Here is a 116,955-nt window from a genome sequence, read left to right on the forward strand (position 1 = left end):
AATTAGATGCAATTAATCTACATTTCACTTAGCTGAGACCTTACAATAAGAAGCAAAACCATCTAGAACAGTAAAGAACGAAAATGTTCATGTCAAGAATCAAGCAGGAAGGCACAAGAACATAGGTATAAAAATATTTTGTTTAATTTTTAAAAAAATAAATATCTCAGACATCTAGAAAAAAAAGAAAGGTCCCAAAAATAAATGGCAACTCAGACATAAATACTACCAAATATGTGAATTGTTTTAATCCAATATATCATGTGCTGGTGTGAAAAAGATATAACTAAATAAATAGTAACACTGAGAAATGGCTGGAGGAACGTCAGAGTGTAAGCCTCTGCTAAGACATGTGGGCGTTGAGTTTTTTTAAGACCACAAGCAGCCCATCCTCCCTCTAAATATGAGCAACACGAGAACCAAACCTGTTAAACAACAAACTGCAAGACAATCAAAAGGCATTGATTTAAAAAGAAAATCAGTTAAAAGGCCTTATGTTGGGTTGCACAGTTTAGGTTAGATTTAAAAAATAATTAAAATGTGACCTAATCAGGAGAGTTGCTTTTTTTTCCCAGCAGCTCATCCGTATAGACACCTATTTCATAAAGTAATTAAGGATTGCCTTTGTTACAGCGTAAAGAATAAAAAGTGGAGCCTAATTCATACAAGCTCGCAGTAATATGTTCCAATTTCTTCTTCCCATTCCACCTATTTTCCTTGTCCCCATGTGTTTTCCGCACTGTTGGATAAATTGAAAAATATTCATGAAAAGACATCTAAGCAGTCATATCGTGCACAGTCACTCCACATATCCCAGCTCTGAACTCAGACTCATCATCTCTCAGAACAAGAATTCAACAGAGAAAACAGAGATGAATGGAACTGAACATTTATCAGAAGGGAAAATACACGAGCAGCGCTGCATGATCAACAGCTGAACCAATCAGCTATCAGAAAGCGACATAAAAAAAATCTAATATCATTATTGTTAAGGTGACTGTCCTGCTTTTGACCTTTTCCTCCAAAAATATTTTTTTGTATAAATCCAAGCATCTGTCACATTGTGTCTGTCTTGATGTGTTACTTTAACTTTCCTTTTGGGTGGCAACCAAGGATATTGGTGAAAAGATGGTTCAGAAAAGGTTTTTACGATTATCAAGAGCACCATGGCAACAAAATCAAAATAGTACATCCTGTACACTTACCCATTTACATACTTAAAACATTTATAGTTCCTCTTCTGGGGTTCAAGATAAAAAAACAATTTTACACCAAACAATTACAAGCTGATGTGAATGAAATGTTTTTCACTCAAAGTTTGTGAACCTCTAAGCTACTTGTACATGCACAATACAGCAGAAATATAATTTTTTTCCTTTACCTCTAATAAAAAAAAATCTATATTTCTTTACAAATGGGGTTTTGTGCTTGCAATTAGACCACTAGTTTAAGCCTACATGTTCTTTACTTCAGTGACACACCAAGGCACTTTTAATCAAATTTTTCATTTAATATTTTGTTTTCTATCGCTTACCCTTCTCAGCTTTATTTTTCTTTTACTCTTAAGTATAATATTATCAAAAACAGATAACTATTACTTTTTTCGCTGAAAGTTTGCACTACTGTACAGGATTTTATTTTCTGATTTTATATCCAGTACATACAGTAGTTCCCACAAGTCTGAACTGGAAGTGATCCATGCTGTGTTGGTCGGTAAACGCAGCACAAATCATAGATGAACCATGGCTTCGAGACCAACAAAAAGAAAGTATGTGGACACTCTCGACTGACGTCCGAGAGAAATGTATATATACAAAATCGCTGCTGTCAGGATCAACCTGAAAGAGAAACATCTCAAACAACGAGGAAAAATTTGCTTTCAGTCTATGACATAATTCACTACTTAGTGAACACAAAAAGTCTGTACACTTTCTTTATCATCAACAACAAATCATTTAGCATTTCTTGCTCGTTAGTAAGCAGAACTACAAAAGCTGCTACTTCTGTTCCTTTGTTAAGGTTTTAGGCTCACCGATCTTTGTTGTGCACATTGAGAAAAATAAGTGAAACCTTTGCATTCTACACAGTAAAAAACGAAGTGTCATTTCAACACCTATAGAGTTGAATTTAACTCTGTTTCAGATAATATTTGGTCCCACTCGAAAATAGTGTAAAATGTACTCTATAGCCAGTGTCAAATTTTCAGAGTTAATTTTACTCATTTTAGTGTCAAAATCAACAAGTTAATGAGTCAAATTATTTAACACTATTGTTTGTTTACACTCTTCAGAGTAATATTGTTATTTTTATGGAGTTAATTTTACACTGAATTTACTTAAAAATGTACACTTTATCGTGTTGTTTTTTTTCTTCCTTTCTCCAGTTTTTTTTAAATAATGCTAAAAATTTAGCATTGTTTAGCATATAATGCTAAATTTTAGCATTATATGGGTTTTATAAAATCTACCAATCACAATAATCACAAAGTTTTAAGTTCACAGTCACAACATTTATTCAACTTTATGATCCAGTGACATAATTACTGTAACAGTGTCAGTTTAACCATCTTCAAAACAATGTTCACCAAAGATAGCAATATGGGACAACAAAAAGAGCAGTGTCATTTGCTCCATATGACATTTGTATGCTTAACAAGGCTGTTTGGTGCATCACTGTCACATTTGCAGATGAAACACTTCATTGTTTGATGTCACACTAATGGAGCATTCTTGCTCTCAACTCTGCAACTCTGGGAGTTTCCTTTGTTTCTCCAACATCTATGTTGTAAACAGTTGTTTGGAGAAAGGTGAAGAAGTTGGTCAAGGGAGCACTGTACGACGTACCAAACACATAATGGGCCTTAAAGAGCTCATCAAGAGCTCCAACTGAACATGTTGCCTTACATGGAATAGCATAGTTGTCGATCACAATGAAGAATGTGTGAATACTGCTTTGGATGGATCCCTGGGCAAGGAGGTAAGGCTGGGTACGTTGTGTGATTTTGTCAAGATGCAGCGGTACACTGGTTCCAACCTACATTAAAAAAATAAATAAAAACATGACAAAAGTATTTAGTGACAAATTTCTGAATGAAGATCAGACAGAATAACATTTTCAAATGTAAAAATAAAGAGACTGAATTATGCTTTTGTTTTATCTATCAACAACTGTTTAGCAGTACCTTTAGAAATCTGATGAGGTGATCCACTGCTTGAGATGCAGACATCTTACCCGGCCTCTTTCGTCCTTGTGCAGATGGTGGTAGCAGATGCAGCAGAAGCAAAATAGCAGACATGTCACTATCCCAACCTACAGACCAACAGCTTCAGGTTACCATCATCCCACTAACATATGAATTTGTCACAATTATCTAGAGGACCAACATACCATTCTCAGCTTCAGCAGCCAACTCGGCATTCCGCAATAAATCCAAGAGCTCAGTGGTAGGTACCAGGCCTTGGCTTTCCTTTATAACCTTGGATTTGAGACTGGTGGGCCACTTCTCCAAAAATTTGTTGGCAGTGCCTTCGCCAAACAGGAGTCTGAAATCTTGTTCTATCTAAAATGCATAAATAAAAGCATTTCACACAGTGATAAGATGGTAAATGGCCTGTACTTGTACAGTGCTTTATGATGTCCAGAGAACCCCAAAGTGATTTACACCACATTTAGTCATTCACACACTGATGCTGGTGAACTACATTGTAGCCACAGTTGCACAAGGGAAGACTGACATAAGCAATGCTGCCCGGTGCTTGTGCAACCAGGCCTTCTGAACACCACCAGCAGGCAAGGCAGGTGAAGTGTCTTTCCCAAGGACATAATTTAGAAAGAGTTGTGGTTCAAACTGGTAATACACAGGTTACAGGACAAACTCCTATGACTGTTGCCACTGAATATTTTAGTAGTGTAAGAGATAAAGCTGTCTTACCAGTCCTGGTGTGTCCAGAAACCGTGGAAAGACAGAGAAGACACTTGCTGCTTTCTTTTCATCATTGACCATTGAATGACGGTAATGGAAGGTAGCCTTCATCTTCTCACGGACAGTGTCATCATCAGCAGAGTGTTTCAAAACAGCAATAGCTGCTTCCACTTCCTCATCTGACAGCACTTTGTCAGCAGTGAAAACCCTGGATTGACCATAGCCTGGTCCACCACCTTAAAAAAAAAGAGTTTCTAACTCCCAGCCACAGATTTTACATTACTTTACATATACTCACTATTGAGAAAACTTACTTTTGGGAGATTTGCTACCTGAGGCACCCCTTTCCTCTGCAGTTTTTCTTTGAATGGTCTTTAAACGCCATGCAAGGTATCCTGAACCGCTCTCTGGATCATAGTAATGTTCCTATGTCAATAAATACAAGCAGACTTACCATTCCATAAACACCTTTGAAGGTAAATATATATGCTTAATGCTGCTAAGACCCTTTTACTTACATATCCATGTTTTGAAAACGGGTCCTCCAGATAAGGAAATAGGGCAACGATCCCCTGAGCATACATCACTCTGACACTTTTAGGAGGGGATGATCTAATATATGATCAAACAATGAGTCACTAAACTGATGTTTGAAAAAATAATGAAAAACAATTCAAAGTCAAAATGTTTCCTTATAGTTTAAGTGTATGATTCTTACCCATGTGCTTCTGTCATTGCAGCTGTAAGGATGTTTATCATCTGTCTTCTGGTTGCATCTGTCAAGCATTTAGTTCTTGCATACTCTTGCATGATATGCTCACCACCAGGCTTTGTTGTCAAGATTTTTTCAATCAACTTCAATTTCAAAGAAAAAAAAAATTTTAAACTCTTGAACCACTAAACCTAGAAAGTACATAAATAATGTTAAATTAAATGTAATAACTTACCGCTTGCGCCTCATAATTGATGTGACGTGGCCTTTTAGGTTGACTTCCTTCAGCAGTGGTTTCTTCTTCTGATGGGTCACACATTGTGAAATTCAGAATGATAGTATCATCAGATGCGACAGAAGATGAAGATGATGATGATAGAACAGCACCTGCAAAAAGTAAAACAACAGCCTGTTTAGGAGAACTCTAATGCTCCCAAACCAGCTTCTAAAATAATTATAAATACATCAGTGAATTGTTAGTGATTACCAGGATCTTCTTTGTTGCTCAACATAACTCGAAAGGTTCCAGGTGACTGATTCACTATTTCTTCAAAAACATCTACATCAACTTCTGTATCAGACTGGTCATACACCTTCAGATCTTGCTGTCTGCCTTCTGGAATGTTGAATTTCAGGCACACTAAAGTAGAAAGAAATATTAAAGAAGTGGAAAATTAAAACATTTACTGCTGACAAACAAAGGGTGAAATAAGTAGAGTAACCCAACTAATTTTACAAAATGCCAATGAGTTCAATCCAGTACAACATTTTAATACATGTTAAAGCAAAGAAAAAAATTACTTAATGCACGATGGGTTTCTTATGCAAGAAAAAGTAGTGAGATTATTTTACTAACGTACTAACCTTCTCTCAGGAATGCATCAAATGTTAGGTCAGAGAGTTTCACGTACTTCTGCTCCCCACCAAACAAAACACGCAGTAGCATGGTCTGTTAAAAAAAGAACAAAAATAAACAACCATGACATTTTAATAGTTAATAAATGTGCTTCAAAGTAAATGCCATTTGAAAACTGAGTTTATATTCCCGATACACTTGAACATAATCTGTACAAGCAATATGGCGTCACGTTAGCATGGTGCTAACCATGCTAACGTGACTCGGTGGGTGCTACGACCCGACGTACCCACGGAATCTGGGCCTATGGCATAAGGCACAGTGATTAATACTATTACAATTTATAACAGTTACGTATTCTTACCTTGACAGCCTTCAGCAAAAAACAGCAAATATTGTGAGGTGGACAACGTGTCTAGCATAGGGCTAACCCTCGGCTCTCGCCCTAACACAATACAACTTTCTCCCGCTGCCCTAAATAACAACGGAATAAAACAGATACAAAAATGAGGAGACATGAAGGTTTGTTTTTTTCACCACTAACAAACTAAACCATGGTGCCAAAATCATTTGCTACGCTAGTATTCACGCATAATAGTTGCGAACATATTTAACGGATAACAACAGAAGCTATAATATAATTCTTCATCACAATTAATATTAAAATAAGTTACCAACACCGGATTGTTAAAAGTTACTTGCCTTTTCTGTAGCACAACTCCGTTCAGAATCCAAAATGGAAATAGCCTCACGAACTTCAGAAAACTGGTGCTTCGTCTTCTTTCTTCCTCCTCCTCCTCTTGGTGGTTGCCAAAAATCTTTACTGGCGCGTTATTGACACTTGACAGAGTCAAAAGTTTCACTGCGTGAATGTAGCATTTTACTCTGGCTTTTAACTCCGATGTCAGAGCCGATTTACACTCTATATAGTTATAAATACTCTATTTAGATTAAATTAGGTTAACACTGAAATATGAACACCGCATTTTTTACTGTGTAAGAAATGCTGCAAAAACAAAAAAAGATGGAGGACCTGCAAAGCATCCTGTAACCAGCTTAAGCATAAAAAACAGTCAATAAAATTACACTGTAAGTTTGTTTTAGTAATTAATATTTTCTCTAGCATTAACATGCAACATCTCAATGTAGGCTGAAATGAAAAGCAAAGTAGGTTGGAAGCAGTGTGCATCTTTCTGCTCTTTTTGTTTTATAACCAGCCCAATCTGATAGCAGCTAATGAGTGTGATAACTTTAGAAGCCGCTAATAGCTGTTGCTAATCTCCTCTCTTCCCCCTTTTATTTCATCTCGCTCTGCTCCTGCATCGCTCTAAACATCTCTCCACTCTCTGACTCTGTGTGCCGTCATTATGAGATGTGCACTCTGAATTTCCTCCCTTCTCATCAGCCATTATCCATCACTAATGACAGGAGGCATTGTTGTAGATGTTTTATTTAAAAGGAATTAGCTGTGATGGATGATGCAACGGGGAGGTATGTTAAAGTCCTGCTGGTTGGTTTGACCCAATAAAAACAGGAGACACTGCCCTTCTATCATAAAGCTGAAAATGGCTTTTATGGTTGATCTGTTTTTCACATCACATCAACTGGTTTTCTACAGCTCAAGATTTCATCAAGAGTTAAATATTAATGTCTAAAGCCTTTGATAAAAGGTATCTGAAAAATAAAAATCAACACTGAAAATATCAAAGGGAGGAAAAACTGATTACCAAGAACCAACTGGTAATCCCATCTCTTTGAATCAACAAGGACTTCTGTCTCCTTCTCATCCTCTTTTTTTAAATAAATATTTAATTTAATGGTTAATTCTTGGAAACAAACAGTTTTGAGAGAGAGATTTTGATGTGAACATCATTGTTGTAAGGCAATGTGGGTTGAATATGCAAGAAATTTGTGAAGAATATATAAACATTAATAACAACTAGAGAAATATCTTCTCTGGGCAACTAATCCTAAATTTAAACATGATGTGCTCTTTCTTTAAACACTACATGTGCGTTGGGACTAAGGTTGGGGAACTCACACTGCATCAGGACAGGTTACATTAATGTTGTGTCATTATAGAGTTGTATTTTTTCCATATCTAAGTATAATAAGTAGGTTGTGCCATCAGTGTCACTTGCAAGATTAAGCATCCAGCATCCTGAGGTGAGTGAATCCTTACCAATTCCTCATTATTGGGTTAGAGCTGCCATATTTGAGTAGCACTTGTGTAAATGCTGTGGCGCACAACTGCAGTCAAAGCTGCTAAATACTGGATAATTTTTCATCATGTGTGAAAAAAGCATCAATTGCACTCTGGCTGAACTGGTGATTAAATTATATATGCCACAGTGTTAAATGCAGTGGAAAGTCAATACTAGCACAAAATTTGACCAAAGTGACACATCTTCTTCACTTCTTCACTACTGAAACGCAATCCAGATATTTAATAGTAAACAGACTTACATTTAAGATCGCATTTTTAAAAACAGCTATAAGAATGCAAATGTAATGTGATCTAAATCCCTAAAATTTATAGCAGTTCTGTCAGGATTAAAGCATTTTTTTACAATATGAAGGCAACACACTGACAAGTAGAACATACATTAAAATAATATTGTTTTTTTCCTCTAGAAAAGGTGGATTTTAGCATATCCAGGAAAAGAAAATATTCACAGCTGACCAGGAAATGTTCTCGGAAGGTTAGGGATATAATTTGTGTTGCTTGGAGCAACACAAAAAAGATATATGGAGACCAATGGATTTGATTTCACTTGGGCTATATACGTTCAGAGGAGTGAATAATCACAGTGGCTGAGGCTGAAGGTGGACAAATAGGTTAACGTAAGCAATATATTTGTTTTTTGCATAGAGTTGTCGTAAACAAGAGACGGGAGGCTGGTGGGTCTTGGAAGCACAAAGAGAGGAGAGACCAGTGTGATGACAGGAATTACAGGTAAATATTGCAGTAAAAGTCACACTCAGAAAGTACAAGGAGGCAGAAAGTGGGTAACAGATAAGTGTTTAACACAAGTGGTGTTGGAAGGAAAAAACAAAACAACCAACCCAGGTGAACTTCAGCAGTCAATCGCTATTTTCTATTTCATTATTTTTTGTTCACATAGTTAATCAGCCTGGTCCTACTTTGCCTTACATGTTTTAAATGAATACTACTATGTACCAACTCTGTTTGCTGTGTAAATGACAACTTGTCAAAATAACAAATGTAAAGGTTTATAAAATAGAATTAGCATATTCTGCAATGGATTCTTTTAATCTTTGGAGTTGTTTTATGATGCTAATAATCCATATTAGAACAGTTGCCACAATCGCTAGCTGTTAGCTAAGGCTTCATTTGAAAACTTTTTTCTGTTCTTCTCAACTGAGGTGAGTCTTAAGAATACACACTTGAAGACTCGTTAATTTCCAGGCATCAGTTGGTGCTTTTAAAGCAATCTGGGAACATCTTTTCCATGTAAGTTGATGCATTAGAGCAGTGGTTCCCAAAGTGTGGGGCGCGCCCCCTAGGGGCCTCGGGAAGCGGTATGGATTTTTTTATGAATTTGTTTTTTAAAATGAACAGTTGAACAAAAGTGTTTCACTGTAAAGATGGTTTGTAGTGTGTTTTGTTGCAACCTGAAGTGTGAAATAAACTTCAGTGGAGTTTGAAAACAAAATATGTGTATAGGTTTATGGTTTAACGATGTGTGTGCCCAGTTGGTTTTATTTTCTGTTTTGGGGGGAATTTTATTGTAATCCATAGGGGGGCCCAGAAAATCTTTGGGAACCACTGTGGGGGTCCAGAAGAAAATAGAAAATCTTTGGGAACCACTGCATTAGAGATTGGAGGACTTCAGTTGTGGCTTCAGAAGTGTCAATACTTCTAAAGAGAGCACATTTGAAAAAGATCGCATCATATTTGGTGCTCACCAGGTCCTGCTAATGTGAATAGCGTTATAGGGAAATAATATGACAGACGTCCAGTGTGTTTTGCCCTTCAGCCCTGGCTGCTGATGGTAAAACGACCGCTGAGGAAAACTCAAATTGGAGCTTTTCTATAGACTCGACCATCTAACAAGAAATTTATAAACACACTGTGCTGCTTGTAAAATGTATTTAATGAGTTTGCAGTTAAATAAAATACCAGAGATTAAGATTCTTTTTTTTCTCCTGGTTTTATTTTAATAATGTAAATGTTTGTGTTTGAAATTTGTTGCTTTTATACAAAAAATGTTGCTCAATAATTGTAATTAAAATGGCATTTTGGAAATATGATTAACTGCTACATCATCTCAGATTTATTTATTTATGTAACGTCTGGAATATAAAGTGACTTCAGCTCTAATGCAAGAGAAGTCTGCGTTGAGTCATTGCTGCAAAAATCCATTAGCGAGATCCCTACCTTTACATTATGGGAAACACATTATATGCATTAAAACATCCTGGTGTTTATGTATGTGGGAGCACAATAAGCATAGACAAGCACAAAAGATAAACTACTTATAGAGTTGGTAACTGTTGTAGATCAGGAACATAATGCATTTTCTCTAAGGCTTGTGTCCATCTACAGTTGTGTTAGAGTTACCCTATCAGTGTTGCCTTTTGTGTGTTTCACCCCCCTGTCTGACCCGTATGTCTTAGATCCACACAAACACAATGCTCACACACACTTTTAACCTTCTTCTCAGCTTCCCTGTTGTTCCCCTTTTCTGTGATTTGCAGCAGCAATATTATAATATTTCTGTTCCTCATAAATCACCGTGACACCAAAAGGCCACATCACACCTGAGCATAGGAACTCCCCGGCTTTGGCTTTTTATCTCTCCTCTTCTTATTTTGTCTCTCCCTTTCTCCTCAGGGAGAGACACATGGCTCTTCATCAGTGCAGGAGAACGTCAACAGCAGTCTTGTCCCCTGGGTGGCTTTTTTAACTCTCTCTAATTGGCATGTGCATCATGACACAAGAGTTCCCGTGTTTTTGCTCTCACAGCAACAGAAGACCTTTAGTGTGTCTAACTAACTAGCACAGTCAGAACGTGACAGCTATTTAAAACCAGCACAAAATAGGAAGGAATATGTTAATAAGCTGGTACAAGACACTGGAAACGCTCATTTAGAAGCAGTCTTGCCTTGAAGCAATTCCAGAAACCCCACATATTAAACCAAATGTGTCACCTTGGTAGCGGGTCCCAGCTGGCTGATCACTAACCTGTGTAAAACCCTCACAAGGCTCTGGATGCCTGCAGGGACAGATGTCTGCCCGGTGATCTCTTCTTTTACACTTACAAGCCAAAACTATCCGTTCTGACCACTTGAAGCCTGCAGACGAGGAACCAATCTGATATTTATGGAGCACAATGAATGACTTCCTGAAATCTCCTCAGTGGTCACACACCCATGTTCTTAACTTTTTTCAAAAAATAAATGTTGTAGCCTCTTCTTGTTTGAAATATTTTAATTTTCATTCTCCATTTAACGTCTCTTTTTTGTCACATATGCTATAGTATTCAGACCCAACATTCACTGCATGACATTGAATGCTTAGGCAAAAACCACACACAGGAACACATCAGTCTGAAGTGAAAGGAAATGCTACATGGTTATAAACATTTTTAAGAATAACAATCAGGCAAGTAAGTTGTGCTTTCACCCCTTATTTTTCTGATAGCCCTAAATAAAATCCAGAAGTTACAAAATGATTCCATGTCAGTCCGGGTTGTGCAATTTAATCTCAGTATAATCCAGCTGTTCTGTGGAAGCTTTAAATGTTTATTAGAGAACATTAGAAAACAAAGACAAAGTAATACAGCAGAAAAGGTCAGAGATATATTTGTGAAAAGGTTTGACGCAGAGTGAAAATAGAAAATAATATCACAACTTGGTACACCTCATAGAGGTGTACCACCTCTATGAGGTGTACACCTGATAGAGGTGTACACCTCTATCAGGTGATGGACCTAACGGTCCATCACCTGAAAATAAGCAAAGACCATCTGACCCTGGTCAGCTGTGACAAAAGTTAAACGTTTTCCTTATATACAAAAAATTGACACTAGAAATGACCCTGAAGACACCATCCCCACCACATAGCATAGTGGTGGCACATTATGCTGTGGGGATGTGTTTCTTCAGCAGAGATAGGGAAGGTGTGTGAGAGACAGAATATCAACCCTAAACAATTTCACAATGACTCTTTTGTTACTTCTTTACTGAAAAATAAAGGTTACTAATGCCTCACTCTATTCAATCCAGTAAAGATGGTTGGCCTCTCTTCATATAACCACCTCACACTGCTGTACAGGAGACGCTGAGTAGACCACTACATGTTGCATCTCATTTTATATTTTTTTCTTTTTGCCTCTAGTTTGTTTTCTGTTGTGTTTCGTCATGTTTTCCACCTATTTTCACTCACAAACGCTTAATGTCAGCAGGTAAAACAAATAAATCATGCTGTCATTTCAGCATTTCTAAATGTAAACATTGATTATTTTTCTTTTTGATTTAGTTGCAATTTGCTAAATGTCGTTTATTTTGTTCCTGCATGGCTAGCAGTTTAAATATCTCAGTTTTGCCAAAAAAAACTGTTTTGTGGTTTATTCTAAGGTGTCCTATCATAAGCTATTTGATTATGAAAAAACTGTGATACCAGAACTTTTTCAATTCCACAGAAGCATTTCCTTGTTGCTGTGCTTCTCAACCAGTCAGCGTGGTAAGGAGGAGAAATTTAGGGGTCAATACACCAGCAGGCTTTGCAGAAATTGTACTGATTATACCTCAGTGCACCACTTCTACTATTCTGACTTTATGGACACTTTGCACACTTCACATTGCTGCTGCAAACTTGTAAGCTCAAACTGAGGTTCTCAGTACTATTAAAAAGGATTTGGGGTTGGTGGTGTTAGCGCTGATAAAGGTGCTGGAACAGCATAAAGGCATGTCACAATAAATACCTGTGAAGCATATGACATGGATGATGAGGTGAAGAAGACGCTTTCATCTTTCCTACTATTACCACTAAATTTATTCTGCCAATGTGGCTCTTTTGATTGATATGTTCAAGAAACACATGACCAAAAGCACAAAGAGACTGCCTGTTACTTACATAAGATCTTTCAGCTCAGCAGCTGCAGTGACTGGATTACACAGCTGAATCATGACGCATAAGTAAATTTTTTACAACCCAACCAAAAGCAGAGGGTGGTATTCTTTAAAGAAAATTATTTCCCTAGCTAGTACAGATTTTCCTCTCCCACATCTTAAAGAGTGAAACATAAAGCGCATGTTAAAGGTGAGAACAAGAATAAGAATACTGTAGTGAGAAATCTTTTTTAAAATATTTGGGATTATTAACAGATAACCACCTGTGAAGTTATTCACAGGCTGGTTACTAACATCAAGGTTCAGAAAAGTTTTGCAAAGTAACAATTATCCATTCATCCATTGTTAGATCTTCTTGCAGTGCTACAAACTGCACCACTGTTCAACCCTCAATTCCAAATCAAATTATCACAAGAGGCCAATTATTAAATAAAACCATGCTTTTCCGATGGTTTAAAGTTTTTTATTGAGTGCCAGAGAATGTTTTTAGAGTGACCGTTTTTCTACAACTGTATGGAGCACACATTACAATAGTAACAAACAAGGATTAAGATGTTTTAATATTTTAGAAATAGGATTTTAAACATTCTTTCTGAAGCTAATTGCACTTATGATTTAAAGAAAAGCAATTTAATGAAGCTGTACATTTTTGTTTTAAATCCTTGTGTATGTTTTTATACCCATGTATTTTAGAATAGCAAAAAAAAAAAGATCTTTTCATGTAGACATGCTGTCACGTTTTAACAGTTATCTCTTAAAAGGCACTTCAAAAATACTGAATGATGCATCCAGTCACAAATAAATGAACTGATTTTTTTGTTTTGTTTTGTTTTGTTTTGTTTTTGGTACCTGTCATCCTGGCAGAGTATTTCTATGAATCAAGCAAGCAAAAATAAAATGTTAACTGTTTTTTCTGTTTATTTTTTTCCCATGCACATGACTGATGGGAAGGTTTTCATACCTATATATCTTGTTGGTAAAGTGTTGACAAACACCAACAGCTGGGTTCACGAAGAGTCGCGTCTGTATGAGTCAGTCTGAATTGTCTGCTTAAACTAGCTCTCAGATTTCCAGGCAGGTAAGAGGAAAAGGTGAGAGGGTAGGTAGATTCAAACACTGCATGGCAGGAACATTATCTGAGCTGAAACTCACTCAAGACATTTTATTGCATGTTTGTGCAGGTTAGTCTGCAGCTGACAGATTTTACTGAAATATTCTAATTAGCCTAAAGTAGAAACACCACAATCTGTCTTTTCATTTACTACATGTTAGTAATAATCCAAACAGGGTATTCTTGTTATTTTAATAAAAATAGAGACAATACGATTTCTGGAGCCAGGATTTTCTCACAGATAACAGCTACTGAATATTCCAAATGATGGAGGAAATGTCTTTTTGTTCAGAGAACGAGTGACTGCAGAATCAAGAAGGTGCCTGAGACGATACTCAGCTGAAGAATGATAATAGTGTCAAAAATGGAGGAGCTGACATTTCCAGCTATGAGAATTGACAGGTCTGCAACTTCTGCAGCCTCATCTGTCACCTGTGTCCAACCCCATGATAGCATCTGTCAGCTGTCAACATTACAGCAACAAAACAGTCTTATCACTGTGTTTTTGCCCTATAAGCCTGTCTGGATAAGAACAGTGGTGTCTCCCTGAATGGAAGGCTACAATTGACTATAAACACATTGAATAGACACAGAGATCCCCCCCCCCATTCCCCTATTCCATTATCCATCTTTATTTTCCATGCCCTACATTGCCAGTCCCAGTGAGTGACAGGAGATTCGTCATACTTTCCTTGTCCTCCTTTAAGTGCCCTCAGACTTGAAGAATCACACTGCAGGATGGCAGTGTCTCTAATAATCTTGCTGCAGATGACTCTGGGACAGTTCGTCAGCTGGAGGACTCAACCTGGAGGTTAATTTGACCTCCCTAAACATGACTTGCTCTTTTTGTTCCAGCAGTGCTATTTTCCTGAATGTGTAATATTCACTCTCTAATATTCACTAATTTTCGTTACTTTGAAATGAATTTCTTTTATAATTTATTTGACTCAACTTTGGATCATTTTTCCACAAATACACTTGCTAAGGGTTTGTGTTTTAGCATGACACTCGGCTTTCCGGCCTGGAATATTTTATCAAAGATACAATACTGCCCCCTTGTGGACAGTTATGAAGGAGAATTATTGAGGTTGCTTTTTTGTCATTTTTTTAACCTTACAAGTTTGATCTAGGTGAAAAATATTGTAGCCAGAGGTTCTGTGTCCAGTTAACATGGGACAATTTTGTTTGGTCAAACAAAATTGTTTGGCTTGGTGATAATAATCAAATGAGTGTGGAGAAAAATAGAAAACAATTTTTCTGCAGATAACTATATTGCAACTAGATGAACAAGGCCATTGATTTAATCTCTTAACAGCCATAATATTATTGATGATCAGTTTTTATCATGCATTGTTTCTTTTTTAGGGGCATATTGGCATGTTGAGTTATTTGTGAACTCAGATGGATAATGACTGTATGGTATTTATACCCATACCAGTGCTTAGCAGCATTAGTTTGGTTTTTTGGTTTGGTTTCCTGCATGATTTGTGGAATCTGACTTCCACTCAACAATAGCTTTCTTCTTGCTTCTCTGGAATAAAGGCCAGATTTGAAGAGTGCACAACTACTTGCAGTCCTGCCAACACATTCCTCCATCTGAGCTGTGCTTCTCTGCAGCCGAGTCGCATCTATGCCAATTCTCAAATTAATGCCTCTTATAAAGGTTATTATTTACTTTTACTTGACTGCATTAAACATTTCTATTGTCCCACCCACATATCTATTAAATATCTAGTCTAGGCAATTTCAGATAGAATACTGTGTACATTCAAAACACAGTATACATAGGTCTCTACCACATCTTTAGGAAACAGAAGGTTAAAGTTGAGGTTGGAACTGCAGTTGTTACATAAAGGAATGAAAGTATACTGAAATAGGGAATCTGTTTGTTTAATCGGGGAGGATCTCCTCTCCCCTTCACCAGTTTCCCCCCTGTGGTATCAGCACTCGGCTCTTCTGCACCAGCACTGCAGGAGAACAACAGCAGCCTTATCCCTCTGGGTTTGAGAGTGTGCGTGCGTGTGTGTGAGACAGTGAGGGTGTTTTTCATTCTTCCTAATTATCATGTGCGTCACAGCAAGGCAACACCTGTGCTTCCCCTGCAACAAAGCACATTTAACAAATCTAATTGTCAGAGGAGGTATAAAGGGCCAATCCAAATACGGAAATGCCATCAAGATCAAATAGGACAATCTCTCATCATCATGGATCATGAGAATCAATAGTAGTTGAAAAACACATATTATAAATGAGGAAATGGAGACTCAAGGTCACAACTACTTTAACAATGACAATCAAACATAACACACAATATGTTTTCTTTTAATTAAATCTAGATTTACACCTATAGCACCCTTCACAATAACTGGCACCTTTAAAAATAATTTCCTCCTTTATTACAGGAGCTATATGACACAGGAATCAGTAGTCCTTAAGTGGATACAAAATATTTCAAATTAAGATTTTTTTTGTGTGCGTGCATTTGTCAATGACTTTCTTGCTATATTTAGCAACATTTCAGACAAGAAAATTGGTATCTGTCGAAAACATGATCAGCAAGTCAGGCTTTGCAAAGATCAGTAATCAGCGATAGGCCAGAAAATGGCAATTGGTGCACCCCGTTGAAATCACCTAGAAATCACCGTAGTCAGTAGGTAACAAGGAATCTTCACAGCTATCACCCAGAGTGTTTGGAGGACAGAATACAATTTATTACATTTCCAAAACCCAAACAGAGTCTGGAATAACACAATAAATGGATCAGGCCCTACAGCCGACCTCTGGAATCAAACTGTGATCAACAACAACTACCACAGGATGGTAACTGGTAGTAAACTATCCCATTTTTTTTGCCAAAACAAAAAATGTTATGGCATTCAATAGGTGAAGGTAGATGCTTGATTTTATGTGTATAAATTCCAATTTTAGCTGTATGGCAGCATAAAAACATTTACACTTAGGCACTTTTCTATGCTACTGTTTATTTTTATGAATTTTTCTTAAGGCATATTTTCACAAACTGGTATAATTTAAGTCATTACTCACCCGCTTTGTAAGTGCAAAATGCGTCTGACAGCTTTCATACTCACTCATTGAGACTTTGTGCCCCTCATTCTTCCTCTGGCTGCGAAATACTTGGGCTTTACCTTTGATTTCTCTGGAAATAACCTTACAGACTCATTGGAGAAGATTCTTGTCCAATGACAAGAAACTTCTTTGGCTCAGTGTTGATTTTTGAGGGGAAACATGTCTGTGGTAAGACTTGAGTTCCACCAACACCGTTTGTTTGTCGAAGAGTTGCTCTACTTCTTCTTCTTCTTCTTTTTTTATGGCGGTTGATAAGCAACTTAGAACTTACTGATGTGCATTACCGCCATCTACTGGAATGGAGTGTGGATCGGGACGCTACATGTATATTGTCCCACAAAAAATAATAATAATTAAATAAATAAATAAAACTTAGATCCTTTCTATCAATTTAGTTTTCTTAAGGTAATTTATTAAATAACAAAATATTCAGAAGTAGAAATTTTGTCCAAAATATCTTGTATATTTAACTGTAATTTATTTTCTTGTAATTGACATACTAATTCCCTTCTCTCAACAGAATATTTAGAACAGAACAACAAAACATGTTTTACTGTCTCTTCTTGAAGACAAAAATCACAATTTCCTGTTGGATGTTTTCCCATTTTAATTAATGTACTATTTAACCCTTTATGACCAAAACGTAATCTGGACATTATGTTTTCCTTTTTTCTGTTTCGTCCTGTTCTCCTCATTGCACCAACTTTTCTTTGAATGCTGTAAAGCCACCTACCAGTTCTATCTTCTTCCCACTGCTTCTGCCATCTTTCCTTAACCTTTTGTTTAATAATGGATTTGATTTCTTCTTTACTGAACGGTACCAATATATCAATATAACTATTTTTTGTTTGATCTACTTCTGCATGTGGGCGGAGCCGGTTATGTCAATTAGAGCCCACACGTTGGCTTAAACGTTGGTTGAATTTAAGACAACTTTTAAATAATATGCAAATTATTACCAAATTATTCGGTCAAAAATTTTTGGCAATACAGTACGTGTTTTCAAGAATACAGGCTGGGAAAAAAAAGATATTTTACTCTGAAAATTCCAAACGGAAGCACTTGCTGTTTCCGGTTGATGTCCTGTAAGTTTCAGTTCCCCGTAGTTCCTAAGTTTTATTAAATTCAGGAATTTAAGTACTGCTTCGTTGCTTTTGTTTATTATTCTGTGCATTAAATTGATCAGTTAAGGTTGTGCCTGTAATTTGTAATTGTTAAGTGTTGGGTTAATATCCCTCCGCGGATAGGAGAGCCGAAACCAAGGTGCAGAAAGCGGCTTTTCATGGCTCCTCTCCGGGTCCTGTGCATTCACGGTTACCGTCAGAACGGGAGCTCGTTCCGGGAGAAAACCGGAGCTCTGCGGAAGCTGCTGAAGAAGCAGCTGGAGCTGGTTTACATCACCGCACCGCTCACCGTGCGGACAGCTGCTACAGAAGGTGGGTCATTTTATTACAGAACAAGAAACTCAACATGCCAACTGAACCACTCTATTCCAAATACTTCTCGTGTTGTTACGTTACAACCACAAACTTCACTCTATTTTCTTGCGATTTTATGTGACAGACCAACACACAGTATGTGATGAATGAAAATAATCGTGTAGAAGAAGGTGGTCTAAGTGAATGAAACCAAAACAGAACTTTTTGGCCCATATGCAGGTTCTTATGGCAGAGAGGAATCCTACGCACTGCAGAAAACTAACGCTGCAACATTACCGTGAACTCACCATACCCACAGTAAACCATGATGGAGGCAGCATCTGTTTTTATCATCAGTGAAAGTTGTTAAAAATATGGACAGAGGTTCACTTTACTGTAGGAAAGAAACCCTAAACATGCAGCCAAAGCTACAATAGAATGATTGAGCACAATGGAGTCCAAACTTTTCTCACCTCAGGCCAAAACTGCTTAAACATTTGATATTTTAATAAAGTAAAGTACAAAAAACTACTCTGACACTTGGCTTAATAAAAGAAAAGTGTATGGTTTCCTAACATTGTGAATAATATTTTTCACATTATTGATGTAGAAAGTGTTTTGACTTTATTTACAGCAATAAAAACAAGAGTGTTCTTCGAAAATCTGTCCTGTATTTATCAGTTTAATTGATAAATACAGGATGTTTGTGGTAATAAAACCTATGAAGTTAAACTGAAAGTGAAATAAAAACGAATACTTTGTCTTGTACCTAACATTTTCCATCTAGAAATATCTACATTTTTCATTGATAATTCGTCCTAAAGAATAACAAACAGTCCCTTCGCTTCTTTTAAAGAAGTTAATTTAACCCTCTCCCACGTCAGATAGGAGCCAAACAACTTTTCCATGTGTAAAAATGGGTCAGTCAAATCCAATTGAGAATCTGTTGAATGCTCACAGAAGATTTCCATCCACTTCAGCTGAGCTTGAGTTATTTTGCAAAAAGAGGGGGCAAAGATTTACTTCTCCAGAGGAGGAAAGCTGGTAGATATACCCCAAAAGACTTGTAGCTGCTGCAGAGAAAGTTTGAATTGGGCTGAATAAAAAAACATGTCACACATAACATTTTCAATATGTAATGGATTATTTTGTGTTGATCTGTCACATAAAATAGCCAAAGTGGCACGTGCATTTGTAAAATCCACTCAACACTATTATGTGGCTATCAGTGTAAGGCAAAAATATGTCAGTTATCAAATAGTTTGGAAATTAAGTAAAGATGTGAAATAAATTTAAATAAAATGTTTGGTTTTTTTCTTGTTTGGAAATTAAGTAAAGATGTGAAATAAATTTAAATAAAATGGGTTTTTTTTTTTCTTAAATGCAGCAACGCATATTAATTTAATACATAAAAAGATTTAGTTGCAAATAAAGTAGTTGTAGCACTACTGATACATGTTTGTTTTCGTACAGAAGTCAAAGCTTTAAAATTAATAAATTTTTAAAGATGTTTTCTTGCTTTTTTACTATAAATCAAAGAAAACTGTCTCATTATTTATTACTTTTCTGTGGACTGTTACAGTAATGTGAATTTCTTCTTTTTCTTTTCTTTTTTTAAGAGGTTTCTAACCTGGAGAATAATTCAGTTCCAGCAGCAGGGGGCGACGAAGAGCCCAGGGGCTGGTGGTTTTCTGACATTCAGGCTCGGAGCTTCAGCGCTCAGCAGCAATGTGAGAAAAGCTCGGGCCTCGACGACAGCATATCGGCAGTGAGAGAAGCCGTGAAGACCCAGGGCCCGTTTGATGGCGTCCTGGGATTCAGTCAGGGAGCAGCTTTTGTTGCCATGCTGTGTTCACTCCAGGAGCAAAAACTGGAGCTGGAATTCAACTTCCGCTTTGCCATCCTTGTTGCCGGTTTTCGCAGCGCTTGTGAGGAGCATCAGAAGTTTTACGAGGTGCCGCTCCAAATCCCGTCTCTGCATGTGTTCGGACTGGAGGACAGGGTCATTCCTGACAGCATGAGCAGGGATCTTCTCCCCTGCTTCCAGGACCCTCAGGTCCTCATACATCCTGGAGGCCATTTTGTTCCTGCTGCAGCTGCTCACAGGCAAATGTATCAGGACTTTCTGAAGAGGTTCCAGTAAGACAACATAATCACTGATTTTCTGTCAGAAGCTGCAACAGAATAAAAACTGAATCACTGGTAGAACTAGGTCCAGACACAGATTGGATCTGGATCTGGACCTTTTTACATTCTTTTGTCTTATAAATCTAAAAGAATAAGATCAGCTGTTACACTGAGAGGTGTAACATCAATGTAAACTTGCTCAGGGAAAATCTAATATAAAGGGCAATAAAAAAGATTATTTAAGATTATTAAGGTCTGCTTGTGTGAGGATTTTCAATCGTTTCTATTAATATAAATACATGCATACCTAAAGCATATGAAATTAAATTGAAATGGTGTTTAAATGTATGGGAACTTTAAGGTATTCAACTGTATTTCTGTAGTTTGTGGTAAAAAGATTAATATGATGACACATAATTATAAAAAATACTTAACAAAAGCTAAACAAAAAAGTATGCTTCACTAATTAACCTGAACCCTAGTAAATGGTGAACATAGTGGAGGTAGTATCATGCTGTGGGAATGCTTTGCGTCAGCAGGAAGCTGGTCAAAGTTGGTGAGAAACTGGATGGAGATAAATCTAGTTGTTACAAGATGTTGAAGACTTGACTGGGTCAGAGACTCACCATCCGATGAAACATAATTTAAAGCAGAGAAAGTCTGGCAAGATTTGAAAACACTCTCCATCAAATTGTTTGATCTGTCTTGTAAATGACAGGTAAAAATTAATAGTCTGAACATTTTTTCTAAAGCATTTTGGTTTTTCTATATATTGATGGTTTCAAAGTTATTTGTTTTATTTATTTTTACATTTCAAGGATTATTTTAGGGATTATTGTGGAATTGACTAGAAAACAATAATCCCTAAAATGATCCGTTTCAAACATCCACTCAGCCTTTTCAGCAGCAGAGTTACTCTGGAATCATAAGTGGGTTTTTTTTCCTTTAAGCTTTTAGTCACATCTTCTGTTGTTTATAAAAACCACATGACACCCCCTGAATTTTTTATTTTATTTTATTTTTTGCTAACAGTTGCAGCACAATTGTTGAAAAGTGCTGACGGATCTTTATCACAACCAAAGTCGAAACCCTGGTTTATTAGGTTTGACTCTACACAACCTGACTTTGGCACACATCCTGAGAATTACAGGAATGATTCTGTGACTTTAGTTGATGAATGAAGAGGTTACACACACACACACACACAGACAGGTTTGTGCAGAGGCAGAAACTACACAGGGTTCAAGTACGTGTTGTTCTTTTGTAGCTGAAGCATGTGCACGTCAGGCTCCTCTCTTTCAATTGTTTCCAGATGTGTGCTTTCTGTCTCTCCCTCCTCTCGACCTCGCTCTCCTTTTCTTTCATCTCATCTCAGATTCTTCCTCAGCATCATTCTCTGTCTTGTGCTGTACACATTTAACTGAAGCATACGTTTCCTACATTTCTAACACCAGCTCCGGTTTGTCGTCAGGTTTCTTCATTATGTCCCACCAGATGTCTTCTCAGAATGAGTTCTTATTTACAGCAGGTGGCATTCTCAAAAATCTCCATAAAACGAGGAAGCCACAAGCTTGCTTGTTGTATGGCACACTCTGTTTAAAGTTGTCAACAAATGTGAAAGGTTCTGTCTGAGACGAGACAAAAGTTTTGAGTTTAGATTAGTGATGTGATTTTGCTTATTGCTTTTGACGAATTTACGACTATGATTGTTAAAAACTCATTATGCACCAGAACTGAAATCCTGTGTACTTCTTAGTGATAATTCTGGTTGTTTTAAACACCTTGTCCAGCCAAGAAATTGGTAGTCGTGAGTGACAACTTAATCTAGATCTTTGTAAGGTGTTGAATTGTTTCTTTAGTGGCAGATCTGGTGTGGAGAGATGATTAGGAATGCCTCTTTTTTGCCTTCTGTTCCATCTCAGATTGTAAAGAATGTTAAAATCAAAACCTGTTTGATTAAATTCATCAAACACTGATAAACTCCTCATAAATATTAGATCTTTACTCAGTGCGGATCTATTGTCACAAAACTTACCTTTAATCTGTAGTCGTCCAGTAGAATTTGAGAAGTAGTTTGGGGTTGTTTTTGCTTCTCTTTCTTTAATCAATAATTAGTTTAATTATTCAGTCAGTGATTATTGAATATTCAGCAATTCATCCTTGGTTTTATCTTAGGAAATAAAGGGTAAGAATTCATCATCCAGATGGATTGAAAAACTATAAAGCATTTTTTTAAAAGCTTGTGAGACTGATTTGTGATAAACTGTGTTTATGATACAGTTATAAACCAAAATTGCTCTGTTAACATAAAATTCAACCATAAATACTCCACATTAGCTCTTGTCTTTCACAAACCTGTAGTGACTCACTTAACTTTTCATTGTTTTTTTTTTTGTTTGTTTTGTTTATTTTTGCATTTAATTTGCTGTGCACCTCTGGGGATTTTTTCAGCTTTTCAGACACTCATATTCACTCTCTCCAGAGTTCCCTTGTGGCCCTTGTGTCCCTCCAAGACCTTATAAGACACATGCACACACACTCGTACACATGGTTTTGATAACAAGTGGAGTGCAATGGAGAGAGTGAGTGAGGGAAGGGGAAACAGTAAAAGAAAAACACAGAGGGTCACCATTGCCAGTAAGTTTTACAACAGAGCCGTGACTCTCTTCTCAGGAATCCGTTCCTCCTGTTGCACAACAGACGGGAAATAATGGAATGAGACAGAGACGGATGAGGGTGGAGTTACCCAGCCTCTCTCTTCCACTCTCTGCAGCTGAAACAGGGGAGAGCGAGGACACGCTTTAAGTTTTCTCCACCACCAAGCTATCACTTTTTCCCCCATTCTTCAGCCTCGGGGGAGTTGAAGCAGGGAGCCAGAGGGGTGTGTCGGGGCACAGATGGGCTCTATTTTGATTTTGGAGCGTTTGTTGTTATGGGAGATGGAAGCGAGGGGAGGGGCGATTTGGAGGCGTGCGTGTCTATAAAAGAGTTGAACTTAAACTCCAAAGAGCCTGGTCATCCCACGGGCCAGGACACGGAGATGAGACCAAAGCTGACCATTCTACCTGGGATAAAACCTTTGATCCATTCAGCTGAGGACTTTATTTTTTAATCTACTGGCCAAACAACTTTTGGATTTAAATTCATTTTTTAATCTGCTCATCTGTATTATTGTCCTTTACTATTACAACAATCAGCAAGAGGATGCTGATAAGCGTAAAGCTTTTAGTTTAAGTGACTACTTACCCACTTGAATTTGTGCGCTGCTGCAGAGGATGGGACATTGCAGAGCTAGGGCCTGTGTCCAGTCTTAACATGGGATTAAAACCATGCCGCTTTATTTTCTGTCTGTTTCTGTGGGTGACTGGGCTTCGCTGTGAACAGGCCTGCCTGCCTGCACAGTTTACCGCAGAAGAGGAAAAGATGCCTCACACTGTGAGGTCGTGCTGGAAGGATCTGCCGTGTGTCTGGCACATGTGGCGCGCGCTGACAAATAAAGAGCAGGAACAGATGGGAGCCTATTTAAAGATGTCAGTTGAATTTCTATTTAAAGAAAAGAAACAGCAGCATTAGTCAACTGATGTAAATTATTGGCATGAAATTGGTTTAGAAATCAACATTGTATGATACATACAGAGTATTTGTGCGTGTGTGTGGATGTGGGTGGGTGACTGCTCATGTTTTTCCCTTCTGTACTGGTGAACGTTGGTCTTCTTATAGTTCTCACATAGTTTTGGTTTCCCTCTGTGGTTTTCTTGTTTTTGTGGACGCTGAACTTTCCTTTACTTTAGTCCATTCTCTTTACCTCACATGTTGACAGTTTCAGAGGTTTGTGTTAGATACCTGCAGCCACATAAATGATAGATGTTTGAATTTTTGCATGTTTTTCTGCATTTATTGAATACCTATAAATTCCTACAGGCTTGACCTTCTTTATTTAAAGGAGCTCTGATTCCCCAATTCTCAAACAAGAGCATTTAGGTCTCACAACTAAATTCTCTTGGATTAAAACAGGGGAGACCACACTTCACTTGAAGTATATTCTATGATTGCTTCTATTCCTATTGTTAACTTTTATCAGCTTTTTTTAAATAAAGTAACATTGACAGAGATAATACCCTGGAAAAACTGCCTGTAACGGTTAAAAGTGGATCTGATCTCCTGGTGTCGTTCGTCACTCAGTGTGAGTGTTTCTGTCCCTTTAACACATGCAATCGTTCCTTTGGGTTTGTGTTGATTTGGTGCCAAAAAGGGGAGATGAGGTGAATTCAGGACATAGATTAGGTCGTTCCCATGTCTGGTGTAGAAAATCCTTTGCAGTCATTTGTGTGCTTGCCTCCTCAGTTGGACTTGTTTTTGAACATGGTCAGGGTCCTTGGCATGGATAGCTGTGGTTTGGCTGTCCTGCTGGTGCGTGACTGACAATACCAGGGTAAATATTAGTCATCGTGACTGCAGGCTGTGGTGGAAACAAGTAAGGCATGCTTTGGCTCATGCTAAACACAAAAATATGAGTGCAATTTTGGTTGGTTTCAGACAGTTGTGAGGAGATAAGAGAGGTGAGAAACTTTCCTTCCACTTGCATGGCTCGGTGTTATTTGTAGATAAATCAATGGTGGATTTTTGACCTGAGCAGTATGGCTGTCTGCCCATCGTGGTACAGTGTGGGATGCTGTAATACGTGAAACCGTTTTCAGTTCCTCGTTTTGATGTCTGGTAATGAGAATGGGTTTTCCCCCATGAAATGTGCACAGTGTTAGGAATCATTGCCCTCCTGGGTTGGATTTAGTATCTAATTTGCAGCTTTTGATTCAATGCCTTAGTGGTTTTTGATTTAGGTAATATATAGCAAATGCTAAAAAAAAAAAAAAAAAAAGAAAGTGAACATATTTTTGTTGATTGTTCACTTTGCCATTTAAGGGAGTGATTCCTCCTCTGTGTTTTGCAAAGTGTAATCACTGTTTGACTTTATGGCTATGGATTTCAGATTGATATTGATAATGCCAATTGGTAATACCAATGAAGATACCTCAACTCTCTAAAAAAAGAGAGATTTAAGCTGAAAGATTTGTTTTTAAGGACAATCAGATCTAGTTTAAAATCTGAAACATTTCAACTTGAAAGTTTGTTCAACGGTGAACAGCCATATGGAGGGCAGCACTGGGTTTATGAGATAGCAAGGACCAGCAGGTAAGTAATTTGTTTGGTTGGTTTTTAGAAGGATTGCCCTGGAACTAAATACTTCTTTGCCCTGAACAGTAAGAGTTTATGTGCTGTTGTTCACTGATCAGCACATGAGCTTTTACAGTGCAGGGGGAGGAGGACAAACGACAAATCCAAACTTCTGATCATCAGTTTTTATTTACTTTACAGCACCTCAGAAAATCAATGCACATTAAATATGTTGGTTTAAGCAAAAAGACAGTGATTATGGTCAAATTACAATACATATGCGAAAGACTATATCATATTATTATTATAATAACCCATCATACCCAGAGGATTGATTGATTCAATAATCCATCTCATAATTTAGATGATTCTCTACATTTGTATTGGGAATGGGTGAGAAGGATGGTTAATGGTAACCTGGTGCATTTTACCATTAACCTGAGATTGTTAAATATTTGATATTCATTCATCTTTGATAAGAATGTACTGCTGACTTTTAAAGAAAGTAAGTGTATTACTTTTTAAAAATTCTTTGGATGAATTGATGAATTAATCCAAAGAAATATTTGGTTGAATTCATACTTATAAGTTATATATTTACTAAAAATAAAATCAACTGGTTCAATGTAAAAATTGTGACTTTTTGGTAACTGACAGATTTCAATCTAAATCTCTCATGATTTAAAAATATCCTTAGGTCATTTTAATTATTTAGCATTCTTTTTTATTAATTAGATAACTTTGGAGACAATCCATTGACATTTTATCTTCTATCTGTTAAACAATAATTGCTTTGAAAAACATTTTTTGAAAAACAAAAGCATTGATAATGTAATGACATTTTATAGATAGATAGATAGATAGATAGATAGATAGATAGATAGATAGATAGATAGATAGATAGATAGATAGATAGATAGATAGATAGATAGATAGATAGATAGATAGATAGATAGATAGATAGATAGATAGATAGATAGATAGATAGATAGATATTTTGTATGAAGGTGCATAAACATCTCTTTCTACATCCCAAAGAGAGATCATATCTTGTCTTATCTGTCACAGAAGTCATCTATTCTAATAAATCAGACTCAAAATGAATTCAAAAGAGCTTTATAAATTTATTTTTAAGATGTTTAATAGAATAAATTACATCTCAGAACACTGACATAATCTGCCCGCCAGAGGGCAGGCTAACTCTGGATATTGCAGCGTTTGAGTGCTTGGATCTATTTTATTTCTGAGTATATGTGTTTGTTGCATGCTGATGCCAAGTATATATGTTTCTGTGTGTGCATTTCTATACGTATGTGTTATTCCACCGGTGTAGCAGCCAGAATGTGCTTGAATCTGCCTGCAGATATCAGAGCTGATGCCCAAAGGGGATTCCTGGCTTTGCTGCTCTCAAGTAGAGCCGCTCTGGTCTGGTAAACAGAGAGCAGAACAGGTGCTGGAGCCAGCTGACTCATCTGTGCAGCACATACTGGTTGCATTCATCACTGTACTGTAATGAATAAACAACATGCTATACATAATAAAGAAAAAGTAAAAAAGGAGCAAAGTGTGTGCACATGTGTCCTAAATGACTGAAGGTACAAAGAAATGCTCTGGATTTTGGATAATAATGAAAAAGTGAAGATTAATTTTGTAGGTGAAAATTCTGTGAAACATAAAAACTTTTTTGTTGTTATTATCCCTGCTGGTTTAAATGTAGGCCTGACTTTGGATTTTATCTTAATCTTCAATAATCAATACGTAGCGCATCCAAAGGCTCATTTCATCAAAGCTGGACCATCTAAAGTCAAATTCCTTTTAATGAAACTTGACATGAGAAAATTAATTCATGCTTGACTGCACAACTACATAGGATTAGTATAATGTTCTACAAAATAAAACTATTGATAAACTGATTAATAAAATAAACTTAAACCCTTTCCAATTGTTTCCTCTTAAATAATTGATTCCATCTGTTGGAGCATATGATAGAAATTCAAACTATTTATTATTAATAATTCCTGATTGTGTATGTATTTAGATAGATAGATAGATAGATAGATAGATAGATAGACAGACAGACAGACAGACAGATAGATGACATTGCTATTTAAAAAGAATTTTCAATGTTTTTCTTTAACAAACACATAAAACTTATTGACCTCAAATTTTCTGTTCCTGATGACATCTGCCCCTAACGACCATGGCTGTAGACTGTTACCATGGTGCTGTTGCTAGAGTAACAATCTAAAGCCACGGTCACCATGGAGACAGCCAGGTTGAGGTGGAGCTGGAGTTGGCATGGTAACTGGAAACTGCAACGTCTCATTGGTTTTAGTGTGAACGTTACGCACTTGCAGGGTGTAGGACTCCCCCAATGCAAGCCCACACAGGTTTCCTCTCTTAGCAGGAGGGAAAAAACAGACACAGCGGGAGAGAAGGAAAGAGAGAGAGAGAGAGAAAAAGAGAGACGGAGCGAGATCACTGACTCACACGTTGACACTCTGCTATCAGGTCGGCCATTTTAAAAGCACTGCGCACTGTCATTGGGCTGTTTTCCACATCTACACTCCCCTCGCAGAGGTGTCTGATGAATCGCCAGGCTTCAGTAGCCATGACTGTAGACTGTTACTGTACTGTGACACTGTATAAGCAGTAAGCAGTCTAAAGCCAAGGTGCTGATGCGCTGGCAGGATGAGGAAAAGAAGGGAGCAAAGTCCTCTTCCATGTGGAAATCTGCAGCAACAAGCAGAGAGAGAGAGAAAAAAGAAAGATTTACTATCGGTAAAATAAAACTACTTACCAAGAAAGGAGGCAGTTGAAATCTAATCAGACAGGGAGGGAAGTAGCGGATAAAAAAATAAAAATATAATACTTTTTTTTGGAATCTTCTGTTTGCTTATGGCTTAAGCACCAGTTGGAACATTATTATTTAAATGCAGTAAGTTAATTTAGAGTTTAGCAAGTTCATTTTTAAGTTATGAAATAGTTTACAGGGATTGCTACAAAGTTATTCACTTAATGCAAGAGGGCGGGTTTCCTGTTTAGATGAATGCATCTGAATGTAACTGTATCTATATGACTGAGCTGATATGATGTGTATTTTTGTAGATTAATATTTCTATATAAAATTATATCAATTCAAAACTGTGTTGTAAAATTCCTTGAGTTGAGATTTGTTGTGAATTGGCAGTATTTAACTAGTATTGAATTCAGTTCAATTACATTTTGATATTCCTAAATGTTTTTCTGTCACAGCTAGATGTTTGAGAATATAATTAATTATGAAAGTGAAGAGACCAAATTGCAATTTCAGCCCTGAAGCATCACCCACCCCCAGTTTTCCTGTCCCTGACCCAGTTAGTGCTTAAATGTGTCCATGTGATGGAGATATTCTGAGAAACAGGAGAGAAGCATTCAATAACGACTGAACTGGGTTTGACCATCCTGGTCTCATGAAGCATAGGAGCAGCTCCTGCCAAACCTGTTAACAGTTTTTAGCTAGCTAGGTAGAAAACCTTTGAATTAATTAATTAACACATTGAAAAGGCCAGAAAAGAATGAAAACTATAAAATGTTGTTTAGGTATTGCTCACATCTTTCTAAACATGGAAATAATGGAAACAAAGTGAGGAAAACGTATTTTTTCTAGACTGCATTCCCTTTTTTATCCATCCTTCCCAATTTTCTTCCCCCCTTTCTCACATCATTCTTTTTCATTTTTCTTTCCTCCCTTCCTTTTGTGTCATCCTTTCATTCTGTCTTCTATAATATATCTCCATTTTTCTTTTTCACCTTTTTATCCACTTTCTTTCTTCCAGACTTCCATCATTGCCTTCTTCCTCCAGTTTTTTGCAGGCTGTGTGTTCATGTTTAACTTAACTTGAATAATCTCCATAACTACATTGAAAACTACACTCAATTTTAGAAAAGTATAATTTTTCTCCCCATCCATTCTGCTTCAAAAATAATTTTGAAAACCACCACCAGTCAGATGGTTAAGTTAAACTCAAACTCACTCATCAGGCCTATTGTTTTATCCATTTCCTGCAAATTATCTACAGACTCTTCAAAGGTTCACAGTTGTTTTCGTTTCAGCACCAAAGCCTGGACAGCGACAAAGCTGAGCGTCACATCGGTGCTGTCCAAGGTGCTGAATTAGCTGCCCCAGCAACTGAAAGGGGGTAAATTTTAGTCCTGTTTGCCCCCACTGCTACAGCTATGCTGTGACCTTTAACCTGAGATTACAATTAGTCTGAAGGCACTTTCACCTCATCGCATATGTAACCTCACATCTGTCACAACCACGTCTAATTCCCTAATAGACGGTGCTGATGTGACGACTGCCGTCACGTGGTCGAAAGCCCCCGAGGGGTTCGCGCGTCGCGTGTGACGACACCTCACCGGCGCACCAATCGGCTCTCGCTTCATTCTGCCGCGTCTTATCAGAGCGCGTGGGCAGTGACTAGGTCTAGCTCGGTTTCCATGGCACTGGGGAGAAACCGCGAGGAGATGCGCGTGCTTACATGAGGAAGGGCGCGAATGCTGGACTCCGAGTGCGTTGTTGGGCATCACCGGTCGTAAATCTACACGTCACCGGTTCGGTTCGCTCTAGAAATGGCATGATAAATGTTAAAAACGCTGTTTATTCCTCAATATTGAACAACACGTGCCCTAGTTCTTTTGTTATAATTTAATTTAAAAATGTTACGAAACAGTTTTATGATTTTTCTTTCTCAACACTTTACTACCGCCACGACCAAAGTCAGAGCTACTGTATGCATTAACAAAGACTTGTGAATGAACAAGGGGGTTTCATTGACTCGTACCACCCACTCCCACCCTCGTGCTGTAAATGCACTGCCAGCCGCGCGCACATCTCCCAGAAGATCACACTGCGGTGCGCGCGTGCGTGCGTGAGCGAGCGGGCGAGCGAGCACAATGCCTTTAAAAGGGTTATAGTAGGTGACTGCGTATCATCTGCAAAGTGCGCAAGAATGACGCAGGAATGACTTCACCAGTTGACGACGTCACAAAATTAGATCTCAGAGAAAAAAAGATGAAGGAAACGCCGACCGGAAATGCACAAGGGGGGGTTGGGGGAGAGAGTTGAGGAGAAAAGGGGATGAGAGAGAGAGAGAGAGAGAGCAGTTTAGCGCGCCACCGGAAGAAAGGGATGGAAATAATGTCATCACTATCACCGGAAACCTCCCGGTGCCTCAAGAGATTTTAAAGGAGTCGCTCATCCGCCCAACCCACCAACCCACCCCACTCACTTTCTGAGCACATCTCTGTACACTACACTGTGACATTTCCACATCTTTCCATCCCGATAAAGCTAAAGTAGTAATTAGACACATCAATTAACCAGCTTCCAGGTACCACCCAACTATATATATATATATATATATATAGTTGGGTGGTTTAAAGAAATAAAAGAGACAGCATACATTTTTTGCCCCTGGTTTCCATCAGAGATAATCTACTTCAGGTGTGGGAGAGAAAATGACTCACACTGCACCAACTTCCAACCAGCGGCTCTCCACGAGAAAACTAGTTCAAGCATCTTTTACTCTAAAAAAGGAAAATCCTTAAACGCTTCATTTTTAGATGTATTAATTACACTAAGTTTTACGTACATTTTCCTCCCGAGTAAATAGGACTTCAACTTACCTCAGTTAAAGTTTCCTGACTGGCCGCGCTTTGCATAGAAACATCTCTCCCTCTCTGGTCTCTTCATCCCCGCCAAACTGCCGTCCGTCTTCTCCAAAGTCGCTCTCCCAATACAGACCGGGCTCTCCCATCAAACCGTAGGCTTTTTATAGAGATCCCGTAGTATCTAGTAGAGGGGGGGGGTGGGGGCGTAGGAGGGAGGAGGAGCGGAGGGAGGTGGAAGAGGAGGGAGGGAGGCTCATTCAAAGATTCACCTACACATGTACGTGCGTATCCCACGTCACTGAAACGGAGTGCAGCTATTTATAAAGCGGAGGAAAAGTATAGCTCGAATCACTGTGCAGGACTTAAAAAAGGATATTTAAAATAGTATGTTTTGTTGCGTTCTAGAGGGTGAAATTTTACACAATAAAGTTTTGTTGTTGTATTTTAAGGAAGGAGTATGAAATCCATCCCTGTCTGAAGGCAGGTCAGGTATAACATCAAACCCAATCAGCTGATCAGAATAAGATCCCAGAAGCACTTGCAGCTTGTGAGTGTGTAGGTTTTGCAAAAGCTTGTAAAATATACATTTGCAATCTTGCGTTTCGGGGTTAAAACATCAGATTTAGGGGAAAACGATCATCCCTCTTCTCAATTATCATTTGCGGGACGATGAGTGTGAAAGATGTCAGCTGACACCTGTAGTCGGATTAAAACGTGGCCAGCAGTTTGAGCGATTAGTGGATCGTGATGTTCAGACGAGGTGATGCATCACTGCAGCTGCCTGCATTAAAACGGCAGAAATATTGAATGCAGCGCACGTTTTTCCCTCTCTTTTTTTTGCACCGTATTGTGATTTTAAAGCTAAAACGCTACCAAATAGATCAAAGAACGATCGCATCTTAGTACGGAACCAAAAAAAAGAGGTTTAAAAAGAGTCGTGCGTAACTGCGCCCCAGAACAAGGTTGTATTCAAGTCACATATTTGGGGGAGATTTTTAGGGAGATCCTCGTGCGTAAAAGAAGTGTGTCAGACTTACGTAGGCGGGCGGATCTAGAGGCTCCTATAATTTACACGCACTTTGGATACAAATCTCAGGAGGACATAAAAGAAATGTTTCGTGGAGTTGAGAGAAAGAAAGAGAAAAAAGGAATCACGTCACGCAAGTAGTTGAGAGAAAAGTTAAGAGCCACACACGCCTCCAACCTGGAGCAGGTGTAGGTGATAACCTGTCCCCGTCCGGCGCCACTCACCTCCACCTCCGCCGCCGCAGCCGCACGCCTCCTTTAAAATAAAAGATTTATTAGCTTAAATTGGTTAGGAATTTTAAATTAAGAGGTTCTGAAGTGATCTTTTAGTTGTAAACTTCAGTTCAGGACAAAATTATGCAATTTTAAAATAATCAATTTGTCTACAGAAAACTTTGTATTCACTAAGCGCTGCCTTATAAAGTTTTGATAAATCTTTAACTGCTCATCAGGCGCAACCAAGGACAGGCCTGGAAATGTGCAAGTTGTGCACACACTACGAAAACCTTTCATAACTTTAAAATTATATAAAAGTATTCATGCTGCTTGAACTTAAACACATTTTGTCGCATTGCAGCCAAATATGTCAACGTATTTTTACTGGGATTTTCTGTTATAGCACATACAATGAATCCTTTCTAAATGGAATATGGACAGGTTTGTCAGTGAGAGCTTCACTCAGAAAGCATCCAACAGGCTCATGACGCTGGAGGAGCTGCAGAGAGCCACAGCTCAGGTGGAAGATTATGTTGGCAGTACAGCTCCTAGTTGCGCAATTATGTGTTTCAGAATGAAGGTCAATAGGAAACCCATTGTTTCTACTACAATATTCATTAAAAGTTTACAACAAAGACTGTAGGAGATAAGCACATCCCAAAGAAGGTGTTGTGACGTAATGTAACCTAATTTATGCTTTGAAGCAAAATAAAAAAAACTCTACTGAAGAAAAAAATATATATTACTGCACATCACCCTGAATCCACCATCATCATAGTGACACATGATGGTATCAGGGTCATGCTGAGGGATGTTATCTTTAAGAAAGTCACAGCCAAAGTCTAAACCTGAATCCTACTGAGAATTGGCGGCAAGATTCGAAAAATTATATTTGTCCAATTTTTCTTCATGTTGTGCAAAGTCAGTAGGAAGAATTAAACCTTAAAACATAATTTTAATGACTGATTTGAGAAGGAGACCATCATATTCAATTTAGGTAATCTTTGGCTCATTAGTTAACTGTTAGCTGAAAAACATAAATGTGGAATACCAGCACTGTGACTTTGATGAATATTCAGTCTATTGTCCACACAGTTAGCTTTGTATCTTTTACAAGATACAAAAATCACCAAAGATTCAAATACTACTTATTTGAGCCCAAACCTTCATCCAGTTAGAGACATTTATGTTTCTAAAGGCAAATAATTCACAGCTTCCTATGTAAGTGATTAACATTTAATCTTCTGTGTTTTCCAATGCTTTGAAATAAATGTCGTGTTTCCTGCATGAAGAAGTTATCCTGCTCTTGAGCTACAAGATGAAGATCAGTTTACCTGATTTTCTGTCCGAGTCATTCTTGTGTCAGATGTTTCCTTTCCTAGCCGCTTCTGTTATATTCAATATGAGAACCATCTATCTCCCCCTTTTTCAGTTTCACAAATATAGTAAAAGTGTTAACAATCACAAAAAGAAGATTTTAAAGAACATGTAATAAGTGTAATACATTTCAGTTCAGATCAAATTAGTTCACTTACTGTGGTTTTTATGCTTGACTCATTCCAATGAATCTACAAGGCAAAAAAAATCATAAAGCTTTGTGTGTCTTGTTCATATCCCAGTTTCTTCATTTTTGTGTTGAGTAGCCAATTTATGTCCCGTCACGGCTGCATGCATCTCTGCTGACTGGTCTCACCTGGTCCTTGTCTTCATAATCATCTGCCAAGCAGTTATGAGCCTTTCAGTTTTATTATCTCCCTGTCAGATTTGTCCATTGACCACCACTGCCTGTTTACCTGTTGTCCTGTGCTTTACCTTTTCGCCAGGTTGTTTTGCTGTTTGTTGTTCTCATCAAATGCTTTCTGCTGCCTCTTGAAGTTGCTCCTCATTTTTCTTCAATTAAATTTCCCCCTTTAACACGACACTCCATCTCTCCTGCCTACGTGGTCCAACTCCACCACAACACACAATAAACACTAATTATTAGAAGAAAAGTAATTGGTACTTGATCTTTTTACCCGTTTGATAAATATCATCCAAATGTTTTGTCCATCTGCATCAGTCCCTTATTATTTTCTTGTTCATTTTAACTTGCTTCAACATTAATTGCAGAAGAAGTGATAAAGGTCTTGCATCAAAATTGTAGAAGCTGAATTTACATTATGAATTTGGTGATGCTTGAAGACAGTAACACAGTTTCTTGGGTTATTCATATGCAGACCATAGACAGTAGTCAGTAGGTGAATGATTGGAACACCTTTCCTATTTCTGACCCACAGCGCCATCTTATCCGAGTTTTATTTCAGCTTAATGATTCAGAATCTTGCTTTGAATGATATCTCTAGTTTCTCATTGTTGATCCATCAGTTCATTTTCTGAGACCAAGCAATCAGTCCACAGGCGGTCCAGCTTTTAACTTTCTTTCTGTCATGAGGCCTGATTCATAAACTGGGATGCATGTGATTTTCTGTTCAGATCTCCTAAGTGTTTGTCATGCCCAGCCGTTGGCTCTGTCTCTGTGTCCTCATCTGTATTCCAAACAGAAAATGCAGTCAAATAAGTGAGGAGGAAAAAAATCCCTCCCATACGCTCTTCTCTCCTCACAGCCGCCTACCTTACCTTCCCACCTCCCCTTCTCCCGTTCTGACTCATACTGAAATCCCAGCGAGCATCTTCTCTGTAAACCCCCAACCCATCCCACCCCTCCTTCTCCGTTCTCATTCGTGTTTTCTCTCCCTTTGATTGCCGAGTTGGCTCGAACGCAATGAGCAAGCCAGGAGAGAATGAGCAAATGAAAAAGAGAAACGGGAGAGGAGAGGAAAGGAGAAGAGGAGGAGAAGGAAGAGTTTGTGCTGCCAAACATGCCCGTAATGAGGAATGTGTCAAAGGAGAGCTGGAGAAGAGCAGAAAGAGAGAGAGAGAGAGAGTGTGTGTGTGTGTGTGTAGGGGAGGTGCGGGGGTGGGGGTGGGGGGGGGGGGGGGGGGGGGGGGGGGGGGGGGCAGAAAGTTAGGGCCCCATGAGAAGAAGTTCTGTTTTTGGGGTTAGGTTTAGGACTAAGGTGTGACCTGATTTCAGGTTAGGTTTAAGGTGAGACATGTACTAATACTAGTTAGATTTAGAGAAGCTACCAGGGTTAGGTTATAGAAATTAATGAAAAATGAATAGAAGTCAATGCAAAGTCCTTGAGAAAATAGAAAGACTATGTCTGTGTGTGAGAGAGAGAAAGAGAGGGAGATTTGGAAGGAGTGGGTGTTTCTTAGTGAAACCCCTCTCACCCTCATATCCTTCACTCTGCTGCGTCTGTGCTCTTCTTGCCTACATTTTCACACACAGTGGCATCTCCACTTCCACCCACTTACACACATTCACCTGAGCAGACATACTTATTACAAAACCAGACTTACAAACTTTCAGAGCCTTAGTGTGATAAAAGCAGAGGAAGAGCTGTGTGAGGACACATTTTAATTGGGATGCAAAGTTGTAAAATTAAAATAATCGGAAGTAAAAATAGAAGTTTTATAGAGTAAAGGGAGCTGAATACATCTGGATCCACACTTTTCAGTGTGTCTGTTTCCAGCAGTCATTTGGCAAGAGGCGGGTACACTCTGAACAGGTCGCAAGTCCATTATAATACATTTTTTTAAATCATGTATCTTTTTTTAATCCACTTCACACACACATAAATATATTGAAGACTAATAAAATAAAAAACTTCATTCCTGCATCATCTGACCTTTCTAGAATTTATTATGAAATTGTTTAGTGTTTGAAACAGAATATTTTAATGGTTTCTTCTTTAAAAAAAAAAACACGTCTTTCTTCAAATACTACAAAGGATTTGTTTAAGTTGACGAAAATCTCTTTGGCTACGTACAAATTAACAACCCTGATTTTTTTGGGTAGCGATTCCAAAAGTTTCAAATGCTTTATTCTCTTCCTAATTTCGTGGAATTTTAAGAAAATAAAAACATATTTTAGACATAAAATCCTGTCTATTGATCTGATCTAAGTTATTTTGTTCATTATAATTTGGTAAAGATGGGATGATTAAAACCAATTTTTTCCTGCCTGGAGTCACAGGACAGGATCAATCTCATGATCTGATAACACATAGAGACTTGAAGTGATCAGTCTATAAAATCCTGTACCAACACTTCTGTTATATCTGTATTTGTATCTGTTGTAACTGCAATGGTGACTCAGTCAAAACTTTACAACATTATGCCAAGACATATGGTGAATGTAATTAACATGCAATGCCAGTTCTGTGTGTAGAAGCGTGGGAGACGGTTGGTGAATGTACATGTGTGTTTGGGGTTGTCACTCAGATTTAGTGTGTCTGCTTGCTTGTTTTCAGCAGGAAGTTCATTGAGATTGTTTTGTTCAGATTTCTATGAGGCATAGACCGATTTATAGAACTGCATAAACCAGACTGCTCTGTTATTTGCTGTTTATTTGTTTTTGCTTAAATGTTATTTTATTTGTTCATTGTGCAACTGGTGGAAGGATGTGATATAAATAGTTTTGGTTCTGTATTTAAATATTGTGTCTTGTAGAATCATTTATATTCTTCAGGAAGCCATTGTTGAAGGAAAAACTAAAAGATGTTTCTTGTTCAGTTTTTCACAAGTTATTTGGCAGATGGTGCTCTGATGAAATGAAACCAAACTTCTAATGTTCCTACTCTAAAACATGGTGGTGGCAGCATAGTGGTTTGGGAAAGACTGTCTTGAGCTGGCTTGGGAAGAAAAGTGAGGTAATTTACTGGGCAACAGCAGAAAACCAGTTTCAAACTGGGTGAAGAACAATGGGTGCTGTTCAGAAAAGCCCAAAACTATTCAAACTAAAACTACACCATGTTCCAAATGATTATGCAAGTGACATTTTCTCAGATTTTCTTAAATGGTCAATGCAAATGACGGTCAGTATAATTTTCAAGTCATGAACTATTACAGTATAAATCAAATTTTACTGAACAAAGCTCCCCATGAAAACAGTTTTTTTTCAAAAATCAAAAACTCAAAATGCACTTTTCCAAATTATTATGCACAGCAGATTTTCTAAACATTTTATGGATTATAAAGAACTGCAAACGGTCATTCTTTGAATGTGCAGCATTAAGTGGTCACATGTACTAAAATCTAAAGCTATTTCAATCAAAAACATCTTAACAGACCAAGTTACATGTTAACATAGGACCTTTTTTGATATCACCTGATAGCACAATTCTTGCATCCATTGAACTTGTGAGTTTGTTGAAAGTTTCTGCTTGAATTTCTTTGCAGGATGTCAGAATTCCTTTCCAGAGCTGCTGTTTTGATATGAACTGCATTTCACCCTCAGATCTTCTGCTTGAGGAAACTTCAAAGGTTCTCAATAGGGTTGAGGTCAGAGGTCAGAGGAGGATGGTGACCACACCATGAGTTTCTCCCCTTTTATGCCCATAGCAGCCAATGACACAGTGGTATTCCTTGCAGCATGAGATGGTGCATTGTCATGCATGAAGATGATTTTGCTGCTGAAGGTTCGGCTCTTCTTTTTGAACCATGAAAGAAAGTGATCAGTCAGAAAGTCCAGATACTTTGCTGAGGTCATTTTCACACCTTCAGGGACTTTGAATTGGCCAACCAAATGATTCTCTCCCCATGATTTCGGCCCAAAGCATAACTCCACCACCTCCTTACTGACGTCACAGCCGTGTTGGGATGTGGTGACCATCCACCACCAATCCACTACTGCATCCATCTGGATCATCCAGGGTTGCACACCAGTCATCAGTAAACAAGTCTGTTTGAAAATGAATCTTCATGTACAGCTGGGCCCACTGCGACCGTTTCTGCTTGTGAGCTCTGGTTAGAGGTGGCCCAATAGTAGGCTCATGCACCGCAAGCCTCTGGAGGATCCTCCACCTTGAGGTTCCAGAGACACCAGCAGCTTCAAATAACTGTTTGCTGCTTTGTAAGGGCATTTTAACAGCTGCTCTCTTAATCCAATGAATTTGTCTAACAGAAACCTTCCTCATTATGCCTTTATCTGTACAAACCCATCTTTGTTCTGAATCAGCCACAAATCTCTTCACAGTACAATGTTTTCATGCCTTGTCATACGGCACTACACTATCTGATGATTTTGGTCAGCAGAGAGATCCTTTCTCTTTCCCATATTGCTTGAAACCTGTGGCCTGTTTAATAATGTGGAACATCCTTCTTCAGTAGATTTCCTTTAATTGAGCTCACCAGACAAACTAATCAACCCAGCTCTCTAAAATTAATTAGTGATTCAAAGACCCTGACACACAATATCATCTATAAATTTAATAGCACAACAAAAAATTTAATCTTTATGATAATTAAATCCAATTTGCATAATAATTTGTAACACAGTGTATTCAATCCCCTGGCAGATTTAAATGTAAAATTATTTTTCATTCAATCAAGAAGTTTCAGCTATAAGAACAGCAAAAGAGGATACAAGTACACACCACATTTTTTTCATCTCATAGAAGCCCAATAAAATACTGCAAAGTTTTTGGTTGTGACGAAATATAAAGAAGTACTTTTTTATATTCTGATCCATGTTTTTGTGCCTCTAAGTTACTGTTACCCAATAGCAGCACCATAACACAGGATGATGCGCTGCTACAAAAAAGCCTGTTCTAAATAACTAGCAGAAATTTACAGCAAACCTACAAAAAAAACCTGACCTACAATTTGTTTAATGTACGTCATTAATACAGTGTGAAGTTTAGGAGTAGAAAGAATAAGGTAATGTGTGGTAAAATTAGATTGATAACATTATTGAAACTTTGGATAAGAGAAATCATTGGACTCAGACTCTGAAACTTAAACTTCCCCAATCTCTGTTACATTCTGCCTCGGATCTTTGTTTAAAATTCTCTGTTTTCTGTTCCACCGCACTATTGACTCATCACTCCATGTGGTCCATGTCATATTGTCTCTAGATTCATTCCTCCACTGTTGCTCCCTCTCCATCTTTTTCTGTGAATTATACATACTCCAACCGTCTTGTGCCAGAGTTTATGCGTCACACCAGCCTCTGGCCCCTGCCTGTCTTCCTCTTTGGTTTTTCTTCCTGTTCTGTCTTTCACAAAACATGAGATGCTGAATCGATAGCAGTCCTCTCACCTCTCTGCCATTTCTTTACACTTTTAATTGTAACTCGGTAGCAGCATTTTCATTCAGCTCCAGCCTTTACTCCCACTGGTTGTATCCCCCCATCTGTCCTTCTCCTTCCTCCTCTGCTCCAATCATCTCTGAAAAGTCATCTCCTCCCACCTGCCGGTGTCCCACATGGGGGGAGACAAGGAGAGAGAGGGACAGAAAAGAGTGAAGTGAGATGGGGGGCAGGAGAAATGGAGACATGATTGGACTGGAGATCCCCCCCACCCTCCAAAATGTCTGAGATTCACCTGCACAAACTCCCTTCTTCTTCTTCCCCCGCTTTTCTCATCTGTATTCATGGTCTTCCCTCCTCCTACTCCTCCTCATCCTTCTCCTCTCGCATCATGTCTTCTCACCTCTCTCCCCCCACCAGCTCCCTGCCTCCTCTTCTCTGTCCTTCCATGGCTTTTCATCCTGCATTGCTCCACCTGCACTGTGGTGCAGCGCTGACAATTCCTACCCTCCACACACACACACACACACACCCTCATACACACACATGCACAGAGGGAGACACACGCCCACCACTTCCGGCACCCCCCTCTTTTATCCCCCTCCTTTTCAAATCTCTCCACTGCAGACACGAAACATTCTACAACCCCTGGCATGCCAGGCTTCATCAGGACCCACTGCTTGCAGTATCGGAGCAGTTATGCATTCACACACAATGTGACTTCTTGTTCTATGCAGAAATAATTCATTTATAGTGTGCGGTAAAACCAAAAATGGTAAGGAAGTGTGGTAATAATATCAGTGATTAAACATTGTAAGAATCCTGAGCATATTATTTTAATCATAATTTCTGTTAGTTATCCTTTGTGTGGCTTAAATCAGAGTGACTTACAGTACCTGAATATTAATACTGAGCCAAAGTACATCCTGTGCACTTAAAATAAACCTTTTAAAGAAATAGATCAGAGGTTTTGAAGTGAGGTTATAAGCAGTTATCTCACCTGCAGTGGCTAACTGTCTTGGCATCTTCATTTACCATAGTTAGTTTCTGGATTTATGACTGAAACTATAGGCCAGTCTGAGAAGAGGTTGAGACTGAAATGTACCTCTGCCATACTTCATTAACTCCATCTCAAAAACATTGAAGAAGGTCACACAAGTGCTATTTCTTTGAACCGCTCAATATTGTCACATGTCAGTTTGGTGGGTAAATTAGTATTTCCATGGAAAAGCAGAAATAAGAGGCAATATGGCACTAAAAATGCTCCTTATTCCTGGCAGTATTGCTGGAGGATTGATTGTGGGTCTAACTTCCAGGAAGATTTTGCAATAAAGCCAATATTTCTTTTCCTATTAGTGTTTTAATTTTCACCCACACACTATATGTCCTTTGAGATGTTTTTGCTAAGGTTATTCTGTTAATATAATATTTTAGGAATGGGGTCATATTGAAACCAGAACATGTAAAATATTCCTGTCATATAAAGTACCTAATAGAAAAGATTTCAATTTATAATGATTACAGACGATGACTGAAGGGTTCATTGGCTTCTTCAGACATAAATGAATTTAAAAGTGGTAGCAATCTGAATGTTTATGACATTGCTTTTTTATAAACTAGTATCATCATTTTTGAAAATAAAAGTTTTTGACTAGTTTCTTTCTTGGATTGGTCATCTTCAATCAATTAGTTGGGGTCCAACTAATTTAGATTTATATTAAATTAACAGAACAACAGAGTTATATATTCTGCAGGTTTTAATATTACCATAAAATCTTGAAATATCCCTTGAATAAAAGTTTACATGTGATAACTGAATCAGTTGTTGTATAGGGCAATTATGTTTTTAACTAAGAGGGACTATTATAGCATCAAGATCATTTGATTACCACACAAAATAAGTGAGCCAAATACTGTGAATTTATCATGATGGAGTAACATTTAAGAAGAATGAAACATTCGGTGTGGTAGACTAAAGTAAGGACGGGATGGGAGAGTCTGACTCCTTTAATGTGGTGTTGCTAGGGAAATAAAGCTGGAGAAATAAAGAGAGCATCAGCCACAGAGTTGATTCCTGAATAAACTCTACTTTCTGGGGAGAACATTAAAATATACTCTCTCAAACAGATGCAGAGCTTCTGTGTTGCAGGTATGTTTAAATCGAAGTGATGAGAATAAAACAAGACAGAGAAAGTGTGGTAGAAAACCCTGAGAGTAGAGGGGAGAAAGTTTGTTGCTGGGCTGATCTTCAGGATACAGGAAAAGAACAGATTGGGAAAATATCACACCATGTAATCAATCCTGACATCTAGTGGACAGTGTGTGGAATACAGTACAAAGTCTTCACTTTGTACTGTATATTAACACTTTCAGTCAGTGTGTTTATGTAATGTGGAGCCATAGACCCCTTCCCCCAGGCTTCACATATGTAGGTCAAAGCCTACGTAATAATTATGTAATTCTATTTTTTTTTATTTACGCTTATATTTCTTGAAATATTAATCATGAGTTAAAAAACAATAAATAAGTAACATAAAATAACTGAACCAGAGGTCTCGGGTCTCACCATAGTATAGATTCAAACTAATGTTGCTCAGTATTGAAGTGGTGGTTCTGAAACTATTGCTGAGACAAAAATGCAGGTTTAAGATCTTATTTTTCTTACTGAGGAACATGTGTTACAGACAGTTCTTTTTAGTCTTTTATTGTTGGAATTATTGTCTTTCTATATCTGTGATTGTATAAGTTTCGGGGTACTGCCTGCAGCTAAAAATGTGTGGTGAATCAATTGATTTAAGAAAAAGTTATACTGTCATTGTGGTTGGGTATGTTATTTATATCATTTGTTACATTTGTTACATTTTACTGTTTATTTTACTGTTACTTTATAATACTACAAGTCTTATTCTACCGTTAGTTTTATGTGTTTCATTTCATTTTCAAGGTAATGGTCGACTTCTAAAAGACTAACCAGGGAACAGGCCTGCATTAGCCTTTGGCTAGAGACCCTGTAGACAGGACAATGTCTTCTTTCTTTTAAATTGTTTAATGTCCTACTTAAATGAATTTGAAATAAAATAAACATCTACTGACTTGTATTATGTATGGTTGCTATGAGTTGTTTTATGACTTGTGTCTTGCTTCTGTTCACATTTCTTGTAAACCCCTGCTCCTGTTTTTGGTCATTTATGTTATTAGATTCATTTAAATACGATCTTTATGGTTCGACTGGCCCTCCAGGGGACATGGGAAATTTTATTTATTTATTTGCGTTCCCTCGCAAATGGTTTTCCGTTCTCTCGCAATAATGTACTCATCAGTTCATGCGGCATAACTGAATACTGTAAGCGCAAAAGAGAGAATATCGAGGGAACTCAAAAGAAAAAAAATCCCATGTCCCCTGGAGGGCTCCGTAGACTGGAAGCCTACCCATCTGTTTAGAATACAAAATTCCCTGCGCTTGAACATTTGACCCATTCGGGCCACCATACTTGTTATGTTTGTTTGCTAGCGAAGATGGCGAACGAACTGGATAGAGTACGAATCTCAGCTGCGGAACTTCGCGCAGAAACTACAAATTCATTGCAAATGACCGATCGTTTGAACGGTAAGAGACAGTGAGCCTCTTTCTAGGAGTGCCAGCGCTGGTTAAAGGCTCAGTAAACTGTAGTAAAACAGTAGGTGACTGTCTTAAGTTAGCAGGAAGTGGCCCGCGGTGCTGCTAAGTTTGTATGTAGCTAATGTTATTAGCTGCAGAGCACTGGGCTTATCTGTGCGTTACTTTTTTGGAAGCTGCGCTTCAAACCAGGCCGAATCTTTCGTTGCTAAATATATGTTTGAATATGGTTTCTATTCTTTCTGTCTTTTAAAAATTCGTATATTTAAATATTTGAGGTTTGTGTGCTTGCATAAATCATGTGTTATTTAAACGGAAAGTTTGTAAAGTAAACGTTCATTAACGGTATGCTACTAGGGAACGTTACCTAATAATTGTAGCTACTTTGTCACCGAAGATAACAAATGTTTGTTATTTGAAAACTCTTTATTAAGGTGGCCGATGGTGTTGTCAGTTATCAGTCATTTTTTTTACGTTTTTATGTAACAGTTTGTAGTGTTAAATGTCAAATCTGTACATTTTCATATGTTTTATATGTTTACTGTTACTTCATTGGTTATTAACAATGACATAACAGTTGTTTCATTTTTAAAATACAGGTCTTGCTTGTTATTTGTACTTATAGATATAGATTTACTTCTCATTTGCTTATTAAGCACAAATACTTTATTTAGGATTATGTTGCCAAACTCTGGTAAACATTACATTCTACTTCATTCTGATTCTCTAACTGCTTGCCCCATATGTATGTCAGAAGAAATCACAGATCGCTCCTAAATAAAGCAATCAAAGCTGGGGAAAAGTAGAAATGGGCCAATAATTATTTTCTTGTGAGTCTTACAGTATCACGGTGTCAATCAATGTATATTAATGATGGCATATATATGTATATATTTGTATTGTTTTGACTCTGTGTCAATTTAGAGAAAATCCACAATAAATTCAAAGTTTCTGACACACTTCTTGTGTGAAAATAACTAATAGGCATTGGATTTTAAGGTGTTTTGAAATAGTTTACACATACAATGTTAGTGCTGCATTCCTCAGGGCAAGTAGATAACATAACTCATTGCAATAAATGCATAAAGTAATACTAGTAATTATGTATTAAGTAATATACATTTAATTAATGTGTTTTTAACTGATGCTGCTCTTTAATTTTCACATTCAGCATTTTTTTTTTGTCTTGATGACTGATGTTTACCTTATCTTCCTACCTTCTGCAGAGGAGCAACAGGAACGCAAAAAACACAAGCAGCATAAGCGGCGTGAAGCGAAACGTCCTGATCTGCAGCGTTACCAACCAGCGGCTGGACACGGACGCTGTCATCAGGACAGCGAGGAAGGAGAAACTGGTCAGAGGGATTCTCTAGACGCCAAAGCGCAACAGAGTGATCAGTCATCGATGAGTGGGAAAAACAGAGTCTCTGAAGACGTTTTAGATAGAAAAGAGTACGCAGATCTCTCAGGTACCAAAAACAAGGATGAGGACAGAATGAGAGGTGACGGCAGTATCAGCCTGAACTGTAAACAAGGCACCCAGTCTCTGGGTAAAATCGATGCAAACAGTGAAAATGACAAAGAACAACAAGATGCTTCAGGAGCTCCTAAACCTGCAAAGAAAGTCCGCAAGCCTGACAGAGAGTTCTATCAACCAGGGAGCCGCAGGAATGTGCAGGGAAAGGACTGCGGTGTTGGAAGAGAGCTGGATAAATCTTCCCCCAACAAACAAGGGCTAACCCCGGAGCCAGAGTCTCAGTTGAGTACAGGCGAAGGGAACAGTAAAAAATCAATACCCAAGCATAGAGGGAAAGATAAGGTAACATTTTCTGACTCTATTGAAGAAACTACAGAGCAAGGAAGACAAACTGTGGACCAAACAGTGGAGAAAATTATGAGCAAAGTAGAAAGACTCAACATAAAAGAGAAGGGGGAGGTAGGGGGCCCAAGTAATAATGTTGGAGATGTAGCTTGCACAAGAAGAGAAAAAGAAAGTAGTGCTCAAGGTGGAGAAACCAAATGCCAGGAAGAAAAGACAGATAGAAAGGAGAAAGGTAACCGTCGGAGAAGAGGAGGAGAGAAGGAGAAAAAAGAAGAAAATGAGACACATCTGGAATCCAAACGAGAAGAGGAAGCTAACCAAAGTAGAAAGCACAATCAGCGGAAACTTGAGAAGGAAAAAGACAAGAGAGCTCCTAATACTGACAGGAGAAAATCTGAAAAACCAGGAGAGCCACACCACAGCAAACGAAATGATAATCCCAGAGAAAATCATAAAATAAAGGACAACAACAGCAACTTTAAAGACACTGAAAAAGCTGCTAAAACAGGGAGCCACCGAGACAGGGTTGTAGAAGAGCGTGATAGACACAGATCTAATTTAAATGCCACTACACCAAACTCCAAGCGATATTCCAAATCAAACATTCGACACTCCCGAAACAGAACTTACAGCAGCAGTTCAGCAAGCAGCGTAACCAGCCAAGATGGCCCCAGACGGCACATGGGCATGGAGGGCGTCAAGTGGCCACGCCTCCCTGGGCAAAACAACAAGGAGTTGGGGGATAAATGTGAGGGGCCAAGGAGACACTCTTCAACAGAATCACTGGATAGGAGTGAGGTGTGTGACAGAGAGGAAGCAGGTAGGAGGAGAAGGAGGAGAAAAAGTGTGGGGAAGGAAGAAGTTAGTGCAGTAAAACGAGGGGAGGAGTGGAAGACGTCAAACAAAAGTGGAGGGCGAGGAATCCTTCGGGTTTCTTTAGATAATCAGGCACCTGTCGCAAAGGACAGCCCAGTCCCTCGTGGGAGGGGCCGGGGTATCTTGGTGCTGCCAGCCCGCACAGACATCTCCAACTCACCCGAGGTGGGGCAGAGGCTTTTTTCTACCGGAACCCGGGGAGGAGCAGCTGGCAGGACTAGAGGAGGCCGAGGAGGAGGGGTGAGACGCCTCTGGGACCCCAACAACCCTGACCAGAAACCTGCTCTCACCAACACCCAGTCGTCCAAACATGCAGCACTTAAACAGCCGCTGTATCTTCAGAGTGGGACGGGATATGGGCAGCTTCACTTTCTGGACACGGATGACGAGCTTTCCGGCAGCCCTCCGGTGGCGCAAGGGGATCACTTCCAGTCCCAGCAGGCCGCTGCTATGGCATACTATAAATTCCAAAACTCTGACAACCCTTACTGCTACCCTATCGCCACCAACAGCCCGAACTCCACCACCGCCCAGCGCTATCCTTACCCGTATAACATGGGTCCGTACCAAATGGCTCACCCTAACGGTATGTACCCGAGTCCGGGTACAAGTCCATTCAGCGGGAGTTACAGGGGAGCAGGGTATAGCCAGCCACGCGTAGCAGGCGGGTTGACGTTTGAAGAGGATCTGGGCAGAATGCTGAAGGCTGCAGATGCTCATGAACTTCAGCTCAGTAACTTGATCTCCAGGGACAGAGTGAGTGCAGATGGCTTGGATCGCATGTCCCAGCTCAGGTGAGAGTTTTGGGGGCTGCGGAGGATGTGTATTTAATGATTTAGGCTTGTATTGGTTGTTTAGCTCGTCTGGACTTACTAAGATAATAATAATATTGGAAATCTATGTTGTTTTTTGAAGAGCCGACCTTTTGGGGCTGTACGAGCGGACCATTCTGACAGACATCGAGTTCTCCGACTCTCAGAATGTGGATCAGGCTCTGTGGAAGAACGTGTTCTACCAGGTGATCGAACGCTTCCGGCAGCTGCTCAAAGATCCCAGCTGTGACAACACGCATGACATCAGGAACATGCTGCTCACGCTTCTAGATGAGGTAAGAAACTTTGGAAAAGGGCAAGTCAAGAACCAACTTTGCAGTCTCACTCATCATTGGGGTGTAAAGTGTTACATTGCTATTAATTTTAATGATTGTGATTTACAGCTAATCAAAACCAAAAATTCAATTTCTCAGAACAATTTAAAAATACATAATTTATTGACATTAACCTTGGTGGGCAATGAGCCCTCAGTTGTTGAAAACCACTACATTAGGTGTTGGTGATAAGCTTGCTTAAAACTTTTACAGCACACATGTAGTGTGTTCATGCTTTGTGAGACCATCTAATCATGAAAAACGTGTTTTATTTTGAGGTTAATAAGGCTACGTTCACACAGCAGGCAGGGAATCGTCTAAAACATGCTGGTCGTCTGGAGTTTAACAAGACATGGACCTAAGTATTCATTGTCAGAAATGTTCTCAGGATGTAGAACTTGAATTTAAATGAGCAGAATAAACATACTGGTTGAATTAGATGTTTAGTTGCCATGACTACTGTTTTTAGAGGAAGATAAAACCTATTTTTACGCTTTACTCTTAAATAGCTTCTTGTAAAATTGTATCCATCCAAATGTCCAGCTGTCAACAACAGTAAAAGTTGTTTAGGAAGAAAATCTGTTGAAATCAGAACCATATATGAATGAATCCTATATCAAAAATATCCCCATTTTAATTTTCTTTATTTCACAGGGAGCACTTTTCTTTGACGCGCTGCTTCAGAAGCTGCAAGCGGTGTACCAGTTCACATTAGAAGACTACATGGATGGCATGGCTATCAGGACCCGTCCATTACGCAAAACGGTATGTAATTCCTGCTTTGTGTATGAAACCTGTTGTTAATTATACTCCTGTCTCTGCCTATACCAAGACAATAAACTTAAAGGAAGCAACTTACTTACAATCAGACTGTTTTCTAAATGTATTTGTTTGGTTTTAAACTTACTTTTTCTCTATATTTTTTAATTTGTAGGTAAAGTATGCACTCATCAGTGCTCAGCGATGCATGATTTGTCAGGGCGATATTGCACGGTACCGGGAACAGGCCACTAACTCTGCCAACTATGGCAAGGCTCGCAGGTAGGCAGTTATTTCAGGAGAGTTTCTACAAATCCTTAAAAAAACACTCAATTCATGTTCAAATTTTTTTTGTTTTATAAGTACATTTTTATTTAGTTAATTTAAAAAATGGTCTGAAGTTTATTTCTGACATAAAAAGTAAGTCATTAAGAATATCTTAAATTCACTTTTACTCAACTGGCAGAAATTGTTATGCTATCCTTAAGCTTAATTTTGTTTTACAAATCCTTAGAAAGATTTAATAAATCAGAAATAGATCAATAAATATGTATTTTCATAGAGGCATTCATTTTTACTGTTAAACTCATATAACGTTTTAGTCCAAGAAAAAGATTTTGAACCATCCTTTTTAGGATATTGTGATGTGCAATATCCTAATTGTAAATCACAGCACCTGTTTAAAGTTATAATGTTCTGCAAATGTTGTTGCTCTAATGTTTTCATATTTTTTTTCCTCTTAGCTGGTACCTGAAAGCCCAGCAGATTGCGCCTAAAAATGGACGCCCCTACAACCAGCTGGCTTTGTTGGCAGTTTATACAGTAAGTGATGTCAAGATTGTTAAATTAAATATTTAATCAGCTAGTAATTTTTTATTTCATTTATTTTTATTGCACCAGATTACAGCTTTTTCCCTGCTAATTACAGAAAAGATTGATTAAAAAAAAAAAATTACACAACACACAAACCACTAAAGTTTAACTTTATTTATAAGTGTTACTCTGAAATTTTGATATTGTTCTATTTGACCTTAAGTTTTCTTAAGTTGTACTGAACTCAGTCGTTACTATAGAGGCCTGCCAAGAATCTTATGATTTAACTTGCACGTGCTGAAGCAGAGACGTATCTAAACGCTGCAGGACACCAGCTCTGAAGGACTGAATATGAGATTCCTGTTAGGGTAATCCAGACACTTTCAAGGTTTTGAAATTGAGCTGATCAAAATTTGTCCAGAGATCAAAAAAGTGAAATAGCACTTTGTCATGATGTAGGATCCAGCAGCTGTTGCGTTAGGTTATGAACAAACTGAGAATGACATCTGACAAGGTAGACGTGTTGTCCCTAAAAGTCCAGAAGTCAAATATATTTTTTATGTTAATGATGACAGAAAGGGTTGCATTGCTTTTTTCCAGCTGTTGGTGTGTGATGGTTTACAGTCACACTATGTGGATATAATCCGTCAGTAATTTCTTTGATTACATCTACCCTTTAGTAAATAAAAAGAGTTAAAAGAAAAATTGTTGGTCTTTTGAGAGTTGAGTATAGTTAATTATCTACTCACTTTATAATTTTAAAATCTCTCTCACCTGCAGAAGCGGAAGTTGGATGCTGTGTATTATTATATGCGCAGTTTGGCAGCCTCCAATCCCATCCTGACAGCAAAGGAAAGCCTAATGAGCCTCTTTGAGGAAGCCAAGCGGAAGGTAAGGCAATCTGAAAAACCTTTCACAGCTCAACTCGGAAACGCTTTCAAAAAAAGCTGTTTCCTAGAACGTTAAGTGTTGTCCCTTGTCAAAATACTCGGCGTGTCTGAGAAAGTCGTCGACTGTTTTGATGAGATAAAGTCTACACTTTGCGGTTTAAATCCACAGTTGAATCAGAGAAAGTTCATGATGTATTCTAACAGGCTGAACAGTTTGAGCGAAGGAGGAGGCAGGAACAGGAAGGAGGGTCCCAGGGTCCAGCAGTGAAAGGAAGAAGGAAATGGGACGACGGCGCACGTGTGGAGATTTGGATCCGACCCAGTGGCCAGACCATAACCCCGTCCTCACAGAGAGGGGGCAGTGAGTCCAGCAGAGACTCAGAGCAGGATGGAGAGCTGGGCAGTCTTACTGCTACTGAGGTAAAAGCCCTCTAACTGCAATACATGGTTTGTAGTTATAAAATATTTCCTGATTGAGGTTTTCCTCTAAAATTATTTTCTGTTTTCATCTTCATACTTCTCTCAAATGTTTATTATTATAAGTCCTTACACTTCTTGTTTTTTCTTGGAGCATTTTTGTTGTTTACTTTTGACCTTCTTTTTTCTCCAGCTGAATAAGAGATTCATTTTGAGTTTCCTGCATGCACATGGAAAGCTCTTCACTAAAGTGGGGTGAGTGGTGGCTCATATTTTCCAGCTTCTTCCTGAATTTAATGTGTAGAATTTGAAATAAGTTAAATTATTATTTGAGAATTGTATTTTCATTTTGATTTAGTGTCAGATAAGTTTGACGGATGTGTGTTTCTCTGTGTTGCGGCTGCACAGTATGGAGTCCTTCCCCGGAGTGGCGGGCCGTGTTCTGCAGGAGTTTAAGACTCTTCTTCAGCACGGCCCTTCACTGCTCGGGTTTACAAACCTGCTGCAGATCATCACCATCAACATGTTTGCCATATACAACGCCCACAGCAGAGGTAACAAACAAATATAGATGATTATGGTTAAAATGACATCTTAAATGGATAGTCATGCTGTCACAAACCGTTCAGTCTGAATATTTGGTTTATCAGTAAGTGTATATGAGCTTTAGTATTTGAGAATACTAAAGCTCTCCTAACGAAATTTAAAGTAGGAAGGCACTAAAAGATCTTAACCTGGCTGCTTTAATTTCCTCTTTTTTATATAATTGAGCATCTTATTTATAGTGTTTAATTCAAGTTAAAAAATAAATCTGCGTGTCCTGATTGCACACAAATAATTAATGAAGTACCTTTTCTCTGCCAGGTGAAGAAGGAGATGTCCGGTCTGTTTTATTAGAACAAAGCACAGCTTTAGGCCTGGACATGTTTGCTTTGCTGGTGCAGCGATGCACTGAGCTTCTCAAGGAAACTCCTGCAGGTAAACTCTTGGTCTATTACACTTTAACTCCATTTTTCTCACTTATTTGTTGTGCATGTCTCTGACTATAAAATTAACTATTTAATCACAGTATTTTGTGGTATTTATTATGATGACTAATATAAAATGCATGAAAAATGAAACGGTTTTACTAAACCAACTGCCCTAAGTTGTGCAAGTCTTCTGCTTCTGCCCATACACAATGAAAACATGTATTTATGCTCTGATAGAAGTGATTCTAGGAGAAAACATTCAAATAGAAAAGAAAATGTCAATTATGCTGTCGATTTTTGCAGCAGTTGGAGTTTGCAGTGTTTATTGCAGGATTGTTATGCTGTATACCCCTCCCACCTGGTGCCTTGTAAATGTTGCACAACGTAGCCGGTGCAACATATGGATATATGATTATTTATATAACCAAATATATTTTGGTATCCCCAAAATGTCGCATCCATATCCGCTGCCAAGTATGAGGTGTTTGTCACTCTAACGCCTGAATAAGACACCACCGTCTCCTCTGATGACTGAACTATGAATATGTCATGTAACTGTTTATATCCTTCACTGCCATGATTTTTAGTGACTTGTCGCGTGAACAAGCATATTCATGCATGATTTTAGTTTAATGGAAATGCTGCAATTGCAAAAAGAATTTTTTTCAACATCAGCAGAATATCAACAAAGATTTGCGCACATTCGTAGAGAAACCGCAGCTAGCGATTGATGAAATCATCAGCATGTTTGATTTCATTTATGTTTGGTTGTGTATTACTCAGTAATTTGATGTAAAAAAAAATAAGCTCAGTGTTGGTCTCTTTCAGAAGCAGTACCCATGACAGATGGAGAAGAGGAGGGGAAAACTGAAGAGCGGCAGGGAATGGTCAGAGTTTCTGCTTTCCCGCTGGACCTGAGAGAACTGCTGCCCAGCATCAAAGTGTGGTCAGACTGGATGTTAGGACATCCAGAAGAGTGGAACCCACCCCCATGCAGTCTAGAGTGAGTAAAATTTTCGTTTTCTCTTCCATTTAAAGAATGAAATAATTTGTGAACCTGACATTTAGATTCTAGTCTTGAAACTTCATGTTAACTTATGTATACTCCTTTCAGACTCAATAGCAATGTCATTACTCTATCAGAATGAATTTCAGAGCTTTTGTATCAAATGTTTGCTGAAAGATTTTGGTAAAAACGATTGTATAAAACCACAAACTTTGCCGTGTTTTATTGTGATTTTATGTGATCTCACTGATTCTTGTTATAATCTGATGATCAAGGTGCAGTCCCGACGTTTGGCAGTGCCTTGCTGACTTGTGCAATGCACTGGCACGTGTGGACCATGAGGAGATGCTGCTGTACAAAGTGGATACTGATGAAGGCGAGGGAGACGAGGAACTGACTGTGCTTCAGTTGAAGGAGGACAAACTGCTTGCTGGCTTTGTACCTCTGCTGGCAGCGCCACAGGAGCCATGTTACACGGACAAACACACCGACATGGTGAGTGGGTTGTTATACCAGCACACTGCGGACTACATGCTTTTATTTTCAACATTTGGCACATGGCCCCAAGCATCCACATTGTGCCTTGAGGCACATATTAACCTTCATCCTCTTTTCTCAGGCTATAGCAGCAGATTGTAAAAGAGTGACGGTTCTGAAGTACTTCCTGGAGGCTCTGTGTGGACAAGAAGAGCCTCTGTTAGCCTTCAAGGGAGGCAAATATGTGTCTGTGGCAACTTCTTCCTCACCTAACCACTCAGAAGATACAAGGAGCAGGCAGGATTCGTTAACAGAGAAAGAGGTGACTATGTATATATATATCTATTGAAGGAACAAACAAAATCTCACAACAAAAAGCTGATGTTATTCTCATCTTTGTCTGGTTGTCAGTCTGATGACGTCATACTTGAGGCCGAGTCATCTCTTTCTGGGTCAGAAGAAGAGGAGGATTTTGAGGAGGCAGGAGAAAGTGAGAATGACATCAAGGAGCTAAAGGCACGACGGCACGCCCTCGCTAACAAGCTGGCGCAGCAGCAGAAGCGCAGAGACAAAATCCAGGTTTGAGGGCATCAAGCAGGTTTGAACTGTAGAGTTCAACTGATCACAGACAGAATTCAGCTTTATGCCTTTTCTCTGTGCGTGTGTGTGTTTCAGGCGGTACTTCAAACTGGTGGTCAGTTGGAATTGGAAGTCAGACCTTTGTTTTTGGTGCCGGACACCAATTGCTTCATTGATCACTTGGACAGACTGAAGAATCTCCTTCAGTGTGGAACGTACATAATAGTTGTGCCTCTCATCGGTAAGAGAAACACAAGCAAGCAGATAATAATTCAACAGATTAACTTGAAAGTATAAAATAACAAATATTGCAAACATTAACTTTTTTTATTATTATTTACAGACGTTATGATTTGTGCTCTCTCTCCCAGTGATTACAGAGTTGGATGGTTTGGCTAAAGGCCAGGAGCCTTTTGGCAGCGCAGTGGTGGCAGGAGGGCGGAGCAGTGGCAGTCGAGGCAACTACAACGTCAGCGTGGCCCACGTGCGAGCCGTGCAGGAACAGGCCCGCTCTGCAGTGGCTTTCTTAGAAAAAGGCTTTGAAGCCAGGGAGCCATGCCTCAGAGCCCTGACCAGTCGAGGAAATCAGCTGGAGTCCATTGCCTTCCGTAGTGAGGACACCTCCGGACAACAGGTGAGAGCCAGCTGTATGCAGACATATTCACATGTTTGATAACTATGCAGGTTTTTTCAAATCAAGTGCAACCAACTGAGCTGTGTGTAATTTAATCTGTATAAATACAGCTGTTCTGTGACAACATCAGAGATTTGTTGGAGAAAGTTGTGAACAAACAGCAGGGTGACACTAGAGCTACACCAGAGCTACAGTTGTGTCAGAATGGCTCAGTCAAAGTCCTGACATTAATCCAACTGAAAATCTGTGGCAAGATTTGAAAATCAATGTTCGCAGGCACACTCTAAGCATCTTATTGAGATGATGCCAGTTGTTTTGCAAAGAAATTGTGCAAAGTTGATAGAAATGTACCTCAAAAGACTAATAGATGTAGTTCTGAGATGGTTTTATTCTGAAAATTATTCACTACTCCCTGTTGTTCCGTCACATAAATACATTCAAATATATGATTGTAATATGAGGGAATATGATCAGGTTTTGAGGGATACAAATACTTTCCAAGGCTTTGTATGAAACTGATACTAACAGGTGTTTGTTTTGGTTGGTAATAACTAGATCGTCACATTGAACAGTAAATTAAATTAAAACAAACTCAATTGGTTTTGTAGTTTTTCTTGTTTCTCTCTTTTCCTGCCAAACACTAGATGACAAAAGTCTTCAGTCTGGTGCTGCCCCTTCTTTTGAGGGACAATTTTATTTGCAGAGACTTTATAATTCATTTTATTTTTTATTCTGTTTATTTATTATGGATAATTAAGATGTATTCCAGTTCCAGTGTTAAATGTTCATTAGAATTTAAAGTTTATTGATTTTTAAGAAAGTGTTCTTGCAATATGTTACTTGAAAATGGTCTCAAAACAACAACATTATCATTTATTGCCGTAACATCTGGAACAATTTATCGTCCAGCAAAATTTGTTGTGTTGACAGGTCTATTAATAACGCAGATTTTTATTTGCTGTATGTTTTTTTTTCAGGGTAACAATGATGATGTGATTTTGTCCTGCTGTCTCCACTACTGCAAAGACAAAGCAAAAGATTTCATGCCTCCTCAGAGAAGTATGGACCACTGACTCTCTTGAAAACATATTTCATGAGTGAAACTAGCCTTCTGACATAACTTTGTGCATTTTCTTTCTTATAAACAGATGGAACAGTGAGGCTCCAGAGAGAGGTGGTCCTCCTTACAGATGATCGCAACCTGCGCGTCAAGGCTTTGACCCGCAACGTCCCCGTGAGGGACATCCCGTCTTTCCTCAGCTGGGCTAAAGTGGGCTGAACCGGGATTGAGATGAAACCATAGGAACCTAGCTGATGAAGCCTGCTTGTCACTCAGGAGAGAAGACACATTCAAAGCAGAGGAAGAAGAGGAGGAGATAAGTGAGGAAAGGAAACGATAATGAGAACGCAAAGAACCACTTCTTCAGGAATACAAGCAAATAAAGAGCAGAGTGGTGTTGATGAGCTGATTCCCCCTTGTGAGGAAGTGTTTGCGTGTATGTATGTGTTAGGATCACAGACTTTCCCCTATTGAGAGACAGAGAAAGAGAGACTTAAAAGTCTCTGATAGGTTGTAAGAGAAAGGCAAAAGCGGTAAAACGCAGTGATTTGGTCTGTGGGATGCTTTAGTCTCTGTAAGCAGGATTCAGGAATAAAACCAGAGAGGGGAACTGTCTATAATCACTTGTTTGATTAAAAACAGCAGTAATGAATATTATACACACCACCTCCCTCTAAAGGCAGTGGCTTGAACTGATGAGCTTCTACAGCAGAGTTGAGGGGCGTAGCCAGACCTACAGCAGGAAGTATCAGGGGAGAATAAAGGGCTGATTCTTGTTTGGACTTCATTGCGAGTCCAAAATACAAATGCAGCACCTAGAAAGAATCAGATGGAGACGGTGTGTGTTCCCTACCTACCAGGAAACACTAGATTCTTCTTTGGCAGCTTTCTCCAGCTTGATGCTAATATGAAGCCTTTGTGCTATAAGACGAACAACACAAGGCGGTAACAAAAACGACAAAAATCTTTTGTTTGTTTCACTTGTTTTTTTTATCTAATGTATATAATATTTCCAACTTTTTGGAACTTGATGAAAAGCATCTGCCAAGTTTTTTTTTTTTGTTTTGTTTTTTTATGTAGAGATTTGCAAAAAAAAAACATATTTTGAGCAATGCAATTGGTGGATTTAGTTGTTGGGAGTTTTATTCCCAGAAAGACGTGATAAAGTAACTTTAGCTTCACTATGAGGCCATTTCTTAATCAGATATAATGAAAGGAGGGATTTTTTTTTTTTATCAATGAGTAGCATTGCCGAATATTTCCATATTGTTCTTTTATATACCTCTTTAGCAAACTGTTCATTTAAGGATGCATTTCTTTTAATCAGCATTGCCTGATTAGAATTGAGGCTTAATTGAGTTATTTTATGTATTATCTTTCCTTTTGTTAAAGGTTAAATACACATGATAAGTCACAGTAAATTTGTAGAAATACACCAATCGGACAGAAAATTGAAAAAAAAAAAACATTTTTTCTTGATTGGTCAGCTACTAAATAATAAAGTTTGTTTTTTCTTTTCATTAAATGCTTCAAAATTATTATCTACTATTTTCAGTACAGTGTTTTTTTTTGGGGTGGGGGGGGTTGTTGTTTTCTTGGACTCTTGGTTTTATGAAAATCAGAGGTAATGGAGACAGGCTTTTAATGCTTTTTCTCTGCTCTGGTTTTTAAAACCCACAGTTAATCATGTTTTAGATACGTGTCTGCCTCACCACCCCTGATTTAAATCATTGCATTATTTCCTGCATCTTATCGTGTGCTGTGTAGCCTGTTAATTGCTTATTTATTTAAATTAGTTGTGCAGCAGAAGGGAAACACCTAAAAATGCAAGATCGTATGCCTTTAGGACTACCGTTGAAAAACCCTGCAGCTTAAGTTGGGATAATCTTGGGATTCCTTCACTCTCTTTTTTTCTACTCTTGTAGAAAAAAAAAAGACACTGGCATATTTTCTTTATGCTTCTTATGACAAAATAAAATTATTGGCAAATCAAAGAAATTCAAAACGCAGGTTATTGACCTGAAAAGTTAATCATATTTAGGGTTTTGCTGGTTTATTATTGCTTTTTGAGACCTCCTTGTTTAATTCTAAGTTTCCTTAGTCTGTGTGTGTTTTCATTTTAGTGACATCAGTGCACGAGTCCTCCTTAGTTGTCTTCACCGTGTCAAATTCTCACTCCCCTTTTAAAGATTAGTAGCATGTAATTTAAACTTTGTTGTACTGGAACTGAATTTGTGGGACTTCCATCATTGACTCGTGTGTTTTTTACTTCTGTGAACCTTTGGGAAAGCTGTTTTCATCGGTGTCTGTTGTGTTTGTGGTTCCGTGGCAGGTTTTCGTGTGGTGCAAATATATAAAGCAACTAAATTGAACTTCATCAATAAAACTGATTGAAATCGAGTCTTTTTGAGTCGATGTTCACATGATCATTTTAGAAAGGTATTATGACAAAAGTAAAAGCATCAGTTCTTTATTATTCAGTGTTTCGGAGAAATGTGGCAAGGAGGTTGTAAGCTTAATAATGCACTCTGCACAATAAATCTTTGTAAAATATTGAAACATTCATTCATTTCTATAGTTGGAAATTTAACCAAACTCCTACAGATTCATTACACAAAGATCCAGTTTAAGATGTATCTTCACTTCTCTTAAATAAGCTTTACACAATCTTCCCAAGATTGTGGTTATGCCTTTTGCTTATGCAAGTGTTTCCTTCCACACAACTTTCCACTTTGACACAGCACTCCATCATTGCTAGGCTTCTGTAGCAACTACATATTTTTAATTCAAATCAAAAACCCAATATTAGTCTCCATAGCTCTTTATATTCATCCTCGGTGACTTCATGCTGGGTATCAACAGTCTTTTCTGTAATTCTGAAAGCTATAAAATGCCTTTATGTTTAAAAAACATAAATGTTGGACTTCTGTGATCTTATAATTTCCCTGAGAAATGGGATTTAGGTCTCCTTTTTTGAGCTGTAAACAAAAATCTTTAAAATGAACAGAAACCCGTGTCTTTACACAGTCATATTCCATAATGTGGCTGAGGCTCGTTTGTCAGATTAAAAGCACCTGCCTTTCAGCAGCTATTAAAAAATACTTTTTACTAAGCGCATATTTTTGTATTAAATTTTTTTTACTGGTCTGATTTTATATTCTTGCAATAAATGTGCTTTAAATATCTGTATTTAACAGCAATAAGGCTTGAAAACAATTAATGTTGCAATTAATGGGTTTCACTTAGAAAATTTAGTTACCAAAATAAACTTTTCAACAATATTCCAATTTATTAACTATTCCTAGATATGAGTTTCACTTTTTAAATTAAATCATAAACTGAATTTTTTTTATTATTCAAAAGTAAGTATTCAGACTAGTCAAGTGTCTGGTCCTTATACTGTACTTACAGAATCAACAAAAATTTAGTGCTACTATGAAATAGTAAGCAGCTGCTTAGAAGAAAATATGAGTTGAATATTTAAGCAACTATTCATTAATAAATACCATTTCAGAATTAAAAAATACAAGATGATTTTCAAGGAATACTGGTTTGTTATGGTAATATACATTTAGGCACTATAATCAATTATGAATATCTAATTGTTTGTGTAGTAAGAAAAAGTTTGCAGTTAATATGTTTTTCTGTTTGCTAGTTTGTTTGTTTTTATAATCATTGTAAAAAATGTTTACCCATTGCTTTTTCTATCCAAGACTTTCTAGACTATTATGTAAATATTTTTGACATCATATTTATAAAAAAAATAATCTACTGGCAGTTTCCGTTTTAGAATTAGAATACAGCAAGGCATTAAATTATTTATTTTACACCAAATAATTCAATATCAGTCTTTGTACTTGTAAACATGTATATAATATAACATGTTTCACAAATCAGGGCTGCATAAAGTGATCCTTTCCTCTTTACCGATGCTAAAAGTCACTAAACGTCACATCCACAGAGGTCTCAGGGATTGGTGCCTCTGCAGCTGAACCATTAGCATCCTTTTGCATCAGTAGACTTCCTCGCCTGGATACAGACCACACAGGCAGGCCCTGATTCCCATCATCATGACAACAGGGATGCCAGACAACCAATCGAATCCCCGCTAAGCCTCTTCTGGAAGCTGATTGGTCCGCCTGCCTGCAGCCTGTTGTGGAATGTCCATCTTTAACCTCTCTGCTCCCGTGCACGTTGCTATCACCTCTTATCTTTTCTTAGCGTAGATTACAGCTATATATATATATATATATATATATATATATATTTCCCTACTGTGGAATGTAGCTTAGCGAACATAAAGTTGTTAATTAATGTTTTTTTATGAATCAGTGATGAGTCTGAAAAATATTAAATTGTGCCACAAACTCTTTACTTATTGGACAGAATGAGTCCGTATCATTAAAAACGTCATTCTAGATATCCAAAAGAGTAAAATAAATAAATAAATTCACTATATTTCAGCTGACAGAGGTTAAGCTGCTGTTTACATTTTGCAGCATCACACAAGCTATCTTAGCACACATCATCATAATACGGATATTATTATCAATTCCTGAATGAAGTAGTCATATTTTAATCATATGAGGCTATAGTTTATACGTTATTGTTTTTTTGTTTTTTTTACCTTTGATGCTTGGATACAGACATATGATCTGAAGAATATATGCTATAATATTGGTGTTGACGATTGGCTATTTATAGACGCCAGATTAAGACTGAAACGGTTAATCAGGTTAGGGTCTCACTGAGGGGCTGGAAGTGCATAAAACCAAACACACAGGAAAGTCACTCGTTTATCCTCTGCAATAATAAGTCCCCCTGGACCCAATATCGTGTTGACAAGTCATTATGTGAATGGCTCTCCCTCCGCACACCTCAGCTCGCCTCTGCTGGATGTCACAGCATCGCCTGAACTGGGAGACCAGGGACAGCGCTGCAGTCAGTCCCCGCATAAAGTGCAACACGATCCGCTCACGACCAGGTTAAATTCTTTGCTTCGACTCTGTTTTTTAAGAATCGGTCGCTTTCATTTTCAGTGGAAGGGAGGAGATTCTCTCCTCGCCGCCATTTTTAGAGAAACTTTGCTGGCTGCTGCCTGACGTTAGCAGCTAGCGGGTTTGGCCAGCCAGCTCCCAATGACAGTTAACGCTTGGCTGTCGTTAGCCAGCTCGCAGCTTAGATAGCCTTGCTTTGCTTAAAATTGTTGTTATTCCTGCCGCCCGTGCCCGCCAGCACAGGCGAAAAGACACGAATATCGTTAATGTGGAGAAACAGGGAAGACTTGAAGCCAGCTAGTCTGTTCTGTGCTTGGGTAGGGCAGTTATGCGGTTTGGTTAGCGAATTAGCATTGCTATCTTTACAACTAGCGAAATTCCCACTTTGATTTCTCTGAACTGCATTGGCTGTCTGTGATTTTTAGCCACCCCAGGCTGCTGCGGGCAGGGGGACTGAATTGTTCACCTAATAACTCAACTCATGTTGATTTCCCCATTTACTTGGTGAGTCTAATTTTTTTTTCCTATTAACGGTTGATGATTTTAGTTTTTACAACAGTTGTTTTTTTTTTCTTCGGAGGCTTGTTTTCAACGCCTATTAGCATCCGGGCTAGCCAGTCAGATTTACTGCTATTCGCCTGCTAATAGAAAGTTACTGTCACAACTTATATCTTGTTTCTCTTCGACATATTTCATATTTCTCAATTTCGGCTTGTGTGGTGATCAGTTGATTGTATAACAAATCTTTGTTTCTAATGTCAACGTGAATCGCAGTTAACCTAAACATGCAGAGACACGGGCTAAGGAGCTAATTGGAGATGTAAATAATGGATGCAGATCGCTTTATCAAATAAGTGTTAGCTGGATGCGGTTAGCTTGCTAATCCGCTTTATGCAGCGATCGTTGCAAGCCGTGCCACTCCCTCGGTTTTGTTGTTGTCCAGTGTAGCCTCACGCTAACGTCAAGTCCAGTTCGGCTCTGGATGTGTTTTGTTTGGTTTGGGAAGTTTTCTTATCCACCAGAGGTATTAATTGCTGTGTGCGATTAATTGGTGACATCGGTCCTGGCTCTCATGTATATGTCGCACATAAGTTTGGTGTTGTGGCTGTGTGTTTACAAGCAGCACAGGGCAGTGGAGGATAACCAATCAGTGCCCTAATGTCGCGTTAGAGCGACTGGCAGCGGATCCATCGGCAGCTGATGGCTGTTTTTTATGCGCTGACGTGAGTCGCATTCCTCAGCTTTGTGTGTTGATATTGCGTAACACGGGCTAGCACTCAGTAGGCTGCCCTTCTGCTGGCTTTATCTGGGACTTTTTGTCGCTGAAGTTATGCACAACACGGTGGATCACCTGCATTAGGAGCATTGTTAATATAAATCGTGCATGGCAATACGTTGGGATTTGTAAACAGAGGATGGAGGCAGCTTAAATGTTATGTCAGTGGCTGGATAACCTCATGTACCTGAACACCCACACCGTGTTCTGTGCGCTGGATGGATATAAACCCAGTGAAGCGAGCACTGCAGTATGAGCAGCTCACCTGTAAACGGGTTTAATGCAGTCTTTATGCTAAAGTTCTTTTTTTTTTTTTGGGCGATTTATACTCCTGTCATTTTTTTTCTTTCCATCACTGCGTGATTGCTTCAAGTACAAGTGCTTTCAAAGGCTCTAACTAAAGCCCCTTTTAACGTTTTAATGTTTTACTTGCCAGTTTTGTATCAGAGGGCGCTGAATATGGACAAACAGCATGATGGATTTAAGTGTCTCCCAGGAAAAATGGATTAGACTCTGGAATAAAGCCTACCCTGCTTTTATTTAGCCATTGATAGTCTGCCTCTGCAGAGCAAATTGCTCCACAGGATGAGCCTCATAGTTTCCATAATATATGTGATTTTTGCACAGCATTTATAAGGCACATTAATCTTAACCCTACTGCGTTTTCCATGGTTTTTCATTTCAGTTGTTGTGCCTGATGACTGCTTCATTGTCTTCTGGTTTTAATGGTGTTATTTACAGTGTAAAAGCAATGTTTTTTATTTTTAATTCAGTTTTTGTGATAAAAGCAAGCATAAAGAGCATTCTTATAAATTACATTATTCAGTGTAATTAAAAATACAGTTATAAAACCACAAAACCTTCTAGCGTAGTCAATATTTTTTGGCTTGAAATCCTTTTACTAAAATGTCAGTAGTTATTGGAGTCATCAGAATTATTATTTTTCTCTCAGTCTATGAAGCATAGAGTAGTAGAGTGATAATACTGTTTAAAAAACAAAACTGTTGATAAACTACAAGCAGCATATTTGTTAAGCATCTAGCTGCAGGCCAGCAACCACTTTGAGCTTGTTATTTATTGCTCTATGAATAGTACAACAGTAAAAATGTTTTTAGTCTAACTAGTCAGCAGTCAGTCTGGATTTTTAAGGCTTTGTTTTATACTCAAAACACTGATTAATGAATTCCAGATAACATTATTATACGGTAACAGTAACAATCAATGTGGAATAAGTAAGAATAATTGCAGCTTTTCTATAGGTAGATCATTTATGCAATTATTGTTTTGTACTTTTTGTGGAAACTGTGAAACCTTCATGTTAGTCGAGGCTTCAGTAACCTTGAGATACTGTGAAAACCTCTTAGGTGTTCATGTCCACATGTCTATTGGTTTAGACCATATTTGTACTTTTTTTTTCTTTGAATGACATAAATGTGACGCTTGGATCAAGGAAAAAAGTATCAATCAGATTCTTGTATTCTTTTTAGGCAGTTCAGGAAATATGCAGTGTAGAAAGTGAAATAATTATTTATAATTTGCTGTTTGATTTGCTTACTACATACTTTTTCACTTTACAGTGGGCATGGAAGATTGTAAAATTAGAAACTTTGAGTACAAAAAAAACATGGTTTCAATACATTAGCAGCAACAAGTAGGGAAGGGGCACCACTCTTTTAATGTATGTTCATTTAGGGCTGGAGAAGTAAGTCAATAACATTAAAGACAGGTGATCAAAATCAATAAATAACACAGCTGACAGAATTTTCAATAATTTCACTGAACTCCAATCCAGAACTGCACAGCATTCTGGGGGATATAGGCAGACAAAAGACTTCAGCTGCTCAATCGCTCATGGCTAGTTAAGCTATGTTGGTACCATCAATTCACTCTTCGGTTGCCTAGCAACAACCTGCTGAGTAATTTGCTCAGCAGCAGTTTCAGCTTTGCCACCGTGCCTCATAACTGCTTAAAAATAAAAAGCAACAGCAACAGAGTAGATTGAGAACTGTGGATGAAAGAAGAAAGGTCAAGCCACCAGTTAGGCAGGATTTCAGATATTTAAAACAAAAAACTAATCACTAATTATCTATCAACTGATATGATTCATTACGATATTGGAAAACTGTAGCAACTCGGGGACCTTTTAAATAAAATAACTTGAATCCATAGGATTTCAGTGAAATGAACATATTTGGAGTTTCATGTCCTGATGAAGGTGTTGCATTTTTTAACTCGGCTTTCTGCAGTCCAGACACAGTTTAGCACATTGGTGATTTTACAGTGGTGCCATTTATTTTAGTTGCAGGAAGGTGGAATGGAGCCCGGTGGTTGAAATGTAGTGGCTTAAATCCTCTTAGTGTTTGGTCACTTCTTTCCTCTCCCATCACAGTCGTGACTGTAGCTGCAGAAACTGGGATGTGTCACTTTTTTGAATTTGGGGCGGGGGTGCTGGAGAGTTTTGACTTCCTCCCTTCAGTCAAGTCAACAATCTGTAATCAGTCTGAGAAGCAAGAGCGTGGACGCCCCACCCTCCATCTTGGGATAGAGATGTAGTGTGTGTGGGTAAGCTGTTTGGATAACAGCTCTCACGTAGGTCCTGAAATTAAGATTTTCTCTGAACAAACAGCTGTAACGTTGCTGTGTTGCTTTTATTGAGCGCCTGCCTGATGATCAGTGAGTAATCCTACACCAACACTCGGTTTATTGATTGATGCCAGTACTGCTTGTGACTGGTGTTTCTTTTTTCTTTTTTGCTTTCTTTTTTTACAATTGAACAGTTAAACATGTCGTTTATTCATTTTACTAAACTCTTAAATGGGTTGGAAACACGTAAATAATGTAGCTTCTGTTTATAAATTAATATATTTTGCAATGAGAAGCCAGGAAATATTTCATGTGCATCAAGGCCAGTTTCATGAAGCTGATCAGTTTAGAAGACGAACAACTTAAGTGCATTTCTGTTTTGAATTATTTAGTATTGCAGCATTAAGCATCTCTCAGTGAGCATCTGTAGGAAAGGGTGTGTAGATAATATAGTTTATATGAATGAATGAAATAAAACATAATCAATATACAGCTGTTAGTCTTTAAAAACATTATCACGCTTTCTGAAGAATTCTACTTGGTAACTTTTCATTAAAAACCAACTCCACAGTCTTAATATGTCAACATGCACAACATAGTTTGTCAAAGATGTGAAAAAGGCCTAAAATAAATCCATCTTTTGTTTGAAAAGCAGAAAACCAAAGCCTTGCATGTGAGCACATTTTTAAATAATTATTTCTTCAAAAAAATGTATTTTTGTTCTTCACCAGGTGTTGACCTCCCAGCTGCCAACTTTTAGGCATTTTAATCTTTTGTAACAATTCACAGTGAGGGAGACATCTTTGATGACTTGTTCACGTTAGATCTGTGGTTCTTAAATTTTTCTTTATAACAAGAACCCCTTCAGTAGCTGCTATCGTATCCAAAAGGTGCTTTTCTACATCCTTTGTTTCATGCCAAACCCACATCGATTTTGCCAAAAATCTGTCTTGGTCTCATTTGACCAAAGTACACGGCATCCTGTTGAAAGTCCCAGTGGAGTTGAACAAACTTGTTCACTCTTGTGTTGATGGGGCAGAAAGGGGGTTTTCCTGAAATCTCTTCCAAACAACCGGTTGGCTTTTACTAGCTGACTTATTGACCCTAACATGTCATTTTTTACTGCAGTTCTCTAATAATGAGTTCTGGATGGGTGTTTTTTATTACCTCTCCTACAGACTTGCTTGTTGTGTGTGGTGACAAGATAAAAATGGTTCCTTGTGCAACCTATTGGGCTGTTGCTAACAGAAAACAAGCCTCTGTGTCGCATTATATTTATATAGAAAGAAAAGAAGAAGTTGTAGATTTCTAAGTAGAGGTTCCTAGAAGCTCTGATCACGTTAAAATAATCAATAAAAATACTTTTTTTAAAGAGTCTATTCTACTATTTTTACCAATGATTTTGTTTCCAATTTTAGAATTAATAAAACATATTTTAAGGCTTTTTATCTTGTCTGCATCTGCAACAGTAGTGCTCTTATAATTAACATTGTGTAGTTGTGTCCAAAAACTTTGTTATAATTGCATCTAAAAATTAGATGTTACTCTAATTTCTAGAGTAGCATCTAAAAATTAGATGTAAATGTATGAGTAAATTCTTTAGACCAGTATTTTCTAATACTTTCGAAAACCCAGCAAATTTCAGAGTTGTTTATCCTTTGGCGATAATGTGAAGTTCTAATGAGATTCACTCTAGAAATCAATAAAAGCATTTATTTATTATCCACCTCTTCATGTCTTACTGACTCGTTCTCTGCGCTGCACCTTTCTCCTCTTCATCTTTTGCCTCTTCATTAGCCTCTTTGTTTATTTAACAGGACATAGAAAAGCAATTCACACAACTCATCAAATAATCATTTTCCTCTAGCTGTAAGAGGGGAAAAAATTCTGTGATTTTTATTTTGAACACACTGTTCCTCTGAGTAATTACACATGCATACACACACACACACAGCAGTTGGGCACATCTCTTCCAGATTTAGTCTTGTGACTTTGTGCTCAGTGTTCTGTTTCATTGAGTGTGTGACAAACAGAGAAATGGCTGATTGTGCTTTAGCTTTTTTTTCTTTTTACTCTGTATGAGTATAATCTCAAAGTATCATACTGTTTTTGCTTCATGCTGGCTCATAAACTAAAATCCAGTGACCTTAGGACATAAAAGCAAAAGATGAGGATGTTTATCTGAAAGGGTAAGCAGCTAGAAAAAAATGAGGTTTTTAATTGGTCTCCTGCAGAGTTGCAGTCAAGCCTAATAAGGCAATAACATTCTTTATTACTAAGTTTTCAGTGATTAATACTGGGTAACAGAACAAGATCAAAACTATTAAAACTAATATTATAGTGTGAGTAAAAGTAATCAGATTCACAAACATAATTAAAGGATGCAGTAGCGATTGAGGTCAGCAGATTTTCTTACTCAGCTCTGATGCTGAATTTTGTTTTCCTTAGTTTTGATTCTGGGAATCTCTTCAAAAGATAAAACCACATCTAAAGGTTACGGCAGGGAGAAGTCTGGCAGATGAGAAGATTATGCTCTGAAATTCCCAAATATATTTTAGGCTTTTTTTTGAGGCATTAAATATTTTTAGTCATGAGGACATTTTTAATAATATCAAGGAGATTTTTAATAATATCTATACTGTATTCTGGTGTTTTATTTAATGTGTCATTTTCAATAAGTACAAGGAAATATTGTGTTTTTCAGCTTGTAATGTTGTTTGCGTGTAGGCATAAGGGGAAAGGTATGCAGTATGAATAGGACATAACATCTTAAGTATGAGGAAGTACCGTCTGGTTTTATCTGGAAAAACGTCATGTTTCAAAAACATTACAGGAAATCTTCACTCCTGACCATGTGTTGGCTTATTACCCAACTGGGCCTGTTGGTGACTATTATTGAAGGGTAATTTGAGCATTAGGCCAAACAGCCTTTTTGGGAGTTTTAGTGGCCCTTAAATTAATCTTAAATGAATAAGCTTTAATTTTATGGTAAAAGAGAAAAGTCAGTTCACTTTGTTGTGTTTTATTTTGCTCCAGAAAAATGTTGATGAGCAGGACTGGCAACAGGAGCTCAGATATCATCAAATGATGCTTTGGAGCACACTTTGAAATCTGAGAAGTTTAATGTGTTTTACCACTATGGGGTTCACTGCACATAGCAGATATCATTATAGTCCATCATTATGCAGTTCAAATAAATGGTGGCATGTCTATAAATGGGTGTCCACATTGGAATTTTACATTCAAGAGAAGAAACTTTTAAAGTTGTGAACATAGTAATTAGTTTTTAATTGGTTGAACTCCTGGAAAGAAAACGGGAAAGTAAAAAATAAACCAACTTGAGATTCATTTTATTTGGTGATCGATTAATACAACGCAAATTATTTTTATCTAGTGCTATGTAAAATATGTTCTCCCTGATGGACAGTAATTCCAGAATAGCTCAAAGATGACAAAAGAGTCTTTGTGGTTTCTTGTCTTAATGAAACCAAAATTTTGATCAGATACTTTGGATCTGATACATTGGATTTCACAAAATGTCATGTTTGCTTGGAAAAGAGCCCCCAAATATTCTATGTAAGGTATTATTTTTGTGTCCCATCCACCTCACTCACCGGTGCCAGTCAGAAGGTTGTCAGAAATTAATTTATTGACGTTTACTTTCAGAGTTGTTTCCTGAAATGCTAAGCTAGCATGTTTACTCTCTGTTGTGATATGACTCATTGATAATTTCACTCTCTGTAACCTTAGTGTCAAATTATCAGTTTGAAGGTACTTGTGGTCCACAATTTTTTATTATTAATACCAAGATATTTTTTTAGATTTTTTTTTTTTTTTTACTTTGTCAATAATTAACACCAATAAAAAAATAGACTGTGTACTGGGATTCTCTTTTGTGTTTTCTATGATATGATCTGTAATCATTCCCTAGAATAATATATGGATGACTTTTTTTTAAAGTACACCTGCTGTTTACATGCTCTAGTCTGCATGTAAACAATTTAAACTAGCAAAACAATTTAGTTGATTAAAGGACAGTTTTTTGTGTTGTACTTAGCATTGTCCACTTTTTGCAAGATTTAATTGTTTTATCTTTAAAATAGATAACCTCAGTGAAAATCTCACTCTATAATTAAAGAAACTAAATAAATAAAGTGTGTCTGCAACCATCACCTGTAATGTTCTTGAATTGTGGTACTTGGCCATTTAAAATCATCCAGAGGGCTGTGAATGGTCCACAGGCCACACTTTTAACCCCTCTGGTGTATAGTGGGCGTTGGCATGTAAAAGGTACCCACATTTTCTCAGAATATGAATAATATCCTACAGAGTTTATGTTATAACTGGAGGAAAGTTGATGAATTGCATTTAGAGAAGAGCTTGCATTCCTATTCATCTTGCTTCTCATTACTGTGGGCCGCCTCCTTGTTGTGGACACTAAATCAATCCTGCGATATTTGCATTGCCCCAGTCACGCCGGTAGCTTACAGATCTGGAGTAATTGCTGAAGCAGTCTAAACAGATGCGTTAGTGATGACTCTGTAGTTAGTTCATCATGCTATTGTCAGCAGCTGGAAGAATAACCAGCTATTTCAAATATTCAAAGAGCTGCTGACATTTCTGAGGAAACTGTTTGTTGTTTACTTTGATTATCTGAAGAGCTGATGCAGAATATATCAGGACTTCCTACAGCCATGCTTTCTCACGACTTGTTAATCATTGCATTGGAAGTATTTATGTGAAGCTGGTTAGGAAAAACATCATCATAAAGATGTTAGAATGTCATTGTCAAACTGAGGCATCAGCCCAGTTTTTTGGCGTAAGCAGTTTGAGTTTAAGATGAAGAGATGTTCTGTCTGACTATTCTCACTGTGGATCACACCTTTTTGTTTGTTTTTTTTATCATCTCCGTTCAAATGCTGGCTTACTGACTCATCCTGCATATCTCCCTCTTTCTGTGCAAAATGAATGTTTTTTGTTGTTTTCTTATTCCTCTTTGCCTTTTCTCACACCTCAATCCTCCTTTATCTTCTGTCTGTCCAGGTGCCCATGCGCTGACTTCCTCAGGCTCCCACATAGCTGCAAATGAATCTTCAGCTGCTTTGGTATAGCTCTGCGCCCAGATAGTCCCATCCCCTCTGTGCGGGCGATACGGGACTACGTAGACCAGGATGCCTTCCTCTGTGAGGGCGGGGAGTCTGAAGGATCCGGACGTGGCCGAGCTGTTCTTCAAGGAAGATCCAGAGAAGCTTTTCTCTGACCTCCGAGAGATTGGTCATGGCAGCTTTGGGGCTGTCTATTTCGTAAGGCAACAATTATTTACACCCCCTGTACTTTGTGTACAATTTACTTTATCTTAGCAGTAAAAGCTTCTATTGAATAGGTATTTTACCTGCCAAATTAAGCCAATAGGGGACCCAAACACAGCCTATAGCGTGTTTTCCATACATTACTGTTTTAGATTTTAGCAGATAAGTGTCGCAGGAGAAACTATTTCCTGTTCAGTAAAGCTTGACTGATCTAATCACATCCGTCCATGAAGGAGTTTAATTACACCAAGTTTCTGTGACTTTCCTGATGTTTCACAGCTGACTGCAGTTTCTAAATGATCCTTACTCTGTTGGCGCAAACAAGGACCTTCTTGTTGAGCTTAATGTACAGAAAGTTATAGGTCAAACACATGTTTCGTTTGAACTGCGAATCAACAGATGTGCTTTTTGTTTCCCAGGCACGGGATGTGCGAACAAATGAGGTGGTGGCAATTAAAAAGATGTCCTACAGCGGCAAACAGTCTAACGAGGTAAGACACATTTCTTTTCTTTTTTTTTTTTTTTGTTACACAATCTATTTTCATAAATAAAACAAGGATATTGGGCACTCTGGAAAGATATGAAATTTTCCAGGTCTGAGTAAATATATTAAGATGACACAAGAATGAAGAAAAATATTTAGATTTCCAGACATTAAATGAAAATGTAGAAAATCTCAGTTTGTTTCACCAATTGAAGTTCGGATTAAGTGCAGTGCTGAGGTTTGAGATGTCGCTTTGTATCTCCCAAAGTTGACACCCATTTCTGCTGTATGTATCATATTGTTTTTGCTTCACGCTCCTGCAGCCATCTCTGAGCGGACAGCCGATAAAAGCGTTGAACCTGTTTTGTCTCCCGCAGAAATGGCAGGACATCATAAAGGAGGTGAAGTTTCTCCAGAGGATCCGACACCCTAACAGCATAGAATACAAAGGATGCTACCTTCGTGAGCACACAGCATGGGTAAGTTATTTATTTCCATGAACTGAATTTGATTAAAATGTCACCTTTTTGTATAATCAATCATTTATTGGTGTATGTGTGGAGGAATTGTTATGATCGATGCTTGTTTTTAGCTGGTGATGGAGTATTGCCTTGGCTCAGCCTCTGACCTGCTTGAAGGTGAGCTAAAGTAAAAAAAAAAGATTTCTGGCTGCTTGTTTACCCTGATTAGAAAGTCAGAATCATTACCTTTTAATATTTTTCATTCTGCTACAGTCCATAAAAAACCTTTACAAGAAGTTGAGATTGCTGCCATTACACATGGTGCTCTGCAGGGGCTGGCGTACCTTCACTCCCACAACATGATCCACAGGTCAGGGATTTCACATGATGCAGGTTTATTTGTGTTCACAGTACGTCACTGAATGGTCTCCGTCGCTCTGCTTTTATGTTTCAGGGATGTGAAAGCGGGTAACATCCTGCTGACTGAGCCTGGCCAAGTCAAGCTGGCAGACTTTGGCTCCGCCTCCATCGCCTCACCTGCCAACTCCTTTGTGGGAACGCCATATTGGTAAGTAAAAATAAGTTGCATGCACCTAAACTGCCTGCTAAGTTTGAACATAAATAAAAAAAGATTCTCCCCGCCCCCTATAAAAAATAAAAATAGTCTTTGCAGTTTATTTTGATCTCCACAGTAGATTTGACTGTAAAAAGGTAGTTACCTGTGTTTGCATATTCATGCTAAAGGTTACCAGCTCCTGTAGTCAAATCTGACTCTCCAGTTTCTCCTCACAGCAGCTTAAACTCCAAATTTAAATATTAACACATGTCAGTGGGAAATATGGTGGAAAAGAACATCTTAACTTTGCCACAAAAAACCTGTTTTGTTTTTTGTGTGTGTGTTTCTTTAAATTCTGTCACATAAAGATAAAACAAAGGATGTCAAACAACAATGTGTGATGGAAGTATCTCATAGATTTATTGTGAACTCTGATTTGTTCTTTTCCCCAGGATGGCCCCGGAGGTGATTCTAGCTATGGACGAGGGCCAGTATGACGGGAAAGTGGACGTCTGGTCCTTAGGCATTACCTGTATAGAATTAGGTATGTCACAACACTTCTTTAGTGTAGACCAGCAGTTCTCAAAGTGTAGGACGTGTCCCTGAGGAGCTTTATTTGATATTTTCACCCTGTAACTTAGGTATGTTGTCTGACCATTTCTTTTTCAGCGGAGAGGAAGCCTCCATTGTTTAATATGAATGCAATGAGTGCCTTATACCACATAGCGCAGAATGAGAGCCCCACACTGCAGTCCAGTGAATGGTGAGCACTGTTTTTTATTTTTATCTTCATGTATGTAAATAAGTAAAATGATTAATAATGAAAACAGAAAGGAACAATGTATGTGCTGAACTTATTAGATCAAAGCATCTTTGCACTCAAGAGTACTTGTGTTTGCATTTTATTGTCGTCACTCAGGGAAACGTTGTATTTTTAGTGTTGATACTTTGATTTGATAGATTCTGTTTAGTTTTGACCTTCTGTCTTTTCACCTTTATTCCAGGACGGATTACTTTAGAAACTTTATTGATTCTTGCCTTCAGAAAAATCCTCAAGACAGGCCACATTCTGACGACATGTTGGGTGTAAGTACACACACAATCAGTACGATTTTACACTGTTGATAAATATTTTTTTTCCCTGTTGGAAGGCTTGCTCTCTCTCATTCTCTTCCAGCTTTAATGCACTGCACATGTGTCATAGAAACTACAGTTTTCTTTTAAAAAGCTTCTTGTGTCTTTCTTTGAGTTGATTTTAAACACCACACTGAGACCTGACTTTGAGTCTTCTTCACTCATTCATTCATCAGAAAAAGATCTTTGATTTTTTTTTTGTAATCTTTTGGTCATTGGTCAGAGCTAAACTGAAAATCTGCAAGTGATTTATTGATTCTTCTTGAATTTTTATCTGCTTTCATCATTAGAAACAATTTGTGCCTTAAGATTTTGGTGTTTAACTTGGTTTTATCTTTGTTCTATTATTCCTCACTGTCATTTGTCCTACTTGGAGTTACTGTGACTCGTGTATTTATTCCAGTTTATTTCTCCTTCCTTGTCATTCTGCCCTCCAGCACGCGTTTCTCCAGCGTGAGCGTCCAGACTCTGTGTTGATGGATCTCATTCAGAGAACCAAGGATGCAGTTCGGGAGCTGGACAACCTGCAGTACCGCAAGATGAAGAAGATCCTCCTTCAGGAGGCTCACAATGGGCCCACCACTGAAGCCCAGGATGGAGATGAGGTCCGTTGGAGGATTTTGTTTCTGAAGCTCTGTATTTGCTCCTTCATTTAGAGCAAATAATTAAGCATATGCTGGTTTCTGTGCATGTCTGTCCCTCTTTGTACTTTCTGTGCCTCTTGGTCTTTCTTTTGTCTCTTCTCGCTCTCTCTCCCTTGCTTTCTATCCGTGTGCTCTGTCCGCTCTGCTACAGGACCTGGAGCTCGGCGGAGGTCGCACAGGAACGGTGAACAGCGTTGGCAGCAATCAGTCCATCCCCAGCATGTCCATCAGCGCCAGCTCCCAGAGCAGCTCTGTCAACAGCCTGAACGAAGCAGCACAGGACAGCCGCAGTGAGCTGGACCTGATGGACGGAGACCACACCGTCATGTCCAACAGCTCCGTGATACATGTCAAACCGGTGGGTAGAGGGACACTAAACTTTGTTAAATCGTCTTATAACCTCAATATACATATTGGAAATTCTGATCTCCAATGAACACAGGATGTATTTAACAAGTAAAAACTGTTAAACAGTATGTTTACCTCTTTGGACCCAAGGTTCATACTCTCAAAAACTGAAAGTAGGTCCTAGGGACGTCATTTTAGGATAAATAGCTGAATTTCTGAAATGTTAAGATTTTTCATAGAATAGAAAAGCATCTTAGGCCTTAAGAGAGCTCTTAACATGTCAAAATGTCAGGTGTAGTGAGGAAAACCTTTACTGAACCAAAGAATGTCTTAAGCAACAAATATGGCAGGAAGTAAATATTCTCTATAAAATGAAAAGGGCTGTACAGACAGCAAGTGCTGTACGTTAATGCTGAATGGCAATTTATTCAATTTGTCATAGTTTTATCATTATGACACACTCTTCTTAATCCAGTCTAGATTGTACATTTAGTTGATTTCTATCAACTGATTACTGGAGGCATATTGGTGCTTTTATGTCTTATTTTGCTTCCAGTATCATCCAACCAAACCTTATTGATTTAAGACTCAAGAAGTAAAAGTTATATTTAATTTCTATTGTTAAAACCATGTAGTTTAGATGATGAGATACGAGTTTTCTTTTTTTGGCGACATTTGGTCCACACTCCTTACTTATTGGTGGCCATAATGCTCCATAACATTGTTTGCCAACCACAATTAAAAAACAAGTAGAAGAAGAATAAAAAAACAATCTCTGTTTCTAGAGGACGGCATCACACCTAGCAACGGGGTCTAACACCTTTCTCACCAAGGTATTATTTCTGTCATCTCCTCGCTCAGAGTGGCTCTCAGCTGACTGAATCGCTGCTAAGCTGCAACTTATTGGCAGGAATTTTTAGGCTAAGATGGGAGCGCTCTGTGATTCTTTGAGAGTACAAGCCCAAATTTGTAGAGTGCAAGAAAAGTAGTCGCTCTCTTGGCAGATGTAGATATTTGAAGGTGATCGGCTCTGACAATGAACTACACTGTTTCCATTTTCCAATGCCAGATTGAACTGCACCTTATCAACCCATCTGCTGTGTTCCTTGGTCCTTATCGTATTTCTTCCATTTTTACAATTATGCAATATTTTATGTTTGACTATCACAGAAATGCTTGATAGGAAATCTTGCGATGGTGATAATTTTGGTAAATATTGGAGTGACGATATGAGTTGCCACATTGCCTCCAGCGCTGCCTGGACCTTTAGTGTTTTAGACACTTCCATCTGTGTTTGGTGTTGGTAGCAACAGCAATGACACTCCATCCAACAGGCCTAATATAATACTGACTTTGTTTATAATGTGCTAGCCAATAAATGTTGGATTTCTAAATGCAAACTGATGAGATGACTACATATCTGTAACATGTTGAGCAGCCTTTGCCTCTTAGTTAAAATCCAGATTAAATTCTTTGAATTTTATTGTCAAGGCTTGACAATGTGGAAAAAATTTAAGTTTTAATATTTACAGTATGTAAACTGCTTTCAGTGGAGAGAGTTTATTTTGTTCTTACTAGGGCTGCATCTTCTTTTAATTATATTTCTTTAGTGTTCTTTTATTTATCAAATATTGACTTCACGTCTTCACTTTAAGGCTTAAGAAAGAACCTAAAATAAAAAATAATTTCCAAACAAAATGGAAATGTTGCTTTTAGTGGCTGTTTTTTTTTCTGCCATTTTTTGTTTCCATGAATAATTTGGGCACAGAGACCGATGTGAAATGTTTGTCACTTTGTGTCTCAGTCTTCAGTTTAGCCTACATTATCTGTCCTGTTGTGAAAAGCTAATGGCTCTGTAATGTCCGCCCACTCGTGGCCTGTTCTTTCAAACAAGGTGATGCTAGAAAATCAGAGCTGTGCATTGTCGTCGTTTCAGTCCAGGCTTTTTGTAGCTCCACAGCAGTAAATTGTTACACAATATGTCTCAAAATGCAACAGTTTCCATGCGGTGCCTTTACAGAAGTCTTCATTCGTCTAGAAGTTTTTCTCTTTTTGTCTTGTTTGAACTAAAGGTGTCGATATTTTGGTGGCTTTGATATAATAAATCAAAACAAAAAAGCATAGAATTGGATCAGAATAGATTAAAAAAAATTACAAATAAAACCTGGAAGGTGTGATGTGCTCCTTTTTAATCTAACACCTCTAGAGAAAATAATAAACTCTTGTGAAGCTAATTGCCTTCAAAGTCTGTTAATTAGTAAATAGGATCCACCTGCGTGTAAGTAAATCTATAAATCCAGCTGTTGTGTGAAGGCCTCCAACGTTGGATGAAAATGAGAACAATTTGAATCATTGACGTTTGGAACGTCACACAGCGCTGTGCAGTTTGTTCACAGAACCAACTGCAGTGTAGCTAAGCTAACATCGTAGCTAAGCTAACAGGCTTGGAAAGGAACATTAAAGGTAATTCAGTCATTTGATTGAGGTGTGTTGGACCAGAGATCTAAAAGTAGCAGGACACCAGGCCTCGTCGCCTGGATTGATGATTTGTTTTGCCCCATTTTACCCTCGATTCCCAGTTGGGGAAACTTCTGCATCAGTTTACAGTAATGAGGGCAAGTTGGCACAAAAATCTGTTGACATGAGAGAGACTGAATGAATCCTATTCGCCAAGTTAGTGGGGGAATTGATCAGACCCCACCTCAGTCATACAAACATGTTTGAATGTTTGAAACCAAATAGTGATGAAAGAAAGCAAAACCTAAAATAACAGAAAACCCCTTAAATATTTAGGACTATAATGTAGTAAATAATGGAAGATGTTTATTAAAATAAACCAAGCAATCCAAGTTTTGAGTAAAGAAGTAAATATATTCTTAAATTAAAAATTGTCAGCAAAATAAATGTGTTTAGTTTAGGCTTAATTTAGAGAATTGACATTTCTGAATTTTTTTCAAGTTGTAATCAAGTTAATTATCACAAATTCACAAATACACTTTATTTATGCAGTTCAGTCCAAACAATATACCAGCAACCTAACATGGAAAAAAGATTCCTCCCAAACATTCAATACGAGGCAACACTATCCAAATAAAACTGTCTTTTGAGACATTTGTGGGTTAAACCTAAAGTGTTTTTAATTGCTTTGTTTATTTTATGGGGAGAGTTACAGAAATACAGTTTGATTTCTCAGAACATTCTTTAGTAGAACCACTTACTGCTTTGTTTGTTTAGCCTGTGAAAGCTGAAGAAATATGAATGTTTTAGTGGGCCACTGCATGGCTGAGATTATGTAATTAGTTAAATTTATTGAGCACATACATCTATTCATCATCGTCTGCACCAGCTTATCCTTGAAGAGTTGTGGTCACAATTAAAATTTTCTGAGTATGACTTTTAGGAGCCAGCAGAGGGCGCACTAACCTTAAATTAGGTAGTTTTGGAAATTTGGCATGTCAAAACGAAATGCTACAGTAATCTAAATGTGTTTTTATATATTGTGTAATACTCTTATTCATAGTTTCTAAGCAAAAGGATGATTTTTATTTTTGCTCTTTATCCAGGAGGAAGAGGAGAGTCTTTCTGGGGAGCAGGCAGCCAGCAGTCAGCCCACTGAGCCACAGCCGGCACCAGCTCAGGCCCCGAGGAAGCACTACCGCAACAGAGAGCACTTTGCCACCATACGCACAGCGTCACTTGTAAGACCACCCTCTCTCTTCTTCTCCTCTCTCTCTGAATTCTCCTGCTGTTCTCATCATGGACGACGTCTTGCAGGTGACGCGTGAGATGCAGGAACACGAGCAGGACTCAGAGCTGCGGGAGCAGATGTCGGGTTACAAACGGATGAGAAGGCAGCATCAGAAGCACCTGATGGCCCTGGAGAACAAGCTGAAAGGAGAGATGGATGAGCACCGGCTGAGGCTGGACAAGGAGCTCGAGAGTCTGAGGAACAATTTCACTCAGGAGATGGAGAAGCTGCTGAAGAAACACCAGGCCGCACTGGAGAAAGATGTACGTAACCAAGCTGAAGCTAATTATTATGTTACAAGCCGTTATTTATGTTATATTTATTTATTTTTTATGTGATTTAGCTGAAGACATTTGCCAACGATGAGAAGAAGTTCCAGCAGCACATCCAGGTTCAGCAGAAGAAGGAGCTGAGCAGCTTTTTGGAGTCACAGAAGCGAGAATATAAACTACGCAAGGAGCAGCTAAAAGAGGTAACCCTTCAAATGCTTTGGTTACTTCTGATTATTATTGATCAGTTGGAATAATATGTCAATGTAAATGTTTATCCGGATGAACTAAATGATATTTGTATGACAGGAACTTAGCGAGAACCAGTCAACTCCCAAAAAGGAGAAGCAGGAGTGGCTGTCTAAACAGAAAGAAAACATTCAGCACTTTCAGGTGAGTACTGCAAAGGCACCTTGGAGATTATGTGCTTTTTAAAAAATAACGTAAAGGAAAAGCTCTGCAATGTTTGTCGGAGTTGAGTTCCTGTTTGTGTTTCATGATGTGTTTGTCCGATTATTGCAGGCGGAAGAAGAGGCCAACCTGCTGAGGAGACAGAGGCAGTACCTGGAGCTGGAGTGTCGGCGGTTCAAACGTAGGATCCTCATTGCCAGACACAATGTGGAGCAGGATTTGGCAAGAGAGGTACATAAAGGCATTTAAATATAAACGCCGCTTTTAGTTTATTTCTGTGTTTGAACGACCTATCACAACTCTTACTAGGAGCTGAACAAGCGGCAAACACAGAAGGACTTGGAACATGCGATGTTGCTCAGGCACCATGAGTCCATGCAGGAGCTGGAGTTCAGGCATCTGGCGACCATCCAGAGGGCGCGCGCCGACCTGATCCGGACCCAGCACCAGACGGAGCTCACCAACCAGCTGGAGTACAACAAGAGGAGGGAGAGGGAGCTGAGGCGCAAGCATGTCATGGAGGTCCGGCAGCAGCCCAAGAGCCTCAAGGTACAAGGATCAGCGCAGAGCTTCTTTTCTGAACAAACAATCAACCTAAAAACCAACTACTCTTCTTCCATCTTTAGTCCAAGGAGCTGCAGATCAAGAAGCAGTTCCAGGATACGTGTAAGACGCAGACCCGGCAATACAAGGCCCTCAGGAACCACCTCCTGGAGACCACGCCCAAATCTGAGCACAAGGCCGTCCTGAAGAGGCTGAAGGAGGAGCAGACCAGGAAGCTGGCCATCCTGGCCGAGCAGTACGACCACTCCATCAACGAGATGCTCTCCACCCAGGCGGTGAGCGTCTGCTTATAGCTTAACTGATCAAATCCTGAAACGGGAAAAAAATTCTTGATTAATCGGATTAATCTATTATTGAAAGAATCGTCAACTAATTTAGAAATCGCTTAATCGTTAACTAGAGGATACAGACTCAAAAAAATTGCCATTTGTTGAAAGAACACCACAGTCAGAGCAGTAATTAAACCAAAATTGTACAAAAAAATATATACACTTTGCATTTAAGATAAAAAAGAAAGCTTTCTGTGAATATGTTCTATCCAGATCTTCTCCAGCTTGTGAGCTTCACCTTTTACAATAATAAAAAAAAAAATACCTACACTGTAGTATTGTTGATTCAAGCAGAGAAAGCTGAGCTTAGAAGTATTGTTAGTAGTATTTTTTTGTTGCATATGCATTCTCTGCAACAAATGATCAAGCATTCACTAAATAAATGTTGTTCCATTTTAGGCAATAAAATGTTGTTTTTTTATTCAATTCAAATTACTTATATAGCGCCAATTCAAAACAAATGTAATCTCAATGCTCTTTACAAAAAATTATTTCAATTCAATTATACATATATGCATTCAAGTTATTTATTTTATCCGCTAAATCATCAGAATAATCAATAACTTAAGTAATGGACAGTTGCAGCCCTGATTTTTATGTATTTGTTGCTCGTTTACTATCAGGTGGATTAATGTGTCAGCACATGGTTTACTTCTTCTCTCTCTGTGATGCGGCCGCCCCCAGCTGCGGCTGGACGAGGCTCAGGAGGGCGAGTGTCAGGTTCTGAGGATGCAGCTGCAACAGGAGCTGGAACTTCTCAATGCCTACCAGAGCAAGATCAAGATGCAAACAGACGCGCAGCACGACAAGGAGAGGCGGGACCTGGAGCAGCGGGTGTCGCTGCGGAGGGCGCTGCTGGAGCAGAAAGTAAGCAAAGTTCTGCGTTTGTCGGGAAATTAATGAAGGTGCACGTTTGTGAACACTGCAAAAACACAAAATTTTACCAAGCATTTCTTGTGCAAATACTGTGGCACATTTGAAATAAGCAAAACTAGCTTACAAGTAGTTTTTCATCAAAAAATAGCGGCCAGTTTAAAGTCAAAATTATTGACTTGTTTTAAGTCAATAATTCCTTAATATTGATGAAAAAGTACATATTAGAAGTACTAATATATGGAAAAATTTCTTGTTCCACTGGTAGATTATTTCACTCATAGCTAACACTTTTTCATCAATATTAAGGAATTATTGACTCAAAACAAACTTCTGTTTGCTGGAAAGTTACTTATAAGCTAGTTTTGTTTTATTTAAGTGTACTAAGATATATGCAGTACAAACTAGACCAGAGATACTTGTTAGGTTTTAATGTTTTTTGTTCTGTTTTGTTAACCATATTTTTTTTCTCCCCCTCAGATTGAAGAGGAAATGCTTTCCCTCCAGAACGAGCGCTTGGAGCGAATCCGCTCGCTGCTGGAGCGCCAGGCTCGGGAGATCGAGGCCTTCGACTCGGAGTCGCTGCGGCTGGGCTTCAGCAACATGGTGCTCACCAACCTGGCCCCAGACTCACAAGGAGGCTGGGGGGGCGGAGGTGGTGGAGGAGGCCAAGGAGGTCAGGGGGGAAGCCAGTGGCCCGGAGGCGGTGGAGGAGGCAGCCATCACAGTCACCACCAGGGGGGCTCCAGTTCGCAGCAGCCCTGGGGCCACCCCATGCTTGCAGGTGGCCCGCCGCCCTGGAGCCTCCACCATCCCGGAGGAGGGAGTCAGAGAAGTAGTCAGGGAGGCGCAGGAGGGGTGAGGAACAGCCCGCAGGCTATGAGGAGGACGTCATCGGGGGGGAGGAGTGAACAGGGCATGAGCAGGAGCGCCAGCATCACCTCTCAGATCTCCAACGGTTCCCACCTGTCATACACCTAAAAACACAAGAAACACAGTCACTGTAACTAAAACACACACACAAAAACACGCACACTCACAAAGTGCATAGCACAGATAGGTCATATCCCACAATGCACCTGACCATGCAGACTGGTGAGACTGGCCAGTCTTTGGAAACCCATCAGAGCTGAAACCAAGCTGCAGCTTCTGAATGCCATTCCCAGCGTGCCACTGCAGCCAATCAGCTCCAATCAGCTCAGTCTGCGTTGCCATTCAGCCGCCATATTCACCTTAGAGTTTCACCAGAGAGGTCAGTTTGCAGCAGGTTCTATTATTTGTAAGGGACTATTTGATTGAGTCAGAAGTTTGCACAATAAATCTCCTTGTGAGGAAAAAGTTGCTGCTTTAACTGGAGTTACATAAATCCTGAGATCTTTAGCCTGAGATCCGGTCAAAACACTCAAAAAGACTGAAGTTATTGACGTGCTCTTAGATAAATGTTTGGAAGGCAGAAGAGTCGACAGAGTAGAGAAAATTTAAAGGAGGGAAAAATGAAAGTCGTGTGTTGGTATCAACTGGGGAATTTCCTATGCAGACAAGTCTGTGGAAGTTTGGATTTACTTTAAGCATTTTCCAGATTTAAAGAAGTAAAAAAGCTTTGAAAAATGTTTGATTTTACAGATTTTATTCCATGTTCTGTTTTCTGCAAGATAATTAAGAATTGAAGTTCATAAAAAAACACTTAAGTTGATTTTGATTAAATTTACAACTTGAATTGTTAATCAATTTGATTTTCATGGCCTTATGAAATAATCAAAATCAATTAAAAGTTATTTCCTTAAACTTCTGTTTTTCTAAAAGCAACTAGATTTAAAAAAAACTCTAAAAGAAATATAGGGGGTTACAAAGAGCCAGAGATTTATAGGTTAAAATAACACGCATTAAAAAATAAAAACAAAAATCTAAATGTGCTTTTTTTGGCTACTAAGTATTTTTGGAACAATATTTTAATCCGAATCTATGTTTTTTTTTAAACTAGGTTTGGACAAGATTACATATTTTGCAGAATATGTTTAAATGTCCAGAAAACCTTTGAAATTGGAGTCTGGAAAAGTTTCAGATTTTAAATAAGAAAGCCATGGCAACAGCCTGAGTGAATGCTTCGAGGTAGGAGTTATTTGTAGAGACTTGAGGCCGGTTTCCAATGTTTCGTCTTTGTCGACCTTTGACCTGCTTATACGGATCTTAGTCCATTGTCTTTGAGAACGACATTTAAAAACTGTATTTAAAGTATTTTGGTTTTTTTACCCAGAGCTCCTTATTTGTTTATATTCTCATGTTGTACTGTGAGAGAGCAGTTGTTGTACAACGGGGTTTTACTCATTTGAAGTTACTAATTTAAAGACAAGTTGGTGTGTCGCACTACAGAGACGGTAGTCATCACCTAAACTCAAAGATTTCCAAAAGGTCGACAACATTTCAAAGCAGCATGTTCCAGGACTTACTGAGGTTGTAAGGCCTAAAATGCAGAAAAAGTTTCATGTTTTCCTTTCACACTTCCTGTTATCTGTTGAAGTTGAGTCTGGTCAGTTTGCCTCTTCCTCAGTTGGACCAAATGTCCAACTGAGGGGTTGCAAAACTTAAAAAGTTGGGTAAAAAACAACCAAAAGAGCAAAAATACAAAATAATGTTGTCTCTAATGAGTATGATAAATTAGTCTCTGTTTTGCTTCTAACAGCTTTGTTTTACTTCAGAACTCCTCACTAATACCAAAAATGCACCTTTTCAGTGTATTTTTGTTACGACTTCCATACCACATGGTGTTGTTAGCATGAACGTGTAGCCTTTAGTTGTCCTGCAGTCAATGATTGGAAAAAGGTTGGATATCTAATGTTTGACCAGTCAAGTTTAACTCGTTTGTCTATGAATCTCTAGTTATTTAAGGAGTTTGGGTCAGACTGCTAGCATGCTAATTGTAGAAGTAGTTCGGGTCACAACTGCCCATTCCAGCACTGGATTGTATTTGTCGTTGAGTGCCAGAGAGTTTCAGCCAGTTTAAGCCACACAGCCAAGTAGTAGCAGCGATGATTGGCTCAGCTCCTGGGTTTCCACGGACCTCTGCCCACCCAGTCTCGCTCTGGCGGACGCTGTAGTTAGCCCACCGTCCCTCATGACGGGGATGGCGTTTCAGCAGTAGGTAACCACAACTTGAATAAAAGCCGGTGATCGCTCTTCACCTGTTAGCAGTAACTCCACAATGTCCTGAACGATGCAGTAAAAGCCTGTCGGCCTGTTTGGCGGGGTGCAGTCATAGCGAGTCGCACTTTGGCCATGGCCAACTCAAAATGTTACATCTGATTTCACACAAACACACATACAGATGCATGTACAGAGAAAGTGTAAAGGTTGTAATCCTTGATGGGAAAACGGCACACATTCATTGATAAAGGAGATGTAAATGCTGATTTAAAGTTTTTAAAAAAGGCCTCAGAGATAAAACAAACGACCATCTTGTCTGTCGGTTGGTGACTGCTGAATGTTTTTGCGGATCCATGAGGGGTGATGCTGGGATCTCCGCTGCTGTGCCCCTGCAGAGCCCCTCCCCCGGTGTGACACCCCGCTCTCTCACCCTCCGATCTGACCACCGATCTCCCTGCGTCCTTCCACCTTCGCCTCCTTCCCTCCTGTGTCTCTCGAGGGCCCTAAACCCGGGGGCCGCTCGCTGATCTGCAGGGAAAATTCGTCCCTCAGAGGAAGAAACGACGGACCAGGATATGTGCTGGTGTTTATATAAATCTATAAAAGAGAGAATTTTAGAAAAGATCCAAGTCTTATTGTGAAACTACAGATGGAATGTACAGTCAACATGTGAATATTGTACAGCCTGAAAATCTAGATGACAAATCGAAGCGAGATGAACCTGCGGTGAGGGCACAATGCTGTGGCTTTAGAGTTGCTGTAGTTTAAAAAAAAAAAAAAAAGGTGTTTGCTGAGTTTTCACCTGCCCCGTTTGCAGCTGTTACACTTTTTTTTTTGGCTGTGAACGAAAACACAGCTTTAGGTCAAATTGCCTTGTTGAAATGGCAACAATTTGTTCAAAAGTGTATGAGGAGGATTTTTTGCACATAATTAAAATATTTTTCTCCTTTAGCTCAGACTGTACACTGACAGCGTTAGACTCTAAAACCATTTAAATGCCACAAAACTTAATGCACTCTACACCCTGAGGTAGTTTCCAAAGTCATGCACAAGGCTCTGAAGTCCATTTAGTTTTTGGAAACTTTAGGTCATGTGGGATCCTCTGACATTACTCAGGCTTTAATCTTTGAGACTTGCATTTACACTTCCATCTAGAAATAAGCAACAAAAATTAGGCCCCCATTCTGTCAAAACATGCTAGTTTCTCAGTTTAGAAACTCAATGAGTGCTTTTCTTTATTCCCCTTCTCTTCATCTCTTTTGTGTTTTATTTTCCTTAAACTGTCTGCAGAGAGCCAAACAACCTGCAGAGGTTTAGATGTATTTACTATAGATTTTTTTTGTTTGTTTGTTGTTTTTTTCTTTTTGCAAGGCAGTGGGTGCAGAGTCTAGCTTTAGACGTTGGTCACTCCGAACTGGATCAGTTGCACTGATTGCACAAGTAGCTGACCAGTTTTTTGAGTCTACTGTGACACCCCGACCCCCTTCCTCCTCCCGAAGCGGGGGCGGGGGGCAGCTGCTGTTGGCGGAGAGTCGGTGGAAGGCCGGGTCACTTCTCTGTACAGTCTGTACATCAGTATTCCTTTTATTCTTCCTGTCATATTTGGTGAATCGTGCTGTTTTATTCTCCCTTGTCCACAGATCTGTATTAAAGTGTATAGTTTGTGCAAAAAAAAAAATTACAAATAAAAAAAGCTGAATGTTGCATAGCAGAAGAGAATAGATATTCATTCAGATGAAAAATAAGTGATTTAAAATGTATAAAAGTAACTCAGATGCAAAGTTTAGGGGATAAATGTAATATTTTGTTTGTAATTACTATTTTTTGTTGGAAGAGGGCTACTGGATAAAGAATCATCTGTAATAAAGTAATTTTAATATTTCTCTGTTGCATAGTGTGTATGTTGGCATCATTTTACAAAAACCTCAGTTTAAATGGCAGAATTTGTATATTATGACATGCTTATATTTATTTTTCTCACTATAGTTTTTAATATATTGGCATAAAAATTATATTTCTTGATCCTGATTGAAACTTGAGTAAGAGAACAAAATTTGGTGTCAAACATTTTAGCACTTTCCTTCACTGCCAGTGGCTTTACGTGTTTTTCACCTGGGTATGTACAATTTTATTTCATGAAAATTTTCAGTCTCATAAACTGATAATAAATGTAAAGGAAGTTGTATTTAAACATTAATCCATGGGGGGTAATTAATACTGACTTCACTGCAAAAACAAAATTTCCCCATGTTTTTATGCTCTAGTTTCTAGTGCAAATATGTTAGTACATTAGAAATAAGACAAAACTAACGTACAAGTATATTTTCTGAAGGTAGCAACGCTTGTTTTGAGTCAATAATTCCTTAATATTGATAAAAAAGTATTTCCCTTGAAAAAGTATTTCACGTATAATAAGACATGTTATCTGCTAGTGTAACTAATGCTTTTAGTTACTTTAAGCTACTTTTGTTTTATTTAAACTGTACTGAAATACTTGATGAGATTTGGTGCTTTTGCAGTGTGATATAAATACAGTGAAGCCATATTGTGACATGTAGTTTGTCTTTCAGAAACACTTTGACAGACTAAATCCTGCAGGCATCACCACCGTGAAACTGCGAAGCGTTGAGATGCCGTTCTGAAACAAAAAATCTCCAGACCTGAGAAGCACCACTGAGCAGTTTGTCCCTTCAGGTTCTAAATATTGGTCTTCAACACAGGAGGTGGAGAAACTCAACAAACATGACCCTGGACTGACCTTTTTGGATAAGAATTTATTTTTCTAGTTTTGAAAACCTAACGTATAAAATATCTGAAAATGTCTTATCGAGTGAAAGACCTCTTCCAGGTGAAGCTCTCTCCGTCCACATCGTCCACACTGCTCTGCCCTGCTGGCTGGGCTCTGGATCTCTTCATCATGGCGCCTCTCCTCCGACGAGGCATCGCTGCAGCGTTCATCTTGCTCTTCTGTCCTTTGACGCTGTTTACTTCCTGTTGGCCTTTCCAGCTTTTCCAATCCCTTTCTGCCTCTTTCAGGAAGTCAGACGCCACTCTTAGGAACTCCAGCACTGCGATATGACTCCAGATACCTTCATCCTCATCTTCACTTCTTGTCCTCCCTTCACCTGTCTGCCGGTCGGCGTCCAGGGCAAACCCGCAGTGCCCTCCTCTGTCTGTTAGCGCCAGCAGGAAGTAAGGGTTGCTCTGGAAAAGGGAAACGGGGAGCATGGAGGCTGGAGGGAGGAGAGGATCATCAGAGCTGCAGATGCAGAGCACTGGGACCGCCACCTCATCTGCATCTCTCAGAGGTTCATTCCTCCCCCAGTAGCTCTCCCAGTCCGCTGCTGGGTAAGCTCTTTCACCCAGAGCCCAGGCCGCTGCTGATGTTAGGCCCCTGAGGGAGGGAGATGAAGGGTTTCTCTCTGTGGATGGAGAAGCTTTCTCAGTGGGAGAGCAGAAAAGAGCTTCTTCAAAATCTCTGAGGCTGGAGGATCGGAGGGCAAGATCCACATCCAGGATTCCTCGGAGCGAACTGACATATCTATTGAGAGCATGGAAGAAAAGCAAAGATTTTAGCAAATATAACAAAACTAAAATCTGGAGTTTGTGCAGAGTTGGGTGACGTTTTTTAAAAAACTGTAGTTTTAGGATTATTTTGCTATGCTGTGCTTTCTACTGTTACTGGTAATTTTATTGTGATGTATTGCTACTCTTACTTCAGTCAAATTTCTGGATATTGTTCTGAGTTCACTGAATGAAGAACAACCTTGTTTTAACCAAAAACAGACACACACCTGTGGGTTTTTTTTTTTTTTAAAGTTCTATAATTTTTATATTGAAAGGAGCTGATTTGTAACGATGCTCCTTTTGCCTGATTTTGCTGCAAATTGTTTTAATACAATTTTAAAGATTTAAATATTAAATTACTGATGTTTTTATCAGTTACTCAGTACTTGAGTAGACTTTTTACCAAACACTTGTTTACTCTTACTTGAGAACAATTTTTGGCTACACTAGCCGCCTCAGGATTTGTGTATAAAATTCTCACCTGCTCAGCTGCATTTTTCTGTGAAATAGCACCCCCCAGCGGTAAATAGGCGGCATGGCGCTTTCAAACCACAGTTGCCCCAGCAACACAGGTGAGATGGCTGCAGCTGCTGTTAGGCAGGTGCTTGAACCTCGCTCGCCCAAATAGGACAGCAGGACGGCGGAGCCCGATCCTTCACTCACCGCAACCAACACGGAGGACGGGTGCCGACTGCGGACATACACAACCGCCTGAAAACACACGGAATTGCTACCGTAAGCTGTAAAAATATGATGGAAAAATATGTCTGAACTCATGACAAAATATATGAAAGTGGACTCTGCACATTTAAAAACTCAACCACAAAGGTAACTTTTGTAATAAAACCAAAAAAAAAAAAAAAGTTAAACCTGGACAAGCAGTAAATTAACCTCTAATTATACCACACTGAACATTAATTCATTAGAATGCAGACTGATTAAATCTTTATTGTTTTCTCTAACTTATCCTGTTTGACTGCAGAGAAACAGTTTATTTTCATTGTGAGCATCGTTGTCTCCAACACACCTGATTCAGATAATTGACTCATTATCAGGCCTCTGCAGAACTTGTTGGCATGTAGAGGAGGTATTTCATTTGTGTTTGTTGGAGCTATTTATTCTTTATTTCTTTATCCATTTGAATTTAGTTAGTTTATTCTTAAATTTCTAGTTTTTGTATTATTTACAGTGTTTATTTGCAGGTTAATAATTGTTGATTATATTTATCTTTTGTTTTATTATTTGTTCTTATTTATTTGTTTTCTAAGACAGGAAGTGAGGTGGATCAGTCCACTTTCTATAAGTGTAGGGGCCTGGTAAAGGACCAGCAGGCATTTGGGTTTGGGGCCTATGGTTTTTACCAGAGCGACAGAAGTAGACAGGAGAACAAAGGAAAGTTTGAACGTTGTAAATTTTTGCTGAAAAGGAAAATAAAAGCAACCAAGATAATCAACAAGTTTGGACATTAAACTTCTTTTGCCTGCGTAAAGAATCTTGACCCCAGTGCCTCATAGTGGCTGATGGAACTTTTATTGGATGTTTGGTTTGACAAACAATCACCACTACAGTGTTGGAACAAGTTGTTTTCATCTAACCGTTTTCAAAGACTGCAGTTGGAGACATCTGATATTGACTTTGTAACAGAGAAGATATTAGTGCGTCTAATAATGTAGTAAATGAAGAAGTAGATTTCTCAAACATTTTGCCCTCCCCATGCATTATAAAAAAATTAAAAATAAGAGAGAAATATGATTCAGATGTAAACAGAAACTGCAAGTAGACTGAATTGATGTAGGCTGAATCAGCTGATCCTCTTTTAAAGCAGTTTCCCAAACTTTTCCCTGCCACCCAAAGAGGATTAACCTCTGACCCCTTTTCTAAACCCACAGATACAAAATATGTAAGAAACATAAACTTTTATAATGTTTCTTATTCACTATTTAATAATTATTACATTCATTTAGCACAAATGCTGCCTCATATCTTCTGATTTTTTTGGGGCTTCACTTCTGTGGTGAAAGATTTTATCAGATAATACAATTTCTCATTACAATTCCCTCTTTCGATAATAAATTGTGATATTTTCTTTTAATCACATCAAATTTTATTTTACTACCACAGTTCTTATGTTTTTTTTTTTGTTTTTTTTTTTTCAGATGTGTCCTCCATAGCTTTAGGTTGCTTTGGTCTTGTCAGAAACTTTTCCACTTCCTGTTTGCGATGCTAGTTTTGAGGAGCAAAGTAGACGCTATGTATGAATTTAACAGGCAGCCAATCAGAAAATAAATTAATTCAACTCATGTTTTATTGTAAAAATGATTGAAAAACAAAATGATGAAAAATGTAAGATGGAAATATTTATGAGACAGAAATTTGTTTTCTGTTATGCATTTTTTCTCGCTCATCTTCCCTTTAACTTGCTGAAGCCCCCAGTACAGCGCCCCCTGGCTGCCCCACTTTGAAAAACCATTGGTTTAAAGCGTACCTGCTCCAGATCCGCCGGGTCTCCAAACTCACAGATTCTTGCTGTGGTGAGGGGCGACCCGGCTGTGCCCCGATGGTGAAACACGACCACAGAGAAGCCCTGCCGCGCGGCCTGTTGGCAGAGCCGCTGCAGGTGGGGGGTCGTCCCTCCCCAGGACTGAGGGATGAGGAGGAGAACGGGAGGTGTCGAGGTGAAACACCCGATGGCCTTCCTCCCTGACTGCTGCTCCTTCTTCACCTCCCACCTCCTTTTCGCTGTCACCCAGTCCAGCGCCACGACCCCCCCGTCCTTCAGCAGGAGGTGCTCTCTGGTGAACTGGATGCTGTCTGCATGTTCTCCACACATTTGGCTGGAGACCGTCTGCAGGTGGGGGTCTCCCCAGGGCCAGTCGGCCAGTTTTGCCTTTGTGAGCGAGCCGCAGTGCTGCAGCAGATACCTGGCCAGTGCTGAGGGTTTACAGATGAGCCTGGGTCCAAATGAGGTCTGACCTGATAACGTCTCTGGTGGCTTCAGCTCCTCGTCGCTGTGCAGCAGCGGCAGCTCCAGGATCAGACAGATTGTGACCCACAGCTTCCAGCCTGCAGCCCTGACAGCCGCATTTACCCAACTGCATAACCCCGGCCAGCGGAGACCCAAACTCAGCAGGAAAAACAAGGAGCAAGGGAGCAAACATAATAAACAATCCAACATGTATGACTCCATAGGTGAATAAAAAACAAGAGTGTCACTGGGATATTTCACAGATGACTGACGCTCAGCTTTTCTGTCTTTCTTCAGCTTTGGAAAAGGAAACTAAAAAGAAGTAAAGCAATGAAAAATGTTCCCAATGACTGAAAAATAGAGAACTAGAGGAAATGCTCCTCCTCCGCTCCCCTTTCACCTCTCTTCATAAATCATTTACTACAAGGTCAGTCAGAAAAGGCAAACAGACAACATCAACAGGTCTCATTAATGTGAGAATCATATTTATTTGTATTCTTCACCCAGTTTGTTGGCAAATGTTTGATCACTTTATCATTCCCCCTTAGATGTTACTTTAATGGCTTGGAACAGCAAAAATTAGCAAAAATAAGTCTCATAAAGCCTATTTTTTATAAAATTCTGTCAATTTCCTAAAAAAATAAAGGTGGAATCACATCTCTGACTCTTTGTGTCAATATGACTGGTACATTGTAGCTTTTCTCTGTGCTTCCTTAAAAAGCTGCTGAAGCTGAGTCAGGTTGCTGAATAAAATTAAAGTATTTAGTTCTAGAATAAAGTAGAAAAAAAATCTTTGGCCAAGAGGAAGAGCATCTTATCTCACCTCTGTAAATGTTGGCTCCTTTGGTGAGGTTTTGTAGCTTGGAAATCTAGAAATATTTTGGCATAAAGTCGTAGGGAAATTCTCTGCATAAATAAAAAGAAATAATTATAACCAGATTTTCTAACTACATAAGACAGATTCCTGACCCCCTTTCCAAAAGAAAACATGTTGGGTTATTTTGTCTTTCCTTTAGCTTATCTCAAATGTTTTTAAAAGTAACACTTTATTTGACGAGGTGTGCATAAGGCTGACATGACACTGTCATAAACATGACATAACACCTGTTGTGAACGTGAAGGAGTCTTTATGAATGTCTACAACTGTTGTCATGAAATGTCATTTGGTAAATGACACATTTAATGCAAAGTTGCTCTAAAAGTTGTGTTGAAAGTCAATTAAAAGTGCCAACTTTGCATTAAATTTCATTATTTACAAAATCCTGCAAGGTTGGCACTTTTAATGGAATTTAAATGCAACTTTTAAAGCGATTTTGCATTAAATGTGTCATTATTTACCAAATGACACTTCATGAGAACAGTCAGACATTCACAAAGACTTCTTCATGTTCACAACAGGTGTTCTGTCATGTTTATGTAGTTTTACAGCACAACAATGTGGATCTGCATAACTCAGGTTCATTCTTGGGTGCAGTTTCCAGATGCATGAGGGCACACCTTGTACTGTTCAATAATATCTCACCTCACTTGATAGGTATTGTTTTACTAGTTCTTGACTGTCAGGAAATGTTTGGACAACATTTCTTGATTATCAAGTAGTATCACTCTACCATAAAGGTATTATCAAGGTCTAGTCATCTTGCAGCTCCTTAAACCCCCAGCCAATAGATGATGGGAAATACACACACCAGCGAACATCTGTCCAAGGAGAAACAAAACACACCAACACATGCAAGATTTGACAGAAGAAGAATGATTTCAAACACCTGTTCCTTCAAAAGCAACTATTCTACTGTCTTTAGTGAAATTATGTTAGCAGGTCATATGATGGCACACTGATGGAAGGTTTCTGTGATTAACTTTAACTTTATCATTAAATGCATTTGATATTGTGAAATTGATGACAGGATTTATATCAATGTACTTGTGACCATAAAAACTGAAGATATTTGTTAATTAATTTCGGATTAAATGATGAAAAACGATGTTTGATTATTCAACAAATAAAGACAAACATAGTTTAAGTTTTAGTTTCAGTTCTTTTGTTTGAAATGCTTGAGTGGTTTGAACAAGATTCCTTGAAAATTGACTCAGTTTGACTGGAAGGCTCCACCTTCCTAAACAATCAGGTGATGCCCTATCTTTCAAAAACAAAGGATAAAAGAAAGAAATGAAAAATATTCAGCACCAAACGAACATTAAGACCTGGAGAGGTCAGGAAATCAGGTACAGAAAATATTTACATGTAATTTTTAATCAATTGTGAACAGTTTTTCAATCACATTTATAGTATTTGAAATAATTTCTAAATATGACTCATAAAGACAGTTATTAGCTTAATACATACGTTTTGAATTTAATTACAAATATGTGAGTAGAGTAGTTGTTTAAAAATCTTTCAGCAGTTTTTTGTTGTGTCATTATTAGTTTTGGGGATGTTTTTTGGGAAATGTATAGTCATTCATAATGAAAACTAATTACTGTGTTCAAAAGAGATGCTTATGGGATAAGTACGTTTAATATTACTTTGGTATTTAATTTTACTTTTAGAAAAATGATTCACCGGAAGCATAATTTTAAAATGGGATTAAATTTTGTAACTGTGTCTGATCCAGCATAGTTTGTTAAATGCTGTTATATTTTTGGCTTGTGTTTCTGAAATGAATGCTTCTAAAATGTAAGGAATTTCTTAAAACTCATTTTATGTCTTGCAGGTTTTGAAGGATTTTAGAGTTCTGCATAAGCTTTGGAAGAGTTTTTATCCGTGAGATCAGGGATGACCAAGTTGGCTGTGTTGTGTTTCCTGCTTCTGCAGACTGGAGTTGAAGGATTTAAAATATCAAATTTTGTTCTTAATTTTTTTAACGGAGGCTCATTAACTCATGAAGTGATCACAGAGAGAGCAATCCTAAATGTCACTCTACAGGTGTGCCGTGCACTGGCTTTGTCTGAGGGAAAGACCTTCTCTTTTCCTGTAAGTATTTAAATTAAACCAGTAAGTTTAACTCTTTTATCAATTAAAATTACTTTGTTGAAGCAAAAGAAACACCTGCATTTCTATGTATGTATGCAGCCACAACCTTTCTCTGCTGGGGCTGTAGCAGCTGCATGTGACGCATCAAAATCAACCAAAAGTTTCATCGACACCATTCAGAGGATCCAGAAAAGCAACCACCAAGTAGACAAGGATTATGTGCTGAGTCCAAGACATCACTGCGATGATGAAAACATAACAGAAGGACACTTTCTCATTACACGTGGTTTAACAGCTGTGAAGGCTTCCAATAAGCAACAAAACTCTGTTTTAGCGACATCAATTCTGGGAGAGATACTCCATACCTTACAGGTATTTCTGCTACAGCTACAGCATTTTATTTTCTTGCTGCCTAAAACTGTCACTCGTGAGAAATGATCACTTTTTATTATTAGTTGTTTGGGGCTTCATTGAATCTGCAGACAAGGGTTACCAAAGGTCTATGTTGATATCTTTACTCTGTGCTGCCCACTTGTGGCAGAAAAACTCACAAAAAAGCCTGATACTTCCTTTGAGTCAATTAAGCAGTAGTTTTGTTTTGAAGGATTTCTACAGTCACACTAACTGGGTGGAAATAGGCAACACATTCCCAAACGCCAATCTGATCAAAGAAAATGCCGATTTTGGAAAAATAGCAGGTAAAGAAGGTGTTGTTTTGCTTTGTGTGGACTTACAGTATGTGCTTATATTCAAATATACCAAATCTAATGTGAATCTGCAGCCAAAACAAGAGCAACTTGCCGCAACTGTGCTGGAGAGGACTGCAGAAACAATATTTTGGAGGACATCTTAAAGGAACAAATCCTTACTTCGGGATATTTTTCACTTTATCCATTCTCTACAAAACCAAAAGGTAAACATCTTTATTTGGTTGTAAAATAGTATATCAGTGTAGTTACACTTTACTCTGCTGCCCACATGTGGCAAGAAAGGCCACAAAAAAAGTTGTATATATATGAAAAGAGTGTGTCAACAACTAAATATTCTTTGTGATTTGTATAATGATGAGCAGGAAAATGCAGCCATGGAGGGTTTTGGGATAGAACAAAAGGAATTGAACCTACAGGTGGAATCAACAAAGATTCATTTGACTCTGAACACGGACATCTTCACAGCCAAGCAGCAAATATGGCGATAGCAGCAACCAGTGAGCTGCTGGACGACGTTCGCAGTGCTGCTGGAGACAAAGGATTCTTACAGTGGGAAGCTGTTTATTTTCTCTTTACTTGAATTTCTTTACAGAATAATAGAAAACAAATGAACAGCTTTGCCTCTGCATTTTGCTTGTTGCACCTCAGGATGATGGGACTGTTCAAAGGGAGAGCCCTTTGTTTTTGCGTGGACACGACAGGAAGCATGGGGGATGACATTGAAGCAGTGAGGACTGTAACATCATCGATTATTGACAGGAAAGTGGGAACAGAAGACGAACCCTCAATTTACATTCTCGTTCCCTTCAATGATCCAGGTAGAATCCCAATGTTCAGGGCTGAACTGTATTTTCTTCCTGATAATTTCACCTTCAGTATTCTGAATTTAATCTATGGAAACAATCATGACAGAAATTATTCCTATAGTTTTCACGTGCTTTATAGTCATTGTATTGCCAACTGAATAAAGAAAAAAGGGGAAAACAACATAAATCCAACTTTCTGGACTAAAGTGGTGTAGAATATACATATCATTGACTTCTATTTAAATCACAGAATTTGGGCCTCTGCTTCAGACAACAGACCCAGATGTTTTCAAGAGTTACATCAACTCACTAACACCAAGTGGAGGTGGAGATGCTCCAGAAATGAGTCTTTCTGGACTTCAGGTGATCCGATTTATACCACAGAGCTGATTATGTATGAGAAGCAAAACAAAACAAAAAAAAATCTGTAATTTCTGCATACAGCTGGCTTTAACTGGTGCGCCTCCCAATTCGGAGATCTTCGTTTTCACGGATGCAGCAGCTAAAGATGACTACCTGAAAAACACAGTGCTAGCACTCATAGAGCAGACGAAGTCTAGGGTGAGTACGTCTCTGGTCGTGCACTAAAGTCCTTGTTTTCAGTAATTAATGGAGCGTCGCACTTTAAACTAACGTACCGTCAAATAAACGGTTGTTTACATGACCACTAGGGGGTGCTCGCGGACCACCGGTGTTTCCATGACCACAGTTTGAGAAAGACTGGTGAAGAGCTTTCTAAATGCATTATGTTTTTCTGTTTCTAAAACATTTAGCTGCATGATTTAGAATTTATCAATTTATTTATTTGTGTGAATATTACATACTAGTGGATATTTATGTTTGATAGTTTCTCAAGCTAATGTATTGACCCTTTGCACGTGACGTCATTATCTTCTAAACTCCGCCCACTCCGCCATCACGGACGTCATAACAACCAATTCGCTCCTGTTAACCTTGACAAAAAAAGCACATCTGGTAGCCTAATATCGCTTTTATTTAGTTGATTTCGCAGTAAAGAAATGGCCACAGGGTGCTGCGCTGTCGGCTGCACAAACGAACAAGGGTGAAAACCAAACTTGTCATTTTATTTGATAACTTGGCGAGGAAAGATGATGTGGCGATGGACAGCAGCCGTCAATCATAATGACTGTTAGCCTTCGGTGTAACAGCGGATTTGCAGCGAACACTTTTTTACAAGGTAAGATTAACGTTCACAAGCTTTATAAATATAATTAAAAAGATATAAAATATCGCATTAAGGTGAAGGTACACATTTAATCTTTGGTAACCATGGAAACAGTGCCCCGCCTTCATGTAGCCTAGCATGTATGGAAAAAAACTGGTTAGCATCTCGTCTTCTGTACGTTTTTAAGGCTGCTCCGGTTTAAGGGGAAACGCTGCTTATGACACGGTGACATAAAACATGTGGGGTGAATTCAGGAAAAGTCGGTGATTTGGTCAACACGTCAGGAGGGAATAAGTACGGGTCGGTTTCTAAGCTAGCTGTTTCAAGCTTCTGTAAATACCGCCAACTAGCCCCAAGCAGGTGTGTTGCGTTCAAAGACAAATGAGCTTGACTCGAACAAGAGGAAGCCACAAAAACAACTTAGAAAAACAATTTCAGTCGCTCAGTTCAATACTCCCGATCCTCATTTCCAACGTCCATCATGGCGCCTCGAATGATTAAGTGACGTAGTTGCAAACGGTCAGTGTCTGTATATGAGCTGCATGTCCAGTTTGATGTCTGTACATGCAGACATCAAACTGCCTGCATGTCCCCAGGCAGTTTGATGCTTAAAAAAAACCACACAAAAAAAAACATGGAGAATCATCTCTAATGATTTAGGTTGCACGCAGATTCAGTAAATGAGGTTTTTGCCCACCTCATTGTGTTTCAGGTGAACTTCATGATAACTGATGTATTTGGCTTTCGCCGTCGAAGACAAGCAGACAACAACCAACAACAACAAGGTGTTCGGATGTCGAGAGCAGGTGGTCAGCTGTACAGAGACCTGGCTCAGGCTTCAGGAGGTCAGGCTGTTGAAGTCACAAAAGGTCAGCTGCTGGAGGCCATCAACATCCTAACTGAATCCACCAGCTCCTCTCTGGTACAGAATAGCTTTATTTATTTATTTTGTTTTAATGTTTGAAGCGTTCAGATTTTACCTTTAAAAGTATTATTGTTGCAGGTGAGCCTTCTGCAAGCATCCAGGAATCTTGGAAAATCAGAAAATTTCACTTTTGTAGTTGATGACACAATAAAAAACTTGACCATTTACATCACAGGAACTTCTGTAGATTTTAGTCTCATTAGTCCTTCAGGTAAATAAATGACTCTGTAATCGGGGTTGAGGTGGATTAGTTTAATTTCAAACATTTTGCTTTTGTCGTTACAAACCAGTGTGTATAAATTCTGAGCGTCACTTTTCAGGGGTGATTCAAAATATTGCCAACACAACTGGATCTTCAATCATTTCATCCCAGTCAGTCGGAAACCTTCAGACTGTGCAGCTGCAAACAGAAGGAGGATTGTGGGAACTACAAATGTTGTCAACCAATCCCTACAGTGTGAAAGTTGTAGGTAAGGCATCTGTAAATATAAGGCTGACATTTTCAGAAGTCCTAATTTTGAACATCTGGTTAATCTATATTTCTATTTGTTCATCAGAAAATCAGTTGCTAATGCCTAAATCACTATATTAGATTGAAAAATTGTGCATGCCTGTTTTTGTCAATTATTTTTTTAAACCATAATTCATTATTTGTAACATTTTTACACAGATATTGTGATACATATCCTGCATATTTAAATAAAAAAAATGAAACATATGTTATGACTCCGTCAAGCCGAACAGCAACCAGAATGAAGTTAACAATATTTGTAACACAAATAAAAGGCTTTCCCGTTAACTTTATCCATTTGTTGTCAATCCAATAATGTTCAACCCGAATTTAAACTCCACTTCAGGCGGACAAACACGCATAAACCACTACAATGTTCACTGCAAACTTAAGATGCACTCAATTCACTGCAAAATGATCACATGCAATCCAAACTCAAGATCACACCGAACAGGACCGGGTTTCAGATATTTAAGATTAACAGCGAAATTAAATGTGAATATTCAGGAAGTGACCGAAAGATAAACGGAGGACAAAACAAACAAAATAAATGGAAGGTTGTTAGCCCACCCTCACAAACACTAAGAGGGGACAAACAATCCAAACTGGGCAGACTAACAAAAAAGAAAATCAAACTCTAAAAGGACAGCAGGAAGCAGTGACAGAACTGTAAAAACAAAAATACAAAAATTACTAAATGTTAATTAAATCACTTTAATCAAGTCAATCTAAAACACATTAAAAACTTCATACCTGCATCGCATAAACCAGCACTCTAAAGTCAAACTTGAGGTAGTAGATCTGGTGCAGCCCTACCAAATAAAAACAATATAAAGACCAAAAACATACAATTCAATCTGATTAAAAGAGACAAAGGTGCCTACCTGCTGCGTCGAACAACCACACACCCAGGTAAACCCATAGTAAAAAAACAGTATAGTAAACCCATAGTAAAAAAACAGTTTTTACTATTAACAAGTTTTTATTATTAAAAACACGACAAACTAATGATGGTAAAGGGCCGCACTGGGTTAACTCGGGGAATCTCATCTGTCCGTGTATCAATCAACTCCAAACCTCTTCTTTGTTCTGTCACAATTATCGATTTATTCCATTTTGATCATCATGCTCCAAACTTTGCAAGGACTGACCGCCCCGCTCACCGCTTCCTAAAACACACAAAGCCAGTATCCTTCCCATTCATACCTGGTGACGTCACGCCCACGTCGACACACCTAAGTGTCAAATCCGCTGCTCCTGTCATATCAATAATTACTTATTTCATTCATATGGCTCTTACAGAGCCTCAGTGAAAACTTGTTTATTATTATTAACTGTTTGGTGCAAAACACTGATTGAAAATCGATTTATTTTTTACTGCATGTTTATGTCTGTTAAGGCGAAGATGGAGCGGCACTGAAAGCATCTCTTTAAACCATTCAGACTACGAACACAACAGAGACACAATCAAAACTGTCAGATGACTTATTACCCGCAATAATAACTCAGAAATAGTCCAAATTATAATGTATTTTTATTTACTTCCTACTTACGGAAGGTTTCTGTTTATATCGTAGGTATGTGGTGCCTTTCTATCCTAAAGAAAGATATAAAACTTCAGATATTTCACAAAAAGATACTAACATTTATGGAAAAACCTCACATAACCATTAAAGCAGAAAATACGGCGCCCACCGTAAGAAAGGCTTGCAGTATTCAATTATGCTGCATAACTGACCAGTACAGTATTGCGAGGTAACGCAAAAGTATTGCGAGGGAACGCAAAAGAAAAAAAATCCCCCATGTCCCCTAGGGGGCTCCGTACGCTTCAGCCTTTCGCATCAGCTCCGAAACGGCCTTTTTTCTCTCCTCTCCCTCGGGATATTTTTTAGCAAAGACAGAGTGTTTGCTCTTGAAATGTCTTTCAACATTTGACTTCTAGTTGTTCGCCAGTCTTTCGCCACATATTAAGCAGACTGGTGAACCAGTTTCATCAGCGGTGAAAGCCAGTGTTGTATAGTAACGAAGTAAAAGTACTTCACTACTTTACTTAAGTATATTTTGGAGTACTTCATACTTTCCTCGAAAATTTTCATCAAAAGTCATCAAAAATGAAAATTTTTGATGACTTTCACTTTTACTTCACTATATTTCCGAACTTAATCGCATACTTTTACTCCGATACATTTTCAATGTGTGGTTTAGTTACTCGTTACAAAAAAGCGAGAGAGAGAAACGCAAGTGTTTTGACCCCACCTACTGATTAGCAAGTAGCAAGTAGGCTACCGAACAAAGTCGGTAGCCTACTTGCCTGGGCTTGTTCATCACCTCCAATAGGATACACCTGTTTCGCTTCTCCCATTAAACACAAAGCAAGTCTGGCAATCAGCAGCAGCCACATGGAGGAGGAGACGGAGACCACAACGACTGCAACTACGTCGGACACGGCTCCATGGGAACCACCAGCTGGTGATGAGAGCCCATGGCCTTATTTAAACACAATACACTCTTTCGTGGGTGTTAAAGATTCGTCGTACCGCATGCAGTTTATGTTATTCCTGCCCGAAGATGTGGAAATTCTACCTTACAAAAACTCCCCGTCCAACTTGAAGAAACACATCGAGGTAACGTCTTATGAAATGGTTATAATCCTCCTGTTTCAGTAACTATAGCTTGGTCACTAGGCACTACTGTATTGTGAAATCTTGACCATAAATGAACTTTGTTTGGCACTGTTTCAGTTCCATACGTGGTGTATTTAGCTTAGGCCTAATGTTGACTGTAGCAGGCTACCTAGACTCCTCTGTTCAAGGGGGGACAGAAGCCATAGCGATAGCAATTTAGACTAAATTTAACGAATATAGGAAAGGCATGCAAGTTCAAAACCAGGTTTACAGATGCCAATAAGCTGCATTTCCCTCCCAATTCTTTTTTTCTTTTGCATAATGACCAGTTGTGTGCACCACCTACTGACTGTAGCATTGACTGATTCACTGATTTGTGAAGTAGAATAATCGTAACAGCTCTTTTTCTTCATGTTGGCCGCATTTTCTGTACTATTTATTTTTCTCATTTTCAGCACTGACCTTACTTGAAGGGAAAACTTAAGGCTTACAAAAACTTTGTATTTTCTGTCCTGGAGGGTTTACTAAGAAGCTGGTTCAGTTGTAAAGCAGGTTAAGTTAACCTTGTGCTATAGGTAAAGCACCTAATTTTCTTAACTAAATGATGCCTGCAGGTATATCTATTAGCAGGTTTAATTTTGCCTGCACTTGGTTGTGTACATTATTTTAAGTGTATTTGACAAGTTTACCAAAATATAAAAAATGTCATTCAAACTGCATTTGCCTTGTTTTACTTTTTACTTGTACTTTTCATTACATTACTTGAGTACATCCATTTTTACAGTAATTTCCATACTTAAGTACAAGAAGTTTCAGATACTTTAAGACTTTAACTCAAGTAACATTTCAGTCAGTGACTTGGACTTTTACCAAAGTCGTATTTTGGAGAGGTACTTGTACTTTTACTTGACTCTGAGATTTCAGTACTTTATACAACACTGGTGAAAGCAAGGGCGTAGGTTTGGTCTACGTTTTGGTGGGACCTTACAACTTACTGACCCCCCGCCCCCTCTCCCCACCGCACCGACCATTTTTGAACACGGGGGGGGGGCACCACATTGGCTTAATAACACCCTCCCTATGTGAAAAAATATTACATAATTAACAGACCTATTCTACCTCACATTCAGTGCTGACCTTACTAAACACTGGACTTTACAACAAATGCGTTGCGTGATAGATATCTAACTTATGGGTCCACTCACCGTACTTACAGCCGAGGTAGCGAAATAACTTCTAATGTCTGTCGTCCTTTTCTTTTTTGGTGGCGACATGGTCTCGGAGACTCATAATAAATGTCAAACTCAGAAGGAGACGCGTTCACTGTCAGCACCATGGACCAAGCTTCCGTTCCGCGTGTGGCCAGCTGGCCGCCGCCTGTTGTAGCCAATCAAAGAACGTAGATCCACGTTCTGTGAGCCAATAGCGGGTCGTCATAGTTCATAACAGCGAATTTTAAAATGAATGCTACCACTGCGTAGTATATTGAAATATTAAACTAATCAATGTAGATTTTCGTTTATTGATTTTGTTTTTGTTAAAAAATACATATGTTTTTTTTAAAATTAATATGGCAAAAAATGGTCGGGACTATTTTATATCCCTTGAATATTGGTCGTGACATGTCACGACCGTCCATACCCAAACCTACGCCCATGGGTGAAAGCAAAATGATCTGTCCACATAGCACTAAATGTCCTGCCATCTTCAGAATGTTTCCTTTTCTTGGATTTATTTATGATGTATCTTCCAGGCAAGGATCAAAAAGTCAATAAATCAGTGCGCTAAAAAAACGCGGTCTGCCAGACATGTGGGGTTCGCCAGGAATGCCTGTCGCACATCGGCGGACATGACGTATATTTTGGGTGCTAAAAATGTTCAAAACTTTTGTTTTAATGTTACAAGCTTACCATAATCTTCAGATTTAGAAATTTATTTTTAAATGATTTTAATTTATAATTTTTTAATGATTTAATTTTAATAAAATATTCTATTTCCCAAAGTCACTGGGAGCCACAACAGAAGGATGAAAGAGCCACACGTGGCTCCGGAGCCATTGGTTGCCGACCCCTGGACTAGGTCATCAAATCAATCTGCCAACTATGTTGCCTGTAGGGATTTTTAATGTCCAGCAGGTGTCAGTATTCAGTCACACAGTATCAATACAGTTTTGCTATGGGTCAAACGCTTCATGACGCCTCATTTACCCATCACTAATAAAAACACCACATCAGCACAAACTTATTTAAGAGGATCAATTTAAAACAATTTTCCTCTAAACCTACCACAGCCAGCAAACAGCGTGGGGCCAACACACACCTGGTCTCACACACGATTATTATAAGGTTCCTAAGGGTTCCCCTCTGTTTTTTAGTTGGCTTTCTTTCATTGTATTTTCCTTTTTTGCAGGTGAGAGTCCCATTGACTTTCTTTTCAAATTTATTAAGGAGTCAGACAGCCCATTTGGAGGGTTTGATGTGATTGACAATCGCCCCACAGCTGGTAAAAAAACCACAATTTTGTGACATGCAAAAATTATTCACTTTTAAGGGTAACTGAGCACTTTTTTCTTATTTTTGAAGGAGGAAATACCAGTCTGCTGGTGACACTGATTGGAAGCGATGTCGCCACAGTGTCAGAGGTCGCACTGGTTGAATCGTCGGGTTCAGGTCAGGTTAACGGCACCGTAGAGGCCCAGGGTGGAGGAACATTTATCATCCACTTCGACAGGATCCCATCGGTTGAGTTTGTTGTGCTTGTGAAGGGCCAGAACAACGACGGCGTTTCCAGAGCTTCTTCAGGGATCTTCCAAAGACAGTCGGCCACCAGCCTGAGAGCCTCTGTTCTCACTGTCACTGTTGTAAGCAAATTTAAGCGTAACCAAAATATTTGTCATTAATTCATTGCACTGTTATTGTTGTAAGCAAATGAAGCAATCCAGAATCCCTCAAACTTTTCATAGATTAGTTTCACTGTACTTGTCTCTTTTACATTTTGGTTTCCATTGTTGTTTCAGAATGACTTGGACACGGTGTTGGAGCCAGGAACACCTCGATCTGTTTCTTTCTCTGTGATGACAACCGGTGAAGGAGGAAGCTTCACCATTCAAGCCACCAATGACCAACGCTTTGCTGCATCTTTTCCATCCAGTTTACTGCTGGATCCTGGAGTTAGTGCTAATGGCACAGTAAACATCACAGCTCCTGCCGGCACTCCATCTGGTACTGGTGTCACCTTGACCATTGAGGCCGTGGCTCCTGGAGGTGTAGACACCAACTATGATGTCCTGCGTCTAACCGTCCTTTCAAAAGTAACGTCTCATTTTGTTTTGTATGCATTCTGACACATCATTGAGGGTAAGTATAGATCATGTTTTCCTGTCACTCTCTCACAGGTGACTGATTTCACTCCACCAGTGTGCCAGCTGCTCAGCCTGCAGTCCAACTGCTCTGACAACTGCAGCCAGTCAACATGGGAGGTCTCTGTCCAGGTCACTGACGCAGCGAATGGGACGGGTGTGGACAGCGTCAGTTCCAGAGAAGGCAGCGGCACGATGAACACCAGCACAGCAGCTGATAATACAACTCTAGTGTCTTATGTGGCTTCCTGCTGCTCACCTGATGTGCAGCTGGTGGCTGTGGATAAAGTAGGCAATGTGAAAATCTGTAGTTACTCTGTTCGCGCAAATGTCACTGAAGCTGTTACAACCAGCCCTGTAACAACGAGCAACGTAACATCCAGCCCTGTAACAACGAGCAACGTAACAACCAGCCCTGTAACAACGAGCAACGTAACAACCAGCCCTGTAACAACGAGCAACGTAACAACCAGCCCTGTAACCATGAGCAACGTAACAACCAGCCCTGTAACAACGAGCAACGTAACAACGAGCAACATAACAACCAGCCCTGTAACAACGAGCAAAGTAACAACGAGCAAAGTAACAACGAGCAAAGTAACAACAGCTGTCACTGCTTCCTCTACAAGAGCTGATTTCTCCGTGTCTCTTTGCTTTGGTTTCTCAGTCCTGAGCTTCTTGCTACAGTCTCTGAAACTGTGATCCTAAATTTTACAAAACAGATTACTGGTGATGGAAATCTGGTAAATATTATGTTCATCCCGGTGGTAGGTTTCATATCTAATCCTAATCCATATATAATCAAATATTTAGACACTTTTTGAAGCTAAATTCAATTTAAGCGCCGTAGTTGCATTATAGAGTTTTAAGAGGAGTTTGCTATTTTCTTTTGTTGAAGGTTTAGCTCTATAAGCAAAGTTTGGTGACAAATGAGTATCTTTGAAATCAATTGTTCTAATCTTTATGTATTCTTCATTAATTATCCTATAAAATCAAGTTTTAAGAAAGCATGTAATCCCTGACAATAATTAAAATATGAAAACCAAGCTTTTACTCAAAAGTTGTTTTTTCTACATGAGTTCAGAAATGCTTCTACATAAAATAACTCAAAAACCTCAAAGGTGAATCCCAATGTGATCAGTTAGCTGAGAGGTGAGACTGAATGTAAGATAAGGAGATAAAGTTACAAAAAATTGAAAAGTAAAAAAAAACTTAAGATCAAAATTTAGTTTGCTTTTGAGGCCTACTGTTATAAGTTATTGAAATCCCCTGCTCTGAATCTGCTGCTTTTTGTGTGACTGGTTAGTCTAATAAGAGTTTAAATTTTTACTTTTTATGTCTGATAAACTAGAAATTTTACTTCTGAAAATACCAAAGTGCAAACTTCATATCAAAGCACAAACATCTCAGATTAGGGAATAGTAAGTAATTGTTGCTCTTAATTAGCACATGTTCAGAGCTTACCCCCAGTGGCACCAAACATGTGGAGCCACATAAACCTTCAAGTTTATGACATCAAAGAAGATATTTATATTTTACTTAAACAGACAAGAGCTTAAAAAATCATTTATTGTGGCTACAACAGATGCACACTTATGTACACTGCTAATTGTGGCGTTTGTGTATCTTTTTCAAGGACATCAGGGTTTTTGAGATCAGGTCTTTGGAAATTTCACAATATTTCTGGTCAAAATCAAGTCTGTCTCAGAAAATGCTGTCTAGTTGGTGTTTCTGTCAAAGATGTTATTATGAGCTCTAAATATTAAGCAGTTTATAAGTAAAACCTTCTAACTTTCAGGCTTTTACATTTCAAGTAAGAATGGTTTGTTTTGATTCACAACACAATACAAAAATTTATATATTAAAATAAAAATATATACTCATGGAAATCTGCTCTTTTCACTCCTGAATTGAATCATATAAAATGATATTCTTAATGTTTCTGGGCAGAACAAATGTTGGTGTCAAGTTTATCTGAGCTGCTGTTTCTCTCTGGAGCCTCTTGGTGGCACCACTGCATCTGATTTTGATTTTAAGCAAGTTTGCATGAGCACAGCTTTATAAAGTAATGTGATTAGTTATTTATTAGGGGTTGTTATCCTCTAAATGTTATATTTTTATGTTTATGTTACACAGTGTATTTATGAACAAACCCCTGACTAGCCATAACAATCAGCCACCAATTAAAATAATTACACAAGAAATTAAAATTAATGAACGAAGAATGCTTCTAATTTCTGCATATGACATCAACTTTATTCACAAATTTATCCAATAATATAACTAATCTTTGCAACTTCTTCCATGTTGCTCAGAATATAAAAGATTTTACTGCTTTGCAGCAAAGGGTTAACATCACTGAGTCTTGCTTGAGGAAGTGTTGGGATCAAAAGTTCAAAGTACATTTCCTGTTGTCTGAGCAAAATGTCACAGCATGAGAGAAATATTAAACCAACTGAGTCTTTGAGAAAGAGACCATTCAGGTGTTTGCCTGCAGCTGGAATGTCAGAAGAAATCTGAGGTGTTTGCTTAAGAAAACAAGCAGCTGAGAACTTTTTATGAATTTACCAGAGAGAACAATAAAATCAGGAAAATCTTAGTCTGTGCACATGAAAATAAAATATTAGTTTGTGCTGTTATAGTCGATAATACCAGGAAGGAAACTGCAATTAATATTTAGGAAGATCTACATATATCCTCTGCTGATATGTATAAAGAAGCTAATATTTATTTATGGTTAATATGTTGCTGTAAAAAAATAATACAGCACTGTGTGATTTAGAACAAACATGACTCATTTTCTCTTATGACATATCACCGATATGCAGTGTTGAAAAAGTATTAACTCCCTCTTAAATTTGTTCTTCTTGTCATCCTACATTTACTTAAATATTTCAAATAACACTCAGACAAAGATAAGCGTAGTAAATACAAAATACTGATAAAAAGCTTTCCAGACTAACCACTTCCTATTTGGAAAATAATTATCCTTTTATTAAATTTTGAATTTACTCTGTTACCCATTTTCTGGGTAAAATGAGTTCAGTTTCTTAAGCTACAGCCAGGACTGATACCAGAACTATATTATAAGAACAATCACTTAACAGCATGAAGTAGGCGAAAAGGATCAAGATTCAGTTTTCTTTAGATCTAAGGAAAACTAAGGCGAGATAAGAACCAAAGTCATTAATGTCCATAAATGTGGGAAACACTCCAGTGAACCACAGTGAGCTCCGTCCACAAACAGAGAAAACACTGAAAGCTTCTCAGGTCAGCCAACCCAAATTACGGCACACTGTGAAACATTTAAAGGTGGTTTAACTTGAAAATGAAAGTCCATCTGCTGCAAAGTAAACAAGAAAATTGTTTTGATTCTAACTCAGAAATTTAAGTTCACAAAGTTGATTTAGCAACAGGAGACAAGTTGTCTAAACATTGTTTTTAAGTAAGTTTAACTAGAATTCTGAGTCTTAACATAAAATAATTATCTCACAAGAAAAAACTGTCCTCACATGAAGAGCACAAATGTCTTTTATTTTTACTCACAAAATCAAGTTAAAATAAATATTTATTTTACTTTAGAATAATTTAAATTCTTGTTTCAAATTGCATGAACAAAATTTCTGATCCGATAATGAATTTTGTTAAATTCTGCTCAAAAACATTTAGCATTAACAGGACATTATCTTCAAGCTCTGAAAACTGAGAATTAGTAGTTTCTCAGTAGTTGCTTAAATCTGTAAGCTGATTTCCCGCTAAGCAATAGCAATCACGTTATCACTTGACTGTTGCTGGAGTTGCTTGCTGCCTCACCTTCATGACAGGTACAAGGTGTGGATTTGTCTCAGTCGAGGAAATGATTAAGCCTGATGAACAGGAACACGACTGAATGTTTTTTACTGTCCTGAGTTTTTTTTTCCCGCCTGACCTCAAATCCCTGATGTTCTAGAAAACATGACGTCATGTAGTTTGCACTCTTGATTCCCTGGGAAATCTTGGACTCTTGCAACACTTGATGTCTCAATGCCACATGATAATTTCATAATTCTGTTATATTGGTACACATTTTATATGGCCTTTAAGATCATTGCCAAAATCAAAACTCATTTAACTACAACTTCTTTCTTTTACTATTTTAGTCAGATTCATAGTTGCTCACTTCTGAAATTAGACCATGTTAATACATGTCTATTAACCTGGGCCTTACTCAGTTACTCAAAGTAATTAGACTTTGTTTTTAAATGATTTTATGTGTAGAAATAAGAAATGATTACACATACTTTTAGTTATTTGCTGTCTAGAAACTGAACTTGCTTCCTTATTTTACGATCTGTAGTTTCTCATTTGTGGTTTTGTGATATTTTTGCTGTTTGCCTCTTTGCATCACATTAAAATTATTGTGCACACTATTGCCTTCCTTTTATGCCATAACCACATCTTATCTTTATGACTAGATACATAAAGAAAATAACTAAAACAATGTTTATATAAGCACAACTTAATAGATTGCACTGAAGTCTTATTTTATTGTTAGTTATAGATGTTTCTTTGTGTTATTAATTTCAAATGTTGACTTCTAAAAGTCTAATTAGGGACTGGTTCCTGTTGTGGCGTTCTTTTGCTGCAGATAGAAAATAGACGACATCATAAAGATGGCGCAATATATGCGTGACATCTTAAGAGACATTTTAAGATATTATTCAGGAAGTTAAAACTGGAACAGAAACTCCAAATGGACAACAACTCAAATCATTTTTTACAATATTTAGCTGAAAATGTGTGTGTCTGATCAAAACTATATTCAAATCAGATCTAGTTAAAGCATTTCTACCAAGAGAAATGAGGCAAAATTTCAGCAAACTGTTGTGAGAAAGCTGTGGGAATGTTCGACACAAAGTCATGCAGTTCAAAACGTAATTATTCTAACACTACAGACCAGATAGATGTCGTAAACATGAACTAGTTTATCTAATCTAGTTAGATTACATTAATGAAAATAGGGAATATTGATGTATATAAACTACTGACTGATGAAAATAGTCCAACAGCAAAAGTTTAGTTTGACTTGATATCAAACAGTGAAAAAAAGTTTAGTTTTTCAATTGACTGAATTAAAGTATAAAATTTTAACTGTACACTTCATAGGTATTTTTTAAATGTTCACTAATTTTTTTGTGAACATAAATTGAAACTTAAACACATGAAAGAGATTTTTCTGGTGTTTTCTTGTGAAACTTCCATGGAAATAAATCTGAAGGTTACAATTTAACAAGCAGCTATAAATGTTTTTTATTGACCTTCAGCAGTTTTTTTTTTCGTTCTTTGTTTGCATAAAAAGGTCACACGTCACAGCTCTATGCCAACCAAACAATGTGTCACCTTCTCTATCTGAAAGACTCCACCCTCCTACAGAAATAAAAACATAAAAAATTTAGACATTAACGCTTCAGAAACATTGATCTCAGGACATCTGCCACATCGCAGGTAAAAACTATTTTTTCCCTACTTCTCTTTACACGCTTATTGATAAAAAAAATAAATAAAGAATCATAATTTAAGAATAATGTTTGAACTTAAGCTAAAATAAAAAGTTTTAATTCATCCTGCTGTTAAATAAAATCAAGCGATAGTGAAGAGAAACACAGATGAGAAAGATACTTTAAGGGCAGCACGGAGTTTTGCATTTCGCCCTCAACTCAAATGTTAAAATCTGCAGTCCTAACAAAAAAACATCTGTTTTTTTCACTAATTTAAATACATTTAAGAAATCGTTAATATTCACAATGTTAAGACTAATTCATCAAAAGTTACAATTCTACAAGAAAGGATAACGTTACCTGTTTATGTCAATTTTGTACTGAAATTTACTGTATTTTTAGATGTAGAAAAAAATAAAGGAAGAAAGACCCAAAGAAAGAAAGACGCAACACAGTTCTTCCAGTCTCCTGTATTCTTTAGCTACTTGCATCTTTAAAATCACGTAAAACAAACGGGTTTTCATTTTGATGGGTATATGAGTAAATAGGAAAAAAACGGTGCTGAATATTGTTTAAAAAGTCTGACCACAATGATGAAAGATCATTGTGGTCAGACTTTCTTCTAAATATAGAAGAAAGTCTATATTTCTTCTAAAAACAGACCTTGTTTATATATAATATAAACAAGGTGTGTATAATATTTCTTCTAAAAACAGACCTTGAATCTTGATCACAGTTCAGGATTTTTAAAAAAGAGTATAAAGCACCAAAACCAGATCAAATATTACATATTTGATATAAATTGTGTCAGGTTTCTTTGCAGGTTTACTTGTTGTCACCTAATATAAAAATAATCAGAATGTTGCTTTTGGAGAAGGTGTTAAACTTCAGACTTTCTGTTTTCTTGCAGATTTTGCTGTGATGACTGTCTTGGCTGTGCTGTGTTTGCTGCTTCTGCAGACTGGAGCTCATGGTTTTGGTATATTTAATGGAAAGTCTCTGAGCCACCAAGCCATCACAGAGAGAGCCGCCCTAAATGTCACATTGCAGGTGTGCCACAGCCTGGCTCTGTCTGAGGGCAGGGATTTCACTTTTCCTGTAAGAATCAAATTCACCACGTCTTTTTTTAATCCCATTTTCAACCCAATCAGGTTCTGTTTTAATAAAACACAGTGTGTATATCTATGCAGCGTCAGCCTTTTACTGCTTCATCTGTTGCTGCTGCCTGCGGAGCATCAAAATCCTTAAAAAGTTTCATCGAAACCATTCAGCGGATTCAGAGGAAGAATTGGCAAACGGACATTAAATATGCCCTGAGCGCTCGTCGTCACTGTGACAACGAGGAGCTGGATGCAGGGAAGAAGATAATCACAGACGGTTTATCGGTCGTCAAGGCCTCCAATAAGCAGCAGAACTTTGTTTCAGCAACATCGAGCCTCGGAAGGATTTTCCACACTTTACAGGTATTTCTGGATGGTTTCCAACTAAAATTCACAGCAACTAATTCTGCTAGTTTGAACAAAAGTTTTACTTTTAAACTTGTCCGTCTGCTGTTGTACAAATTACACTGACTAGTAGAGGTTTTACTTCGAATAATTCAAAATATTCACAGGTGTTGCGCTATATTTGGTTCTGCTGCCCACTTGTGGAAGAAAGCAGAATAAGAGGTTTCACATTATTATTATTAGTAAAGCTGCAATTTTGTTTTTTGTTTCTTTGAAAATCTGCCTGCATCCCACCTAAAAAATTATAGCAATTAATTCTGCTGTTTTTGGACGTTTTTACTTTTAAATTTGTCCGTTTGCTGTGGTAAAAAGGTAAACAGTCTGCAAATTACACTGACTATTGGGAGTTTTTACTTGGAATAATTTCAAATTTTCACAGGTTTTGTGCAACATTTTGTTCTGCTGCCCACTTGTGGAAGAAAGCGTCACAAAATGAAAGTTTTAAAGGGCTTTTAATAAGTGGTTTGTGAATCAATTCTGTATTTCTGAATTTAATTAACATCAAAGATGAAATATGTTATTTTGTCTCCTGTTTCTTTGAAAATGAAGGATTTCTACAGTCACAGTAACTGGGTGGAAATAGGCCACAAATTCCCAAATACCAATTTGATCAAAGCGAACGCCCCTGTTGGAAACATAGCAGGTAAAGACATGATGATACTGGCTGTAAGGTGTGTTTGGTAACAAACAAAAGGCGGATATTTTGTTTTGCAGTAATTTCTGCTCATATTGATCCGTTATTTCTGCTCCAATCTGAATCTGCAGCTAAAACCAGAGCAACCTGTCAGAGCTGTGCTGGAGATGACTGCAGAAACAACATTCGGAGCGACATTCTGAAAAACAACATACTTACTTCAGGATATTTCAGTGTGAATCCTTTTTCCAAGCCCGCAGGTAAAAAATATTTTTATGAGTTGATTTTTTTTAAATTGACACTTTTTGTAATTTCTCTGACTTTACACTGTGATGGTGCTGCACTTTATTTGGTCTGATCTGATTTTTTAGCAGGTCTTAAAATTGTTTTCATCCAACTTTGAGAAAACACACAGAAAATTCTAAGTTATTAAACTTAGAAGATGAAGAAAAATATTTGGTTGCCATAATTACTTGGTGCCTTTTTTTAAAAACCCTCTAATTTAACCAAATAATCATTATTACGTTTGATTAATCTGATAATACTGCCAGCTGCATTATTGCTCCAAAAATAACATATGACCATTTCGTAATTTTTAGGTGAACTGTGTGTGATTTTTCTTTATTACGGTAATTAGCATTTATTAGCTAATAAATGCTAATTTATTAGCATTTATTTTTAAAAACCGCAAGCTTAGTTTTCTCATAGCAACAAGATCTAACATTGCATGAAAATTCAAATACTACATATAACATTGAAAGAGCATTTCTCAAAACTATGAGAATATTTTTTAGGAGCTTTTGCTGCCTGATGTGTCATTGGACTTTCTTTGGCCCCATGTTTGTGCTTTTTTGGGTACCTGTACATTTCTAAAACCAGCAGTTATACTAGTTCAAACTGGTTAAATCATTTGTGCTCTTTCTATGATGACAAACAGGAAAATGCAGTCATGGCGGTGTACCGGATAGTACAAGTTTAATGGAACCAAAAGGTGGAATCAATAAAGATACGCTGGACTCCAGCCATGGACACCTTCACTCTCAAGCAGCCAACATGGCGATAGCAGCAACCAGTGAGCTGCTGGAGGACGTTCGCAGTGCAGCTGGGGACAAAGCATTCCTTGAGTAATAAATTCGGTATTTCTTGCTGAAGTTATGCCATTGTATAATTTATAAAACTGATTTTTGTCTATCTCTGTTTGTCATTCCTTAGGATGATGGGGCTGTTCAAAGGGAAACCGTTGTGTTTTGTGGTCGACACAACAGGAAGCATGGGGGATGACATCGCTGCAGTGAAAGAGGTCACATCCTCAATAATAAACAGCAAGCTGGGAACACCGGATGAGCCGTCGGTTTATGTTCTGGTTCCTTTCAGTGATCCAGGTAAACCTTAACCAGTGTTTCTCAAACCGTTTCAGGCTGACGACCAATTAACTTGAAATTGCCCAACAATGTACTAATAGTCTCTTGCATTAATAGTCTCTTAACACACATAGCTGTTTCTTTGTTCATCCATGCTGTTTGGTAAATGTGACTAGCCTCAACAAAGCAGTGAACAAGTTTATTCAGGTTATTTTGAGTTATTTACAGATTCTGAAAGTGTGGATTTTCAATTATGTCAAACACATGAAAATCAACAAAGAAGTTGTTCTTTACTACCAAGTTTCGTGTCCTAGAAACAAAAATTCTCTTCCGCACCATTACATTTAAAATAATCCAACAATTTTTATCAATAGTATTTAGTCTATTGAATTATTTTTATTCAAATTAAAATAACAATAGCTGTGAGCAGAGCACTATAAGCAACCAAAGTCCTAAAAAACAAAGAAAGTTCTCACCAATTGAGACTGACGGTATAAACACGTTCAAAAGAATCGAACGACACGTCAAAACTTTCAGCAGGTGTAACTTGGTTTTCTGTGATCATAGAAGTATTCCTATACTTTTCTTTTCTTTTCACCGGTATCTTCAGTTTTTTTGTGAGTGACCCGGTTTTAAGCCATTTATCCAGCGTTATTTTTAAACATAATCCTTTGGTTAGCTAGCTGGTCTATGCATAACACTTTCATATCACATAATGTCACGGCAAATAAACGGCCGTTTACATGCAGTACCTTGCAGAAAGTCTGTTCTGCAACCTCTGTCATTTGGTTTAAGCTGTAAAAGAGTTAAGAGGGATAACACAAAATGTTTTTGTTTTTCATCAAATGTGCAGATTTTGGGCCACTGATACGGACAACAGACCCGGAAATTTTTAAGGCCTACATCAACTCACTGAGAGCAGCTGGAGGTGGAGATATTCCAGAACTGAGTCTTTCTGGACTTCAGGTGCTTTGTTTGATGCTGCAAAATTGATAATATATGAAAAGCAAATACTAAAGCATTCCTCCGTTTCTTCATACAGCTAGCTCTGACTGGCGCGCCTCCCAATTCTGAGATCTTTATTTTTACCGATGCTCCGGCCAAAGACAAACACCTGAGAAACCCGGTGATTGCACTTATTGAGCAGACCAAATCTGTGGTGAGTAATTCTGCAGAAGCAATGTGAATTCTGTTGATCCAGTCAAAAATAATCAATGTGAAAGATATAAAAAGAAGATGGCAATGACCCAATAGTTATCACTGTTACCAAACAGATTCAGTGTCTCATAAACATCTTTGTGACACTTCAGTAAAGGGCAATTTCACCTAATTTTTTACTACCTCTTTTATCTACTCTACTTAAAAAACCACAACACCTGGACTAGATCATTCTACTATAATAGCAGAATATTTAAAACCAAGTTTGTGATTTGTGAAACCTTTATTTGATTTGTGAAACTTCAGTAAAGGGCAATTTCGCCAAATTTTTCACTACCTTCAGCATCTTTTATGAGAGAAAGCAAAAAGCTAAAACTGGATACAACAGCAAAATAATGGACATTTCAGAGAAGGAGGAGTTCAGTACTTATCTGGTCCAGATGCAAAAAGAGAACTGAAATTGACCTTTATTGAAGTTTCACAATTCAAATACAGGTTTCACAAATCACAAGCTGGGTTTTAAATATTCTGCTATTAGTTGAGAGTAATCTAGTCCAGGTTTGAAGAGTCTAGGTGTTGTAGTTTTTTAACTAGAGTAGATAAAAGATGCCAAATGTAGCAAAAAATTTGGTGGCCATTTCCTGAATCGGAAGCTGCAATTGGAAACCAACTTCAGCTTCGTTACATTTTGGTTTGTAAAACGTCTCAATATTTCCAGGTTTATTGGTTCCCTCATTTTGTTTCAGGTGAACTTCATGATAACTAATGTTCTTGGGATCCGTCAACAAACACCAGGAAAGGGTAACCAGCAACAAAGCTATCGGATGGCCAGAGCAGACGGTCAGCTGTACAGAGACCTGGCTCAGACCTCAGGAGGTCAGGCTGTCGAAGTCTCCAAAAGTAATCTGCTGGAGGCCATCAACATCCTAACTGAATCCACTAGCTCCTCTCTGGTATGAAAACAAATCAAGATGAACTGGTTTTGTTTTCACGTTTAAAGATTTCTCCTGCTGAGTTATCTTCAATTTTCAGGTAACCCTTCTGCAAGCTTCCAGGAATCCTGGAAAAACTGAAATCTTTACCTTTTCAGTTGATGAGTCAGTGAGAAATTTGACAATTTACATCACTGGAAGTAATGTTGAGTTTACGCTCATCGATCCCTCAGGTCAGCGTCTACACATTTCATAAGTTGTGCCAACTTCAATTGCTTTTTTTAACCAGTTTCCATAATTTCTTTGTTTAGGTGTGGTTCAAAATGATGTTAATACAGCAGGATCTTCAATAATTTCATCCCAGACGGTTGGAAACCTCCACACTGTCAAGTTGCTGACGCTAGCAGGAGTTTGGGAAATAGGAATAGTGTCAAGCAATCCCTACAGTCTGAAAGTTGTAGGTAAGACTCTGATTTCAACTGTTAAATGTTACAGAATTATTGAAAAAGTGGTTAAATAAAAAGGTTAGATAACTTAATTCATTGTATTTTTCTGCGTTTACAGGAGAGAGCTCCATCGACTTCCTGTTTGACTTCATTGTGGAGTCTGACGGTCCGTTTGGAGGATTTGATGTAATTGACAATCGACCCACAGCTGGTAATGAAAATACAGTTTGGATGTATTGAAAATTAACCGGCTTTGGATCAAGAAACGTTTCTTTTCTTCGAAGGAGAAAATGCCAGTCTGCTGGTGACTCTGTTCGGAAGCGACTCTGCCACGGTGACAGAGGTCACGCTGATTGAATCGTCGGGTTCTGGTCAGGTTAACGGCACCGTGGAGGCCCAGGGTGGAGGAGAATATATCGTCCACTTCGACAGGATCCCATCGGTTGAGTTTGTTGTGCTTGTGAAGGGCCAGAACAACGACGGCGTTTCCAGAGCTTCTTCAGGGATCTTCCAAAGACAGTCGGCCACCAGCCTGAGAGCCTCTGTTCTCACTGTCACTGCGGTAAGTGATGCAAGTAAAAGGCAAAACCTTTAAATATTTAAAATAAATCAGTATCTCTGTTCTTGTGTCTTAACTGCACTCTTTGTATTATATTTTTAGGATGAGTTAGACATCGTGTTGGAGCCAGGAACGCTAAAATCAGTTCTTTTCTCTGTGATGACAACCGGCGAAGGAGGACGCTTCACCATTCAAGCCACCAATGACCAAGACCTTCCGCTGTTTTACCCAACTAATTTACTACTGAGTGCTGGAGGTAGTGCTAACGGGACAGTGAATGTCACAGCTCCTGCCGACACGCCGTCCGGTACCGTCGTCACTCTGACCGTTGGGGCCGTGGCTCCTGGAGGTTCAGACACCAACTATGCTGTGCTGCATCTCACCGTCCTTCCAAAAGTAACGTGTCATTTGTTTTTCATACATTTAAGACATCATTGTATGATGGAGAATTAGGGCCATGCTAATAAAAAATGAATAAAAATTACGACAATAAAGTGATAAAATTACTAGAATAAACTCGTACAAGAAAAACGTCAATGTTTTGAGAATAAGGTTATTCTAATACGAGAATAAAGGCACAATAGTATGAGAATAAAGTCAGTATTGTGAGAATAAAGTTATAATATTACTAGCATAAAGTCGTAGTACAATTTGAATAAAGTTGTACAAGAATAAAGTCTAAATAATGCAAGAATAACATATTTATAGAATAAAGTCATAGTATAATGAGAATAGAGTACTATTACAAGAACAGAGTCATAATATGAGAATAAAGTTAATATTGCAAGAATAAGGTCATAATACTATTAGAATAACGTTGTACAAGAATAAAGTCAAAATAATGCGAGAAAAACATCATATTTAAAGAATAAAGTCATAATGTTATGAGAATCAAGTTATGCAAAAATAAAGTCGTAGTATTTTGAGAATAAAGTTGTAATATTATTAATATTACATTATCCAAACTCTGATCATTATTTTCTTAATATCCTGTTTGTTTCTGCTATATTTTTTATATTCATTTAAATATTCTTATTATTTATTTTCACTGCCTTCCAGGGTTGCTACTTTTTCCTAGCCGGGCCCTAATACGCTGCCACATTATTGAGGGTAAATATTGATATTTTTGCTGTCGCTCTTTTACAGGTGACTGATTTCACTCCACCAGTGTGCAAACAACTCAGCCCGCAGAACAGATGCTTTAAAAACTGCAACCAGTTGACGTGGGAGGTCTCCGTCCAGGTGAGCGATGGCGTTAACGGGACGGGCGTGGACAGCGTCAGTCTCAGAGAAGGCAGCGGCACGATGAACATCAGCACAGCAGCTGATAATACAACGACAGTGACGTATGTGGCTTCCTGCTGCTCGTCTAAAATGCAGCTGGTGGTTGTGGATCAAGTCGGCAACGTGGAAATCTGTAGTTTCTCTGCCGCATCTTGGACCTCGAGAGTGGATTACTCAGTTTTACTTTTCTTTGTCTTCACATTCCTGAAAGTTTGCTTGTAGCCCCGGACGGTGATCATCAGAATTTTCCAACTTATGAACCATGTTGGAAGATTAGATCCTAACTAAATGTCAGCTTTTTTGGGGCTTTTCACAGAATTGAACAGAAAATGTAATTTTTGATTTCTAAACCAGTTTCTCTTACACAAAGCAACAACTATGTCATGTCTGAAGGTGGCACCAATATGGAAATCGTCTGAACTTAAAGTTGAGTGTTACAGTTTTTTTGTTTTTTGTTTTTTAATTCTTACGTACTAAACAATTCAACTGTACATCCAATTAGAAGACCTTCTGTAAAAATGGAATAAACTTTATGTATAAGAAACACTGCACACACTTTAAAAAGTCAGGGTTTCCCCCAGTATATCATAAGTCTGGCGGGCCACCAGGCTTTACTTGTGCCCCCACCACATTATTTATTTAAGTCTTTTTAAAATGTTTGCAACTTTATAGTTGGTGTTCAGGTATTAATCTTCCAATCTTTCAATAACACATAATTATCAAGTGATTTTTTCAAATTTCCTGTCAACTTTAAACATTTTTAACTCAAAAACACGGCGGGCTGCTGGATGAAAGACTGCTGTAGCACCCAACCACCAGGCTGAGCAAGTTTTCTGGAGGAAACTTTGAAAAGGTGTTCACAGTAATAAACTTTGCATTGAGAATATCTCAGGCTATTTTAGCTCAAAGTATTTTCATGACAGATTTCTTACATGGAGGTTTTTATAAGCTTTATATCATTTTGTAGTTTTATTTCCTCATCAAAAACAATGCTGCTTTGATTCTTTCATGCATGTTTGAGGAATCCTTGAATCTCCTGTGGCAGCCAATAGGGGATGCTTTAACTCCAGCTCATACAATACGTCGCGCCTTTTCCATATAGTTGAGCTTCCACCTCACAAAGCATCCCTCTCCTGCAACTTCCCACTCTGCTCCTCTAGACTAGTTGCAGCAACGATTAGCTAACGCCTGGCTGAACTCTGAATCTGCTTAGGTCATCACAGCATGTACTTCTCAGAGCGGAAAACAATCACCCGGCTTCTTGTCAACCAACCGATCTGGTCCATGTTCACGACCAGATGGATTCCTAGATGATCAGATAAGTTGAAGCAGAAAGTTTCAACACGCCAAGCAGGAGAAACGTGATCTTGTCTCTATTATCAGATATGAAAGGAACACTGAATTTCCGTGATCCTGCTTTCCAATTCAGAAAAAGACTGTAATTTATAATAAAATAATCAGTTAATATTTTTATTAAAGCTGAAAAAAACTATACAAGTAGATTTAGTTCTGGAGAAGTCGGATGTGGAGGTGAACGGTTCAGTAATTTCAAGTTTTTCTTGCTTCATGACAAATAGATTCGTCTTTTTACAAGATGATAAAATTTAATATTTAGCTTACCAAAGAGTTTTAACTTCTGTCACTCTAATGCATAATGTTTTTCTGTCATATATTGTGGCTAAAACACCAGGTGGACTGAACATGTGCATCATATTGCAAATGCAATTCAAATAGCGCTGCAATGATCCTACTTATCCTTATGCTATACACTTCCATTTTTTGGTTTTAATTTAATTAATATAAATTAAATGTTTTTAATTTAATGTGTTTTATTAAACCTTCTTAAAACCACATTTCTAAACCTCTCATTTCCTTATTTACAGCAGCAGCAGAGGGGGGCTTTTCTTTGAGTTATTGGTTAAGCTTCCATTAACTTATTTTTCCAACATCTGAATTATGTAACAAAGTAAACTTTGGTCTCTTAAGAAACCAAAAGTGAACATGCAGGAATCCTGCTCAGTGGCTTTTGCATCCTGTAACTGAACGGAGTGTTTATTAAACTTTAGGCCTGGAACCTGTCTGCAAAAAGAAAGTATTTGGTATCTACCCTACTATCAATTATCTATAGAAATACGAGAAGTATGCAAATAATCACGCTGTGGTTTGAATAATGATTAAAAACGAAAGTAAAGAACGCTGTTGCAATTTTTTCCCCTCTCCTCCTTAGCAGAACCTAAATCAAAAACC

General features: G+C 38.3%; 7 protein-coding genes and 2 long non-coding RNA genes across 11 annotated transcripts; 5 read left to right on the top strand and 4 right to left on the bottom strand.

The window, feature by feature from the left end:
- Positions 1-2,447: 2,447 nt before the first annotated feature.
- Positions 2,448-5,580, bottom strand: LOC116728847 (uncharacterized). Its single transcript, XM_032577164.1, has 10 exons — positions 5,499-5,580; positions 5,122-5,274; positions 4,870-5,021; positions 4,641-4,777; positions 4,441-4,534; positions 4,237-4,348; positions 3,932-4,158; positions 3,388-3,559; positions 3,182-3,309; positions 2,448-3,033 (listed from the first exon to the last, which is right to left on the bottom strand). Exons 1-10 carry the CDS (start codon positions 5,578-5,580, stop codon positions 2,716-2,718), a joined length of 1,575 nt encoding a protein of 524 aa, XP_032433055.1. The 3' UTR covers positions 2,448-2,715.
- A 12,272-nt stretch (positions 5,581-17,852) lies between these two features.
- Positions 17,853-26,312, top strand: ovca2 (OVCA2 serine hydrolase domain containing). The gene is made up of 2 exons (XM_032576955.1): positions 17,853-18,222; positions 19,824-26,312. The coding sequence occupies exons 1-2, from the start codon at positions 18,069-18,071 to the stop codon at positions 20,345-20,347; spliced, it is 678 nt and encodes a 225-aa protein (XP_032432846.1). The 5' UTR covers positions 17,853-18,068; the 3' UTR covers positions 20,348-26,312.
- Positions 26,313-27,171: 859 nt separating this feature from the next.
- LOC116728683 (uncharacterized) lies at positions 27,172-31,371 on the bottom strand. Its single transcript, XR_004341016.1, has 2 exons — positions 31,174-31,371; positions 27,172-28,236 (listed from the first exon to the last, which is right to left on the bottom strand). It is a non-coding gene; the product is annotated as an uncharacterized LOC116728683 (long non-coding RNA).
- Positions 31,372-42,983: 11,612 nt separating this feature from the next.
- Positions 42,984-56,999, top strand: smg6 (SMG6 nonsense mediated mRNA decay factor). The gene is made up of 19 exons (XM_032576470.1): positions 42,984-43,139; positions 44,375-46,640; positions 46,762-46,954; positions 47,648-47,758; positions 47,928-48,034; positions 48,496-48,574; positions 49,346-49,456; positions 49,660-49,875; positions 50,066-50,127; positions 50,281-50,426; positions 50,737-50,850; positions 51,672-51,846; positions 52,125-52,344; positions 52,469-52,648; positions 52,738-52,905; positions 53,002-53,146; positions 53,277-53,539; positions 54,517-54,598; positions 54,688-56,999. Exons 1-19 carry the CDS (start codon positions 43,049-43,051, stop codon positions 54,816-54,818), a joined length of 4,860 nt encoding a protein of 1,619 aa, XP_032432361.1. The 5' UTR covers positions 42,984-43,048; the 3' UTR covers positions 54,819-56,999.
- A 2,419-nt stretch (positions 57,000-59,418) lies between these two features.
- Positions 59,419-83,608, top strand: taok1b (TAO kinase 1b). 3 transcript variants are annotated; one of them, XM_032575903.1, is made up of 22 exons: positions 59,419-59,583; positions 60,022-60,100; positions 68,499-68,758; positions 69,184-69,255; positions 69,626-69,727; positions 69,841-69,886; positions 69,983-70,079; positions 70,164-70,277; positions 70,718-70,809; positions 70,935-71,028; positions 71,270-71,351; positions 71,837-72,004; positions 72,195-72,401; positions 75,955-76,089; positions 76,166-76,402; positions 76,483-76,611; positions 76,718-76,801; positions 76,931-77,050; positions 77,129-77,368; positions 77,446-77,658; positions 78,397-78,579; positions 79,066-83,608. In XM_032575903.1, exons 3-22 carry the CDS (start codon positions 68,627-68,629, stop codon positions 79,564-79,566), a joined length of 3,048 nt encoding a protein of 1,015 aa, XP_032431794.1. In that variant the 5' UTR covers positions 59,419-59,583; positions 60,022-60,100; positions 68,499-68,626; the 3' UTR covers positions 79,567-83,608. The 3 variants fall into 3 exon arrangements, with proteins under 3 accessions (XP_032431794.1, XP_032431795.1, XP_032431793.1); XM_032575904.1 differs by lacking the exon at positions 60,022-60,100; XM_032575902.1 differs by lacking the exon at positions 59,419-59,583 and having other exon boundaries at positions 59,617-60,100.
- LOC116728108 (protein ABHD15) lies at positions 83,318-88,846 on the bottom strand. Its single transcript, XM_032575905.1, has 3 exons — positions 87,779-88,846; positions 85,775-86,004; positions 83,318-85,267 (listed from the first exon to the last, which is right to left on the bottom strand). Exons 1-3 carry the CDS (start codon positions 88,478-88,480, stop codon positions 84,550-84,552), a joined length of 1,650 nt encoding a protein of 549 aa, XP_032431796.1. The 5' UTR covers positions 88,481-88,846; the 3' UTR covers positions 83,318-84,549.
- A 933-nt stretch (positions 88,847-89,779) lies between these two features.
- LOC116727831 (von Willebrand factor A domain-containing protein 7-like) lies at positions 89,780-102,398 on the top strand. The gene is made up of 16 exons (XM_032575469.1): positions 89,780-90,484; positions 90,973-91,232; positions 91,332-91,604; positions 91,837-91,930; positions 92,014-92,145; positions 92,305-92,491; positions 92,591-92,760; positions 92,999-93,111; positions 93,193-93,309; positions 94,647-94,856; positions 94,938-95,070; positions 95,180-95,329; positions 100,404-100,496; positions 100,577-100,854; positions 101,011-101,304; positions 101,389-102,398. The coding sequence occupies exons 2-16, from the start codon at positions 91,035-91,037 to the stop codon at positions 102,052-102,054; spliced, it is 3,108 nt and encodes a 1,035-aa protein (XP_032431360.1). The 5' UTR covers positions 89,780-90,484; positions 90,973-91,034; the 3' UTR covers positions 102,055-102,398.
- On the bottom strand, positions 95,449-96,286 carry LOC116727835 (uncharacterized). Its single transcript, XR_004340867.1, has 3 exons — positions 96,255-96,286; positions 96,124-96,182; positions 95,449-96,037 (listed from the first exon to the last, which is right to left on the bottom strand). It is a non-coding gene; the product is annotated as an uncharacterized LOC116727835 (long non-coding RNA).
- A 4,328-nt stretch (positions 102,399-106,726) lies between the features above and the next one.
- Positions 106,727-116,561, top strand: LOC116727832 (von Willebrand factor A domain-containing protein 7-like). Its single transcript, XM_032575470.1, has 16 exons — positions 106,727-106,836; positions 107,740-107,927; positions 108,020-108,292; positions 108,884-108,977; positions 109,100-109,228; positions 109,906-110,092; positions 110,181-110,350; positions 111,183-111,295; positions 111,372-111,488; positions 112,234-112,440; positions 112,520-112,652; positions 112,731-112,880; positions 112,984-113,076; positions 113,150-113,427; positions 113,527-113,820; positions 114,571-116,561. Exons 2-16 carry the CDS (start codon positions 107,751-107,753, stop codon positions 114,928-114,930), a joined length of 2,775 nt encoding a protein of 924 aa, XP_032431361.1. The 5' UTR covers positions 106,727-106,836; positions 107,740-107,750; the 3' UTR covers positions 114,931-116,561.
- Positions 116,562-116,955: the final 394 nt, after the last annotated feature.

This window comes from Xiphophorus hellerii, chromosome 11 (genome assembly GCF_003331165.1).
Source record: "Xiphophorus hellerii strain 12219 chromosome 11, Xiphophorus_hellerii-4.1, whole genome shotgun sequence".
NCBI classification, from domain to species: Eukaryota; Metazoa; Chordata; class Actinopteri; order Cyprinodontiformes; family Poeciliidae; genus Xiphophorus; species Xiphophorus hellerii.

Coding starts and splice junctions, on each gene's coding strand:
- LOC116728847 (XM_032577164.1), bottom strand. CDS start 5,580: ATGCTACTGCGTGTTTTGTTTGGTGGGGAGCAGAAGTACGTGAAACTC. Junction 4,778..4,869: donor TCAATTATGAGGCGCAAGCG/GTAAGTTATTAC, acceptor TTGAAATTGAAG/TTGATTGAAAAAATCTTGAC. Junction 3,310..3,387: donor GGCTGCTGAAGCTGAGAATG/GTATGTTGGTCC, acceptor GTTGGTCTGTAG/GTTGGGATAGTGACATGTCT.
- ovca2 (XM_032576955.1), top strand. CDS start 18,069: ATGGCTCCTCTCCGGGTCCTGTGCATTCACGGTTACCGTCAGAACGGG. Junction 18,223..19,823: donor GCGGACAGCTGCTACAGAAG/GTGGGTCATTTT, acceptor TCTTTTTTTAAG/AGGTTTCTAACCTGGAGAAT.
- smg6 (XM_032576470.1), top strand. CDS start 43,049: ATGGCGAACGAACTGGATAGAGTACGAATCTCAGCTGCGGAACTTCGC. Junction 46,641..46,761: donor GATCGCATGTCCCAGCTCAG/GTGAGAGTTTTG, acceptor TGTTTTTTGAAG/AGCCGACCTTTTGGGGCTGT. Junction 50,427..50,736: donor ATACAACGCCCACAGCAGAG/GTAACAAACAAA, acceptor TTTCTCTGCCAG/GTGAAGAAGGAGATGTCCGG.
- taok1b (XM_032575903.1), top strand. CDS start 68,627: ATGCCTTCCTCTGTGAGGGCGGGGAGTCTGAAGGATCCGGACGTGGCC. Junction 69,256..69,625: donor GCGGCAAACAGTCTAACGAG/GTAAGACACATT, acceptor TGTCTCCCGCAG/AAATGGCAGGACATCATAAA. Junction 69,728..69,840: donor TTCGTGAGCACACAGCATGG/GTAAGTTATTTA, acceptor GCTTGTTTTTAG/CTGGTGATGGAGTATTGCCT.
- LOC116728108 (XM_032575905.1), bottom strand. CDS start 88,480: ATGGAGTCATACATGTTGGATTGTTTATTATGTTTGCTCCCTTGCTCC. Junction 86,005..87,778: donor ACCCGGCGGATCTGGAGCAG/GTACGCTTTAAA, acceptor GTGTGTTTTCAG/GCGGTTGTGTATGTCCGCAG. Junction 85,268..85,774: donor AGAAAAATGCAGCTGAGCAG/GTGAGAATTTTA, acceptor TGCTCTCAATAG/ATATGTCAGTTCGCTCCGAG.
- LOC116727831 (XM_032575469.1), top strand. CDS start 91,035: ATGACCAAGTTGGCTGTGTTGTGTTTCCTGCTTCTGCAGACTGGAGTT. Junction 92,761..92,998: donor CGTTCCCTTCAATGATCCAG/GTAGAATCCCAA, acceptor TTTAAATCACAG/AATTTGGGCCTCTGCTTCAG. Junction 95,330..100,403: donor CTACAGTGTGAAAGTTGTAG/GTAAGGCATCTG, acceptor CCTTTTTTGCAG/GTGAGAGTCCCATTGACTTT.
- LOC116727832 (XM_032575470.1), top strand. CDS start 107,751: ATGACTGTCTTGGCTGTGCTGTGTTTGCTGCTTCTGCAGACTGGAGCT. Junction 109,229..109,905: donor TCCTTTTTCCAAGCCCGCAG/GTAAAAAATATT, acceptor GATGACAAACAG/GAAAATGCAGTCATGGCGGT. Junction 111,489..112,233: donor TTGAGCAGACCAAATCTGTG/GTGAGTAATTCT, acceptor ATTTTGTTTCAG/GTGAACTTCATGATAACTAA.